We start from the raw sequence: 144,179 nt of genomic DNA, 5'->3' as shown, positions 1-144,179 counted from the left end.
TGTACAGTAAATATAAAATGCTTAAAACAATATTTAAAATAAGGATATTTTGGCAACTTGACTTGATGAATTCCTGACCATTTGCTGAAATATATCCGACTAGGAATGGAATAGCTTGGCTCAAGGACATTTTATCATGTTTTTAAACCCATCATTCTGTACGGTAGAGTATGACCGCATATCGTAGGCGAGTTAGGCACCAATAGCCTTCGAAATAGCTTTATTTCTAGTTTCATTCAGTTTTGGTCTGTTGACCATATCAGTCAGTTTTAACTGTCCCCGCGTACCTGGTTTTACTACTTTCGTAACACCCTTTCAGTTTTCATTTCAGCGGCGCTTACTTCGTTTACATCCACATTGTGTTTTCACTTGAAATGATTTGCAAGGTTTGTAGTTGACCCTCCCTTTATACTTCGACATAACATGCGTGGCACGTTGCAATGTCCTTCATGTCTTCTCAAAACACAAAATGTAGCCCAACTTTCGATTTAAGATCAGACGAAGGATCTTTAAGCTTGGCTTCCACCATTTTGGTGCCCAGCAACAGCGTTGCCATGTAAAGTGTCGACTACTCTGATTGATTGGACAAGAGCAAGGACCCAAACCAGTCAAACTGCACGTTTTATTTAGAAGCAAATCTGTGCTCTATTCCAGCTGATTGCTTTCTCTCATTGGTTTAACAATGTAAATGTAATGGTTACGCAGTAAAAGTGCATTTATAAATCAGTAAAAATTTAAATACATGGATCAATAATCGGTACGGCAGGTATGAACTCGATTTTCGGTGCACCGTGGTGAATCGTTGCAGCCCTATTGCTCAGACACACTTCTCATCTCATTATCTGTAGCCGCTTTATCCTGTTCTACAGGGTCGCAGGCAAGCTGGAGCCTATCCCAGCTGACTACGGGCGAAAAGCGGGTTACACCCTGGACAAGTCGCCAGGTCATCACAGGGCTGATACATGGATACAGACAACCATTCACACTCACATTCACACCTACGGTCAATTTAGAGTCACCAGTTAACCTAACCTGCATGTCTTTGGACTGTGGGGGGAAACTGGAGCACCCGGAGGAAACCCACGCAGACACGGGGAGAACATGCAAACTCCACACAGAAAGGCCCTCGCCGGCCACGGGGCTCGAACCCAGGACCTTCTTGCTGTGAGGCGACAGCGCTAACCACTACACCACTGTGCCGCCCCAATATATGTCATATTTAGCAAAATTACTCATGTCATTTAGAAAAAGTGCTTTTTTGACCACAGGTAGCTCCAAAAGGGATGCACTTAAATCATTCTTTATACCATAAAACAAATATTTGGTTCCATATCATTGGAAACATAGTTAAGTTTTAATGTTGAATGCCAGTAAGTTTTCAGACTATTTTGATCAAATTAGTATGTAATTGTATCAAAAAAAGTCCTCTCCGAGACAGCTAATTTTTCAATATAAAATAACATATATATCTAAAATTATTATTTTCATCCTAAAATGTGGTCAAGATATTGGAACATAAATATTAGCGGCAACTAACACAAAGCTTACAGCCTTATATTTAAAAGCACTATGGAAGTAGTGGATTCTGAATTGTCAAAAAAAACGTCCTCTCCGAGAATCACTTCATTTGTTTCTCCTATCTTATAGCAGATTACACAAAACTGCCATACACATGTCAAAAAATTACCTGAAATCTGTTCTTTAACTTGTCCTTCACTTAAAAACTGGTACAAGAACCAGTTTGAATCAATTTGAATTTTGGACCCCTGTGACACAAACTTTGTACCCTGATTGTAAAACAACCCTTAAGCCATTTTGTTATAACTTTTTGAGGTATGCTTAGGACGATGGTCTTGCTGGAAGACCCAGTTGCATCCATGTGTGGTGCCAAGATTTTTCTCTCTGCGTACAGTTGCACAGATGTTTGTGGTAGCTTCAGTTTTTTGGAAATTGCTCCTCAGGAATAACCAGACTTGCAACCCAAACCAGTCAAATGCTCTCACAGCATAATCGAGCTAGTTTTTCCTTCAGCTATTCATCTGATTGTCCACTGTATTGTATATCTTGTCTCTGTAGGAAGTTTTCTTTGGCTGGGTCAGAGCAGGAAAGACTTGTTCTGCATTTGGGACCAGGACCTGCAGATGCGTCCTCTCACCGTTCAACTGCCTGCAGATGTTGAGATTGTGCAGCTGTCAGCCTGCAGGGACGCTCTGTGGGGGCTGGACCAGCACGGCCGTGTCCACATTCGCACGCTCACAGCCAACTGCCCCACCGGCCTCCACTGGACACTTCTTGACCTCAGCCAGCTTGGTATGCGTGCACGCGCGCACACATCCGCACACACACACCCTGTAATAGAGTAGCGTCAGTGGATCACGCGGAGGACAAATTTAGACTAATGTAAGGCCAAACAACCATGTCTTTACAAAGATCATGAAGGCTTTACTGGTTTATTCAGTTTTCAGCTTGTTGTCAAGACAACAGTGGTTGGTTGTGATTGTGGCTTGGGGCGTTGTTGGGGATTAAGCATAATAGCATAACTGAATCAGTCTGGAAATAGCTGCATTGATTACATTAGAGACAGTTACTAGGGTGACTCACCAATTCAATTGTGATGTTATTGTGCATGCACCTTCACAGGGTGACATTTTGTTTTTATTAAAATTTGTTTGGAGCTTACAAGCTTTTGAAAATGTGACCAAAGAAACGTGATTTAAAACTCATTTCTTCATTTTGGTAGCTGCTTTGCTTTGCATCTCGGGCTGTCTGTATATTTTAAAGAAGCAGCACATCTGTAAACTCATCCTTCAGCTTTTGTAGTAAATGAATTGGTGCTTTAGTGTTGCTTAATAGTCTGGGAGTGGACCTTTTTAACATCCGCTCCTAGCTATCCAGCACGTTTGGGGTTGTTTGTTTGTTTGTTTGTTTGTTTGTTTGTTTGTTTGTTTGTTTTAACCACATTGTCTAGGTTGGCCCTTTTTTTGAAGCGTCCTTCAGGCTGGGTTGTTTGTGACCAACATGGAACATTCCTTTCCGTGTAGACCTTCTCCAGTTTCCATCCTGTATAAGGTTGAGTGTGGACTACAGTATACAGCTAACTTGCTTTTCTGTCATCTTTTTTAAAAAAAAAGCTGCTTCAGGATATCATATGCTATTAAAGTTTTGTTGTGAGAATTTAGTTGCAGAATAAGTACTTTTCTGATTTTCCCATTTGCACAGTGGTAGGTAGGAATCCACGTCACTAAAGTGCTCAGACAGCAAGTGCTGGTTTCGTATATCGAGAGCACCTGCTGTTGAGGAGATGTTTTTATATTTTTACATGAGCAGGTGGTTCTTGCATAACACTAATACATCCTGCAGGCAAAGTGTCAGGGTTCAAGGCCGAGAAAGCGGGAAGCAGTTCTGCTGGTGCTGAGCTTGTGAATACTGCATGCACAAAAGAACGCACCAGTGCATTTCATCAGTATGTTAAAACATTAAAAGAAACACATTCGGGCTGGGCGGCACGGTGGTGTAGTGGTTAGCACTGTCGCCTCACAGCAAGAAGGTCCGGGTTCGAGCCCCGTGGCCGGCGAGGGCCTTTCTGTGTGGAGTTTGCATGTTCTCCCCGTGTCCGCGTGGGTTTCCTCCGGGTGCTCCGGTTTCCCCCACAGTCCAAAGACATGCAGGTTAGGTTAACTGGTGACTCTAAATTGAGCGTAGGTGTGAATGTGAGTGTGAATGGTTGTCTGTGTCTGTGTGTCAGCCCTGTGATGACCTGGCGACTTGTCCAGGGCGTACCCCGCCTTTCGCCCGTAGTCAGCTGGGATAGGCTCCAGCTTGCCTGCAACCCTGTAGAACAGGATAAAGCGGCTACAGATAATGAGATGAGATGAGACATTTGGGCTGCACTAAGCCCACACTATGCTACCGAGATGACGCCTTAAAGGAACAGTCCACCGTACTTCCATAATGAAATATGCTCTTATCTGAATTGAGACGAGCTGCTCCGTACCTCTCCGAGCTTTGCGCGACCTCCCAGTCAGTCAGACGCAGTCAGACGCGCTGTCGCTCCTGTTAGCGATGTAGCTAGGCTCAGCATGGCCAATGGTATTTTTTGGGGCTGTAGTTAGATGCGACCAAACTCTTCCACGTTTTTCCTGTTTACATAGGTTTATATGACCAGTGACATGAAACAAGTTCAGTTACACAAATTGAAACGTGGCGATTTTCTATGCTATGGAAAGTCCGCACTATAATGACAGGCGTACTAACACCTTCTGCGAGCTTCGGCAGTGCATTGATATCTGAGCTCCGTGTCAATGCGCTGCCGAAGCGCGCAGAAGGTGTTAGTACGCCTGTCATTATAGTGCGGACTTTCCATAGCATAGAAAATCGCTACGTTTCAATTTGTGTAACTGAACTTGTTTCATGTCACTGGTCATATAAACCTATGTAAACAGGAAAAACGTGGAAGAGTTTGGTCGCATCTAACTACAGCCCCAAAAAATACTATTGGCCATGCTGAGCCTAGCTACATCGCTAACAGGAGCGACAGCGCGTCTGACTGCGTCTGACTGACTGGGAGGTCGCGCAAAGCTCGGAGAGGTACGGAGCAGCTCGTCTCAATTCAGATAAGAGCATATTTCATTATGGAAGTACGGTGGACTGTTCCTTTAATCCAGGAACCTTCTATCTTCTCAAAGGGCTGCACACTATATCTGAAGGTTTTGAGTGAAGCCAAATCAGAGGCACACTTGATGGTTGATTAGAGAATAAGGTGAACTGATTAAACAAGTGGAACTAGTTCTTATGGTTGGAATGAAAGCCTGCAGCCACACCAGCCCTTTGTGAATAAGATTGATGACCCATGCCTTAATCTTTTCAGATAACCTTAGTATAGTGAAAGTATTTACTGGTGATTCATCACTTGCTTTGCAACTAATCATGCATTTACAGGAATAAGGACAAGAAACTCAAGGTGTGGTCCATGTGGGGTGGGTTTTTATTTTATTTTTTTTTCCTCCCCCACCAGTGTGTTACATACAATGAATTTACCTACTCTTTGACTACTGGCTGTCTGTTTTATTCTGCTGGTATAATCAGCATTGTAAAGGAAATAACAGATTTGGTGAACCTTGCATAGACCTACACAAAATAATTGTTTGTTTGTTTTTTTGGGGGGGTTAATAATTCAATCACATGGTTTTGAATTGAACATCTTTTATATTATTCTCTTCATCGTTGCATTAGTATACTAATGCAGTGACCTTAAACCTTTAGTAGATTCACAGTGACCTTAAAGTAAGATTTTAAACCCCAGTTAACCAGGGTTAAGAGCAGCCTGCTGTATGTGTGGGGTTTGTTTACGGACTGTAAGTGTGTGTGTGTCGTGCTGTGAAAACGATGGGGTGCAAATAGACAGTCATGTGATGGAGGCAGCTGTAGCGTTACCGGTTTTGGATGTGGACGTATCAGGGTGAAAGATGAGCTTGGCACAGCTTAAGGGCACAGGCTCCGTTTTAGAATGCAGAGTGTTCTGGTACACAGTTTCCTCGAGGTTAAATGTACAATACAGTCCAAAGATCTGAGTCCACTACCAAGTGTTATTTTATTACATGAAAATCTAATGCACACTTTTTACTCTGTTATTCATGAACATGTTTATTTTTAATAATGTTGTAGTTTGATTATTCCTCATATAAAATATTTGAATAGCTTGATGAGCGGTGTATTTTGTATAACTGTAAAGCTTTATGGTTTATTATAGCTACAACTTTCAGTAAATAATCATGAACAGCTTTTGAGTAGGGTTGCAAAATTCCGGGAATTTTCAAAGTTGGAAACTTTCCATGGGTAATTAACGGGAATTTATGGGAATTAACAGGAATTATTGGGAATAAACTGGGAATTATCAAAAGTTGAAGGTTGGGAACATGAATATAGTTGGTAGAAAAAATATTGTAGCATAGTCTTGGCTAAAACTATCAGATTTGATGTGAGTACAGTTGAGTATAATTTGCTATTCCTCAATCACAGGGACATAGCACACTACTTCCTGTAGAGCTATTGAGGCCACACCCGCTACATGCATTGTGCATTCCTCCATCACATGCACAATGATTTCTAGAATTCTGAACTACTAAAGCAACTTTTTTGAGCCCACAACACAGATAAAGACTATTGAAGCATTTGAGCCAAAGGACTACATACAGTCAAGTACGTTTTGATGATGATATGAGGTAGATGATATTTGATCTACGGTGTTAGTTTAACTAGCAAAATCAAAATCTACTGCTTACTGGTAAACCAGATATGCTAAATGTAAGCTAGCTAGCACCATTTAATTAAAGAAGTTAGCTTATCATGGTGCTAGCTACCGCAAAATGTGATGCTGTTTCTTCTGCCTCCTGCTAGACGGTTTTATGTAACTACACAAGATTTCATCAATTTTAAATGTTTTGAAGACCATTCCATTAGTTCAGCTTGCTATCTACATATTTGCATTTTTTGTCATCTTATTTAACAGAAAAATGCCACATACGCCATCCAGTGTATGGAAGTAAAATTCCCAAAATTCCCTAACTAAAGTTTCCATGGAAAGTTTCTGGAAATTTACCGGAAATATACCGGAAATTTTCCACCTGTTTGCAACCCTACTTTTGAGTGAAAAAAATTTTGCAATCTTGTTTTTAAGAAACATGGTTTTTGATAGTGGATTAAATAAACGGCTTAGATTAAATGACCGAGCTACCCCTTATTAAGTACAAGGCATTGTCTGATAGTTTCTTGTTTTGACTCCCTGAGCTGTCGACATAAATACTCCTTTACTTTATATAACATTTGTATTATGAGTCACATTAATCATATGAGTTCTTTATGAAGACAAATCACTCTTGTGCTGAAATGGTGATTGAATGAATGAATGTTAACCCATTCTCTCAACAGCTAAGCAAAAAATACTTTGAAAGGTCACTATGATGACATGCTTTCTGCTTATTTGTGAGCTATTTGTTCCCAACACCAGCTGATCTGCATTACTGCTATTGATCCGGTAGATAGCATTTATGTCCAGGTTTGCTTTAAGTCTGTGTTAAACATGCTGTAGAGTCTTAAACTCCAGATTAGAACATGATGATGTAGGTTCAGGGACGTATTGCAACGTTAGCCGCTCACACTGATTGTTTTTCATCAAAACACAACTCAATAGTTCTCGCTGTATTGATTTTCCTGGTGCTAGATCTGCAAGTAAAGAATGAACAGACGAGATCCTTGATGTACTTTGGATGGACTGACAGTCCTGAAGATAATCATATCCCAATATGATGAGTCACTATATTTTACTGATTAAGACGAGATGGCCCAGTGCACTCCTTACAGTTGAGCAGTCGTATAGATGGGGCTTTTGAGATTAATCATGCATTCAGATCAGCCCGTTTTACTGCTTACATGCCTAACTTATGAGTCATCCGTTATTATGAAATGCGTTTGGATTGGACTTGTAAGCTGTTAAATGGACGCTTTAAGCGGATATCAGGTGACTGTGATGCTGCCTTTTTTTTTTTTTTGGCACCATTTATCTACACAGAGTAACCCATGATGACAAAACAGGTTCTTAATGTGGGTTCTTCTCCCCCAAACGTACGAATCAAAAATTGATTGTCTCATTTATATAAGCGTTAAATCTGTTATTCGCTACTCTGTAGAAACAACTTCGGCAGTAATTACAGCTTCTTGGGGAAGTCTTTACAGGTTTTGCACATCTGGATTTGGCTAGTTTCTCCCAATCTTCCAGGCAGATCTTCTTAAACTCCGATTGGACGAGGAGCATCTGTGAAATGCCATTTTCATGTCTCTCAATAGACGTTCTTTGGGATTGTGGGCTGTTGCTGGGCCACTCAAGGACCTTCAAAGACTTTCCCAAAGCCACTCCTGCAATGTTTTCATTCTGAAAGGTGAAAAGTTGCAGTCCCAGTCCAAGGTTGTGTACAACCTGAAGCAGGTTTTCTTTTTCTCCAAGGATCGCTCTATATTTAACTGCAAGTTGATGCACAGTACCTTGTTTTCACCAGATGACACGCTTGGAGTTTAGATCAAAGGGTTCAGTTTTGTCTAAGACCAGAGAATCTTTTCCTCATGCTCTTGGAGTCCTTACATGACTTGCTATATCCCCTGCACTCAACAGTGGCTTCATTTAGGCTACATCCACACGACAACGGCAACGAGATGTTATTTAAAAATATATCGCGTCCAAATGGGCAACGATCAGTAAAATAGGTCCATATGGCAACACAACGCTTGCTGAAAACGATGCAATACACATGCCACACCTCTAGGGGCGCTGTAAGACGGTCCCTTCGGAGACACCAGAACAATAGAAGAAGTAAGGACGCATGCGCATAAACTATTATGGGCGAGACTTCATATTAGCCACAAAGTCAGGAAAATCTGTTCGTAAAACTACATTATAATGACCAAATACAATGAAAAGTATTTTTCCAGTCTCACCTGTGAAAGGTAATCCCATGTGATCTCGTTTGGACGGCAAACCTGTTGGTACAGTTAAACGCAGCTAATCTTTATTCTCCACTTTGACCTATCCAATATGGCGGTGAGGATGACGTATGATTCTACGCGGAAGGTGGCGTCTTTAATGGTCCGGAATAAATTGAATGCTACACGTTGATGGATTAATTTGTTGTTTCTCACCTGTGAAAGGTAATCCCATGTGATCTCGTTTGGACGGTAAACCTGTTGGTACAGTTAAACGCAGCACATGAATCTTTATTCTCCGCTTTGACCTATCCAATATGGCGGCGAGGATGACGTATGATTCTACGCGGAAGGCGGCGTCTTTAATGGTCCGGAATAAATTGAATGCTACACGTTGATGGATTAATTTGCTCTTCTACGCCCTTTTTGAGGAATGTATTGTAGGACTTAAACCAACATCTGAAGAGGTGAGATCGCTCCTTTTTTTTTTCCCTATTTTTGCTGGCGGGATTGACTCTGCCCTAAGGGCAGAGTCTCTCTCTCTCTCTCTCTCTCTCTCTCTCTCTCTCACTTTGCACCATTACACAATAAATATTCACAGTGAAAATATTTTGTAAGCATGTTTCATGAACCAAGTTATAGGATTTGTTGACAACTCGCATCGAGTTCGTTACACTTCTACCCGGCGTGAAGCACTCACAGTCATGTGGTTGTGATGTCATCATAAACAGATCCGTTCTACTCATCCAGACGACTTCGCAATGGCAACATTGCCAGATCTTTCCACTCTGGAACCCGTTCTCAAAAGATTGCGTTTTGGGACACCCAAAACGCCGGTGCCGTGTGGATGCCAGGCCTAAACGATAAGCAATTGTATCGGAGTCACCTGAATCCGTTGCCGTGTGGACAGGGCCTTAGCCAAACGACCATAGCAGCCTGATTGATGGAACATTTTCTGAGATGGTTGTCCTGTCTAACAGTAAGAATGGCAATTGGGACAAGGTAACCATGGCCGTTCCAGCCCAATTTCTGCATTTTGCCTGATGCCCACTTCTACAAAGAGTCCTAGTGGTTTGAAACTTTTTTTCCCTTTTACAATGATGAAACCCACTGTGCTCTTGGAAACACTGAAACCATTAGAAATGGTATTCTACCCTCCCCTAGAGCTAGGTCACAACAAAGTTTAATCTACAGATAGTTGCTTGGACATCATGGCTTGGTTTTGGTTTGACCATCTATCCATCCATCCTCTACCGCTTATCTGGATCGCGGGGGTAGCAGCCTAAGCAGAGCAGCCCAGACTTCAGCAGCAGCCACCTCCTCCAGCTCTTCCGGGGGAATATCGAGGTGTTCCCAGGCCAGCCGAGAGATGTAATCTCTCCAGCATGTTCTGGGTCTGCCCTAGGGTCTCCTCCCAGTGGGGCATGCCCAGAAAATCTCCCTTGGGAGGCGTCCAAGGGGCATCCTAACAAGGTGCCCAAACCACCTCAACTGACTCCTTTTGATGTGGAGGAGCAGCGGTTCTACTGAGTCTCTCCTGAATTACCAAGCTTCTCACCCTGTCTCTAAGGGAAAGCCCAGCCACCCTGCAGAGAAAACTAATTTCTACCGCTTGTATCCACGATCTCATTCTTTCGGTCACTACCCATAGCTCGTGATCATAGGTGAGTGGGAAAGTACTGTAGATGGGACCAGTAAATTGAGAGCTTTGCCTTTTGGCTCAGCTCTCTCTTTACCACAACAGACCGGTTTAGCATCCGCATCACTGCTGACGCTGCCCCGATCCGTCTGTCCAACTCCCACTCCCCTTTACCCTCACTCATGAACAAAACCCGAAGATACTTGGTGCATATTCTGGACCAATTTTTTTTTTTTTAATGAAAGTATGTCCCTTTACACACTCTTCCAGAAGGGTAATTTTGCACAAGGCCATCTGTCTACAGCAGAAAAAAATAAAATAACGCGTCTGGAAAAATCCCAATGGAGTCTGGAGCCAGATTCGTGACGTTACCTGCGGAAGCGCCAGCAGGCTGCGAGAGCTTTGCACGGTTTCAGTGCACAGCCTGTGTAGATCAAGCGCTCCCATTTCTCTCTCATTGTCCGGTCTTTTGGGAAACGATGAGTACTAATCCCATCAAGATTGGTGTTGCTACACCCTCCTACGATACATCTGTTCACCATTTTAATAATTACGCGATAACGTTGAAGAAATTTGCAGAAAACCACCAGGTTTTTGTTTTCTCATAAACAAACCAGCGCTGACGTAGGATTCAGAGGGAGGCGTCCGCACGTGACATCACGAAAATCAGTGTTTCCCGGGAAATCCAAATGCCAAGTTTTTTTCAGAGGCGGACCAATTCGCCTCAAATGGCTTGATTTCAACTGAATTTTTCTGGTATTGCGTGAGGTAAAAAAAATTGCACAAAATGTGACCGACATTTGACCAAAGTTTAATATAAAATAGGAGAATTACATTGATCTTGCTCCTGAATTTACCCGTGATATGCGCTTTAAACTCCTCCACTTTAGGTAGCAACTCCCCCCTGACCCGGAGTAGGCACTCCACCCATTTCCGGCTGAGCGCCATGGCACCGGACTTGAAGGTGCTGATCCTTGGTTTGACATGCACTGTGAATTTTTAAAGGTCTTCTGCACACAGATGTTTGCATTTCTTAATCGTGTCTACTCAGTTGCGTTTGCTATAGATGGACTCCGGTCAATATATAGAGACCTCTCTAAAACGAGTTAATTAATGCAAACGGGACGCACTGAAGCACAATTTGGAGTGCCTTAGCCAATATACCTGACTACTTCAATGAATTTGCAATAATTTTTCTCCTGCAATGCAATTTGTTTTCGTCTTGTCATTATACATGGATTACTGTGTGTAGATTTAATGACAAAGTATATTTAATCAACTTTTAATTAAATCTGTAGCACAAGAAAATGTATTACTGAAGGAGAATGAACACTTTCCAAACCCACTGAAGGTAGCAACTGTAACTGTATTAATAAGCTTGAATCATAAAAAGGGCTGGCTCACCCTTCCCAGAATCCTCTGCGCCACGTAGTGAGTCACTATTTTCGACATCCTAGGCTATACAGTAGATCTTTAAACTGTAACATGAATTAGAAGATATTTTCTCAAAGGTGTGTGGTTTTTTTTTTTTGTTTTTTTTTTTTAATTCTTTTGACTGATCCATTCTGTTTTCGTATGGTTAATCCATTGTAATGGACTCAAACCAGCCTCAGCTGTCTCACATGTGGCTGCAAAAGAAAGAAAGGGGCTTCGAAGGGATCACAAACAGTGAATTTGCAGCGGTTTTGCTGTGCAGAGAGCTAGCAGGCAGTGTTCACATGCTTTCAAAGCAAAAGTAATGAATGAGATTTTAGAAAGTGTGAGCCATTATCTTTAAGACTTCTTATAGTTGTGCACAAGTCTGTTATTGTTTGTCCCCTCATTCATATTCGTCACCAGTTCACCATGCATGTTTAGGTTTTAGATAGAACTGATTTTGATGCAAGTCAGAAACTAAGGCTACATCCACACGACAACGGCAACGAGATTTTATTTAAAAAAAATATCGCGTCCACATGGGCAACGGATCAGTAAAATATCAGGTACATATGGCAACGCAACGCTCGCTGAAAACGATGCAATACACATGCTATACCTCTACGTGCGCTGTAAGACGGTCCCATCGGAGACACCAGAACAATAGAAGTAGGACGCATGCGCATAAACCCCTTCTTCTACCCGGCTGCGACTACGCGAGGAAATCGTGCCTTCTGTGTGTACAAATTTAGTTTTTAGTGTGCATAGTTTTATATAACTTAATTTTCTTATTGTGTGTGAACATTTTGAAAAGCATTTTTATGTAATTTATATAACTTTTTATATTGTGTGTGAACATTTTGAAAAGCAGTCTTATCCAATAAAAAAAAAGAAATTCAAGAAATGGTTCAGTTACTTGTTTATTTAAAAGAAAAGCTGTATACAAAAGTGAATGCAATGCAGTGGCTCATACAAAACAGCGAGAGTGCTGCTTGTTCTAGTCACGTGGTTGTGACGTCATCGTAAACGAATCCGTTCTACTCATCCAGACGACTTCGCAACGGCGCCGTTGCCAGATTTTTCCACTCTGGAACCCGTTCTCGTTTTGGGGCACCCAAAACGTCGGTGCCGTGTGGACGCCAGGCCGAAACGATAAACAATTTTATCAGATTCGCCTGAATCCGTTGCCGTGTGGACAGCCTCTAAGTTTCTGCCTCGCAGTGTGCTTTGCACAAAAATGGGTCAGTGTCCATGCCACCAATCAGGTTATAATTAGGTTATTAAAAATATGCTTTCATATTCCATATATACAGGGTGGTTAAAAAATTTGATATGTCATTTGCATCTCAAATAATATATTTTTTTAAACACCCTGTAGAATGACTTCAAGGGCTGTTGTAGTATGCAAAAAATCTTAAGTATGAGATCCTGAACAGGTTGCTCTTACTTACAGGACATGTGAGGCTTCTGAGCTTTTCCTGTGGCAGTCAGAATGTGTGGGCATGTGACGCCAGTGGCATTGTGTATTTCCGAGTGGGAACCCAGCCTCTAAACCCCAGCATGATGCTTCCAGCTTGGATCTGCATCGAGCCACCTGAGCAGGTAAACAGGCCAGTCTGACTTCCCCTGCTCAGCATAAACACCATAAACCAATGGATTCATCAAAGCCGTTTTACACTTTTGAGATTTTTTGTTTCAACATGCACAAGTGTTTATTTTATCCCAATCACTGATTAAGCTGTTGAAGTAACAATAAAAACTAAAATTACAGTGCATGCTAATGCAGTTTCTCCTGTGTCATGTTCCCTGGAGCAGCCTGTAGGTGTGCACTTGGTACGTATTCAGACCAGTCCTAACGACCGCATGCTGTGGGCTCTGGACAACCGCTGTAATGTACATGTGCGCATTGGCATTACTGAGGAGATGCCAGTGGGGACAGCCTGGGAGCACATTCCTGGTATACCTTCCTTAAACTTCTCTTATTTTGTCTCATTCGCTTTGTTTCTTTTGCCGACCCAGATGGTGACTTTTTTTTTTTTTTAATTAATGTAACTGTGCTATAACAAAGCTTCTGACTATGTTGTCTCAGCTAAGAAGCTTAGACCCTTGAACCAACATTCAGTCTGTTGTGGACAGTCAATCTAGCTCTGAAGGATTTCAGCTGAATGAAACCAAATGCAAGGAACTCAGGATTAACTTTGTAAAGAAGAAGCCTGATCTTGAGCCGATAGTAGTTAATGGTAAGTCCTTAGAGACCGTGAACAGTGTCCGTTTTAGGCCTGAACAGGAATGTACACATACAGGAGTTAGTTAAGAAGGCCTCTGTTAGACTGGATTTCTTGAGGCAACTCAAGAGATCCTCCATTGCACCAAGTGAGTTAATCCTGTTTTACATCACCTGTATACGATCGATCCTCAAATATGCCTGCCAAATTCATCACCATGCCCTACCGGAGTACCTAAGTGACGACTTAGAAAGGCTGCAGAAACAGGCTCTTAAAATCATCTACCCTGGTCTGTCTTACAGAGAAGCCCTTGGGCAGTCTGGTCTTTGCACACTTGTTGGAAGAAGAGAGGCAATGGCATCTAAATTGTTTGGCGAGATTACTTCTAACCCGCAGTATAGGCTCTACAAGCTCCTCCCTGCAAGGAACATTTGCACGTTAAGGAACTCTAGGAAGTTTGCCTGCCCCCCTTGCAAGACTGAACGTTTTAAGAATAGCTTAATAACAAGTTTTGCATTTACATCTTAATATTTCAATTCTAGTCAAATTTTAAATCAATTTTTGTATTTTTATCATTTTTTCCCCATTCTTATGTATTTGTTAACTTAAACGTAATTCAGCCAATATGGCTGCAATGTTTGTAGTAAATAAAGCATCTTTATCTATCTATGTATCTATCTATCTTGAACCAGTGTAGACAGTCAAATACCCTTTAATGCAGCTGCTTAGAAGAAAAGAGAAACCGTTCATCAGCTGACAGGGCCGAGATGCTGATAATCTTCCTAAAGAACTTCATTATGAATGAAATAAATGAAAAACCCTGCAGCAGCTCCAACAAAGAGTTTAGGACCAGCCTTCATAAGAGGGGATTGCAGTTCTGTTTGCTCTAATGTTGCTACTCTGCTGAAGGAGATTTAATTCATTTTGAATGTTCATGCTATGTTGCTGACGTTAAGTGGAATTGCAATGAGTACACAGAGTACACTAGTACTGTATTGCTTTAATGCTGCTACACTCCAACATGTTAAGAGAACTTTTAAACAGAATAGGCCATTTGCAGGAATTGGTCACGTGTCAGTTTTCCCCACAGCAACAAGCCCATGGTGGGCAAGCTAACTTGACATTCCTTGACAACCATAAGAGTTTGACTGGCGATCCGAAGCAATCCATTTCTATAATAGCTGTTTTTACCTTTTCTACTGGTGTGTGTTTTTTTTTTTTTTTTTTTTTTTTAACCCGAATTTTCGTGTGTACTTGGAAAAGGTTTGTGGTTTTAACTTCTGTCGTAAGTTAAAGCGAATCATTGGCCGTAAAAGAGAGTTTTTTGGACTAAAGTTGGTCGCTGCCGAAAGAAATTCACGTGTGAAATGGCGGATTTCTCAGGTATGTTTAACTTGCTGTATTTCTCCTTTTCTACCTTTTATCATTCGCTCGAAACCCCTTTTGCACTGTTTCTTTTGCAAACATAGCATTACTTCTTATGTATTTGAATCCGTTTCTTACCTGTCGACATGTCGTACGATTTTTCTTCTTTGCTTTACAGTACCACTCCAGTTAAAAACAAGGTACAACACCAGGTTTTACAACCCCGATTCCAAAAAAGTTGGGACAAAGTACAAATTGTAAATAAAAACGGAATGCAATGATGTGGAAGTTTCAAAATTCCATATTTTATTCAGAATAGAACATAGATGACATATATCAAATGTTTAAACTGAGAAAATGTATCATTTAAAGAGAAAAAAATTAGTTTTTTTTTTTTTTTTAATTTAATGACAACACATCTCAAAGTTGGGACAAGGCCATGTTTACCACTGTGAGACATCCCCTTTTCTCTTTACAACAGTCTGTAAACATCTGGGGACTGAGGAGACAAGTTGCTCAAGTTTAGGGATAGGAATGTTAACCCATTCTTGTCTAATGTAGGATTCTAGTCGCTCAACTGTCTTAGGTCTTTTTTGTCGTATCTTCCGTTTTATGATGCGCCAAATGTTTTCTATGGGTGAAAGATCTGGACTGCAGGCTGGCCAGTTCAGTACCCGGACCCTTCTTCTACACAGCCATGATGCTGTAATTGATGCAGTATGTGGTTTGGCATTGTCATGTTGGAAAATGCAAGGTCTTCCCTGAAAGAGACGTTGTCTGGATGGGAGCATATGTTGCTCTAGAACCTGGATATACCTTTCAGCATTGATGGTGTCTTTCCAGATGTGTAAGCTGCCCATGCCACACGCACTAATACAACCCCATCGGAGATGCAGGCTTCTGAACTGAGCGCTGATAACAACTTGGGTCGTCCTTCTCCTCTTTAGTCCAAATGACACGGCGTCCCTGATTTCCATAAAGAACTTCAAATTTTGATTTGTCTGACCACAGAACAGTTTTCCACTTTGCCACAGTCCATTTTAAATGAGCCTTGGCCCAGAGAAGACGTCTGCGCTTCTGGATCATGTTTAGATACGGCTTCTTCTTTGAACTATAGAGTTTTAGCTGGCAACGGCAGATGGCACGGTGAATTGTGTTCACAGATAATGTTCTCTGGAAATATTCCTGAGCCCATTTTGTGATTTCCAATACAGAAGCATGCCTGTATGTGATGCAGTGCCGTCTAAGGGCCCGAAGATCACGGGCACCCAGTATGGTTTTCCAGCTTTGACCCTTACGCACAGAGATTCTTCCAGATTCTCTGAATCTTTTGATGATATTATGCACTGTAGATGATGATATGTTCAAACTCTTTGCAATTTTACACTGTCGAACTCCTTTCTGATATTGCTCCACTATTTGTCGGTGCAGAATTAGGGGGATTGGTGATCCTCTTCCCATCTTTACTTCTGAGAGCCGCTGCCACTCCAAGATGCTCTTTTTATACCCAGTCATGTTAATGACCTATTGCCAGTTGACCTAATGAGTTGCAATTTGGTCCTCCAGCTGTTCCTTTTTTGTACCTTTAACTTTTCCAGCCTCTTATTGCCCCTGTCCCAACTTTTTTGAGATGTGTTGCTGTCATGAAATTTCAAAATGTCTCACTTTCGACATTTGATATGTTGTCTATGTTCTATTGTGAATACAATATCAGTTTTTGAGATTTGTAAATTATTGCATTCCGTTTTTATTTACAATTTGTACTTTGCCCCAATTTTTTTGGAATCGGGGTTGTAGATTTCCTTTTCCTTTGGTGCTTGTTGTTTGATAATTTCTTTCAGCGGCGACCAACTTGAGTCCAAAAAACTCTCTTTTACGGCCAATGATTTGCTTTAACTCACAACAGAACAGGGATGAAAGTCTTCCGGAAATGCCCGGAAATCCGGATATTTGACAAAACTCTTGAAAATCTCCGGTTTTCCGAATGGAGATTTATTTTTCGAATTTTTCGCATTCCTAGACGCGGCGTAATACTTCATTGTCCTTGCATGGGCGCAGTCCTTAAATAGCCCAAACATAGTTCAGTGATTAAAGACAGGTGTTCTTTGCTAACGGCATACGTGCTGGAGCTCGTTAGGCGCGCCTTCAGGTGCACGAGCTAAGGCTTCAGGTGTACGTGCTAAGGTGCGCAGGACTGACACCGTTCTGCGCAACACAATCGCACTAGAAAGCATGTTCGAGCTGCCAGTGTAGCTGCAGTCTTTTTAGTTGCGAATTACGAGTATTTTCTCGTGTTAATAATTCGCCATGTCAAAACAAGCAAAACTTTCCTCCTTCTTTTGACATGAAGAGGTAAGCAGTTTATTTTTTTTCCATCAAAGTTGCATTTTGTGGTTTCGAAGCTAAGTTTTAGTGCCGTTTCTAGAACACATCAAGAAAACGTGGAAGAAACAGCAATAATGGAAGAGCCGGTTTCTAAGCTGCCTAAAATTAGCAGCGGTAATTATTTTTTGTTACATAATGCACTCAGGCTGCCAGTCAGTGTGTGACACACACACACACACACACACACACACACCCTACGGCCCTGATTCAGCTCATCATCTCTAGCCGCTTTATCCTGTTCTACAGGGTCGCAGGCAAGCTGGAGCCTATCCCAGCTGACTACGGGCGAAAGGCGGGGTACACCCTGGACAAGTCGCCAGGTCATCACAGGGCTGACACATAGACACAGACAACCATTCACACTCACATTCACACCTACGGTCAATTTAGAGTCACCAGTTAACCTAACCTGCATGTCTTTGGGCTGTGGGGGAAACCGGAGCACCCGGAGGAAACCCACGCGGACACGGGGAGAACATGCAAACTCCGCACAGAAAGGCCCTCGCCGGCCACAGGGCCCGAACCCGGACCTTCTTGCTGTGAGGCGACAGCGCTAACCACTACACCACCGTGCCGCCATGCCTCTGATTTACATGAGAAATTTGGTATTCATTGGTGTGTTTAAATTTACAGACAATACGAGCTAATGTAAACAATTGGCTTCAGCTCGCATAAATATGAATTGGAAATGTTTAGTTCACTTTAGCTTATGCAAATGCACAACTCTACTAAAAGATTGATAAACGAGGCTCAATGTCCCCAACATTGAAACCTGAAACCTTTAACAGACCTTTACTTTTTAACAGTACTGTTTTGGGATTTTGCTGAGTTTACCTTCAACTGGCTTTTTTTTTTTTTTTCCAAAGTAATGAACTGTGTAGCAGGAAAATCACCGCGTTTTCTAAATGCAGTCCTAAAAATTACTCATTAACTAGGGGAATTAAATTTGATATTTTTGACATGTTAATCATTAATGTACATGAAAGAAAAAGGCTTAAAAGTTAGAACTTGTTTTAATGAAAATAAGTAGTAAAATGCACTAGAATGCAGGGTTTTGCGTGTTATGTTATTAAAATATTCCCCCCCCATCTTAGTTTGACTTTCAAAAGTTTAGGTTTTTTTTTTTTTTCTTTGCTCCACTTTCATCTCTAGACAGAAGTTAAAATCACAAACTTTTTCCAAGTACACACAAAAATTTGGGTAAAAAAGGAGGACAGTAGAAAAGGTAAAAACAGCTATTATAGAAATGGATTGCTTCGCATCGCCAGTCAAACTCTTATGGTTGTCAAGGTATGTCAAGTTAGCTTGCCCACCACTGGCTTGTTGCTGTGGGGAAAATTGACACGTGACCAATTCCTGCAAATGGCCTACTGTGCCTGAAATGGTGTTCACTTAAAGGAAAGCTGTGATGGCTGTTTTCTTAATGCAAAATTGAGCTGAAGCCTGTCTTGCCTTAATTGGACTGGTTTTACAAACTTGAATGACCTTGAAGTGTGTAAGCGTGTATGGTCTATTTAAAACAAATAAAAATACTGGATCTGACTCAGATACTTGCTATTAATCTACTCGGAGAACAAAAAAAACTGGACCAGGACATCCCTGATCATGATAAATGTGTATCGTCATACCTGTATTTGAGTCTGTAGCACTAAGTCACTACCGATTCTGCCAGGTTGTATGGCGCAGAAGTGATATTAACCACATTAAAGATGGCTGGTCCCAGTAAGTTATGAAATGTGTAACGTGGCCTCTCTGTGCTGCAGGGCTCCAGGCTAGTCAGTTAGTGCTGAGCACAAGAACTGCATGGGTGCGCTGTCCTAATGGAGAGATGGCCCGACGATACGGGATTTCAGAAAAGAACCCAGCTGGGGACTACTGGAAGAAGGTACCAGGCCTGGTCAACTGGCTGACAGGTGAGTGGTTAAAGTGTTACGCAGGTGAAAATTCTGTAAAATCTCAATAAATAATGCTAATCAGACTTCACTAGCTCCAGTAAGAATGATGAATATTTTAGCTAAAATCAAAAGTAGAATTATTGATCCTCCTGTTATAAAGCCTACTTTCCTCTTAGTGATCTTTTACACAGGTTGGACTGAGACTTTTTTTTTTTTTTAAAGCCTTCTCTACGCAAGGCTAAAACAAGTAAGAATGCTGACTCTCTGTTGCAGTGACTCCCATGGATGAGCTCTGGGCCGTTACTCCAACCGGTGCTCTGACGCAGCGCCTCACCAAGACCCTGCCACACAGCACTGGCAAAAATCAGCCCAGCACAGGCTCCCTCAGTGGGGAAGAACTCGAGGAGGAGTGGGAGGTGATTTAGCCAGCTGTGCCGTGCGTTGTAAAAACAGTTCTGTTGTTTTTGCTAGTAGCACTTATTTTTGTTCTTAACCTGTGTACAGAAGATTGTCTGTCTTTACAGAGTGTACAGAATCTTTTGATGGTTTTGAAGGGAAGTCTCAACAGAGAATATTTGTTTTAACTTATTTTAACCATACACTACTGAACTTTTTACCCAATATGTCAGGATCCATTAAACTTACGATTTTTTTTTTTTAAACATGATTAAATGGTCCAGTCACTACCGCAGTGCACATCGTGAGGCGTTTCTGTAACAAGTGTGTCAGAGTATGATTACAGACTCGAGATCTGATCCACTTGGATGTAAAGGGGAAAATGTAAATCTGCATCGTAACGCTAAACATTTGATTAAAATGGGTTCTGGTTCACGAAAGGGACCGAGACTAAAGTCTGATCTTGAAGTAAAATGAAAGATGTCCTGGGATTGACTGTAAAGAGCATTAATTGAATATTTAACATGAGTGAAATCATGCTGGTGGTCTCTTTGTGTGAGCACCAAGATAGTGATGCATGGTAGAATTTGAATGGTAATATAAAGTGTATAAGGTCTGTCTTACAAGTGCAATGTTAACTTCTAGAATGTAAAAACCATGACTTCTAACCTACATGTGTGGTGTATAAGATCTTTTAATATTAACAGTTCGCAGGTGTTTGCTTTCTGAAAGAACGCTGCTTTATACCTGAAAATGTCGTTCTGAATTTCATGAACCGATGGATGAGATTTGTGGCTGATTTAAATGAAATGGACAAAAGCCTAATCAGTTGTGCGTAAGCATATACCGGCTGTCGGAATGCTGCTGTTCCACAATCTGAACAGATTCTTTGTGTGACCTTTTTTTTTTTTTTCTTCTCCCTTTTCACATTTGGGAGCAACTAGATTTTACTTTGCAGTTAAGATCCATGCAAAAAGAGAAACGGTTCAGGAAAGTCTGTTTTCTGTACAGGATATACAGTAGCAAGTTTAAAAATGTCACCAAATGAAGGGTTTTCCCAGACCACCACACACATTGTGAAGCAACCAGAGGCATCCATGATGCTTAATGAACTGAAAGTCTAGCTAAACATGTTTACAATAACAGTATGCTGAGCTGAATACATTGCTAGACTTTACTGTAGTTGTAAAGCCGAAAACTTAATGTGGATAAACAGGAAGCGTGAAGCAGAAATCCTACTGACACAGAAGTAAAATTGCTGGGACCAAAAGTACTTGGTAGTGGATTTGGAATTACTTTCTGATGAATCGAGTGTGTAATTAATTAAAATTTCCCCATGTTTTAACAACTGCAGAATGTGAGAAGTGCAAATGACTGACAATGCACTTTAAGATCCATCACGTCATAATCGTCATAAAGTCTGTAAGGCAATGTAGAAGGAACTATTTTGCTAATACTTATCTATATCTTTGCTTTCACAGGATTTGCCTAGGAATACATGTTAAAAAAAAATCTAAATTGGTCATGGCTATTGGGAGCCGTTACCAGTGTAAATTCCATACAATAGGGCATAAGGCATGTTTAACATAGTTATTCACAAACATACCTGCTGTTTGTTGGTTCAGATCAACCATGTGCATGAAAGATCAAAATCTGGAAAAGGGGATGAAGAGGTGTTTGGTGGTTTGTTTGTTTTTTTCTTTTCTCTCCTGTCCTTCTTTTCATTGCTGTAACTTTGATCACTTGGTTGTTCGTTGCCTGATATCGTGTTATTGTGACAGTTTACAGCATTACTATAAGCCATCTCATAATCCAAACTCTTAGTCCATTCTGAGAACTGTAATGCGTTATTGCCAACTTTCATGTATCATTTAGAGAATGCACTTTATTAATGAATACATAAGTGTCATAATTTTAATGAGACATAAGTAATTGTAATTTTTTTTTTTTTACCTTGCCGTGTGACTTGTTTGCAGTTTTTTTTTTTTATTTTATTAAACTACAGACACCTCAAATATTATGCAAATGAAATGTTTCGTATATCACACATTGCATTAATAGTCAACTGTTTGTGGTTGTTTTATTATGTGACTTCTTTTTGCCTTGAATTTTGGGCCCTCTGGGACTCTCATGCCCTCTCCTCTGACCACAATGCTGTTGGTGAAAATGAAATGGGAACACTAGCACTCATTATAGAGCACTGATGTTATGCGTATGGTATATTATCATGAATTACATTTAACCATGCTTTAACCGCTGCTGTCATCACTTTATGCTGTCTGTATGAATTTCCAGAATTAAACAGAATGTTTACCAAAAATGCCCGATCGATTGATGCAGATTTAGTAGAATCTCACACTGACCTGATGTAGAAACAGGTGCTACTTTTTCCTCACTGCTTGGGTGGAGAAAAGTAAAATAAAAGGACTGGATTTAAGGGAGTTGAACAAATGGGCTAGTTTTCACAAAAAGTACACTTTAAGCAGTCACTTGGAGATACTGTTTTATAACCTACACATGTTTACAGTGCAGTAATTTAGTGTAGCAGTCCTAAGCAGCAAGAGCTTTACACATGGGATCGGGTCGATGCCCTTCAAAGTCAGGGAGGGAGGGAGACCGACCAGCGTTAAGACTGGTGTAATCTGAAATCAGGTGGTCTGAGGAAATCCGGCAGGGACTGGAGCTGTTGATCAGGAACAGATCGAGTCACTTGGCGCATGCACTGGACGAGGAGAGACGGCGGGCATTGACCAGAGAGCCACTGGAGCGCCTGCTGCCCGATGAGGCGGCTCCAGAGCGCGGGGTTCTCCTGCAACTCCGTGCGCATGCGGAAGCGTAACGCAGGCATGAACAGCACCAGGTACCCGAGGCACACGCGCTTCGAACGCATGTCCATGTCGCTCTGGTTGATCTGCTGCAGCAGGCAGTCCAGAGGCGTGTCTCCGGCCCGGTCTGTGACGTACGGGCACGCGCCGTGTCCCAGCAACAGCAGCAGGCACTCCGGGCGCGCCAGGACGCACGCCAGGTGCAGCGCCGTTTTGCCACCGTCTGCGTGCGCGCACCCGCGGTGATTCAAGAGTAGCTTTCTTTTACCGTCGTCCGCGAAATCCTTCAGGGTCTCCATCATCACTTTGAGAATGTCTGTCCGGTTGTAGCGCACGGCCACGGAGACGTGCGGCGTGGCGGAGTGCGCGCAGCACCGGAAGCTCGCGCTCGGCATGTCCAGCGCGTGCACGGAGTAGCGCTGGAGCAGGTGGCGCGCGTACTGCTGGTGGTCGTGGACGAGCGCGTAGAGCAGCGCTTCGGAGGGCGAGAAAGCGCATGCGCGACCTTCGTCTTCCCAGTGGAACGCCTCGAAAGCGCGGATGTCCTCCAGCAGCCACACCGGCAGCAAATCCCGCACAGCCTGATAGAAAGCCAGCGAGGTTCTCTGGCAGCGTTTCTCAGATTTGTAATCTGCCCGGCGCTCGTACAGTCCCAGATCCAAAGGCATTCTTACTCTGTTCTACCCCCACTTTTCCACTCTAGTGTGATTTAAAGTCGTTGTGAAGATGTTTTGGGTGTTTTGACTTTGAGGACACTGAAAGATCTGGTTTATTTTGACTCTACAGTTAGCGCGCATCAGCAGCCGAAAGGACACTTCAGTAGCCTCAATAATCCAGCTGAGTACTAACCACCAAGAGATGATGCTGACAAAGCCCGCTTTAAAACCATTCTGCTCTTTATATAGTTCAGCGCAGCGGCACGCCCCGCCCCCTGCCCCGCCCCGCCCCGCCCACTCAACACGTGTTTAGTCACGCACAAAGATAGGCATGCAGCTGTGACGTCAGAAGGTCTGACTGATATGTAACTTTCAGTACCGGGCAGAGATTTTAGGAAAACGAAACCTTCACTGCCCTGGACTCTAACGACCTAAAGAATTCACTTTTCCCCATTTGTACAACACTTTTTATTGTCATTGTAGAAGTACAAAGGCAAGGCAAGTTTATTTATATAGCACATTTCATACACAGTGGCAGTTCAATGTGCTTTACAGAGGTAACAGCAAACAATGGAAAATCTCATCTCATTATCTCTAGCCGCTTTATCCTTCTACAGGGTCGCAGGCAAGCTGGAGCCTATCCCAGCTGACTACGGGTGAAAGGCGGGGTACACCCTGGACAAGTCGCCGGGTCATCACAGGGCTGACACATAGACACAGACAACCATTCACACTCACATTCACACCTACGGTCAATTTAGAGTCACCAGTTAACCTAACCTGCATGTCTTTGGACTGTGGGGGAAACCGGAGCACCCGGAGGAAACCCACGCGGACACGGGGAGAACATGCAAACTCCGCACAGAAAGGCCCTCGCCGGCCACGGGGCTCGAACCCGGACTTTCTTGCTGTGAGGCGACAGCGCTAACCACTACACCACCGTGCCGCCCACAATGGAAAATAAAATTACATAAAATAAAGGGGGAAGAAGAGAGAAAAAAAATAAGAAGAATTAAACAATAGTAGAAATACAATAATAAAATGAAGTAAAAGTTCAGTAAAAAAAAAAACAGCAGAATAAAATAGAATAAAAGTTAAGTAAAGTTTAAAACATGTAAAGATGACGATATTTATCAGTTAGCAGAAAGCATCTGAGAACAGCTTGGTCTTTAATCTAGATTTGAAGCTGCCAAGAGCAGGAGCATTTTTAATGTCCTCTGGGAGTTGGTTCCATAGCTGTACTGCATAGTAGCTAAAAGCTGCTTCACCACACTTTGTTTTAACAACAGGTTTTACCAGTAAAAGAGATTCAGTGTACAGTTCTCCATCAAGCTCTGTTAGGAACATTTAATAATATGAAAATAATTAAGGCTACTTATACCAACCATTTCATCCATCCATTATCTCTAGCCGCTTATCCTGTCCTACAGGGTCTCACAGGCAAGCTGGAGCCTATCCCAGCTGACTATGGGTGAGAGGCGGGGTACACCCTGGACAAGTCGCCAGGTCATCACAGAAAGAAAGCACAACTTTATTCATCACACACTTGTGAAATTTCCTCTCTGCATTTAACCCATCTGAAGCAGTGAACACGCACATACCCAGAGCAGTGGGCAGCCATGCTAACAGCGCCCGGGGAGCAGTTAGGTGCCTCGCTCAAGGGCACCTCAGCCCAAGGCCATCCCATATTAACCTAACCTGCATGTCTTTGGACTGTGGGGGAAACCAGAGCACCCGGAGGAAACCCACGCAAACACGGGGAGAACATGCAAACTCCACACGGAAAGGCCCTCGCCGGCCGCTGGGTTTGAACCCAGAACCTTCTTGCTGTGAGGCGACAGAGACAAACAACCATTCACACCTACGGTCAATTTAGTCACCAGTTAGCCTAACCTGCATGTCTTTGGACTGTAGGGGAAACAGGAGCACCCGGAGGAAACCCACACAGAAGGGCCCTCGTCGGCCGCTGGGCTCAAACCCAGGACCTTCTTGCTGTGAGGTGACAGTGCTAACCACTACACCACCGTGCCACCCCAACCATTTCATGCATACATTAATTTAAAACATATACACTTTCTCAGGGCGGCACGGTGGTGTAGTGGTTAGCGCTGTCGCCTCACAGCAAGAAGGTCCTGGGTTCGAGCCCCGGGGCCGGCGAGGGCCTTTCTGTGCAGAGTTTGCATGTTCTCCCCGTGTCCGCGTGGGTTTCCTCCGGGTACTCCGGTTTCCCCCACAGTCCAAAGACATGCAGGTTAGGTTAACTGGTGACTCTAAATTGACCGTAGGTGTGAATGTGAGTGTGAATGGTTGTCTGTGTCTATGTGTCAGCCCTGTGATGACCTGGCGACTTGTCCAGGGTGTACCCCGCCTTTTGCCCGTAGTCAGCTGGGATAGGCTCCAGCTTGCCTGCGACCCTGTAGAAGGATAAAGCGGCTAGAGATAATGAGATGAGATGAGACACTTTCTCAGATGCTCCCCCCCCCACACACACACTCTCAGAAAATACATATATGTTATTTACCAGCTGGGAGGTCCGTATCGTGAAATGTCACGACTGAGGTCTTGAAAGTACTGAGCGAGGCCCTCTGGGCCGAGGTCAGTATTCAAGGCCAAGGTCACGGTATTTCACCATACAGACCGACCTTAAGCTGGTAAATAATATATTTATTTTTTTCTTTACCAAATTCTAACAGAAAACGAGAGCGCCCAAAAGGGAAAACCGAGCCGAGGCGAGCCGCACCGCCATTTTGAACCCTCATTTACGGCTGTAATGCAAATGGCTTCCTCCTCAGTATACAAGTGCACTTCCATGGCAGGAAAAAAACTACATTTTGCCGCCTATGTAGTCCCCTATTTAAACAAAATTGAGTCATTCAGATTCAGCCATGTTTTTGCTCGGCGTTAGCAACAGTTACAGGTTTTTAGCTTTCTCCTGAAATGTTTTCTTTTATTTCTTCTTCCTCAGAGTAGTAAAACTCGCTTTCGCTCTGAAGACTGTCATTATCGCTATCCATGATGTAAAATTAATGCTATTCTCCTGAGAAATGCTGGCAAAAATTTATAAGATTTTTGATAATCTTATAAATAAATCTTATAAAAAAAAGATAAATGCTGACAAAAAATGCTACTATGTTTGTGGTTGTTGTGAACGAGCGAGTCGCCAGAGGTCCATAACTGGGGTCCATATTGTAGGATATGGACCCGCTCACCAGCCAATCAGAGCGCAGGATTTGATGGAAACCGGAGCGCGAAAAAAATATATATTATTTACCAGCTTAAGGTCGGTCCATATCATGAAATACCATGACCGAGGGCTTGAAAATACTGACCGAGACCTCTGGGCCGAGGTCAGTATTCAAGGCCGAAGTCACGGTGTTTCACAATACGGACCAACCTTCAGCTGGTAAATAATTTTTTTTTTCTTTACCAAATTCTAACAGGCGGCATGGTGGTGTAGTGGTTAGTGCTGTCGCCTCACAGCAAGAAGGTCCGGGTTCGAGCCCTGTGGCCGGCGAGGGCCTTTCTGTGCGGAGTTTGCATGTTCTCCCCGTGTCCGCGTGGGTTTCCTCCGGGTGCTCCGGTTTCCCCCACAGTCCAAAGACATGCAGGTTAGGTTAACTGGTGACTCTAAATTGACCGTAGGTGTGAATGTGAGTGTGAATGGTTGTCTGTGTCTATGTGTCAGCCCTGTGATGACCTGGCGACTTGTCCAGGGTGTACCCCGCCTTTCGCCCGTAGTCAGCTGGGATAGGCTCCAGCTTGCCTGCGACCCTGTAGAAGGATAAAGCGGCTAGAGATGAGACATTCTGTTTTAGTATTACAGTTTGTCTGTGTTTAAACTACAACAATTTGTAAATTCTACAAAAAAATATGATCAATTCAACATATTCTTACTGTTAAATTAACAGTGGTATTTGGTTAGGAGTTTTACAGTATATTGATGTAAATTACACACTGCTTCATTGTTTTTGTATTTACAGTTTTTTTATGTCATGATTTTACATAAATTCACTGTTAATTCTACGGACATTTTTTACAGTGCAGGGTGTACCCCGGCGGCACGGTGGTGTAGTGGTTAGCGCTGTCGCCTCACAGCAAGAAGGTTCTGGGTTCGAGCCCCGTGGCCGGCGAGGGTCTTTCTGTGTGGAGTTTGCATGTTCTCCCCGTGTCCGCGTGGGTTTCCTCCGGGTGCTCCGGTTTCCCCCACAGTCCAAAGACATGCAGGTTAGGTTAACTGGTGACTCTAAATTGACCGTAGGTGTGAATGTGAGTGTGAATGGTTGTCTGTGTCTATGTGTCCTGTGATGACCTGGCGACTTGTCCAGGGTGTACCCCGCCTTTCACCCGTAGTCAGCTGGGATAGGCCCCAGCTTGCCTGCGACCCTGTAGAACAGGATAAAGCAGCTAGAGATAATGAGATGAGATGTGAAATTCTAACAGAAAATCAGAGTGCCCGAAAGGGAAACCATATTTAGAACAAACCTGCTACAAGCTCGTCAAAAACCTGTTTGGCAAGCTACGTCAGCTTGAAATTTTTCAAAATTAAACTTGCTTTCACTGTGAACACTGTCGTTATTGCTGTCCATGCTGTAAAATTAATGCTATTATACTGAGAAATGCGAAAATAAATGTTGACAAAAAATTGCTACCATGTTTGTTGTTGTTGTGAACGAGCGAGTAGCCAAAGGTCCGTAACCGGGGTTCGGATCATAGGATTCCGGACCGTTCGCGAGCCAATCAGAGCACGTGATTTGATGGAAACCAGACCGCGAAAAAAATAAACTACATTATTGTACCTTTTGCAGGTACAATGGCTTGTCACTGGGGCAGAACCGTCTACGGTGCTTATTTGTACCATTTATATACTGCTTGGGAACATATATGTACCTTTTTGGCCCTAAAAGGGTACACATAGTTACCTTGAGGTCCAGTATTGAGCTCTAGGGGTATATAGTGTAGACTGTACCTTGGGGGACAAAAATGGACTCCTAATGTACCCCTATTTCTGACAGTGTACTTTAAAATTGAATGTCATATGTATTTAAACTTTTTCTAAATATCACGTATTAAAAAGGAAATGTGTCCATGTATAGAATACTCTGAGTTTAGATTTAAAGAAAAAAAGACAGAAAAGAGGGGTGGGTGTGTTAAAACTATTTTTCCTGAAATTAGAAGCAAAAAAAATATTACTTGTTTTTTTGTGATTGGTAGAAGAGAGCAATTGGACTTGCTTGAAGATTCTTGAAAACGTTTCACCTCTCATCCTAAAGGCTTCCTCAGTTCTGTCTGACTAATAGGGAGTATCCAGTATTTATCCTCTCATGGATCATCATAGAATCCGAATCAGAATGCTGATGGCTGCATTGTAGGTGGCTGATAAAAGATGTCATAGACACCCACCTCTGTTCAATGATGGTCGTTTCAGGTTGACAAAAATGAACGATCCTCTCTGGCTAAGATGTCTGCCAGTTTTCTGGAAGTCCTCTCATACTCCCGCACCAGTCAAAGGGATCTCATCCCAAAGTGCGTAGAAACATATCTGTGAAGAATCTCAGTCATCCAGGTACATAGTAATCTGTGATTGGTAGAAGAGAGCAACTGGACTTGCTTGAAGATTCTTGAAAACTGTGATTCTACCAATCACAGATTACTATGTACCTGGATGACTGAGATTCTTCACAGATGTACTTGTTTTTTTGTTTTGTTTTTTAATAAAAATGTTGTTTCACAGGGCGGCATGGTGGTGTAGTGGTTAGCGCTGTCACCTCACAGCAAGAAGGTCCGGGTTCGAGCCCCGTGGCCGGCGAGGGCCTTTCTGTGCGGAGTTTGCATGTTCTCCCCGTGTCCGCGTGGGTTTCCTCCGGGTGCTCCGGTTTCCCCCACAGTCCAAAGACATGCAGGTTAGGTTAACTGGTGACTCTAAATTGACCGTAGGTGTGAATGTGAGTGTGAATGGTTGTCTGTGTCTATGTGTCCTGTGATGACCTGGCGACTTGTCCAGGGTGTACCCCGCCTTTCACCCGTAGTCAGCTGGGATAGGCCCCAGCTTGCCTGCGACCCTGTAGAACAGGATAAAGCAGCTAGAGATAATGAGATGAGATGTGAAATTCTAACAGAAAATCAGAGTGCCCGAAAGGGAAACCATATTTAGAACAAACCTGCTACAAGCTCGTCAAAAACCTGTTTGGCAAGCTACGTCAGCTTGAAATTTTTCAAAATTAAACTTGCTTTCACTGTGAACACTGTCGTTATTGCTGTCCATGCTGTAAAATTAATGCTATTATACTGAGAAATGCGAAAATAAATGTTGACAAAAAATTGCTACCATGTTTGTTGTTGTTGTGAACGAGCGAGTAGCCAAAGGTCCGTAACCGGGGTTCGGATCATAGGATTCCGGACCGTTCGCGAGCCAATCAGAGCACGTGATTTGATGGAAACCAGACCGCGAAAAAAATAAACTACATTATTGTACCTTTTGCAGGTACAATGGCTTGTCACTGGGGCAGAACCGTCTACGGTGCTTATTTGTACCATTTATATACTGCTTGGGAACATATATGTACCTTTTTGGCCCTAAAAGGGTACACATAGTTACCTTGAGGTCCAGTATTGAGCTCTAGGGGTATATAGTGTAGACTGTACCTTGGGGGACAAAAATGGACTCCTAATGTACCCCTATTTCTGACAGTGTACTTTAAAATTGAATGTCATATGTATTTAAACTTTTTCTAAATATCACGTATTAAAAAGGAAATGTGTCCATGTATAGAATACTCTGAGTTTAGATTTAAAGAAAAAAAGACAGAAAAGAGGGGTGGGTGTGTTAAAACTATTTTTCCTGAAATTAGAAGCAAAAAAAATATTACTTGTTTTTTTGTGATTGGTAGAAGAGAGCAATTGGACTTGCTTGAAGATTCTTGAAAACGTTTCACCTCTCATCCTAAAGGCTTCCTCAGTTCTGTCTGACTAATAGGGAGTATCCAGTATTTATCCTCTCATGGATCATCATAGAATCCGAATCAGAATGCTGATGGCTGCATTGTAGGTGGCTGATAAAAGATGTCATAGACACCCACCTCTGTTCAATGATGGTCGTTTCAGGTTGACAAAAATGAACGATCCTCTCTGGCTAAGATGTCTGCCAGTTTTCTGGAAGTCCTCTCATACTCCCGCACCAGTCAAAGGGATCTCATCCCAAAGTGCGTAGAAACATATCTGTGAAGAATCTCAGTCATCCAGGTACATAGTAATCTGTGATTGGTAGAAGAGAGCAACTGGACTTGCTTGAAGATTCTTGAAAACTGTGATTCTACCAATCACAGATTACTATGTACCTGGATGACTGAGATTCTTCACAGATGTACTTGTTTTTTTGTTTTGTTTTTTAATAAAAATGTTGTTTCACAGGGCGGCATGGTGGTGTAGTGGTTAGCGCTGTCACCTCACAGCAAGAAGGTCCGGGTTCGAGCCCCGTGGCCGGCGAGGGCCTTTCTGTGCGGAGTTTGCATGTTCTCCCCGTGTCCGCGTGGGTTTCCTCCGGGTGCTCCGGTTTCCCCCACAGTCCAAAGACATGCAGGTTAGGTTAACTGGTGACTCTAAATTGACCGTAGGTGTGAATGTGAGTGTGAATGGTTGTCTGTGTCTATGTGTCAACCCTGTGATGACCTGGCAACTTGTCCAGGGTGTACCCTACCTTTCGCCCGTAGTCAGCTGGGATAGACTCCAGCTTGCCTGCGACCCTGTAGAACAGGATAAAGCGGCTAGAGATAATGAGATGAGATGAGATGAGATGTTGTTTCACTATTCAGGTCTATATTTACTAATTTTTTTATTCGGTTTTATTTATATAGCACTTTTAACAATGGACGTTGTCACAAAGCAACTTTACAGATATCCAGATATAAATAAAGATTTGGACATAATGAGCAAGCCTGTGGCAATGGTGGCAAAGAAAAACTCCCTGAGATGTCAAGAAGAAGAAACCTTGAGAGGAACCTGACTCCAAAGTGAGAAAATCACTTATCTTCTATAAATCTATACTATAGAGTTGAGCAGTGCTAAGTGTGTTAGAAAGATGATCAGTATAAGTTTGATTAGTATGAGTTTTAGCTTTAAGTCTATCCAGGTGAAGTTATGCACTGTAGAATAAATTAGACTTGTGTATAGTTTTTAGCAAGTGAAATCCTTCGGCTGTCCAAGTGAGAACATCCACAATTATCTTGAAGGTGTCCAGCATTCAGGTGACCAAAACAATATACATTTTTTAAAATAAAGTCCAACAATATTCTTTTTAATGCAGCTGATTTTTGAACATTTCTACCTTTTTACTTTATTTTGTAAAGATATATCACAGTCTCAGGTGATATGGAGGTTGTTTACAGCTTGTATTTTCATATGGGTGTGATGGATGTGTCCACATACTTTTGGCCATATAGTATATCCCATTCTGCAAAATATGTACAATCCCAAATCATGAAAGTTGGGATGGTATGTTGAAATTAAAACTGAAAACAATAACTTGTAAATAATATTTGTATTGCACTCAAAACAGTACAGCAGCACATTATTGTTTGTTTGTTTTTCAAAATAAACACTTGTTTCAATTTTGATTTTGCAACATACTTCGAAAAAGTTGGGACAGTAAAGCATTTACTACTTTATGATGTTGCCATTCCTTCTCACAACACTTAAAAGATGTTTAGGGACTGAAGACACCAAGTAATGAAGCATTTCAGGTGTTATTTTGTCCCATTCTTCCTGCAAACAGGTCTTAAGGTGTGCAACAGTATGGGGTCATCGTCATATTTTTCATTTCAAAATTAGCCACACGTTCACAACTGGGGACAGAGCGGACAGGCACCCTTTTCTTTCACAGCCATGCCTTTGTAATGTGTGCAGAATGTGATTTGGCATTGTCTTGTTGAAACCTCCCTGGAAAAGATGTTGTTTCCAAAACCTCAATGTACTTTTCTGCATTAATGCTGCCATCACAGAAGTGTGTGTTACCTTTGCCAAGGGCACTGACACAACCCCATACCATGACAGACCCTGGCTTTTGGACTTGTTGCTGTTTACAGTCTGAATGATCCTTTTCGTCTTTGGTCCAGAGCACACGGTGTCCATTTCTTCCAGAAGAGACCTGGAATACTGATTCGTCTTACCGCAGTACATATTTCCACTGCGTGATGGTCCGTCCCGGATGCCTCTGAGCCCAGAGAAGTTGATGGCGCTTCCAGACACAGTTAACATAAGGCTTCCTTTTTGCACAGTAAAGTTTTAACTGGCATTTGTGGATGTAACTCCATATTGTAGTGCTTGACAAAGGTTTGCCAAAGTAATCCCAAGCCCATGTGGTTATATCAGATATAGATGAATGATGGTTCTTGATGCAGTGCTGTTTGTGGGGTTGGAGATCACAAGTGTTCAGCTTAGACTTGTGCCCTTGTCCTTTACGCACCAAAATTCCTCCAGATTCCTTGAATCGTTTAATGATATTATGCACAGTAGAGGGTGAAATATCCAAATCCCTTTGCATCTTTCCTTGAGGAACATTGTTTTTAAACATTTCAATAATTTTCTCATGTATTTGTTCACAATCTGGAGATCATCAGCCCATGTTTTCTCCTCAAAGCCTAGGCCTTTCCTGGATACTGATTTTGTACCAAATCACCCGTTTCAAATCACATCGATATTTAATAGTTTTACCTCATTCAAGTCAAAGTCCTTCCTGTGCCAGCACTTGGTAAGCCCAGGCAGTCTGCTATCCAAGTACTAACCAGGCCCTTAAAGGCACATTGGGTGGCACCGACCTCCATTTCTATAGCCCACGGCCTCTTGCTTATTACATAGCTAGGGTTACAGTGGGGGGCTAGTCCTCTGGTAACTGCGAGAATTTGATGCCCTACACATCTGTATTGCAGCGTGCCTTGCCAGATGGTAGTAGGTACCATTTTTATGATGGTCTTTGGTATGACCCGACCATGAGTAGAACTTGTGTTCTCCTGGTCGAGAGGCGGACATGCTGATAACGTTGCAGTAGTAGACAAAATAGCATAAAATACTTGCTGTTTTGCTTTACGAAAACCAATACATGCATGCTACAGTAGGACAGTTTTATGGATGTGTTATGGATCCTTTCACGTCTGGTGATTCACTTTCTCAGCGAGAATTTGATGCCCTACACATCTGTATTGCAGCGTGCCTTGCCAGATGGTAGTAGGTACCATTTTTATGATGGTCTTTGGTATGACCCGACCATGAGTAGAACTTGTGTTCTCCTGGTCGAGAGGCGGACATGCTGATAACGTTGCAGTAGTAGACAAAATAGCATAAAGTACTTGCTGTTTTGCTTTATGAAAACCAATACATGCATGCTACAGCAGGACAGTTTTATGGATGTGTTATGGATCCTTTCACGTCTGGTGATTCATTTTCGGCCATATATATATATATATATATATATATATATATATATATAACTTGTGTGGCTTGATATATCCTCTTCTGCTGCTATCCACTGTGCTGCTGCAAACAGAAAATTTCCCCATTGTGGGATAATAAAGGTCTTCTTGTCTTATCTTAGAGAAGCAGCCTTGGGCCCAAAGTGTCACTGGTTTGATTCCCGGGATCGGAAAAAAAAAATGTGAGGGAAGTTGAGTGAATGAATCATGGCTAAAGTGCCCTTGAGCAAGGCACCTAACCCCCAACTGCTCCCTGGGCGCTGTAGCATAGCTGCCCACTGCTGTGTGTGTGTGTGTCTGTCTGTCTGTCTGTCTGTCTCTGTCTGCGTGCACATTCATTGCTCACTTGTGTGTGCATGTATGTGTTCACTACTTCAGAGGAGTTAAATGCAGAGGAGAATTTCACTGTGCTTGAGTGTGCTTGAGTGTACATATGACAAATAAAGCCTTCTTCTTCTTCTTCCATTTCTTAATAATATTGTTATAATATTACTATTCATATTAGAATTCCTTTCCATATTTAGCCACTATATTTATTCGCTAGGCCAGAGGTTCTCAAACTTCTTCAGCCAAGGTACCCTTTAAATTCCCCTTTGTCCAGAGTAATTTCATGAACATAATCCAAATATTCAAATCGTAGTCTCATTTTCATTATCTCTAGCCGCTTTATCCTGTTCTACAGGGTCGCAGGCAAGCTGGAGCCTATCCCAGCTGACTACGGGCGAAAGGCGGGGTACACCCTGGACAAGTCGCCAGGTCATCACAGGGCTGACACATAGACACAGACAAACATTCACACTCACATTCACACCTACGGTCAATTTAGAGTCACCAGTTAACCTAACCTGCATGTCTTTGGACTGTGGGGGAAACCGGAGCACCCGGAGGAAACCCACGCGGACAGGGGAAGAGCATGCAAACTCCACACAGAAAGGCCCTCGCCGGCCACAGGGCTTGAACCTGGACCTTCTTGCTGTGAGGCAACAGCGCTAACCACTACACCACCGTGCCGCCTCAAATCCTAGTCATTATTTAAAAGTGTACAATAGTATTTTGACTATTTATTGGTGCTATTGAGTCTTTTTTTTTTAAACAATATCCACCAACTGAACAAGTTGAAATTATCTACTACTAACTTGTTTTTGAGTTAATCAGTTTTGGATTAAACCCATTCAATTTAAGTGCCTAGTCAAATGGGCTAATAAGTATAAGAACTCAAATATGATAATTGATTATGGTGGGTTGTGATGTCCTCCAGTGGATTCCACCTTGAGAAAGACTGCACTAGGTAAAAATCATCAACATTTCCTTGTGTTTCAGCAGCGATGTACCAATGTAACCAACCTCAACACTCCTGTCTGATGATAGGACAATAAACATGACATTCCGCAAACATACGACTGTAATTGTGGGTGAAGGAAGAGCGATTAATCGCCTAAATGTGGCCACTTTATTATTTAACCTTATAAATGGCAGGTTTGTGTTTGGTGTACACTCAATAGTTTCATAATAGTTGTACTTGTAACAACTGTTTTCATCTTCACAAATCAGGCAAATCTCGATTTATTATTAAATAATTATTTTAAATGCAACAGAGATACATGTACAAAAATAAGCCAAGTTACAAATCACAGGGAAAAAAGGAACAAAGATGATAGATATCTCATCTCATCTCATTATCTGTAGCCGCTTTATCCTGTTCTACAGGGTCGCAGGCAAGCTGGAGCCTATACATGAAATTCATCAAAGAAAAAAAACAATTGTGACATTCATAATAATGTCACAAATTTAAGCTCTCCTTCTTATTGATCAATCTAAAAGTGCTCATTAGTGAGGCAGAATCTATTAAGAAAAGATCTAGAATTTAATATTTACCAGTAATAATATTCACAATGTACTCAATATTCCATTCTTTTAATGAAAAGTATCATCACGGCGGTTAAGACTGACATCAATTCCAATCTGAGCATTTCAATATCTGCTCTTTATTACTTTCAGCTCTTCACATAATGCTGTAAAGTCTGAGGCCACAAATGATTCATGACTTTCCAGTGATATTTTTTAGACGATAGTGATACATAAGTACACACAAGATGTTTTGATGTCACATGATCCTATCCCGTTGGGCTTGTTGGGTAATATTGTGCATGTTATCACATGATCCGTGTATATAGAACTTCAGAACATTCAGAACCCGGAGTTCATCTTGCACAATATCCCTCAATGCAAACACCAGGCTTTAGCACTGGGTTCATAACAGACCAGAGTGTTTTAGGGTTTAATAGATGTATTTCAACTCTTTATGTATGGTATTTAGTAAAAAAAATTTTTTTTAAAAATTATAATTATTGATTTTTGGCCAAGTTATGACTCTTGAATGGATTATACAGTAGTATGAATGTGACTTTCTTTTTAAACCTCTCCATTAACACTGACTTATTTAACCTACACTTTTAGCCAAAGCATGCAGCTGAGCAGTTTATAGCTTTGCTCAAAGACACAACACAACTCTCTGCTCCTGGGATTTAATCTCACAACCTTCCAGACACTAGCACAGAGTCTTAAATGCTGAGCAGTCTATTTATCTAAACAACTATTCAGCAGTTGTAAAAATAATGTAATCATGTTGAATAAAATGAAACAACTGATAAATGTTTAATCTACAGCTCCTTGGGTTTTCTCGACTTACTTCACAGCTGATCAAGCTTGATAAAGCCTGATTTGATGTGAAACCTGATCAAACTTGAAAGCTGTCAATCAATTATTCTAATTGTTTGTTTATCCAGCTACCCATCAATCAGTTCTTAATGTGTGACAATTTGCCCAAACCTGAAGAGTAGCATTCCAAGCAAGACCTAAGGAAAGAAGGAGATTGCCCTTAGGAAATGCTAACCACAACAACCACACCACCTAGTGGATGAAGTTTTAATGTTAATTTCAAACAAGCTTCTTTTTATATTTGACAAGGGCCTTGTCTTGTGCAAGACATCTTTAAATCATCCATCCATCCATTATCCATAGCCGCTTATCCTGTGCAGGGTCGCGGGCAAGCTGGAGCCTATCCCAGCTGACTATGGGCGAAAGGCGGGGTACACCCTGGACAAGTCACCAGGTCATCGCAGCACTGACATATAGAGACAAACAACCATTCACACTCACATTCACACCTACGGTCAATTCAAAGCCACCAATTAGTCTAACCTGCACGTCTTTGGACTGTGAGGGAAACTGGAGCACCCAAAGGAAACCCGCGCAGACAGAACAACACACAGAAAGGCCCTCATCATCCACTGGGCTCAAACCCAGAACCTTCTTGCTGTGAGGCGACAGTGCTAACCACTACACCAATCTGTAAATCAGTGCTCTGCATTTAGTTGAAGAATGGAAGGAGGAGGGGTGACAAACCCAATAAAAGTTTAAAGAAAGCGTGATCAGTTCAGCCGTGCCTTCTCATCATCATCATCATCATCATCATCAAAACAGAGAATGACACTTACATACTGTACTCTGTGCTGAGGACAGAAATATATGAATTGCCAAAGCAAACATGGATGCATGTGAAATTTAGTCAACAAAAACAGATCTCACTAAATTAATCAGCATTTATTTCAGAATCCAGAGATCATTCGAGAGAAGAGATTACGATGAGGCTCATGTTCAAATGCTGTTCAAATGAGTTTTGCTTCAGGTGATAGGACTAGAGAGACTGGTGTGCGTACTGATCAAAGTGATTGCTTATGTCATATTGCAAACTTTTATAATTATAGTGTGTTTGCTTGTTTGTCAGTTCAGAATTATATGAGAAATCAGGTTGAGCTCATGCCAACTGAATTATGACTGAATTAAATTAAATAAATTTATAAAGTAAGTATAATGGATTATAATAACCTATCAATATTCCTTGGATGTTTTACATAAAATCAATGATATTAAACACAGAATGTCTGCTTTAGAATAGCATGTCCATCTGTAGGCTATGAATAAAGGCTATACTGTCTATATATATATTACAGCATATATATATATATATATATATATATATATATACAGGCCAGGAAAAAATTCAACTTGCGGATGGAGAGACCATAATATACTCTGGTAGAGAGGATGATATACACAGAGCAGGAGTAGGTATACTGATGTCACAGGAAGCAGCAGGGACTCTTATAGAATGGACACCAGTCAGCGAGAGGATAATTCTAGCTCGTTTTCACTCAAGGTACATCAAACTAACGGTAATACATGTTTATGCGCCAACCGAGGATGCAGATGAAGAGACCAAAGATGAGTTCTATGCAAGACTGCAAGAGGTACTAGATAAGAGAAACAAACACGATATGCTGGTTATTACTGGAGACATGAACGCAAAGGTGGGGGAGGAGAACAAGAACTACGAGCGAGTGATGGGAAAGCATGGGCTAGGAGTAAGAAATGGAAACGGCGTAAGGCTTTGCGATATGTGTGAAATGAACGAACTAGTCATAACAGGAACACTATTTCCACATAAAACTATCCACAAAGCGACATGGATTTCACCAAACGGACGGACCAGGAATCAGATCGATCATGTTTTAATCAACAAGCGGTTCAGGAATTCAGTAAAAGACACAAGGGTTTACAGGTCTGCAAATTTGGGGAGTGATCACTATCTTGTTTGTGCAGCTATCAGGCTTAAGCTTAAGAGACCTCCAAGGCAACAGAAATCAAGGAGAGTCAAATACAACATGTCAAAGTTGGGAAACAAAGATACCATGAAAAAATTCAAGGTTACCCTAAGGAATAGGTACCAGGTCCTACAGGAAAGCGACGATTTAGAAGAAGATCAACATGAAGTAGAAAAAGACTTTGAGGTCATGAGAAAAGCGTACACCGAAACAGCAGATATTATTTTAGGTAAGCCAAAGAAGAGGAAAAAACCTGGATTAGCAAAGAGTCATGGCAGCTAGTGGATCAACGGGATGCCATCAATAAGAAGATCTTAAGCACTCACTCAGAAAGATTGAAGAATCAACTAAGAGCGAAATCAAATCAAATCAAGTTTATTTGTATAGCGCTTTTAACAATAAACATGGTCGCAAAGCAGCTTTACAGAATTTGGACGACTTAAAACATGAGCTAATTTTATCCCTAATCTATCCCCAATGAGCAAGCCTGTGGCGACGGTGGCAAGGAAAAACTCCCTCAGACAACATGAGGAAGAAACCTCGAGAGGAACCAGACTCAAAAGGGAACCCATCCTCATTTGGGCAACAACAGACAGCCTGACTATAATATTAACAGTTTTAACAGGTATAACCCTCAACTGTCCTCATGGGGCCATCCTTCACAGGAGCGGTGCGATAAAACTCCGACCAGACACAGGGCACCAGGATGGATCAAGCAGGTCCGAGGGGCAGAAGAGGCCAGCATCTCAATCCCAGGATCAACATGTAACTCAGAGGGACAGATTGGGGGGAGGGGGGGGAAAATATGCTGAGAAGAATAAGGAAGTGAAAAGAAGCATCAAGTCTGATAAAAGGAAGTGGCTAAACAACATCGCTAGCCAAGCTGAAGAGGCTGCAAGAAGTCAACATATGAAAACACTGTACGAGTTAATAAAGACACTTAGTAATAGTAGTCAGAGTCATCAAAGCACTGCAGTGATGGACAAGAATGGAAACCTCCTCAGCAATAAAAAGGATATACAAGATCGATGGACGGAACACTTCAAAGAGGTCCTGAACAGAGAACCACCACAGAACCCAATTACTACCATGGATGACAAGGAAGACCTGGATTTCCAAGAAGTAACAGAAGAGATTGCAGTTATTGAGCCGACATTGAGTGAGGTGGAAGAGGCAGTTAGAAAATTGAAGAGCGGGAAAGCACCGGGCATTGATAACATCACTGCCGAGCTATTGAAGGCGGACATGGATTTCTTGATAGGAAAGATACACGAGCTATTGTCGAAGGTATGGAGGTTTGAGGTCATCCCAGAGGCCTGGAAGAAAGGACTGATAATTAAGCTACCCAAGAAGGGCAACCTAAAAGAGGTATAACGTTACTATCTATAGTTGGGAAAATTCTAGGGCGTATTGTGATCGATAGAGTGAGGAATGGAGTCGATAAAAGACTCAGAAAAGAGCAAGCTGTCTACAGGCAGGGGAGGGGAACAACAGAGCAAGTCTTCATTCTAAGAAACATCATAGAGCAGGTGAACGAGTGGCAAGCTACTATATACGTCAACTTTATAGACTTCGAAAAGGCTTTTGATTCGGTACACCGAGACAGCCTATGGATTATCATGAGGAAGTACGGTATCCCTGAGAAGATCATAAGGATAATACAGTTGTTTTATGCTGACTTCCAGTGTGCTGTAGAAGACCAAGGAGATAGGGGCGAATGGTTTGACATTAAGACCGGAGTCAAACAAGGCTGCAACATGTCTGGATTCCTCTTCTTGATAGTGATGGATTGGATTATGAGAAGGACAGTTGGCCAGGGAGAGAATGGCATAAGATGGAGACTAACGACGAAATTAGATGATCTAGATTTCGCAGATGATGTAGCATTGCTATCCTCGACAAGAAATCAAATGCAAGACAAAACCACAAGAATAGACATGGAAGCGAAAAGGGTCGGCCTTAGAATAAACCTTGACAAGACCAACGTCATATGAATCAATGCAAAGAACCAAGAACCAATCAGTATTTCGGGTAAAAACATCAAAGAAGTTGAAGAGTTTACTTATCTTGGTGCCAAAGTTAACAAGGAAGGAGGCGGGATGGAAGATCTGCAGAACAGAATTTCAAAAGCAAGAGGGACGTATGCTAGGCTAAATAAGATCTGGAACTCCAAGAATATCTCAAGAAGAACGAAGATGAGACTGTACAAGACCCTGGTCTTGCCCGTCTTGATGTATGGATGTGAGACCTGGAAAATAACTAAGAGTGACGAACACGTTCTTGATGTGTTTCAAAACAAGTGCCTCCGGAGGATTTATAGCATACGATGGCAAGATCATATCACAACCAAAGAGTTACTAACAAGGGTAGAAATGTTACCAGTGAGCCAGGAAGTAAAGAGAAGAAGATGGAAATTGATTGGTCACATCCTAAGACAGCACACAACGAGCGATGCAAGAACGGTGCTAAGTTGGAGACCAGAGGGGAAAAGGAGAAGAGGAAGACCAAAAACAATGTGGAGAAGGATGGTGGAGAAAGAGATGAAAGAAGGAGGATGGGGTTCGTGGGACGAGGTGCGATGCGTTGCGATTGACAGAGAGAGATGGAAAGCTTCAGTGGAGGCCCTATGTGCCACATGGCACATGGAGGACAGCAAAATATTCATTCATTCATTCATTCATTCATTCATTATCTCTAGCCGCTTTATCCTTCTACAGGGTCGCAGGCAAGCTGGAGCCTATCCCAGCTGACTACGGGCGAAAGGCGGGGTACACCCTGGACAAGTCGCCAGGTCATCACAGGGCTGACACATAGACACAGACAACCATTCACATTCAAGTATATATATATATATATATATATATATATATATATATATATATATATATATATACTTGAGAAATAGCAGCCACTTTTAGAGCATTGCAGTGTTCCTGTCTTTCAGTGGACCCAAACTGGAATCTTTAAATCCCATCACAACCCGTTTTTTTTTTTTTTTGAGTGGGGTGGGGGTGGGGGGTTGATTTTTTTTTTAATGCTTGAACATTACATCTGGGTGTAAGACATGCAAAGGAAAAACATATTTCAGTTCAGTAAAACATTTCGTTTTTAAAATTTCTCATAGCAGATCTTAAAATTTCACCAAGTAAAAGTTTTTTTTTCCCAGATCGCCTTATGTGTGTATCAGTTCAAACCAAGTGAAAGCATAGTACAACATTATTTCACTAATTACTGTACTAGTGCATCTCAAAAAATTAGAATACCATGAAAAAGTTCCTTTTTTTTCATAATTTAATTCAAAAAGGTAAACTTTCATATATTCTATATTCATTACATGTAAAGTGAAATATTTAAAGCTTTTTTTGGTTTAATTTTGATGATTATGGCTTATAGCTCATGAAAATCAGAAATCCAGTATCTCAAATTATTAGAATATTCCCTAAGATCAATCAAAAAAAGGATTTACAATACAGAAATGTCCAACTTCTGAAAAATATATTCATTTATACACTCAATACTTGGTTGGGGCTCCTTTACTATGAATTACTGTATCAATGCGGTGTGGCATGGAGGTGATCAGTCTGTGGCACTGCTGAGGTGTTATTGAAGCCCAGGTTGCTTTGATACTGGCCTTCAGCGTATCTGTATTTTTGGGTCGGGTGTTTCTCATCTTCCTCTTGACAATACCCCAAAGATTCTCTATGGGGTTCAGGTCAGGCAAGTTGGCTGGCCAATCAAACACAGTAATATCATGGTCAGCAAACCATTTGGTAGTAGTTTTGGCACTGTGGGTAAGTGCTAAGTCCTGCTGGAAAAGGAAATCAGCATCTCCAAAAAGCTCGTCAGCAGATGGAAGCATGAAGTGCTCTAAAATCTCCTGGTAGATGGCTGTGTTGACTTTGGACTTGATAAAATACAGTGGACCAACACCAGCAGATGACATGGCACCCCAAGTCATCACAGACTGTGGAAACGTCACACTGGGCTTCAAACACCTTGGATTCTGTGCCTCTCCACTCTTCCTCCAGACTCTAGAACCATGATTTCCAAATTAAATGCAAAATGTACTTTCATCTGAAAAGAGGACTTTGGACCACTGAGCAACAGTCCATTTCTTTCTCTCCTTAGCCCAGATAAGACACTTCTGACATTGTCTCTGGCTCAGGAGTAGCTTGATATTAGGAATGCGAAAGTTGTATCCCCTTTCTTGAAGATATCTGTTCGTGATGGGTCTTGATACACTGACACCAGCCTCAGTCCACTCCTTGTGAAGCTCTCCAAGTTCTTGAATCAACTTTTCTTGACAATCATCTCAAGACTGTGGCCATCCCTGTTGCTTGTGCACCTTTTCCAGCCACCCTTTTCAGCAATGACCTTTTGTGGCTTACCCTCCTTGTGGAGGGCATCAGTGATCATCTTCTGGACAACAGTCAAGTCAGCAGTCTTCCCCATGATTGTGGTTGTATGTACTGAACTAGACCGAGAGATGCACTGATACTGTTTTACTCAAACTCGAAATGAAATATTCTAATATTTTGAGATGGGGTTTTTTTATGTTTTTGTACTGTATGTCATACTGATTAAAATTAAAATAGAAAAATGCTTGAAACATTTTAGTTTATGTGTAATGAGTCTATAATATATAACATTTTCACTTTCTTAAATAACTGATGGAAAATATTGAACTTTTTCACAATATTCTAATTTTTTGAGATGCACTTCAGTTACAGTGTAAATACCATGTTGTAATGATTATGTATTTTACAGAAATGGAAAGTTGAATTGACCTATGTGGAAGTGTTTATGGGGAGGCACGGTGGTGCAGTGGCTGGCACTGTCACCTCACAGCAAGAAGGTTCTGGGTTTGAACATTGTGGTCGACTGGGGCCTTTCTGTGTGGAGTTTGTATGTTCTCCTCATGCCTGTGTGGGTTTCCTCCAGGTGCTCTGGTTTCTTTGCACAATCCAAAAACATGCAGATTAGGTCAACTGGCTACTCTAAATTGCCCATAGGTGTGGATGTGAATGGCTGTCTGTCTCTGTGTTAGCCCTATGATAGATTGGCCAATCGTGTCACAGCATTGCAATGCGTAATCATGTTAATATTATGCCTCTATAATACCATGAAAAAAATCAACGAAACTCAGCCAAGACCACTATGAGTCTGGTTCCACATTGGGAGCAATTTCCAAATAACTAAAGGTACCACAGGCAGCATGGTGGTGTAGTGATTAGCACTGTCGCCTCACAGCAAGAAGGTTCTGGGTTTGGCCCCAGCAGCTGATCGGGCCCTTTCTGTATGGAGTTTGCATGTTCTCCCCATGTCTGCATGGGTTTCCTCTGGGTGTTCCGGTTTCCCCCACAGTCCAAAGCCATGCAGGTTAGGCTAATTGGCAATTCAAATATTTCTGTCCTCAGCACAGAGTACAGTATGTAAGTGTTATTCTCTGTTTTGATGATGATGAGAAGGCACGGCTGAATTGATCACACTTTCTTTAAACTTTTATTGGGTTTGTCACCCCTCCTCCTTCCATTCTTCAACAAAATGCAGAACACTGATTTACAGATTAGTGTAGTGGTTAGCACTGTTGCCTCACAGCAAGAAGGTTCTGGGTTTGAGCCCAGTGGATGACGGGGGGGCTTTCTGTGTGGAGTTTGCATGTTCTCCCAGGGTTTGTATGGGTTTCCTCCGAGTGCTCCTCTGGGTGTTCCTGTCCAAAGACATGCAGGTTAGGCTAATTGGTGGCTCTAAACCAGCGTTTCTCAACCTTTTTTCAGTCATGGCACCCTTCAGAAGTATGCAAATTCTCAAGGCACCCCCATATAAAATATACGCAGTCACGCTGACCATACGCTGACCCCGGCAGTGATGTTGTGACATGGGAAAGGGGGCAGTGAGACAAATTTTGATGATGCATGAGGCGGCGATGATCTGCTTTAGTGTAACTATAATTTTTTGGAATTTTAATTCATTTTATTTATTTCAATGTTAGAATATATAATTTTTTGATGGCACCCCTAACAAAGCCAGACGGCACCCCAGGGTGCCGCGGCACCCTGGTTGAGAAAGGCTGCTCTAAACTGACCGTAGGTGTGAATGAGAGTGTGAATGGTTGTTTGTCCCTATGTGTCAGCCCTGTGATGACCTGGTGACTTGTCTAGGGTGTACCCCGCCTCTCGCCAATAGTCAGCTGGGATAGGCTCCAGCTTGCCCGTAACCCTGCACATGATAAACGGTTACAGATAATGGATGGATGGATGGATGGATGGATGGATGGATGGATGGATGGATGGATGGAAAGGTACCAGAAAAATGAATTAATGATTGGGCCCAGACAGACACTACATCATTTAACAAAGAGGCACAAATTAACTCCCAAACTTTAGTCTGAAAGGCTCCAACAAAGGAACCTTTGGAGGCATTGGGTACATTCTACATGCCAGTATCACAAAAGCCAGACTGAAGTTTGCACGTGACTGCCAGGGTTTTATCGGAGTGTTCTCTTGTCTGATGAAACAAACATCTAACTGTTTGATCATAATGATCAGCACTATGTATGGAGGAAAAAATGTGAGGCTTTTAATCTTAAGAACACCATCCCAACTGTGAAACATGGGACTGGAAGGATAATTTTTGGGGGGTGTTTTGCTGGAAAGGGACTGGTGTACTTCAGAAAATAGATGACAACATGAGGAAAGAGGATTATCTTGAAGTACAGAACCAAATCCTCAAACCTAAGCCAGAATATTAAAAATTAGGTCAAAACAGGGTCTTCCAGCAGGACAAGGATCCTAAGCATACTGCCAAAATAGTTACAAAATGGCTTAAAGACAACAAAGTGAAAATATTGGAGTGGCCATCACAAACCTGAATCTCATTTTTTAAAAATTGTGAAATGAACTGAAAACTCATATCTTAGCAAGAAGGCTCAAATCTTCACTGCGTTACACCAGTTTCTGTCAGCAGGAATGAGCAAAGAATTCCTAAATAGTATTGCAAGGCATTTGTAGAAGCCTACCCCAAGTGTTTGATCCAAGTTCAAGCAATGCCACTAAATACTAACAAATTGTATATAAACTTCTGACCAAGTGAGAATCTAATCTAGTAAATAAAAGCTGAAATCAATCTGTCTCCTAATTATTATTTTGAAATGGCCTCTTATGGAAATCAAGTACGGTAGATACCCTAACTTGCTTAACATAGGAAACGTATGGGAACATGAAATGTGTGGAGTTGTGAAAAGCTGTAAACTTTTTAACCTGGGAGTGTCGAAACATTTGGCCTAACTGTATGTCAATTAACGTTTCAGTTTTTGGAAAATACCTATTGTATAGGGAGGCATGGTGGTGTAGTGGTTAGCACTGTCGCCTCACAGCAAGAAGGTCCGGGTTCGAGCCCCGTGGCCGGCGAGGGCCTTTCTGTGCGGAGTTTGCATGTTCTCCCCGTGTCTGCGTGGGTTTTCTCCGGTTGCTCCGGTTTCCCCCACAGTCCAAAGACATGCAGGTTAGGTTAACTGGTGACTCTAAATTGACCGTAGGTGTGAATGTGAGTGTGAATGGTTGTCTGTGTCTATATGACAGCCCTGTGATGACCTGGCGACTTGTCCAGGGTGTACCCCGCCTTTCGCCCGTAGTCAGCTGGGATAGGCTCAAGCTTGCCTGCGACCCTGTAGAACAGGATAAAGCGGCTACAGATAATGAGATGAGATGAGACCTATTGTATACGTACAAGAAAGTATTTAAACTCTTACTAAAATATAATTACATGAATGAAGAAGTGTACATCTTGTCAGTGGCCACCATAATAAAAATCTTTCTGTGGTACTTTAATCTGTATCAGAATAGGCATTCCTCAGGTTAGGCTTTGTCTCTGAATTAGACTAAATATAACAGGCTACTGTCATGCTAAGATGAACATGCAACGTATGGACCACAACATTGTGGTTTTGATTAAAATTACTCTGACTCAACCGAAATATTCATTGCAGGCACATCCTGACACATGCTTTCATAATAAAGGATTGCATGACAGTTACTGTAAAATAAGATGAAATTTGATATGAAATGCTTACAGTTAATGAACCTGGACCAAGTGTAATAATTCTCAGTTATGTTGTATTACTGACCAATGTTCAAAATTATTTTTTTCTATCATTCCCATTATATTATTCTATTATTTCTGTCAACATTTATCCATTTGGCTCCTCATAGTCAGTATTAAGCATTAAAGACTGTACTCAAGGGTCTAGCAGTTGTTATCTGGCAGTTATATTTCACCTCATTTTACAGTACATTTAATGCAAAACATTTATTATGATGTTTTACCTTCAGCATAATCATATAATAATAACTACGAGGGGTATAAAGAGCACTCAATTTGGCACAGACTTGTTAAATATTAAAAATGCCCTTGTTTTATTAACCAACTATTGTCCATAATTATTTGTTTCTATTATTTTATATTTATGGATAGTCATTTGTAACTACACTTGAGATTGACAGACAACTGGGTGACATGTTGGTGTAGTGGTTAGCAAGGTCGCCTCACAGCAAGAAGATTCCGGGTTTGAACCCAGCGGCCGGCGAGGGCCTTACTGTGTGGAGTTTGCATGTTCTCCCCATGTCTGCGTGGGTTTCCTCCGGGTGCTCCGGTTTCCCCCACAATCCAAAGACATGCAGTTAGGTTGATGTGGGGCGGCCTTGGGCTGAGGTGCCCTTGAGCAAGGCACCTAACCCCTGACTGCTCCCTGGGTGCTCTAGTGTGGCTGCTCACTGCTCTGTGTGTGTGTGTGTGTTCACTGCTTCAGATGGGTTAAATGCAGAGGATGAATTTCACTGTGCTTGAAGTGTGCATGTGACAAATAAAGGTTTCTTCTTCTTCTAACTGAGAAGCATGATGGCACAGTGGATAGCACTGCCATGTTAAAACTCTGAGGTCCCAGGTTCAATCTTAAGATTTCACAGTTTCCTGTCTCAATGTGGGTTTCCTCTGGGTTCTCTGGTTTCCTCCCACCTCCCAAAAACATGCTGGGAGGTGGATCAGCTACTCTAAGTTGCCACTAAGGGTGATTGAGTGTGTGAATATGTGTATGCCTCGTGCCCTGCTCCATGTACCCAGGGTATATTCCCAGTTTGTGCCCAGTGTGTTTGCGATATGCTCCAGATCTACCATAACCCTGATTAGGATAAAAGCCTAAAGATGTATGACATGAGTTGGGGGTTGTTCAAGTGCACTGCAGTGATTCTTATGAATGTACTTTAAATCACACCCTTCAGATTATGAACTCAGAACCTTAAACTGAAACCCCAGTAGCTTGTAAATATATGAGGTATACAGTACCAGTCAAAAGTTTGGACACGCTTTCTAATTCAATGTTTTTTTTTCCTTTATTTTTATTAATGAAAATTCACTTCATGCCTTAAAGTAATGATGGATATTGTTTTTCTTTACTTAGTTGAGCGGTTCTTAGACATTATATGGATTACTACAGTTGTGAAATAGGGATATTTACTGTAGTTTTATTATTTACTATTTACTGTTTGATCTCAAACACATTTAAGAAAGCAAAAAAAATTGCAGTAATTAACTTTTGACGAGGCACGCCTGTTTAACTGAAAAGCATTCCGGATGACTACCTCATGAAGCTAGTTAAGATAATGCCAATAGTGTGCAAAGTGTCATCAAGCTAAATGGTGGCTACTTTGAAGAATCTAAAATATGAAACACTTTTTTTGTTTAGCGCATAATTACATATGCTATTTCATAGTTTTTATGTCTTCAGTATTGTTCTACAATGTAGAAGAAGAAGAAGAACAACAACAACTTTATTCATCACATGCTTGTGAAATTCCTCTCTGTATTTACGGTAACCCATTTGAAGCAGTGAATACACACATGCACACACACGTGAGCAATGAGCACACACATATATCCAGAGCAGTGGGTAGCCATGCTAACAGCGCCCGGGGAGCAGTCGGGAGTTAGGTGCCTCGCTCAAAGGCACCTCAGCCCAAGGCCATCCCATATTAACCTAACCGCATGTCTTTGGACTGTGGGGGAAACCGGAGCACCCAGAGGAAACCCATACAGACATGGGGAGAACATGCAAACACCACATAGAAAGGCCCTCGCCGGCCGCTGGGCTCGAACCCAGAACCTTCTTGCTGTGAGGCGACCGTGCTAACCACTACACCACCGTGCCGAAAATAGTCAAAATACAGAAAAACCTATGAATGAGTAGGGGTGTCCAAACTTTTGACAGGTACTGTAGGTCTCTGATATCTTATTGCATTTAATGCCCCATGACGTGGCTTGAGAGCTGTAATTTGATCCTGTATGCTGACATATTTCCCTTTGAACCAGGAAATCAGATTGATGACCTGATGAAGTGCTTGACCTATTTATACAACAAGCAATAGTGTTTGAGATGTGCCATACCCTCTGTGAATCGAAGCAAATTTGACAGTAGCTTAGCAAATTAGCTAAAGAGAATGTAACAAGTTTAATATGAACCTGCTTTCAACTGTGGAGGATTTCTGATTGCTGCATTCACCAATTCCTTTTGATTTTAACAAGAACGATATCATAGATCACGAGATCCTGTGTGTTTTTGGAGTTATGCTGTATGTTTGAGCTAAGATCAGTAGTATCAGTAGTGCCAGTGGTCACAGTAAGCTAGAGGGACGACAGTGGGAGGCATTTGACACATGGAAAAGGAAATTGCAAGGGAACCATTACTCCATTCATACTCGTACTGAAAGGCGTTTATTTACTGCTATTATGCTGTAATGGTGTCATGTAGGAGTGGGAACAAAACAGTAAAGTCGAAACATTAGTCTATCGCCTGGTGACCTAGTAACATTAATGATGATCTTTTGCCATGGATCCAGTGGGAATCAGAACCACTGGATTAATGTGTCATGACCGGTTGTAAAGTAGCTGGCAATTATGTAAATAATGATGCAGTGGTACAGTCAGGTGGGAATATGCGACACCTGTTGTTTTCCCATTACGGAAGGAAGACTGAGTGGGAATGAAAATCTGTTATTTATCCTGTGTTGTTTTTACCTGATACATTAACAGGATTTGAATATGAAAGGGGCTCATATTTGCTGCTAACAAACTGATACTGTAGAGAACGACATGCCCTTTGGGGTGGGACGTATAAGTTGTCGAGAGTATTTAATTGCAGGCTGAGTCATTCGAAAAGTATGAATTGTTTTCTGGGAAGTTACAAACTTTAAAATTGAAATGAGAATATCTCCAGAAGTATTTTTGTTTCTAACAAGGTATTTTATTGTAGTGGTGCTGATTACACTAACTAAGAAACTAAGGCTACGGTCACACTACAGCTCATCATGGGTTTGCAAATACTTGGCGATAAAAAATTGGTAACATTGACACCAATTGTGCAATGCACGGCGAATGTTCTCCGAGCTTCGCAAGTTGTTTTTGGTGTGTCTTTGCCTCATGAGTGGCCAAAAACATTGCAAAAAATTTCAATGCATGCACTGAAATTTGGTGGCGATGTTTTTGTCGGAAAATTAAATGGCGAATACTTGCAGATGGGTTTGGGAATATTTCCCGAAGCTGGAGGAACCTTCTTCGAGCCTCTTGAGATGTATTTGTTTCGAATCCCTGTCCCCGATGCTTGCAGAAGCCTCATCAACACAGCAGCTTGGCATAGCCTCACCTTCACCGAGACTTAAAAAGTGCATTGACATAAGGATCCTTCGGAGCGCGTTGTGAGCACTCTTGGGACCCAGTCGTTATGGGAAACACCTGATGCTGATTTGAGCACAGTCAGCATACACATATAAGGACACTGTTTTCACAGAGACTTTGCAAGTATTCTGTCAGGTATGCAGCGGTAGACAGATCTAAGTACAGGAAGAGTGTTTATTAGCAGGCGTGATATTTACAAAACCAAAAGTAGAGTCATAAACATGCCAAGAAACAAATGCGACAGTGATAATGATAATACTTTGAAAAGCCTCTATGTCCTTATATATGTGTGCTGATTACACTCAAATCAGCATCAGGTGTTCCACATAACAACTGGGTCCTGTGAGTGAGCGTGGCCGCTCGAGTGCGCAAAGGCTCAAGTGGCTCAAAGGCTCAAGTCACAGTCAAGTGTTCGCCTGCTGTGTAACCACATCTTTTAGCTCGCCTATACATCGCCACCAAAATGCTTCATTTTCATCGATAATGCATTGCAAAGCATCGTGAGATGTAGTGTGACCGTAGCTTTATTGATGAAAATGAGGCGTTTGATGACGATGCTTCCCCGAGGTTCGGAATGTATTCCCAAACCCATCTGCAAGTATTCGCTGCTTAGTTTGCAGATGAAAACATCTCATTATCTGTAGCCGCTTTATCCTGTTCTACAGGGTCGCAGGCAAGCTGTAGCCTATCCCAGCTGACTACGGGCAAAAGGCGGGGTACACCCTGGACAAGTCGCCAGGTCATCACAGGACACATAGACACAGACAACCATTCATACTCACATTCACACTCACGGTCAATTTAGAGTCACCAGTTAGCCTAACCTGCATGTCTTTGGACTGTGGGGGAAACCGGAGCACCTGGAGGAAACCCACGCAGACACAGAAAGGCCCTCGCCGGCCATGGGGCTCGAACCCGGACCTTCTTGCTGTGAGGTGACAGCGCTAACCACTACACCACCGTGCCGCCCATTTCAATGCATTCAATACATTAAAATTGTATGTGATGTTTTTGGCCACTCACAAGGCAGAGACACACCAAAAAACAACTCGCAAGGCTCAGAGAACATTCGCCGTGCATCCAGAGCATTTTTTAAGGATTTTTCACTAGGAGACCAACTGGTCTGGGCAATACAATCACAGGCCCCAGAGTCCATATGGCTGCACTGCTGCGGCATATTCTGTGATGCAAAATGATTCACCAATCACCATACAGACAAACACACTACAGTGACTACACAGCTATCAAGAGCAATTACCAAGCACAAATGTTACGTCAAAGACACTCAAAGTTACACAGTAATGACATCGGATTCTGACATCAGCCATCTCAGTAACCAAATTTTAGTTTTGTTTTTCTTAACCAACATGATCTTGTGTGTATATCTTATAACATAGATCTTCGTTTTCCTTGTTAAATGTATACTTACATGGTACTTGGTTAATTGCAACTGATTGAACCAAATGATAAGACATACACTACCGTTCAAAAGTTTGGGGTCACCCAGACAATTTTGTGTTTTCCATGAAAAGTCACACTTTTATTTCCCACCATAAGTTGTAAAATGAATAGAAAATATAGTCAAGACATTTTTCTGGCCATTCTGAGCATTTAATTGACCCCACAAATGTGATGCTCCAGAAACTCAATCTGCTCAAAGGAAGGTCAGTTTTATGCTTCTCTAAAGAGCTAAACTGTTTTCAGCTGTGCTAACATGATTGTACAAGGGTTTTCTAATCATCCATTAGCCTTCTGAGGCAATGAGCAAACACACTGTACCACGGGCGATTGCTCTAAGACAACGAGGGAGGCTCAGCCTCCTCTAAAAATGATGACCATCGTGTAGGATGAATTGCGCTAGGCTTATGTTATAGCCGACAGGGGCGTATCAAGCTTTCCAAAAGTGGGGGTGTTCTGGAATGGGGAAGCCATTAGAAATCGGTTTATGGCTATATACACGCCCGGCGTGTACACTGTGATGTACTGTCAATGACCGATATGGAACTTTTTCATACCCATGGTCCATGGATGCAAATGAAAGGGAGGACAGCAGAAAGCCTATAAATCCAGTTGACTCCAGCCAAGTTCTGCATTTCATGCAGAGATCTATCATGTTGGGTTTTGGTGTTGTTACTGCCAGGGCTATGTAATTATTCAGTAAGTGAAGGCAAAAAGTATTGAGTGATAATTCTAGGTAACAGGATACTGTTCTATAACAGAGATGTCAGTATTGCTGCCTACACAAAACCAAAAACTTCACATAACCCAAGAAGTCATACACAGTGTATAGATCATACACCATCATGCATAACAGTTTGGACTGGGATCGCTTTGTGTGAGCAGGAGGCATGGCTAATCAGTTCATGTTGGAGAAGCGCAGCATCCTGGAAGGACCTCTTTAGTATAACATTCAAATAAGACGGGGCAGTTCCTGCTTTTAATGTCTTTAATTAATCAAACTCGTGTACAAAACTTGTTTGCATCATGCATTACATCAGGTTTAATGCATAAAATTTGAAAATGATGCAGTAGACTACACATACAACAAACACTTAATGGCCAAATAACATTACTGTACAACAATTATTGAACATTCATTCGATTTGAAATGCCTTTAAATCTCAATTGAAAAACTCTTCTAAAAAGTGATAAGCAGTTATAATGCATGAACAGTAGGCTTGGTACAAACACACACACTCGTAATAAAAAACTTGCCTCAACTGACTTTACAACTAGTAACTACTATTAACACAATCTTTTAGGGCATGGCACCTGGGACAACTGTTTGAATGATGGCATCGCTTTGAGAAGGGTCTGTGTGCAGAGCCGCAGAGCCAGGCACAGTAAGCACCGCATGCGACGTCAAACCTGGAACGGTGAATCAGGAGCGGTAAAACTGGTGTTGGCTCTGCAGCTCTGCAGACAGATACTGTATTATTGAGCGCTTTCGGCACGCTACGCAAACTGGCTATTATATTCATGCAACTGCTGATTGGTCGGGTGAGAAAAACTGTTTTGAGGCCGTTGCGTGGCTGTTTTTTGTCTAACATTATGGCAATAGTTTACTTCCTTGTTACACATTTTATAGTAGCTGTATAATTTTCATAATGATGTCATTTTAATCTAACAAAAGTGCGGGGGATGAAATTGTGTTTCAACAAAAGTGGGGGGGATGAAACGTACACATCCCCCGCGGGTGATACGCCCCTGATAGCCGACCTTATAACATTGCTATTTCAGATCCAGAATCATAGAAATATATGTGCCCAACCCAACTACAGTGCGAAATCATTCCGTTATAACTTTCACCAGTTTGCCTAATGTGTGCGTGAGTTTTTCCCCCTCGTGACAGCGCGATGCAGCCCAGCCTCAGTGCACTTCAATGGCATTTGGGAGCTATGCACTTTCAATATCAAAATGCAAGACGATTATTGGACAAATACTGCGAAAATGCCCGCCCACGGAGTCTCACGGACTCCCAGCCTCAGTGGACTTCAATGGCATTTGGGAGCTATGCGCTTTTCAATCTCAAAATGCAAGACGGTTATTGGACAAATACTGCGAAAACGCCCGCCCACGGACTCCCAGCCTCACAGTGGGAGGGACATGGCAAAGCTTTCCGCGAGGAGAATGGTGATTGGTGAAAGCGGCCGGATATTTTCTTTGATTGACAGCTCGTTTCAACTATAGACAGGCAGCGGTGAATTTCAGTTCAGTCCCATGCGGATTCGCAAGTGCTGTGGTGTATTGTAAGAGATCAGCTTACATTTCGATTTCATTCATTACATACGGTTTCTACCAGCTTTTTTAATTTGTATATATTTTCATTGTAAATAAAGTGCAAATATAGTGTTGTCAAGTTTGCTATCTTAGTTCCAGAAATTTCATTTATTTGAGTGACTGAACTTGAACTTGAGGGGGCTAGTCAGCTAGCAAGAAAGCTGCGCATGGATGCCAAGCATTGCTGATTTAATTTTGGCGAAGCCATTTAAGCCATTTGCCAGTCTTCCTTTCGAGGAAAAAATTAAAATTAAAGAGCAGGGTAGACCAACGCCTCAAATTGATTTGGTGAAAAAGGTAGGGAATAATACTCGTTCCTTTCAGCTCTCCTGGTACGAGAAAGTGAATTGGCTAACAGCAAGTGACCCACATCAACAACAGTAAATAGGCTACTTTAGTAATATGTCATGGATGAACCAAAAATATAGAATCTATTTAAAATGTTTATACTGAGTATATTATATTGGAATATATATTTTTCTGGATATGAATTAAACACAGCTACAATTTGGAAAACATTTTTAAACAAAAACACAGCCGAGAACATTTCACACTACAGACCTGGATTAAAAGTGAAGGGTTATCAAAATTGTCAGTAAAACATTTCTCAGTCAAAATAAGTAAAATATAGGGAAAGTGTCATTGAATGAAATGTGTGGCACCCAGCTCTATGTTTGGCTCCCCAAGGTCAGTGCTTGTGCCTATTCCAGAACACTCTGCTGTTACTGCTGAGGTTCCTGACAAAGAGCTGCTTTCAATAATGATCAATTTTTAAACAACATGCCACAATTTTAAAATATAAAATGTTAAAATATACCCCCCCAACACCACCATCATGTATATTGGACAGTAGGCTAATGGGCCAAAAGAACCTGTTATTTCACAGTTTGTGACCCTGCCAACAATCAGCCAGATCAGAGGCAAGAGTATGGGCAAAATTTATGTGTTTTTTCTTTTAAAATCTGGAAATATCGTAACCGACCAGCCTCCCGTTTGAAAGACTACCAGCCGCCACTGCACTGTACCATTAGAACACTGGAAATGGGCCTCTATACACCTATGGAGATATTGCACCAAAAACCAGACATTTGCAGCTAGAATAGTCATTTACCACATTAGCAATGTATAGAGTGCATTTCTGATTAGTTTAAAGTGATCTTCATTGAAAAGAACAGTGCTTTTCTTTCAAAAATAAGGACGTTTCAAAGTGACCCCAAACTTTTGAACGGTAGTGTAACTTGGTTTAAAATTTGGTCTCCCAGTGAAGCTGGTTTGGCATTGACTAGGAGACCAAATCTGGCCACTGGGAGACCATTTGGTCTCCCAGTCACTATGCTCTGCGTGCATCGCACAACTGGTGGCGATGCTATCAATTTTTCATCGCCAAGTAGTCGCAAACTCATCGCAAGCTGTAGTGTGACCGGGGCCTTAGAATGGGGTGAAGAAAAGCTTTGAGTCACTTGTGATTTTGATTTAAGAGGCACTTTGAATGAAAATGTCTTGCTGATTATGGGTTAGTCAGAACACAGTCGTTTATTTTTGCACTTTCATGGAGCCATGTGCACAAAATGCTCTTTTGAGTCAGATTATACATTTTCATTTCTGAACTTATTGATGAATCGCAATAACTTGGCTATCTCTGTGCAGTTTTCTGACTCCCTCCCCTTCACTTTTCACTCCGTCAGCACTTTTGGCTCATTCAGAGCTCACTAGGGCTCTTTACTGTCCAAGTAGTGCAGAAGTGCACTACTGAAGTTCCCTACTCTCTCTCTCTCTCTCCGTATGAAGAGGCTCATACTTTTATTCAACACAGTTGCGTTTTATATCAAAGCGACATTTTTTCCTTAACGAGTCTCCTGAAGGGAAGTTATCTCTTATCGAAAGTGTTTTTGACATGTTTCCAAGTTCGTTTTGGGCGAAATGATGCATTAAATTAGCATTAGCCAGTGCTATCTTTGCTAGCTTGCTATCAGTGCTCTCTCATAGAGTGCTAACAGTTAGCCGGCTAGCTAATCCAATAGACTTAATATTGTTCGGAACTTAGCTGGCTTGGCATTGCTAACTTCATAGAGCTAGCTATTTATCCAGACAGGGTTACAGTTTGAAGACTTTGTGGTTGATGTTTAAATGTTTGTGCTCTTGTTTGAAAGGATTTGTGCATTTTTTAAGCTGATATTCACACTTCGTTTTTTGACAGCGAGGCCGTGAACTAGCCATCATCATCATCATCGGTCTCTACTTAGCTTAGCCTGTTAGCTAGCTAGCTAGCTAGTAGAGAGACGGACAGACAGACATAGAGACAGACGTAGCTAAAGTTCGGCGCTGTGCTTCGGGATGCCTGCGATGTTGGAAAAGGGTACGGCGGAGATTTCAGGGAAGAGGAGAGGCAGAAACTCGGTGAATAACCCGACGAAAAGTTTTACTTCGAACGGCAATAGTAACAATTCTTGGGAGGAAGGAAGTTCGCCTTCTTCTAGTGATGACGAGCACGGTAAGTCAGAGGTGGTAGCCTCGATCACTCGACACAAGTTCTGACACTTTTGCAGCCTGTTTTGAATCTGATTTTTTTGTTTGTTTTTGTGTGATAAGGTGCAGGAGGGATGCGAGTCGGCCCACAGTTTCAAGCTGTAGTTCCAGACTACGACCCCGGTAAAGTGTGTTGGAGTTTTCCGAGCTGTAGTGAGGGAGCAGGTTACAGCGCGCGGTAGCCTCGAACACAGCCCGTTGTTTTCACTAGTGTACAGTTGCATCAGATCTGCATCACACTGCACCACTTTTTGCTCTCATTGCTCACAAGTCCTTTATTTTGGCCGTCTCATTTGCTTTAAATAAGCTGCCTGTCTTTTTAGGACATTGGCATAAACAAAAGAAATTCGTTTCCTCGCAATATTGGAGTGTCTTGTTTAATCACTAAGCAAGGTCAAGTGGGCTTTTCTTGCCTTGGAACGAAATGTCATTTCATCAGGACCATGAAGAATATGGTCAGAAGTATGTGGACACCTGACCATCACACCCATGTGTTCCTTGGCAAACTGTTGCTAGGCATGTGACAAGTTATTAGATTAAGAATACACGAGAAGACCTTTAAAATGATGCATGAACCAACTATCTATGACAAATATTAAGAAAGTTGTGATTTTTTTTTTTTTTAATTTCGAAAAATCGAAGGGATTTTCAGTCCTTAATTCAGGGCTGTGAAAAATCCGTGGAATTCCGTGAATTTGGCCGCCAGAAATATCATTTTAGTAAATCACCTAATTTTGCGCCTCACAGCAAGAAGGTCCTGGGTTCGAGCCCCGGGGCCGGTGAGGGCATTTCTGTGTGGAGTTTGCATGTTCTCCCCGTGTCCGCGTGGGTTTCCTCCGGGTGCTCCGGTTTCCCCCACAGTCCAAAGACATGCAGGTTAGGTTAACTGGTGACTCTAAATTGACCGTAGGTGTGAATGTGAGTGTGAATGGTTGTCTGTGTCTATGTGTCAGCCCTGTGATGACCTGGCGACTTGTCCAGGGTGTACCCCGCCTTTCGCCCGTAGTCAGCTCGGATAGGCTCCAGCTTGCCTGCGACCCTGTAGGAGGATAAAGCGGCTAGAGATAATGAGACCTAATTTTGCAATAAAAATTGGGGGGGGGGTTCTTTTGCAACAGTGACAGACCGGTTTACAGCATTTGCGCCATGCTTACAAACCACGGCGCGAATCTTGTGCTCTTTAAACACGCTTTCGATATCAACGGTTTTGAAAAGGAGAATTTCACGGTATGTCCGTGTCACGGAGGGACATCGTTCAGAGGGAGGACGGTGAGACCGACGATGTCAAAAACATTTGCCAAGGAAAACGGCATCAAAAATCCATGGAATTGGCGATGGCTGGAGTTTAAAGTCAGTAGTGAATGAGCACATACGGAAGATAAAAGAACCAGGGAAAGCTTACGGCGTCTTGTGCCATCAGGATGTGAAGTACAGTTCTGGTGGAAGAACGCGTTTGGTTGACCATGTTAAAGGAAAAAAACATGCGGAATTGGTGAAATTGAAGCTGTTGAACTATAGATTACCAGGTAGACCATCTTGTTCACATTTATATATTCAATTTATTATAATAATAAACAGTTCAAATTAAATGGCATGGTTGAGAAAATATTTGCTTTCAGGAGATGCTTCAAATCTATCAATATACACAAAATCTGTTCAGCTTCTGGGGCCCTGCGGGCCCCTGGCTCCTGGGGGACTGCTCCCCCCAGATCCCCTGCTAAAATTGTTTCCTCGGATTTTGTCATTTCTATTTCACAGCCCTGTTAATTACACCCTAAAACAATAGAACTGTGACCGATATCAACAACTTCCACCTGTAAATGACCATAACTTGCTTAATTTTTGTCCCACTTTTTGTCCGGCAGCACTTGGGGACACAGTTTTCTAACGTTAGCAAAACCAATGTGCTAGTCTTTTAATTACGATGAAGATTAGATTAGATAGGACTTTATTGAGGCGGCACGGTGGTGTAGTGGTTAGCGCTGTCGCCTCACAGCAAGAAGGTCCGGGTTCGAGCCCCATGGCGGGTGAGGGCCTTTCTGTATGGAGTTTGCATGTTCTCCCTGTGGGTTTCCTCCGGGTGCTCCGGTTTCCCCCACAGTCCAAAGACATGCAGGTTAGGTTAACTGGTGATTCTAAGACTATGTTCAGACTGCACCCTGAAACGACCCATATCCGATTTTTTTGCCCATATGTGACCTGTATCCGATTTGTTATTGACAATCTGAACGACACACATCCGATTTTTTCGCATGCGACCCAGGCCGCTTGGATATGTGGTCCTAAATCCGATGCATATCCGATATTTTCACATGCGACTGCAGTCTGACCGGACAGGTCGCATTCATGCGACCTACACGTCATCAACAAGAGACAAACGTCACTATTCTGCGTTGGCTAATCCCGCCTCTTTGGTGGAAAACAACAACATTTGTACAGTTTTCAGAATTTAAATAGACTTTTATAGAATTGATCAAGCTAATGGTGGATTTGGTAGGGACCTGGATGTTGATCTGTTAGCCTGATTAAATAAAACAGTTTCTATAACTGATTTATAACTTAAACCATCCTGTATTACAAGATTATAAGATTGTTCTGGAAATTTCCAGTAATTTGACACCTTCGGTCTCATTAATCTGCTGCCCACATTAATCAGATTATTGTGTGAGTTCCGCCGCCGCCACAAAAACCACATCGCCAGGTCTCGCCTCATCTCCATAGCAAACTGCACTGGTGTTTCTGCACCTTGAGCCAGCGCTGAGAGAAGTTGCAGAATTCAGCTGCCTATAAACAATCTAAATAAATATTTATAAAAATGTAGAAAAAGTTTATTAATATGACGAAATAAATATGTGCAAATTATTAAGCCTGAATTAAGAGTTTGGTAATACAGCGGCCGTATCCCAAATGACTGCCTACTGAAGCTCGAGTGCACTATATAGAGTTTAAAAATCCATTACTTCCTAGTAACATGTAGTGCACTTGTATAGAAATTAGAGAGACATTTAGGAGTCAACCCTCGTTACCAGGCTACACGTTTTCATTTCAGTTCAGAAACAAAAACACACACGAGACCTCACACTTTAACACTAACCAGATAATTAAACAAACAAACAAAAAAGAAATCATTAAACTTGAAGAGTGCGCTTTTTTTTTTGTTTACGTATTACGTAGATGTGCTTATTACGTGTCAATTTGCGCATGCGAGACACTTTTGGGTCATTTTCCGTTCATATTGGAGATCGCATACAAGTCCCATATAATTGGTAATGTGAACGGCCTAACAAAAAAATCGGATTTCACAACAAATCGGATATGGGTCGTTTCAGGTTGCAGTCTGAACGTAGTGTAAATTGAGCGTAGGTGTGAATGTGAGTGTGAATGGTTGTCTGTGTTTATGTGTCAGGCCTGTGATGACCTGGCGACTTGTCCAGGGTGTACCCCGCCTTTCGCCCGTAGTCAGCTGGGATAGGCTACAGCTCGCCTGCGACCCTGTAGAACAGGATAAAGCGGCTAGAGATAATGAGAACTTTATTGATCCCTTTGGGCGGGTTCCCTCAGGGAAATTAAGATTCCAGCAGCAGCATCTCATCTCATTATCTCTAGCCGCTTTATCCTGTTCTACAGGGTCGCAGGCAAGCTGGAGCCTATCCCAGCTGACTATGGGCGAAAGGCGGGGTACACCCTGGACAAGTCACCAGGTCATCACAGGGCTGACACATAGACACAGACAACCATTCACACTCACATTCACACCTACGGTCAATTTAGAGTCACCAGTTAACCTAACCTGCATGTCTTTGGACTGTGGGGGAAACCGGAGCACCCAGAGGAAACCCACGCGGACACGGGGAGAACATGCAAACTCCACACAGAAAGGCCCTCGCTGGCCACGGGGCTCGAACCTGGACCTTCTTGCTGTGAGGCAACAGCGCTAACCACTACACCACCGTGCCACCCTCCAGCAGCATCATTACAGGATAAACAGAGAATAGAAAATAGAGAAAAAACTTCTAGATAAATTAAGTATTTACATATACAAATATAAAAAGAATAAGATATGGGGAAGAGAGGAAAGGGGGTGCAGCAGGAGAGATATTGCACTTTATATTGCACATTGTCCGGTATTGCTTATTGTCAGGCTAGGCTACTGCTCCTTCCCGTCCTCTGTCCTCCTGTTACCCCTCCTCCCCCCCAGAGAGGAGTTGTACAGTCTGATGGCATGACGGACAAAGGAGTTTTTAAGTCTGTTCGTCCTGCACTTGGGAAGGAGCATTCTGTCACTGAATAGGCTCCTCTGGTTGCTGATGACGGTGTGCAGAGGGTGACTGGCATCGTCCATGATGTTCAATAGTTTGTCCATAGTTATTACTTGGCAGTAATCAAGAAAAATACTTAAAGTGCATATTCTGGACCAATTTCGTGTTTTTTTTTTTTTTTTTTAAATATGAAAGTATGTCCCTTTACACACTCATCCAGAAGGGTAATTTTGCACAAGGCCATCTGTCTACAGCAGAAAAAAATAAAATAACAAAACACGTCTGGAAAAATCCCAATGGAGTCTGGAGCCAGATTCGTGACGTTACCTGCGGAAGTGCCAGCAGGCTGCGAGAGCTTTGCACGGTTTCAGTGCACAGCCTGTGTAGACCAAGCGCTCCCATTTCTCTCTCATTGTCTGGTCTTTTGGGAAACGATGAGTACTAATCCCATCAAGATTGGTGTTGCTACACCCTCCTCCAATACAGCTGTTAACCATTTTAATAATTACGCGATAACGTTGAAGAAATTTGCAGAAAACCACCAGGTCGTTTTCTCATAAACAAACCAGTGCTGACGTAGGATTCAGAAGGAGCCGTCCTGCAGATGACGTCACGAAAATCAATGTTTGCCGGGAAATCCAAATGCCAAGTTTTTTCAGAGGCGGACCAATTCGCCTCAAATGGCTTGATTTCAACTGAATTTTTTCTGGTATTGCGCAAGGTAAAAAAAAAAATGCAGAGAATGCAGAATGTTACAGATATTTGACCAAAATTTAATATAAAAAAGGAGAATTACATTTATCTTGCTCCTGAATTTACCCATGATATGCACTTTAAGCTATCGCTTCTGTATGTTTAGAAAATACAACCTACCCACCATTATGGTAGCAGAAGTCAGAATATGAGGGTCTACTTCATAAACAATTTTTTTCCACTTCCCGTTGTCACATCGCGAAAATTCGAGAACCACGAGGTTACTGAGAATACTGACTATGCCGTCAGTATTTGTGTACTGGGGAAATCCGCACGGGAATCAATAACGTAGAAACCAAAGACCAAAACGCGACGCATGAGTAGCCACTGCAGGCCGCTAGCGGTAGGCAGAAACGATACAAGCGCTATGCAGGTCATTGTAGCGTAACTACTGTTGCCACAAAGTTGGAGGCATACAACTGTGTAGAATGGATATATAAAAACCCAAATCTGAAAAAGTTGGGACGGTATGTTGAAATTAAAACTGAAAACAATGATTTGTAAAATTATCTTTGACCTCGGTTGCACTCAAGACGTCACATTATTTTGTTTTACCTCATGAATTGTACTCTTACTGTTTTATTCTTGCAACACACTTCAAAAAAGGCTGAGACAGTAAAGCATTTACCGCATTGTAATGTTGCCATTCCTTCTTACAACACTGTTTTGGGACTGAAGACATAGTGATGAATCGTTTCAGGTGTTATTTTGTCCCATTCTTCCTGCAAACAGGTCTTAAGGTGTGCAAGAATACATTTTTTCATTTCAAAAGTCTCCACGCATTCTCTGTTGGGGACGGAGCGGACAGGCACCCTTTTCTTCCACAGCCATGCCTTTGTAATGTGTGCAGAATGTAGTTTTGCATTGTCTTGTTGAAATCTCCCTGGAAAAGATGTTGTCTTGAAGGCAGCATATGTTGCTCCAAAGTCTCACTATACTTTTCTGCATTAATGCCGCCATCACAGACGTGCAAGTTACCGTTGCCAAGAGCACTGACACAACCCCATACCATGACAGACCCTGACTTTTGGACTTGTTGCTGTTTCCAGTCTGGATGATTCTTTTCGTCTTTGGTCCGGAGCACACGGTGTCCATTTCTTCCAGAAGAGACCTGGAATACTAATTCATCTGACCACAGTACATATTTCCACTGCGTGATGGTCCGTCCCGGATGCCTCTGAGCCCAGAGAAGTCAATGGTGCTTCTGGGCAGTTAACATAAGGCTTCCTTTTTGCAAAGTAAAGTTTTAACTGGCATTTGTGGATGTAACTCCATATTGTAGTGCTTGACAAAGGTTTGCCAAAGTAATCCCAAGCCCGTGTGGTTATATCAGCTATAGATGAGTGACAGTTCTTGATGCAGTGCCGTCTGAGGGATCGGAGATAACAGGTGTTCAGCTTAGGCTTGCGTCCTTGCCCTTTACACACCGAAATTCTTCCAGATTCCTTGAGTCATTTAATGATCTGCGCCATAGAGGGTGAAATATTCAAATCCCTTCATATCTTTGTTTGATGAACATTGTTTTTAAACATTTCAATAATTTTCTCACACATTTGTTGACACACTGGAGATCCTCAGCCGTTCTTTGCTCCTCAAATACCCCTTTTCCACCAAATCAGTTCCAGGGCTGGTTCGGGGCCGGTGCTGGTTCACAACTCGTTCAACTTGTGAGCCAGCTGAGAACCAGTTTGCTTTTCCATAGCTCGCGGTGCTAAGGGAAGCCACGTCATTATGTCGCTGTATACGTCAGTTACGTCGTTGCATACGTCAGTTACGTCGCTACGTTTGCATAAACCTTGGCGCGAATATCGAAGCAAAAACAACACGGAAGAAGAAGCAGCAGCAACAACAATAATAATGGATGACTTCGTTTGTATAGCTGATGCTTCTCGTCGCTTAAAAATGGCGATCTTTCGCGGTCTTGTTATTGTTGTTGGTCTTAACAGCTCCGCCCGCCCCCCCGCTGACGTAAGCGGTTCTTTCCTCTGGCCCAGCAGAGAGTTGGTGCTAGCCTGGAACCGTTTTTTCTGGCCCCAGAGCCAGTTCTTTGTCAGTGGAAACAGAAAACCCGGTTCCAAACTAAGCACTGGCCCCGAACCAGCCCTGGAACTGCTTTGGTGGAAAAGGGGCAAAAGACTAGGCCTTTCCTGGATACTGATTTTGTGCCAAATCATGATTACAATCATCTCTTGACATCACCTGTTACAAATCACATCATTATTTACACTACCGTTCAAAAGTTTGGGGTCACTTTGAAATGTCCTTATTTTTGAAAGACTGTTCTTTTCAATGAAGATCACTTTAAACTAATCAGAAATCCACTCTATACATTGCTAATGTGGTAAATGACTATTCTAGCTGCAAATGTGTGGTTTTTGGTGCAATATCTCCATAGGTGTATAGAGGCCCATTTCCAGCAACTCTCACTCCAGTGTTCTAATGGTACAATGTGTTTGCTCATTGCCTCAGAAGGCTAATGGATGATTAGAAAACCCTTGTACAATCATGTTAGCACAGCTGAAAACAGTTGAGCTCTTTAGAGAAGCTATAAAACTGACCTTCCTTTGAGCAGATTGACTTTCTGGAGCATCACATTTGTGGGGTCGATTAAATGCTCAAAATGGCCAGAAAAATGTCTCGACTATATTTTCTATTCATTTTACAACTTATGGTGTGAAATAAAAGTGTGACTTTTCATGGAAAAAACAAAATTGTCTGGGTGACCCCAAACTTTTGAACGGTAGTGTAATTGTTTTTACCTCATTACTATCCCTAAATTGACCCTGTCCCACCTTTTTTTGGAATGTGTTGCAGGCCTGAAATGCAGGAATGGATGTATTTTAACAAATGAAATGAAGTTGAGCAGATAAAACATGAAACATCTTGGTTTCATGCTGTCTGCAATGAAATACAAATCAGAGTAAATTTGGAAATCTCTGCTTTTTTTTTTTTTTTTTAATTTGCATTTTCCATACCATCCCAACTTTTTCCCATCCATACAATTTGTGTTTTTATTTATATATAAAAATAAATATAAAAGCAGGCAGTATGCAAGAATGATATCTATTAAATATATCTACTGTGATGACAAATTCAGTTTGGCCTGAGCAGCTGTCAAAATATGCTGAGTTGAGGTGGTCAAATTGGTTGATGGAGCCAGTTTCTAAATTCCTGCTATGAATGCAATTAGACAAGATGTTTAAAAGAAAATTTCGACGACAGCAAGGCACTTGGATCATTCAAACTAAAATCGCATTGCAACTTGTAAAGCTGGTCGACCAACTTGACTGTGATCTGGCAGCTGATAATATAGTGTTTTACATAGAAGATATTACACAGTTGCGCGAAGATATGAAGTTAATCTTTTGAGTGGTGAATGTATCCATGAGCGAGTGACACAAACAAGTGAAAATATTTTCAACATGAGAAGATAAACTTCATATATTCGCGCCACCTTGTAACCTTCTTTATGTTATATGGACACATCCGCAAAAAAAAAAACCCAGTTAATCAAAAGAATTTAAATTTTGAACCGGTTCACCATTTTGACAACGCGCGTCCAGTCAGCTGGAAAACACTGGGAGTGACGTCACTGGAGTGAAATATCAGGAAATACGTCATTCAGATCCGTGGTGTATTTCATAAGAAAAAATGTGAGTTTTTCAACATGAAAAGATAAACTTCATGTCTTCGAGCCAATGTGTGATTTCTTTTTTTATTATATAGATACATTCACAAACAAAAATTACTCAAATTTATCAAAACAATTCATTGATTTTCTCATGAGTGACATACAGAGATTTATGTCATGGTTTCGGTTCTCCATGTCCCGGGTGTAGCTCGTATGAAAAATACGAGTGGTGTATTTCCCAGTAAAACACTCGTATCCATATAATTAAATAATATTGGCTGGCTCTTTTCGTGGTATATCAAATATATTCCATTCAGCTAGCATGATATTGAACGAGTTGAAGACGAGTGCTAGCTGAATGGAATATATCTGATATACCATGAAAAGAGCCAGCTATTATTATTATTATTATTATACATGTTTAATGGAACAATTGTAGATTTTACAAGTTAAGAACGGGGGTAACTTGCCAATATTGAATGCTGATTCTGATCAAATATAATTCAGTGTTCTGTCAATCCAATGTACAAAGTCAAAGTTCTAACAATAAAAATGGTACAAGCCTGAACAACCACCCAACTTATATACAAGCTGTATACAGGTTGACGGTTCAAGTTCACAGCTATTTTTGGTCGTAGTTAATAGTTACATTGCAGTTGTTCAAAACAAAAGGGCTTTGCTGAGTGAAGTCCACGAGTGAAGTCCTCTTGTAAAAGTCTTCGTCACTTTTCCTCACCTCCAAGTATAACTTTGACAATATTTCCACTATTGCTCTCTTTTCCAGTTTTTCAGTGTATGTTGGTCTGTTTTTCTCTTGTAAATGTGCATGAAGAATATCCAGTGAAGTTTTGGTGGACTTTTGGGTGTTCAGTGCAGCTTTCTCTTTCAAAATATATCTTCTGCTTTAAATCTTCTGCTTTTAATGAAGCAAACCTCGTGGCCATGTTTGTGTACAAACTATCAGTCACTCACTAGCGCAGAAGTTTTATGTCTTTGATGTGTCTCTTTTCCAGCTTTCCATATATTTAATACGGAAGATTAACCTTCTGGGGTCTGAGGGTATTTTCTGTCACTCTGATGATTTTGGCATGCTCTGATTTTGTCAATTTCAACAAATCTAAGCAGGATTTTCAAAGTCATATGACTTTTTTTTTTTTTTTGCGTGTGTTCAGCTACAATAATATCTATGTAGTATGTATGTTATGATTGTACTTAAATAAATGAAGATGTAAAAAGCAGTTTTAGAACTCTTGGAATGTGTGAAAAAAACATGACCTTACCCATTGTGACAAATTGTTTTGGTCACTTGAGGTGATTCTGTTCAGTCTTCTGAATATATCAAGCACAAAAACTTCAGTCTGCTCCATTGATTTGTACGGAAGCCGCGAGAGGCCCTTCATATAATCTTTTTTTTTTATTCACCTTGTTATCCCGAGATAACAACATAATTAATTCAGGATCTCGAGAAAACAAAACCATTATTTCGAGATCTCGAGAAAAAACAATTATTCTGTGATCTCGAGAAAACAAAACAATTATTCCGTGATCTCGAGAAAACAGCTGAGAAATGGTTCATTCAGGCGCGCCAAGAGACTTGTGATATGCTGACTTTGGGGCTATTTCTCATTCTGTATAGACGCAACTTTGGTCATTAGAATGTCTGTCTGGATTTAATCGATCACCTAATAAGGCAATATTTTGATCAGGGGTTGACACGGAGAGATTGCATTAAGTCTTTTAATAAGAGATAATTTCAAATTTAGTCCGCAGCACCTCCGCAGAAGACTGGCCCGGCTTCGTCTCTACCGACGGAGATACAGTGATCCAGCTGAGATCATGAAATAATTGTTTTGTTTTCTCGAGATCTCGAAATAACGGTTTTGTTTTATCGAGATCTCGAATTAGTTGTGTTGTTTTCTCGAGATCCTGAATTAATTATGTCGTTATCTCGGGATAACAAGGTGAATAAAAAAAGATTATATGAAGGGCCTCTCATGGCTTCCGTAGATTTGGACAATTAACTGGATATCAAAAAAATTTGTCCTGTTGTTTTGGGATAAAGGGTTGGGCAGCAGGGGCGTAGCTAGGATTTTTCAAAGGGGGGGGTCACACACTGACTGGCAGCCTGAGTACATTATGTAACAAAAAATAATCATTGATAGTTTTAGGTAGCTTAGAAACCAGCTCTTCCATTATTGCTGTTTTCTTCCACGTTTTTGTGATGTGGTGTTCTAGAAACGGCACACTAAAACTTGGCTTTGAAGCCACAAAATGCAACTTTGATGGAGAAAAATCTCATCTCTCATCTCATTATCTCTAGCCGCTTTATCCTGTTCTACAGGGTCGCAGGCAAGCTGGAGCCTATCCCAGCTGACTACGGGCGAAAGGCGGGGTACACCCTGGACAAGTCGCCAGGTCATCACAGGGCTGACACATAGACACAGACAACCATTCACACTCACATTCACACCTACGGTCAATTTAGAGTCACCAGTTAACCTAACCTGCATGTCTTTGGACTGTGGGGGAAACCGGAGCACCCGGAGGAAACCCACGCGGACACGGGGAGAACATGCAAACTCCACACAGAAAGGCCCTCGCCGGCCCCGGGGCTCGAACCCAGGACCTTCTTGCTGTGAGGCGACAGCGCTAACCACTACACCACCGTGCCGCCCCATGGAGAAAAATATATAGTAAATTGTTTACCTCTCTTCACTTCGAAAGGAGGAGGAAAGTTTTGCTTGTTTTGACATGGCGAATTCTTAACACGAGGAAATGCTCGTAATTCGCAACTAAAAAGACTGCAGCTACACTGGCAGCTTGACCATGCTTTCTAATGCGATCATGTTGCGCTTGTGCAGGACTGTGTCAGTCCTGCGCGCCTTGCCTCGTGCACCTTAAGGCGTGCCTCGGGCTGCATGCGCCTAATGAGGTCCAGCATGCGTGCCGTTAACAAAGAACTCCTGTCTTTAATCAATGAACTATGTTTGGGTTATTTAAGGACTGCGCCCATGCAAGGATGGTGCGAAGTATTACGCTGTGTCTAGTGTGCCTTACTGAGCCTTGTTTCCTGTCCCTGTTCTTGTTGACCGCCTGGTTTTTTGACTCCTGTTTCTCGTCCCTTGATCTTGTATAGTTTTGCCTCTGATATTCTGTCCGCGCCTCGATTGACCTCCTGCCTGTTTCCTCGATTACGACTTTGCCTGCTGTTTCGGACTGTTTGCCTGTTGTGTGTGTTTCATGCACTTTAGGCCATTATTAAAAAATGTTCTGTTTCCGGTCCACTGGCCGGGTGAGTGTCGTTTGTGCAGGTGAAATTTTTTTTTTAACGCCGGTTTTTCGACATTTTTTTCGGGCTCGTAAATCTAAACTCGAACTTGACATTTACGCATTCCCAGGGCTTTCCACTAAGGCTCATACTGCCTCCACCGAGTGCGCGCGCACACTACTGCCTCCACCGAGTGCGCGCGCACAGTACTGCCTCCACCGAGTGCGCGCGCACACTACTGCCTCCACCGAGTGCGTGCGCGCACACTACTGCCTCCACCGAGTGCGTGCGCGCACACTACTGCCTCCACCGAGTGCGCGCGCACACTACTGCCTCCACCGAGTGCGTGCGCGCACACTACTGCCTCCACCGAGTGCGTGCGCGCACACTACTGCCTCCACCGAGTGCGCGCGCGCACACACCGCATGTCTGATCAACGAAGTCGGCGGGGAATTTGTGGTTATTATCGGTACAAACAGCGCGAATCACAACTTAAATGAGTGTGGTTCAGTTTGACATTATTGTCAGTCCGTTAGATAAACATTTAATTTTTATTAAAATCGAAAATTAATATTTAGAGCCTGTGGCCTACAAAAATAGTCATTAAAGTAGCCGGCTGGACTTAATTGTGTAGTCGGCTGTATGGCCGGCAGCCGGCGCTTGTGGAAAGCCCTGTCGAATCAGCTCTGCGCATGCGCCGTGCAGCACAAAAAAATGGCAGCCACCATGAAGGAAGGAGATCCGGAGCTTTCAAACATTTGCTTAAGTGTGAAATCGCAAAATGGTATTCTAGCGAACAACAAAATAGTAAAGATTCAGAAAAACAAATCATTCAGTGATCATTTTAATAGTGTAATTTCATCCGAACTAGGCCTAACGGTCGATTTAGAACTACAAAAAGTCCGTGTGTCGGACATTTTAAGTACCTTTGTAAAAGTTTTGCAAATGTTGGAGTCAGCATTTAAAATGCTAACTTCAAGTTTTTGTACAAGTTTCAGCAGGCTTTTAGGCAGGATTTTTTTTTAGGGAGTCTAACTTTTTTGCAGGTGTCACTGTATGTGGCGAGGTGTAGCGGCGCGTTGAGCGCCGCTGGCACGAGTGTTTTAGGGGGTTGAGAATTATGTAAAAATGTTAAAGAAAATGTATTCAAAATACATGTAGGTATAACAGATTGGTAATACAATATCAACTTTGGGAACACCAAAACAAAATACACTGCAAACTGCTTATATTTTTAATGAATATTATTATTAAAATGGGTATATTTCTGGGATTTTTTGAGCTGGAGTTGCATATTAAGCATGACAAATTAGCTATAAAGCTTTCTGATCGCAGAATACTACATAAATAAAGCTTGTTGTAGCTGTGTTTGTCTCAGTCAGTAGTGCACCTATTGCAATTGCATTACATGTGACAACCAACCCCGAACACAGTGTGACAACCAACCCCGGCTGACCAGTTTTGCTTTCAAAGCCGCTAGCGTCCAAAGATTTAGTATAACAAAGAAAAAAACACACAGGAAATATGGCTAAGTCTTCAAACATTATAATGGTATTCGTTTTTTCAATAGAAACCCATTAATTACAAAGCTAGAAGGTAAAAACCAAGGACGAACAGTTTCATGTTCGTCCTTTTCACGTGCGTTCTTTGGAATCCCAGCATCCTTTAGAACGTGTCGTATTTGATTATTGTTTAGCCTACTAGAAATACTACCCGCCGGCTCGACTACCACACTCTCCACTACGTAGCCTGTAATGTTGGGAAAATCTGCATGAAAATGTGTTATTTACTGTTAAAAGGATTTATTCGGGATAAATAACATGTCAGGTAAGGCCGGTTTTCTATAGACTACATTCCACATTTAGCTGCGGCAATATAGTCTACGGCTATATTGTCTGGATATTTATGCCAGTGTCTCCTAGGCATACATCTTTTCCCCCTCTGCTCTGGGAACGCATATTACAAGTGCTTTGTACACCAAATTTATTTAATAACCCATTTATTTATAACGAGGGCTCTCACAACTTTGAAATTAGTGCAGCCATAGAAACGCGTGTTTCTGTAGCTCTGCGGCGGGTGCCTATATTTTGTACTCTGGGCTCGTGCTGTTGCTATGGTAACCCTGGGCGTCTTCGGGAAAGACAGCTGTCAAAGCGAGACTTCTGAAATTTCCAAAATGGCGGTGTCAACAAAGCTTGTAGATCCTCGGAAAGCTCAGACTCGGCGATTTTTTAACATATTCAGCTAAGTTACCGGACATAACACGGGTGGAAATATTAGGGCGTCTTTAGGGCGTCGTACTAAAAAGTAGGGCGTCCAATTTCTTGTTTTTTTCAGTACAGGGCGTCGAAAAGACGCCCAGACGCCCCTCTATCTAAAAGCCTGAGTTTCAGTTGATTAAACTGTCATTTTATTAAATGTGTCTGCTTTTGTAATAAAAAAAGTACTGAAAGAAAAAGCAAACACAGCATTGCAATTTCTTATCCATCCATATATAATAAAATAAATAAAAAAATCCCTCCCTCCCGACTGAAAATTTTTTTGCTCACCCGGTGGACAGGAAACGGATTTTTTTTTAAGGATGGCCTTATGCTCATATCACACTGTGTACTATTTAATATATCTGCACTTACATCCACCTCTCCCGCACGCACTCTGACAAACTGGATTTTCGCGCCCAAACCACAGGAAGTCCATACAAGGATATAGAAACCCTAATGAGGCTGAGGTGACAATCTAGTTTAAAAAAAAAAAAAAATTAGAAAAATTACAGTGGGCACTTTTCTAATATTCTTATGCAGCTACTGAAAAATGTATGGTCTGACAAAGGGGGGGGGGGGGGGGGGGTCACAGGCACACACACACACACACCCCACCTACGCCCCTGGGCAGTGGGAGGGGTATTCAATTAGAAGGGTAAAAAAAAAAATTCCATTCCATGAGAAGAGTGAAAACCCCTCCCACTGCCATCTCTTAATCCCATCAGGTCAAGTCACAATGGATAAGGTAGTGTTTTTTCACACATTCCAACACAGTTCTAAAACTGCTTTTTACAACAGCTTCATTTATGTTATCTGACTTTATTTTGGTATTTGACTCTGTTCAGTGTGTCTTGAAATTCACTCTTGTACTATTTTACTCAGTTCAGAGCTCCAACCTGCTCTGTTACACAATTACTCTGTAATTTTGCTCCCACTCCAACTCCAAATTTTACTCTCTAAACTCAAAATAGAGCAAAACTAACTATTTTTGAGGAAAATACTTCTAACGCTGGAAAAATTGCTCAGTCGTTTTTCCTGTGTATTTATTATAGCGCACGCATATCAACCGATCTGCTCATCAGAAATAGATGAAATATTTACACTTACTTGAGTTGATCTTCGGCTGGATCGAGACAAAGTGGAAAAAAAAGCACTGCTCATCATCAGTGTCGCAGTTCTCAAGATTGAATTGATTTGCTGTCCTGAATCATCCGAATCGCATAAAATCCACGTGCCGTCTCACAACAAGTTTTACCTCCAAATAGCCTAAACTATGTCTGACAGATTTTATCCTGTTTACGGTGAGCGTTCCCACTGCAAAAGAGAAGCCAATTGAAACGGAAAGAGTGAAGGTGATTATCATGCTGTTACCCTGTGAATAGTCTTTTATGAATGTGTAAGTGGGCGCTCAGCGCTCTGACTCTGGTGTGACTGAGTAAAGTGACAAATTTTATGTTTCATCTAATTTAGTTAATTTTAAAAACTATAATATTATTTGGCAGTGGGCACATAGGAAAGTATAAAGTTTGTCAATATGTTTATCATGCTTGTATGATGATAAACTCACGAGTTTATTTATCTAAATCCATGACCTACTCATTCTAAACCTGTTGAAGCTCTCGACCCCAAAGGGTTAAATGTGTGAAGAATATCCAGTGACGTTTTGGTAGCCTTTCGGCTGTTCAGCGCGTCTTTCTCTTTCAAAATTCTGTCTCAAGCTTCCACTTTTAAAGAAGCAAACCTTGCGGCCATGTTTGTGTACAAAATGTCAGTCACTCACTAGTATGGAAGGTTTACATCTCTGACGTGTCTCTTTTCCAGTTTTTCAATGTCTATTGGTATGGGTTTTTTTTTCTCTTGTAAATATGCGTGAAGACTATATAATGAAGTTTTGGTAGCCTTTCGGGTGTTCAGCACATCTTTAGTTTCAGTTTATTTATTTAGTGCTTAAACCTAGCACTGGAACTTATCTCTTTCCCGGCCGACAAAGAAATGATTGTGCACGTGTGCAGCAGAAAAGTTTTGTTATTGGATCTTCGTATGAGCTCCGATGTGTGACGTCATGTTGTCTTGACAATGTGCAATATTATAACAATATTGCATGCTCATTCTCCATTGGGGAGAGTGGCGTAATACATGGAGGATAAACGATATGATGACAATATTGCATGCCATCAATAAACCCGCTAGAAGGGAACAGAATACGTATTTTTATTCCATGGAGAAAGTGGCCCGTATGTATAATATACAATGTTGGCTACAAAATTTTCTATTTTTTTGACTAGTAGGTTATAAGATGGACATATTAAAGTAATTATGTATATTGAAGTATCGCCTTTTCATGTCTTTTCACACCAACTGATGCAAAGTACCCACCGGACTTGACACATTAAGCCTGTATGAGTTTTCACACTTGTATTGCTGTTGCAGGCAAAAATCACACACTGTGAAAGAATTCTTTTGTCATGAGCTCAATGATCTTTAGAACATAAGACGATCACCAGCAGCTGATTTAGTGCGGTTGCAACCAAAGAAAACTGACGACAAAGCAGTGTCAGAATTTTTTCATTAAAATCTTAAACACGGGGGGGCACGGTGGCATAGTGGTTAGCGCTGTCGCCTCACAGCAAGAAGGTCCGGGTTCGAGCCCTGTGGCCGGCGAGGTCCTTTCTGTGTGGAGTTTGCATGTTCTCCCCGTGTCTGCGTGGGTTTCCTCCGGGTGCTCCGGTTTCCCCCACAGTCCAAAGACATGCAGGTTAGGTTAACTGGTGACTCTAAATTGACCGTAGGTGTGAATGTGAGTGTGAATGGTTGTCTGTGTCTATGTGTCAGCCCTGTGATGACCTGGCGACTTGTCCAGGGTGTACCCCGCCTTTCACCCGTAGTCAGCTGGGATAGGCTCCAGCTTGCCTGTGATCCTGTAGAACAGGATAAAGCGGCTAGAGACGATGAGATGAGATCTTAAACACTCGTTTAAAAGCCACCAGCAAGCCAGCACAGGAGTTACAATGGCGAAACGTAAATGAAAACACGTTAATGGTCAGAAAAATATTCTTAATATCTGCAGCTCACTTTGAAGAATGTCTGTCTCAGTTTGACAAAAGCAAATTCCTTTCACCACAAGCGGATCTTACTCGTATAAGCTGACGCAGAGGACACGTCCTCATACAGTCTGAGTTGAGTCAAGATTTTATTGGTGTAAATGCTAAAAGACTGCAGTCATCGCAGGGTAAAACAATTTCGCAAGAACAAAAGGCTATATTAAATAAAATAAAAATTTCCTTGCTTTATAATATGACATTTGTGTATTTTTGTCTTGTCAGAAGTGGCCAAGGCGAGCCAGGAGAGAGAAAATCTGGGGATGCTGGTGTGGATTCCTAACCAGACTCTGTCAGAGTCTAAATGTGAGTTATTTTGAGTGTGTTATCCATCAGCTATAATCTCAGTGTTTTGTATAAATTATACACTACAGGCCAAAGGTGTGTAAGTAACACTAACATTAAAAAAATAAGCATGACATGAGTCCCCCCCCCCCCCCCCAAAAGAGTTATTGAACAATGATGTGTGTAACATGGAAAAAGGGTTTGATTTAAATGCAGGCTTTCGTCTAAACCGGGGAACAGGGGCGCTGCGCCCTCTTACTCTCGGAGTGCACCCCCTTACCGAAATGCCGATTGAACCCCAAGTCACACTTAGGCCATGCACTTATATGCTACTGCACAACATGCAATCTTTCTCAAAACGATCTTTTCTCCGTGAAAACATCCCAGCAACACCACATGACAATGTGTCTGATCATCAAATATGTTATAATTACTCCAAAAATATTCCAATCATAATAGATACACCGTCAGACAGTCCAAAAACGGTCCGAATTGGCGTTTTCCAGACTGAAGCGCCATGTTGTTTAGTTGTTTACTTGTCATGGCTGCTCTCGCGAGATTTGACATGGGTTACATACAAGGTCAGCTGACTTGTAGAGCGAGATTTCTCGAGACTGAATGACCTTTCACCCACCGGCGCGGGAGCTTTTGACAGAAGTAGTTCGCGAGTTGTTTTTGTTGACACTTGGGCATTTAAAGATGTCATCCCGCGGCACGAAACGGAAGAAAGCCAAAGACTGTCCGGGGCAGAAGATGATTACCGTATTTTTCGGACTATAAGTCGCACTTTTTTTCATGGTTCGGCTGGCCATGCGACTTATACTCCGGTGCGACGTATATATGTTTTTTTTTTTTTTTTTCTTTTTTCACCGCGGAATAACTGGAGCTGATGCTGAGTCTGACAACAGCCACGCAGAAGAAGAGGAAACGGCGCTTCATCTGCCGCTGGAGGCAGAATTGTTCAGAAGCGACACCGAGGATGAGGAATTCAATGGATTTGCTGATTTGGAGTGAAATCATCAGCTTGATAAACTTGATTGACCTGTGTTTTATTATTAATGATAGGCCTATAGTTATTTAAATAAGTTATGTAGTGATTTTAGGCAGTGCTTAATTTGTGAAGTGGGAGGTCCTAGAACGCAGGAGGTGGGTGGGTCCGGCGACTCAAAAAAAAAAAAAAAAAGGTGGGGGATTGTTTACTATAACTTTACGCACATGCGCTTATTGTGTGTGTAAAATAATAATAATAATAATAATAATATCAGACATTATGATCTTAGAAAACGCTTTAGTGACAAACAGTTACAGACAGTAATATGTCGTGATATTATATTATAAAATATTAATTTTTATTAGTCTATATATTAAATTATATATTACATTTATCTTCTAAAATAACAGACTGTACTCATCACAACCGGTTTATTTCACCATTGGAGATCAGATCACACAAGACATGAGTTAAATGACTCATTTTAAGGATTTAAGTAGGGGATTTAAAAGCGGTTGTTGTTGTTGTTGTTTTTTTTCACTAGACGGTTGTTTTTACTACCGTACCTGTCTTTGGAGATGATACACCTATAGCCTACTTGACCTCTGATTTGATGAAATAAAATTCGACAAAAATGAAGAATGACACTCCTCGATGATGACTACAGCTTTAATAACACAGATGAAAGAGCCATGGGGCGATAATAAGCCCTACCGGTAAAAATATTCTAAAAGCAAACTGATTAATGCATCAGTAATAGGCTACTAATATTAGTTATAATAATAATATAGGCTATTAGTAATAACGATAGTGATAGTATTAAAGATAGTAGTAGATATTTAAAATAATCAGACTAGGCTACTTACAGGGCAAAGGGCGCGTTATCACTGCTCAGCTGTTCGTTTATTAAATAAACAATGCAGTCGCGCAGTAACCACGCGCCGCTTATCAGATAGAATCACAGATTCTATGGATAGAATAACCCTTCAAAAAAGTGCGACTTATAGTCCGGTGCGACGTATATATGTTTTTTTCGTCTTCATAATGCATTTTTTGGCTGATGCGACTTAAACTCCGGAGCGACGTATAGTCCGGAAAATACGGTACTTCTTTCTTTTTCAATGTTGACAGACAATTTGTTACAATTTCCCTCTCAGATAGCCTCAGAACGTCCCATTGTAGCTTCAGTTTTTCAAAGGCTTCGCACGGCAGGGGGGGACCAACCGGCACCATCCGTCGCTTCGCTCCCTCGCCATGGTGAGCGCCCTCATACTAAATTTTTCTAGAAAAAACCCTGTAAATGTCTGTAGCAGTCAGAAACTCATGATGATCTTGTTCCTGATTAATAAATCAAATCAGCAGGGCGTTTATAATGTAGTATAAACAACGTAAACATTTCCAAGACGGTTTGTAAATTTATTAAAACCAGTAAAATATCTCATTTATACAAGGTTTCAGACTGGACTATGAAACTCGCACTGGACTATGATGCATCCCCTTTCCACTGACCTTCCTAGAGATATGCTTTTGAAATATATAGCTCCATAGCTGACAGTGCGTGCTAAAGGATTTGTCCATAGATCTTTGAGACGGCATTCTTACTTGACTGTAGTAGGTCTGAATAATTGTGTGAATGGGGTATTTCTCGGTTTGTTTATTTATTATTTTCCTCCAGACCATGCAGTCATAAGAAAGTCATGCGCACGGGTGTTGTGATGCTGTCACGTCATTTTATTGCATCATTTTTGTTTTAATAGCATGGTCTGAAGTGTGTTAATTAGCTTATTCTACAGTAGCTTGGCAGTGATTTGTAATGTTTAATTTATTAGTGAACAACAGTTAGCGGTTTAGAGTTGCCTTTAATGTCGTGGAATGCTGATAAACTTTGCAAAGCACTATGACTAGGGATGGGTACCAAAACCCAGTGTTAAACAGGCCCCGGTGCTCGGTTATTAAATACAGTATTATCGATCAGCTCTGACATTATTGCTGTGTTCACACTTGTACTGGTACGATAGTGGTATAACTGTATCGATACAAAGTATACCGGTACAGTTTAGTGCATCTGTCCACACTAGCGAGAAATGTTTGTGGTTTTCTTTCATGGAAGTTGAAATGCACGTGCGCGAAATGTTTCCGTGGTTACCGAGTAACTTCCTTCCGAGAATATGGTGGATGAAACAACGTGTGTGTGCGCTTTCTGTTGTCAATGTACAGTCTGTATTTCTGGTGGTCATTTATTCAGTCGAATCGTATAAAACGCGCGAAGCAGTTGAGAAAGAAACAAAGAAAACGAATCTCCCTTTCTCCCCCCTCACTTTCTCCCTCTTCCCTTCTCTTCCCCTCCCTTTCTCCCTCTTTCCTTCTCTTCCCCTCCCTTTCTCTCCCTTTTCCCCTCTTCCTCCTTTCTTCCTCTCTCTTTCTCCCTCCCTCCCTTCGCCTCTCCCTTTCTCCCCCCTTTCTTTGCTCCATGTAGCTCCACGGTCGTTTTGAGCCATTCTGACGTTTTATTTACAGCTGGAAAGCACGTGCGTATTGTATTGTATGAATAACCTGGAAGACGTAGGAATGGTTCATTGCGCTTGCGCATTATATTTGTATCGATACAGAGCCGCTTCATCTGTCCGCACTACAGCGAAGCGCTACAGTACCGATACTGTACCGATACGAAACCCATACATTTGTGGGTTTCGTGCCGATACAGTTATACCGCTACAGTACCGGTACAGTTGCTAGTGTGGACAGGTGTTGCAGTACGAAAGTAGTTTCGTATCGGTACAAAATCCCTAGTGTGGACAGGGTATTATGATTCTGCTTTTGGTCCTGGATAAATTTCAAAAATCGATTTCCTGTTTTATTATTGCTTCTGTATATAAAAGTTATGCTGTGTTCCATTTACCTCAGAAGCCAGAGCTGGGAATTGCGTCACACCTGAGTTAACTGCGTTCCGGTATAGAAGTCGGAAAACCGATACCAGACGTTTCTAGTCAGGTTCACCTTTGTTAGCAATCCCAGTTGATGGGATTACCAGTGCATTACATGGTACTTTGTGCATGCAAACACTGTAGCAACATGTTCGCAGATAGAAGTTGGATAGTACTGTGTGTACGACTGATTTAATGAGACGCAAATAAGACATTAAGTGCCCGTAATCAGTATGTTGCTACGGCTTTCACTTTGTTGATGCGTAGAGCAGCCATCTTGGATTTTGTGGTTGGACTTTCTGATGTCGGGGGCATCCCAATTCATATTTCCGACTGGGGATTCGGAAATCCCATCCTCCCAGCATAAATGGAGCGCACTGTTATCTTGCACATTTTATCTCACCAACTTTAGTTTCTGAATAAGACATTTGTCTATGGTGGATTTTTGCTCTTCCCAATATAGAAGAGTGTGGCAGGGCATAGGGCAGCTCTCTCTCTCTCTCTTTCCTCTCACACTGCGGCGCACACACAGAGACCCTGCTCTTAGTATTGATGGCAGAGAGAACTAAACGTTCAAAGGTGTGATTACACTTTACTAGAGTCAATGCTGACAATGCTCATTGCCAGCAGTATAACGAGTCTTTTGCACGAAAGCCCGGAATCACAAGCAATCTGTTGAAACCTCTGGCGAAAGTCCACCACATATATACGCTACAAAAGTACTGATTAAGATTACTGTTAAAGTACCAGCTTGATAAGCAGTGTCAATAAGCGTAGCAGAGCAATTCCAGCGTTATGGACGTGACACTTGAACTCAAAATGGCAACAAATGACCCAGTGCATGTTTTATTGTCTCCCAGTATTTAAACAGGTGTTGCATATTTTAAAGCTGTACCATACTGGAGAAGTGATAGAACAAGAACAATTCCCATAGTACATCTAGGGCATGCCAGAAAATGCCAATAAAAGATGCGTTATGGATGTGACAGAAAAAGTATCACTTTTCTTGGGTGACTGTACATTTTTATCAAACTCTGTGAAATTGTAAACCTAATGTCGAAATGGAGATATCCATTTGATAGAGGGGTCCAAGGTGAATATTAAAAAATCTTTGTTTAAAATATTTTGTATTTCATGCAGAGTTTCGGAAGGAAAAGTCAGCGTTATGGATGTGACGAAATTCCGTTATGGATGTGACGCGTCTGAAATAGACATGGCATATGTTTAGAAAATCAGCAATTTAACCACCATAACCCTTTGAAAAACTCTCTAAATATCAGCTAAAACTATCAAAGTTCTTAAATAATATTTAGGATGGCTATTGTTTTGCTGTTTTGTGGATTTTAGCATACATTTCTGTGGCTTGTGGCAATAATATAGAATTGTACACGATCAAAGTTGATTTTAGTTTGGGTTTTACATTATAAGAAAGACAGACTGACATATTAAGGCGAAGGGAACAATTCTTGTGACAAATTGGTTCAACTTATTCACATCTGTAAAATACAGGCCTAGGTGATATCTCTGGGAGTGGTTTTGATGTATTACATGTTGCTTTATTTTTGCATGGTGAGGTTGACATTTACATGGAATTGCCCAGTAGTAATACAGTTAAAATGCTAACAATACCCCTCCCTAACCGTGACTGTTACACGGTACTTACTGAGACTGCTATCAAAGAACATCACCAAATCAGCAATTAGAATTTTTACGTTGTTAAACAACACATTTTTAAAATCCCTTTACTATTAGCATTAATTTATGTGTATAGGGACAATAACATATTAGAACAAGCACATTTAATATAAACCTGTTGTTCGTGGTACAGCCAGAGCTGCTGTTCAGAAATAATGCACATCTTCCCGCGGTTCAGATTCAAGAATTCTAATGTGCTGTCGTCTAAATTTAATTATTTTCAAAACTTTCATTATGGGATATACATTTGCAGATTTATCAGAAACAAAAGCTGACTTTGGAAAAGAATTACATGCTAAATAAATAATCTACAGCTCTGTAAATTGATGATTTTGCTCTGTCTCCCCCCCCCCCCTTTGTTTTTAAACAGTGGATGAGTATATTGCAATAGCCAAAGAGAAACATGGGTACAACATGGAGCAGGTAAAATTCCTTTTTTTTTTTTTAATTTATTTTTTAATTCTCTGTATTTCAGTGCATTTTTAAGATTTGTTATTCCATCTTATTCAGATTAATATTTCCTGTGTGCATGCTACATATCAAATACGCAAGTACAGTGCTGAGCGTAAATGAGTACACCCCCTTTGAAAAGTAACATTTTAAACAGTATCTCCATGAACACAAACAATTTCCAAAATGTTGACAAGACAAAGTTTAATATAATGTCTGTTTAACTTATAACGTGAAAGTAAGGTTCATAATATAACTTCGATTACACATTTTTCAGTTTTACTCAAATTAGGGTGGTGCAAAAATGAGTACACCCCTCAACAAAAACTACTACATCTAGTACTTTGTATGGCCTCCATGATTTTTAATGACGGCACCAAGTCTTCTAGGCATGGAATGAACAAGTTGGCGACGTTTTGCAACATCAATCTTTTTCCATTCTTCAACAATGACCTCTTTTAGTGACTGGATGCTGGATGGAGAGTGATGCTCAACTTGTCTCTTCAGAATTCCCCAAAGAAAATAATTTCTTTACACCACAAAGGTGAAGGCTACAAGAAGATCAGCAAAGCTTTACTTATCAGTCAGAATACTGTAGCAAAAGTGGTACAAAAATTTAAGAAAGATGGAACTGCAACCATCTCACAGACACGTCCAGGTCATCCATGGAAGTTAACACCTCGACAGGAGCGTCTTCTGATGAGAAAGTTTGAATAAAATCGGCATGCAAGTTCACTGCAGTTATCTAAAGAAGTAAAAAGCCAAACTGGGGTGACTATTTCCCATGGGACAATACGGCGTACACTGCAGAGGAATGGCATGCATGGATGCCGTCCACGAAAGAAGCCTCTCCTAAAGCCCAGGCACAAAAAAGCCCGCCTAGAGTTTGCCAGGGCCCATGCTGACAAAGATGAAGACTACTGGGACTCTATACTCTGGAGTGATGAGACCAAGATAAATGTTTTTGGAACTGATGGCTTCAAAACTGTATGGCGTCGCAAAGGTGAGGAATACAAAGAAAAATGCATGGTGCCTACAGTGAAGCATGGTGGTGGCAGTGTCCTTATGTGGGGCTGCATGAGTGCTGCTGGTGTCGGGGAGCTGCATTTCATTGATGGCATCATGAATTCACAGATGTATTGCTCTATACTGAAAGAGAAGATGCTACCATCACTCCGTGCCCTTGGTCGTTGTGCACTTTTCCAACATGACTAAACGCACATCTAAGGCCACTGTTGGATTTATGAAGAAGAACAGGGTGAAAGTGATTCAGTGGCCAAGTATGTCTCCTGATCTGAACCCAATCGAACACCTATGGGGAATTCTGAAGAGACAAGTTGAGCATCACTCTCCATCCAGCATCCAGTCACTAAAAGAGGTCATTGTTGAAGAATGGAAAAAGATTGATGTTGCAAAATGTCGCCAACTTGTTCGTTCCATGCCTAGAAGACTTAGTGCTGTCATTAAAAATCATGGAGGCCATACAAAGTACTAGATGTAGTAGTTTTTGTTGTGGGGTGTACTCATTTTTGCACCACCCTAATTTGAGTAAAACTGAAAAACGTGTAATCGAAGTTATATTATGAACCTTACTTTCACGTTATAAGTTAAACAGATGTTATATTAAACTTTGTCTTGTCAACATTTTGGAAATTGTTTGTGTTCATGGAGATACTGTTTAAAATGTTACTTTTCAAAGGGGGTGTACTCATTTACGCTGAGCACTGTAACTATTCACCCAATTCATGATTTTTCCAAAAATATCTTGGGGGGGGGGGGGATTAAATGAAGAGAATTTTGGTACCAAAAATGCAACATTTATTTTCCTATTCTTTTATCAACTTAAATATTCCTTTTGTTTAAAAAAACAACAACAACTTTTGTTTCATTTTTCAGCCAACAATAATTTACCCACATTTGTAAAGGTTGGAGTAAAATGTAATAACCTATTAACTAAATTATTCCTTTTATTAAAAATGAAAAAAGTAACAAATGGGCCTTTTCATCATAAATTTTTATGAACATTTACGACCTCCATTTGCTTCTCTCTTCTTTAGCTTTCAGCAGTTTCTATAAAGAGCTCTGATTTCTTGTTAAACCTATTTGTACAGTTAATTGCACACCAGCTGTTTTCCCATTTTAGATCTGTTTTTTTGTGTTTTGGGGTCGTTAGAGCTGTGTTGCTTCCGCTTTGTGTGAAGCCATGTGCCTTCATGCTATTGTACATTTACTGATATCAATTACAACAGTTACAGCTGGGAAAAACTAAGCAATTATGCAGCTTAGTGATAATCGCGATTCATTTTTGTAATTTGTCGATTTGAAACATAAATTTGTATCGAAATTTATCATCGCACGATATATCGTTACATGCCTACTATCAGTTAGTTTTTTTTTTTTTTTTCTTTTTTATCAGACATGTCTGATAAAAAAGAAAAGAAAAAAAAAAAAAAAAAAAACTAACTATATTTAATATAAGACATAATGAACGTAATCGAAAGATGCCTACTATCAAATTGTATGATTTGTTAGTTAAATAGAAAGTATTTTTACATATATATTATGATACCATTTCTTCTTACCAGGCATTGGGAATGCTTTTCTGGCACAAACACAACATAGAGAAGTCTTTAGCAGACCTGCCCAATTTCACCCCTTTCCCTGACGAATGGACAGTAGAGGACAAAGTGTTGTTTGAACAGGGTTTCAGCTTTCACGGCAAGACTTTCCACCGCATCCAACAAATGGTGAGCCACCACAAGCAATTATAACACTGCGCTTATTAGGAATAACATTAAATATATGCAAGTTGTATCTTGGGAAATGTAATTCTTAGTTAGGCCTCCATTGAAAGTCTGTAGCTGCCAAGTGTCCTGGCAATCAAGTGAAGTAATGGTGGCGAGTATATTTTTATTTGTTGCTATCCAGGTTAATGACTAACACTATGAATAATCATGGCCTGTTCAATGCTTTGATATGATCTCGATCTGTAAAAAATTTTTTTTTTCCCTTCTCCCCAGCTTCCAGACAAGTCTATTGCAAGCCTTGTTCGGTTTTATTATTCCTGGAAGAAAACGCGCAGTAAAACCAGTGTCATGGATCGGCATGCACGCAAACAGAAGCGAGATCGTGAGGAGAGGTCAGCCTTTCATATAGATAGTTGGGTACATAATATTTGGACACTGATATTATTTTAGGATAAAATAATACTACAGGATAATGTTGAAATGTAATTAAAGTATAGAATTTCTTTATTTTAAGGATATTTACATCCAAATTGAGTGAGTGATATAGGAATCACTTTTTTGTATATATATAATTTTTTTAGGAAACACTTTTTATATGTGGTGCCCCATCAACACCCCCCCCCCCCCCGGTTATTTATTTATTTATTTATTTATTTATTTTTGAATAGACATCAAGTAATTGCACAAACTAACATTTATGTAACATTAATTTTTAATACTTGGTTGCAAATCCTATGCAGTCAATAATTGGGTGAAGTCTGAAACCCATAGATATTTCCAGACACTGGGTTTCTTTCGTGGTAACGCTCTGTCAGGCTTTTACTGCAGCTGTCTTCAGTTCCTGCTTGTTCTTGGGGCGTTTTGCCTTCAGTTTCGCCTTCAGCAAGTGAATTTCATGCTCTGTCAGATTCAGGTCAGGTGATTGACTTGGCTATTGCAGAACATTCTGCTTCTTTGCCTTCTCTTCTCATCCTCCTGGTACAAGTTGATCTGTCTGTAGGACACTTACCAGATGCGCCTACCTGTTCTTGATCTGGCTAACTGTTTTGAAGCAGGTTTTCTTCATCAGGGAGAGGATTCTTCTGTCATCCATCACAGTTGTTTTCAGTGGTCTTTTAGGCCTTTTGGTGTACCAAATTTGTTCACATGGAAGATTAGGAGTGGGGGGAAAGAATATGATCTCTGTGACCGTGGCATGGTTTTTAGTGCAAGAGGGACTGTTTTGGGCAATTCAGAAATTTCATGAACAATTTCATGTCTCTTAACTCGTTCTACCGTTTGATGTGAACGTTAACTGAAGCTCTTGACCTGTATGTGAATGATTTTATGCATTGCACTGCTGCCACATGATTGACTGACTGGATAATTTCATAAATGAGAAGAGGTAGAAATGTTCCTATTAAAGTGGCTGGTCTGTGTGTAAAAATATATATATATATATATATATATATATATATATATATATATATATACACACACACTAGTGTATCTCAAAAAAATTAGAATATTGTGAAAAAGTTCAATATTTTCCATCAGTTATTTAAGAAAGTGAAAATGTTATAGACTCATTACACACAAACTAAAATGTTTCAAGCATTTTTCTATTTTAATTTTAATCAGTATGGCATACAGTACAAAAACATAAAAAAAAACCCATCTCAAAATATTAGAATATTTCATTTCGAGTTTGAGTAAAACAGTATGAACACAGTGTATCTCTCGGTCTAGTTCAGTATACACAATCATGGGGAAGACTGCTGACTTGACTGTTGTCCAGAAGATGATCACTGATGCCCTCCACAAGGAGGGTAAGCCACAAAAGGTCATTGCTGAAAAGGGTGGCTGGAAAAGGTGCACAAGCAACAGGGATGGCCGCAGTCTTGAGAGGATTGTCAAGAAAAGTTGATTCGAGAACTTGGGAGAGCTTCACAAGGAGTGGACTGAGGCTGGTGTCAGTGTATCAAGACCCATCACGAACAGACATCTTCAAGAAAGGGGATACAACTTTCGCATTCCTAATATCAAGCTACTCCTGAGCCAGAGACAATCTCAGAAGTGTCTTATCTGAGCTAAGGAGAGAAAGAAATGGACTGTTGCTCAGTGGTCCAAAGTCCTCTTTTCAGATGAAAGTACATTTTGCATTTAATTTGGAAATCATGGTTCTAGAGTCTGGAGGAAGAGTGGAGAGGCACAGAATCCAAGGTGTTTGAAGCCCAGTGTGAAGTTTCCACAGTCTGTGATGATTTGGGGTGCCATGTCATCTGCTGGTGTTGGTCCACTGTATTTTATCAAGTCCAAAGTCAACACAGCCATCTACCAGGGGATTTTACAGCACTTCATGCTTCCATCTGCTGACGAGCTTTTTGGAGATGCTGATTTCCTTTTCCAGCAGGACTTGGCACCTACCCACAGTGCCAAAACTACAACCAAATGGTTTGCTGACCATGATATTACTGTGTTTGATTGGCCAGCCAACTTGCCTGACCTGAACCCCATAGAGAATCTTTGGGGTATTGTCAAGAGGAAGATGAGAAACACCCGACCCAAAAATACAGATACGCTGAAGGCCACTATCAAAGCTACCTGGGCTTCAATAACACCTCAGCAGTGCCACAGACTGATCACCTCCATGCCACACCGCATTGATACAGTGATTCATGGTAAAGGAGCCCCAACCAAGTATTGAGTGTATAAATGAATATATTTTTCAGAAGTTGGACATTTCTGTATTGTAAATCCTTTTTTTGATTGATCTTGGGGAATATTCTAATAATTTGAGATACTGGATTTCTGATGTTCATGAGCTATAAGCCATAATCATCAAAATTAAAACAAAAAAGGCTTTAAATATTTCACTTTACATGTAATGAATATAGAATATATGAAAGTTTACCTTTTTGAATTAAATTATGAAAAAAAGGAACTTTTTCATGGTATTCTAATTTTTTTGAGATGCACTAGTATATATTTTACACACAGTGTATATATATATATAAAATATAATATGCATGCATGCTGGTGCAAGCTAACGTCTACATCAGATTCTTTCTTTCAAAATGTCCAGGGGTGGTGGGTTTGTTTGTTTGTTTGTTTGTTTGTTTGTTTGTTTGTTTTTTTTAAAACTAGCCATTGAAAATCTGGTGCACAAAGTGCCACCTTTTTCCAAATTTTTGTTTCATATTATCTTTAAAGTATGTAGGTGAGGTTCAGGACATCACTGCATCATTAAATTACACAGTCAGTTTCAGTATTCATTTTTATTAGTGTTGATCTTTCACCAGGTACATTTTGTCAACTGTAAGATCAAATTAAATTACTCTGTTTTTGTTTCTAAGTGATGACGAGGCGGATGAGACGAGCTGCATCTCTCCAGCTGACGCAGAATTGGAATCAAACAAGGAGGAAAAAAAAGAGGTGTGTGTAAAAAGTTGTCTGTATATGAAGTATAATGGACTTTTTGCCACACTTTCGTTATTTCTGGGAGTTGAACTTGCAGTCCTGCACACACTTGTCTGAGTCATTGACCTTGGATCCCTTTTGCAATTTTTTTTTTCCTTTCAAATATCATGAAGGTTTTTTTTAAACACTTGTTTTTTTCCTCCCTCCTCCCTCAGGGTGCATCTGGACTTGAAAAGCAGGATACAAAACCTGTACCTATCCAGAAGGTATCAGTACAGATTTAAATAAATCAGTGCCTTGACTGTCATGACTCTTCACTGTTCTTCACGTATATAGTCTAGCCCTTTTACTTATGCATTAGTAGCAGTTATACAGCATGCTTTTTAGCATCATGTCCATTTTTATCCAGCTGGGGAAAATTAGCAGTACATTTTTATTTGGTTTCCTGATTAAACGGAGAGAAAAATGGGCGTAAATTGCCGAATAGCAAATGTTGATATCGATGCTGCTAGTTACAAGTAGCCAATTTCCGATTTTATAGGACCTTTTTTTTTTTTTAACCTCCTTCAGTGGTTTCTTCCTTCAGTTGCAAACCATAGTCAACTAATAGGTTTTGAACCCCTTTTTAGCCAGCACCTCTCACAGACAAGCCAGCTCACATTAAAAAGGAAGCACAAGGTCCAAGGAGCCACCACCGGGCCAAGAGAAAGCCTCCCAAAGGCATGCACCTGAACCAGAGTGATGTGACTGCCATGTCAAGCAGTGGCCCAGCCGCAGCCAGCGTTCTCAGGCAGCTGGACATGGAGCTCATCGCCATTAAACGACAGGTTTGTTCTATCCAGTCTACATTCATTTAACTTTAACCTAGCATACTGAGCATATGTTCAGCATCATAGTGCGTGTTTAAATATGTGCTTATGTGAAACCTGTCTGCAGATCCAGAGCATCAAACAGAACAACAGTGCCCTAAGAGAAGCGCTCGATACAGGGGTAGAGGAGTTTCGGCCTCCTGAGGTAATGATATGCCATATGTCGAAAAGTCAGGTTTTCTTCCTGTTCTTAAGAATTTAAAAAGTGGAAGTTGAGGCACAGCTGTGGCACATAAAAGGATCCAGTGTTTATGTTGAGGCTTTTGATTTTGATGAAACTCTAAGTCTAATTTAAGCACACTGTTTTCAAAGGTGAGTCAGAAATTCAACACACGCTGGACTACAGAGGAGCAACTTCTTGCGGTACAAGGTAAATTTGCAGGGTATTTTTAACTAGTACGACTTAAAATTTAGTGTTGTGCTTTTTTTTTTAAATAAGCTGTTGCAATCCTGTGGAGGACATTAAGAACAATTTAATGGTGCTGGGTAGACATACAGCATTATATACACACACGCACGAGGGTAAGTCAAAAAGTTCTAAGACAGAAATGTTATAATTTTAAAAGGTGTGAAAGGCATCCCCCAGAATTCTACAAAGAAGGAATTCTCCGATGGAAACACGGCTTGCAGAAGTATTTAGAATTAAATGGAGGATATGTAGAGAAGTAGCTGTTATTTTCATAAATAAAGAATTTTTTCAATTTGTCTTAGAACTTTTTGACTTACCCTCGTGTGTGTGTGGTGTTATAAAATTATATATATTTTTTCTTTTAGTTAGTTAGTAAAAAAAAAATTGTTCTCTCCGATCTTTCAGCTATAAGGAAATACGGAAGGGATTTCCAGGCCATTTCCGATGTCATCGGCAACAAGTCTGTGGTTCAGGTGAAGAACTTCTTCGTAAACTACCGCCGCCGCTTCAATTTGGATGAAGTGCTGCAGGAGTGGGAGGCCGAGCACGGTGTGGAAGCCTCCAAGAGCTCGGAAGAAGAGAAAATGGAGGTGTCGTCCGAGGAAGGAACCACCACACCTGTACCACCAGAGGACCAGAAGGAGGTCTGAAGGTCTTGAATCAAGACGACACATTCCATTTTATGTCATTAAAAGTTCTTAAAAATGCTCCAAAAGTTTGCTCACACTTTTTTTAAAAAATATTTTTAAGTGACATTTTTATTAACAACCCCGATTCCAAAAAAGTTGGGACAAAGTACAAATTGTAAATAAAAACGGAATGCAATGATGTGGAAGTTTCAAAATTCCATATTTTATTCAGAATAGAACATAGATGGCATATCAAATGTTTAAACTGAGAAAATGTATCATTTAAAGAGAAAAATTAGGTGATTTTTTAAATTTCATGACAACAACACATCTCAAAAAAGTTGGGACAAGGCCATGTTTACCACTGTGAGACATCCCCTTTTCTCTTTACAACAGTCTGTAAACGTCTGGGGACTGAGGAGACAAGTTGCTCAAGTTCAGGGATAGGAATGTTAACCCATTCTTGTCTAATGTAGGATTCTAGTTGCTCAACTGTCTTAGGTCTTTTTTGTCGTATCTTCCGTTTTATGATGCGCCAAATGTTTTCTATGGGTGAAAGATCTGGACTGCAGGCTGGCCAGTTCAGTACCCGGACCCTTCTTCTACGCAGCCATGATGCTGTAATTGATGCAGTATGTGGTTTGGCATTGTCATGTTGGAAAATGCAAGGTCTTCCCTGAAAGAGACGTCGTCTGGATGGGAGCATATGTTGCTCTAGAACCTGTTTCAGCATTGATGGTGTCTTTCCAGATGTGTAAGCTGCCCATGCCACATGCACTAATGCAACCCCATACCATCAGAGATGCAGGCTTCTGAACTGAGCGCTGATAACAACTTGGGTCGTCCTTCTCCTCTTTAGTCCGAATGACACGGCGTCCCTGATTTCCATAAAGAACTTCAAATTTTGATTCGTCTGAGCACAGAACAGTTTTCCACTTTGCCACAGTCCATTTTAAATGAGCCTTGGCCCAGAGAAGACGTCTGCGCTTCTGGATCACGTTTAGATACGGCTTCTTCTTTGAACTATAGAGTTTTAGCTGGCAACGGCGGATGGCACGGTGAATTGTGTTCACAGATAATGTTCTCTGGAAATATTCCTGAGCCCATTTTGTGATTTCCAATACAGAAGCATGCCTGTATGTGATGCAGTGCCGTCTAAGGGCCCGAAGATCATGGGCACCCAGTATGGTTTTCCGGCCTTGACCCTTACGCACAGAGATCCTTCCAGATTCTCTGAATCTTTTGATGATGATATGCACTGTAGATGATGATATGTTCAAACTCTTTGCAATTTTACACTGTCGAACTCCTTTCTGATATTGCTCCACTATTTGTCGGCGCAGAATTAGGGGGATTGGTGATCCTCTTCCCATCTTTACTTCTGAGAGCCGCTGCCACTCCAAGATGCTCTTTTTATACCCAGTCATGTTAATGACCTATTGCCAATTGAACTAATGAGTTGCAATTTGGTCCTCCAGCTGTTCCTTTTTTGTACCTTTAACTTTTCCAGCCTCTTATTGCCCCTGTCCCAACTTTTTTGAGAGGTGTTGCTGTCATGAAATTTCAAATGAGCCAATATTTGGCATGAAACTTCAAAATGTCTCACTTTCGACATTTGATATGTTGTCTATGTTCTATTGTGAATACAATATCAGTTTTTGAGATTTGTAAATTATTGCATTCCGTTTTTATTTACAATTTGTACTTGGTCCCAACTTTTTTGGAATCGGGGTTGTAGTTGTGTGAGAACCATTTGGAAGGGAAGGGGGTGGTGTTGTATGTAATTTAAAAGAAAAAAAAAAAGCTAAACTAAATTGCAGACTGAAAGGAAGAGCTCGTTCATTACTTGTTTATGAAAACATTTGGAAAAGCTGGTGTCTCCAGACTTGTACAGGAGGTGCATGCGTAATACACCAAGGCCTAACTGGCTTGTGTCCTGCGCTTAAACAAGTCAGAGACTAAAGAAGGTAATCTTAGGAACACTCTTTAACACTTTTTTTTTTTTTTTTTGTCCAGGAACCTATGCCCACAGAAGCACAGACCCCCTCTGCCTCTTGAGTGCCCATATCTGAGAGATCAGATGTTTCTGATCCAAGCGCTATCTGCAGTCCAGTTGAAGGCATGCTGTGCTGAAGAGGCACCGGCTTGTACCCACCATTCCCACCGGTCTCCTTGCTGCTGCTCCTTTGACTCGGCTGAAATCTTTTGATTCTTACATGTCCTCCAAAGTCAACTGGCCTCAACTGGCCCCAACCCAGGAATAAGGATAGTCTTTACTTTTGTATTGTCACTGCCAACAGGAAGTCGTCTCTGTCAGGTCAATGTTGTGCCTGGTGCGCCAAGCGCTATATTCTCTGAACCTTCAGAAACGCAGAGGACGCCGGATGGATTTTGTGATCTCGTCAACAACAGAGGAAAGTTTGACTTTTGTCGAAGGTTCAATAAACATTGTTTTGGTCTCCTTCATAACTTGCTAGTTATTTTAGTGTCGCATCCAGCTCTTGCATAAGTTTTGTTCCTTGTCAGTTTGTACAGTGATCATATTTACTATGTTTGATTTTAGATGAGTCATCATTGCTATCATGACTTAAACTATTCGTCTATTTATTTGCTTAATAAGTTGTTTGAAAGGAATAATAGTTTTTCCAGTTATGAAAGAACGTGTATTGAGTTCTTGATGCCTGAATCTGAAAGGCATATGAAATAGTCTTGATTCTGTTAATTGGTAGAACGGCCAGCTTTGGTGCTGCAAGTAACCGAGATAATTATCTGCCTTTAAAGACATGACAGTGAAGTCATTTAGCAAAGTTAGTATTAGTATTTTTATTTATTCAGCCATGTAAAATATGTTTAACATATAATTAAGTGATTTTCTTCAAGTGAACCAAGCAAATATAGACAAGTCAGACAATTTATTGCCTCTTATCTCCCACATACTGGCTCTTCCCAGGTCCTCAGGGATGTGCTACAGAAGCCAGACATCACTGAGGAACTCATGACGACTCGGCCTTATTGCAGCTGGAATGCAAACGCAAGTTTGTGTTCGGCTTTATTTTAAATCCATTTTAAATTCTGGACAGTTGGATGGGTGAAACCTATTATTAACGAATTATGAATAAATGACAAAGCAGGTGAAGGTGTCAATCTTGAACATCCTCCTTTTAAGATATTCAAATCAATGAATTCAGAATATTTAATTTTCTTTAAATATAGTGGGTTCAGTGTATCAGGTTCTCACTTGATTAGAATTTAAGTGAATTGCTTAAGTAATGCATTAAGAAAGAAGCTTAATGGGCAGTTAATAATTGTTGGTGAGGGTTGTGTGTGAATATTGAAAAATAAAATTATCTTATGTTTTTTTTTTTATTATTTTTTTGGTATATGCTTTTGTCTTGGGTTTTTAACGAGGTGTGCTAAGGTCTGTCGTGCATGCATGGGCAATTATTTGGTAAAAGTGGTCCAAGTTTAATGGTGTATTCTCCAGTAAAATAAGAAGGGACATGTGGATGCAGGTTGTTCAGTTATTACAAGCACTACAGATGTAATAGATGCAGGCTACTGAGATTTGGACACAAATGGTCAAGTCTGTCCTGAGGTTATTTTCTTTTTCTCCATCCATATTCATTTACTGTGTCAACCACAAATAGGAAGCCTGAATGATTTAGATGATCTTTGTCCGTGTGTGTGTGCGCACGCGCGTGTGCATACATGCTTCAGTGTGTGTTTTCTGACAATACAGACTTTGCCCACATATAACCGGTTTGTCACATTAGCCACAGAATAAACCAGTGCGATTTAACCAAATAATGGAGTATGTGTGTTTTTATGATTATGATTTCATTACTGTAAAGAGTTTTGCACAATACTTGGAATTAGTGATGCAGTTATGAGACAACAAGGTTAAAAAAATTATTTTCAGGTAAGCTTGTTTATTTTGATGTCACGCAATTTGAACAATGAAAATTGTCTAGAATATCGGTAAGCTTGACCCAATCGATAACCTGTATGATACAATATCTTAAAAAAAAAAAAAAAAACTGGGGTGGGTTTCCCAAAAGTTTCTTAATGCTAAGAGCATAAACTAATGGAGAAAGTGTTCATTGTGGTGCTCGTTCTACCATATAATCATCTTTGTGCTACGATGCTTTTGGGAAACCCACCCCTGGTGGGTTAAATTCTAAGATTTTCCCTACAGGGGAGTAATTTTATGAGATAATGATGGGGTGGCACGGTGGTGTAGTGGTTAGCGCTGTCGCCTCACAGCAAGAAGGTTCTGGGTTCGAGCCCCGTGGCCGGCGAGGGCCTTTCTGTGTGGAGTTTGCATGTTCTCCCCATGTCCGCGTGGGTTTCCTCCGGGTGCTCCGGTTTCCCCCACAGTCCAAAGACATGCAGGTTAGGTTAACTGGTGACTCTAAATTGACCGTAGGTGTGAATGTGAGTGTGAATGGTTGTCTGTGTCTATGTGTCAGCCCTGTGATGACTTGGCGACTTGTCCAGGGTGTACCCCGCCTTTCACCCGTAGTCAGCTGGGATAGGCTCCAGCTTGCCTGCGACCCTGTAGAACAGGATAAAGCGGCTAGAGATAACGAGATTTACCAGAGCAAAAAATTTTTTCACATGAAATAGAAAGTGAAAGCAAATCCATTATTGTACATCTCCAGCATTGTGTAATCTTTTTGGATAATGTACCAGTACACGTACTGTAAAGTCTATTGTGTTTTTAAAATTCATTTCTAAAACTGAGAGTAACCTCGCTTGCAGTTGCATAGAAGAGAGGTCATAGAAATAATGAAGAACTCAGGCAGCTTAGCCTACTCTGTATCATCCAGTCAAGCCAAGGGACTTGGCTTTCACCATATCCAGGGTGTGTCCACTCCAGAGGTGGAGAAACTGGATTGACAGTGTAAAAGTCCTGCTTCGGTTTTCCTTCTGCCTGTGCTCTCAACACCGGTGATTTCACCAATTAGCTCATCAACCTGGCTAAGGGGATGTGGTAATTAGGATCAGCTGGTTCATTGAATTGGCTGGAGCGAAAATGTGGCAGGGTTTTTACTTTCTGCACCCGGGTTTTTCCACCTCTGGTCCACTCCCATATCTAGCTCATTGTGATGTAAATCATTATTGTAAGATTGTACGTATTTAGATGAAAATTAGGAACTGTAAAGCTACACTGGAGCTACAGTACGTACTGTGTCATTATGTGGCTATTTGTTTCACACTCAGAAATAATCACATTAATAATGCATCATGGTACTGTTAAAGTCTAGGCACCCTATTGTTTTTTTTTTAAGTACAAACTTTGTAATATATTTTTCTTTTATGACTTTTACACTAAGGCGGCACGGTGGTGTAGTGGTTAGCACTGTCGCCTCACAGCAAGAAGGTCCGGGTTCGAGCCCCGTGGCCGGCGAGGGCCTTTCTGTGCGGAGTTTGCATGTTCTCCCCGTGTCCGCGTGGGTTTCCTCCGGGTGCTCCGGTTTCCCCCACAGTCCAAAGACATGCAGGTTAGGTTAACTGGTGATTAAATTGACCGTAGGTGTGAATGTGAGTGTGAATGGTTGTCTGTGTCTATGTGTCAGCCCTGTGATGACCTGGCGACTTGTCCAGGGTGTACCCCACCTTTCGCCCGTAGTCAGCTGGGATAGGCTCCAGCTTGCCTGCGACCCTGTAGAACAGGATAAAGCGGCTAGAGATAATGAGATGAGATGAGACTTTTACACTATTGAATCAGTAAAAAAAAAGATTTCCAAACATTAGTTTTCCAGCAAGCCCTGTGATGACCTGGCGACTTGTCCAGGGTGTACCCCGCCTTTCGCCCGTAGTCAGCTGGGATAGGCTCCAGCTTGCCTGCGACCCTGTAGAAGGATAAAGCGGCTACAGATAATGAGATGAGATGAGATGAGTTTTCCAACACAAAATTAAATGTGACAGAAAAATGTTTGTATGTCAGCAAAAAAAGCAGTATATTACATATGAGACACTTTTCAAACAAAAACATAATGAAGGTTACTGGGTTTTACTGCAAAATTAAGAAACAAATGTGACAAATTCTCCAGAAGAATTGTGTCTGGTTCTGCAAGATGCTCAGTAAACTCTGTTTACTGCTCATTTTTGTTTTAGATTATAGTACTTTGTTTCTTTGCATGCGTCTAAGCCTTTATGCACACTACCGAAAATAGTTAGGCTGTGACACTCTTCAAGGGAAAAATCCACCCTGAATGATTAGCATATTAATTTTTGTAATGAACAAGTGAGCCACAGTGGCATCCAAGATTTATTTTGCAATGAAATTCTAAGTTTATTTTTAACTTCTTTCACTGACATATTGGTCTATTTTCACCTTGCTGAATGGTTTCCTGTATTACCCACAGCACACTGGATTACAACATAATCACTCCGTTTGAGGGGAAAAAGTGGAAGCAATGAGATTTGAAAAAAAAATCACATCTTATTGTAGCGGGCGGCACGGTGGTGTAGTGGTTAGCGCTGTCGCCTCACAGCAAGAAGGTTCTGGGTTCGAGCCCCGTGGCCGGCGAGGGCCTTTCTGTGTGGAGTTTGCATGTTCTCCCCGTGTCCGCGTGGGTTTCTTCTGGGTGCTCCGGTTTCCCCCACAGTCCAAAGACATGCAGGTTAGGTTAACTGGTGACTCTAAATTGACCGTAGGTGTGAATGTGAGTGTGAATGGTTGTCTGTGTCTGTGTGTCAGCCCTGTGATGACCTGGCGACTTGTCCAGGGTGTACCCCGCCTTTCGCCCGTAGTCAGCTGGGATAGGCTCCAGCTCGCCTGCGACCCTGTAGAACAGGATAAAGCGGCTACAGATGATGAGATGAGAAGTTCTAAAACACTTAGCCCCCCCCCCCCCCCCCCCCCCCCGAAAATATAATTTTAATGTGATTGCGAAGCAAGTACAATACAGTATTTTTATCTGTCATACCATTTTTTTCCCCATGCTTCCTCTCCCACAGTTTTTAAGATATTGACCCCAAACCAACTTTGACTCATGCATCCTGTACATGAATAGCATGTTTGTATACAGTTTTTGGAAAGAGACATTCATTTTCTCATTATTTTCTCTTTTTTTATTTTATTGCCCCATAGCAATACATGAAGTTCCAGAATCAAAGTCTTCTTGCTTGCTCATGCTTCATTAAAGAGCCACCAAACTTAATATAACACCTCAGGGCATCTCACCCAGCACGTACATGAAATCAGCTATGACCTTTTTTTTCTTTTTCATCCATCCTTTTTTTCTCCCATTGGCAGCAATGAATTTTTGGCCCAATAGAAATACATTGGCCATCAGAAGCCAAGTCATGATTCATCCAACAGCCATCAAACTTCATTTCACCAAGTCACACAACACACACGTCCATCCATCATGAGCTGCACTCATCATTTTTTGTATTGTGGTAGAGCACTTACACTCGATTTTCTTCAGGAAATGCATATGTCTAGTTTAATATACTAGCATTTATCACTTACAGACTTTCTTAGTTTTTCCAGCGGAGGTATTTTTTGATGTGTCCTAACAGATACAGTGTCTTGCAAAAGTATTCATCCCCCTTGGTGTTTGTCCTGTTTTGTTGCATTACGAGACGGAATTAAAATGGATTTTTGGGGCATTAGCACCATTTGATTTACACAACATGCCTACCACTTTAAAGGTGCAAATTGTTTTATTGTGACACAAACAATAAGATGAAAAAAAAAACAGAAATCTGGAGTGTGCATAGGTATTCACCCCCTTTTGTATGAAACCCCTAAATAAGAGCTGGTCCAACCAATTCACTTCATAAGTCACATAATTAGTTGATTAAGATCCACCTGTGTGCAATCAAAGTGTCACATGATCTGTCGCATGATGTCTGTATAAATCAACCTGTTCTGGAAGGACCCTGACTCTGCTACACTACTAAGCAAGCAACGTGAAAACCAAGGAGCCTCCAAACAGGTCAGAGACAAAGTTGTGGAGAAGTATAGATCAGGGTTGGGTTATAAAAAAAAATTCCATACTTTGAATATCCAGGGAGCACCATTAAATCCATTATAGCAAAATGGAAAGAATATAGCACCACTACAAACCTGACAAGAGAAGGCCCGTCCATCAAAACTCACAGACTGGGCAAGGAGTGCATTAATCAGAGATGCAACAAAGACACCAAAGATAACACTGAAGGAACTGCAGAGATCCACAGTGGATATGGGAGTATCTGTCCATAGGACCACTTTAAGCCGAACACTCCACAGAGCGGGGCTTTATGGAAGAGTGGCCAAAAAAAATTAATTGCTTAAAAAATCACGTTTGGAGTTTGCCCAACAGCACGTGGCAGACTCACCAAACACATGGAAGAAGATTCTCTGGTCAAATAAGACAAAAATTGAACTTTTTGGCCATCGTAGGAAATGCCATGTGTGGCACAAACCCAACACCCTGAGAACACCATTCCTACAGTGAAGCATGGTGGTGGCAGCATCATGCTGTGGGGATGTTTTTCATCTGCAGGGACAGGAAAGCTGGTCAGGACCGAAGGAAAGATGGATGGCACTAAATACAGGGCAATTCTGGTGGAAAACTTGTTTGAATTGGCCAGAGGTTTGAGACTGGGATGAAGGTTCATGTTCCAGCATGACAATGACCCTAAACATACTGCTAAAGTTACACTGGAGGGGTTTAAAGGGAAACATTTAAATGTCTTGGAATGGCCTAGTCAAAGCCCAGACTTCAAACCAATTGAGAATCTGTGGCATAACTTGAAGATTGCTGTACACCAACGCAACCCGTTTAACTTGAAGGAGTTGGAGCAGTTTTGCCTTGAGGAATGGGCAAAAATCCTAGATGTGCTAAGCTAAAAGAGACATACCCCAAGAGATTTGCAGCTGTAATTGCAGCAAAAGGTGGCTCTACAATGTATTGACTTTGGGGGTGAATACCTATGTACACTCCAGATTTTGTTTTGTTTTTTCACCTTAATTATTGTTTGTGTCAAAATAAAAAAATGTGCACCTTTAAAGTGGTAGGCATGTTGTGTAAATCAAATGGTGCTAACCCCCCAAAATCCATTTTAATTCCATCTTGTAATGCGACAAAACAGGACAGACACAAAGGGGGATGAATATTTTTGCAAGACACTGTAGGTGCAACATGTGGCCGCAAACCTCTGAAGGATATCAAGCTATTAATAGTGTACTTGAATGGGACAACTTTTAAGGTGTCATGAAGCATAATGGTTCAATGTAGGGTAGGTAAATTATTTTAGAAGGTCTTTTTTTATTGTTTTTCTTGAAATTCTCTTTACATCCTGTCAGCAATGAATAAATCAAATGCTCTGACAATAAAAAGAAATAAATGTCACCGGTGGCAGTTGCAGGGCTGTAAAAAGCTCGTCCAATCTTTTTATTCGGTCTGAATGAAATAATTGGATGGCCTACTTGCACGCACTCTGCCTGTGTGCTCATTGTGTGTGACCAGAGTCTTCCACAAGGTTAGGCAGACATATTGCTAAACCTATCAAGTTAGTCAACAGCTGTGAGTACTAACATTCACCATGTTCATTGTTTACATTCATCATGATAATGTCAGATGTTTCCTTACATGGGAATGAGACATGAGGTGGTTGATATGAGAATGACGCACTATGCTCCTCTTCCCAGTGCTCTCTCTCATCGACTCGTCCTCCAGCAGTAATCAGGCAGTGTGTGTTCATGTGTTTTGGAGATGTAGCTTTTTTTTTTGAGGGAGCGCTGAAGGGACAGGGTGAGATTTTTCAATTGGATGCTTTCAAAGTGTAGCTTACTCTTTCTGGTTTCTCCAAAAGTATGAGTGTACTTCAAAAAGTTTTCGGCCTTGCCCGGAAACAAAAGGCGTAACTCCCATCTTGGGGCATAACTCATCTCATCTCATCTCATTATCTCTAGCCGCTTTATCCTTCTACAGGGTCACAGGCAAGCTGGAGCCTATCCCAGCTGACTATGGGCGAAAGGCGGGGTACACCCTGGACAAGTCGCCAGGTCATCACAGGGCCGACACATAGACACAGACAACCATTCACACTCACATTCACACCTACGGTCAATTTAGAGTCACCAGTTAACCTAACCTGCATGTCTTTGGACTGTGGGGGAAACCGGAGCACCCGGAGGAAACCCACGCGGACACGGGGAGAACATGCAAACTCCGCACAGAAAGGCCCTCGCCGCCACGGGGCTCGAACCCGGACCTTGCTGTGAGGCGACAGCGCTAACCACTACACCACCGTGCCGTGGGGCATAACTGTATACTATAAAACCTTATATCACTGTCCACAAAAACTCAAATGAAAGAAGCAATCAAAGGAAAAAGGAGAGGAACACTTCGAGCTGGTGTGCTGCTGCTCCAGGACAATGCGCCCGTCCACACAGCACAGGCAACAGTGGCGGAAGCAGTCAAATGTGGCTTTGAACTGTTGCTCCAGGCACCTTACTCACCCAATCTGGCACCGTCTGACTTCTGTCTGTTTCCCAAACCGAAATCCTACTTGTGTGGTCGCCATTTTCAGAGTGATGAAGTCATTCATGTTGTTGAGGAGGATCTGGAGGCTCAAGATGTGACCTTCCGTGAAGGGATAGCAAAGCTTGGATATCGGTGGACCAAGTGCATTGAAGTTAAAGGAGACTATGTAGAAAAATAATGAAAGAACAATCTTTCTCATGTGATGTTTTCTGGGTGAGGCCAAGAATTTTTTGTAGTACCCTTACACCTACCCTGCCTTTACTAAGTCTAGCCTCTATGTTTGCTTAGAGTCTGAGTCCCATCTCTCTCTCTCTGTTTTCTGATATATGAGCTTGAGTGAGGGCGGCACGGTGGTGTAGTGGTTAGCACTGTCGCCTCACGGCAAGAAGGTCCGGGTTCAAGCCCAGCGGCCGGCGAGGGCCTTTCCGTGTGGAGTTTGCATGTTCTCCCCGTGTCTGCGTGGGTTTCCTCCGGGTGCTCCGGTTTCCCCCACAGTCCAAAGACATGCAGGTTAGGCTAATTGGTGGCTCTAAATTGACTGTAAGTGTGAATGGCTGTTTGTGTCAGCCCTGTGATGATCTGACGACTTGTCCAGGGTGTACCCCGCCTCTCGCCCATAGTCAGCTGGGATAGGCTCCAGCTTGCCCGCGACCCTGTAGAACAGGATAAGCGGCTACAGATGATGGATGTAGAAAAATAATCCAAGGACAATCTTTCTCCTGTGACGTTTTCTGGGTGAAGCCAAGAACTTTTTGAAGTACCCTTATACCTACCCTGCCTTTACTAAGTCTAGCCTCTATGTTTACTTAGAGTCTGAATCCCATCTCTCTCTCTCTGTTTTCTGATATGTGAGCTTGAGTGAGGGTGGTTTAGTGGTTAGCACTTTCGCCTCACAGCAAGAAGGTCCTGGGTTCGAGCCCCGTGGCCGGCGAGGGCCTTCCTGTATGGAGTTTGCATGTTCTCCCCGTGTCTGCGTGGGTTTCCTCTGGGTGCTCTGGTTTCCCCTACAGTCCCAAGACATGCAGGTTAGGCTAATTGGTGGCTCTAAATTGACCATAGGTGTGAATGGTTGTTCATGTCAGCCCTCCGATGACCTGGCGACTTGTCCAGGGTGTACCTGGCCTCGCCCAGAAAACGTCACAGGAGAAAGATTGTTCTTGCATTATTTTTCTACGTCCATCATCTGTGGGTGACACGGTGGTGGAAGTGGTTAGCACGGTCGCCTCACAGCAAGAAGGTTCCAGGGTTTGAACCCAGCGACTGGTGAGGGCCTTTCTGTGTGTTGTCTGCATGGGTTTCCTCCGGGTGCTCCGGTTTCCCCCACAGTCCAAAGCCATGCAGTTAGGTTAACGTGGGGCGGCCTTGGGCTGAAGTGCCCTTGAACAAGGTACTGTACCTAACCCCTGACTGCTCCCCGGGCGCTCTAGTGTGGCTGCCCACTGCTCTGGGTGTGTGCATGTGTGTTCACTGTGCTTTTTATTATTAGTCACATGCACACTTCAAGCACAGTGAAATTCATCCTCTGCATTTAACCCATCTGAAGCAGTGAACACACGCGCACACACACTCAGAGCAGTGGGCAGTCACACCAGAGCGCCTGGGGAGCAGTCAGGGTTCAGGTACCTTGCTCAAGGGCACCTCAGCCCAAGGCTGAGGCCGCCCCATGTCATCCTAACCGCATGTCTTTGGATTGTGGGGGAAACCGGAGCAAACCCATGGGGAGAACATGCAAACTCCACACAGAAAGGCCCTCACCGGCTGCTAGGTTCAAACCTGGAACCTTCTTGCTGTGAGGCGACCGTGCTAACCACTACACCACCGTGCCGCCCAAGTGAAAGAAGAAAAAGAAAGAAGCACACACTTGTGAAATTTCCTCTCTGCATTTAACCCATCTGAAGCAGTGAACACACATACGTGAGCAATGAGCAGCCATGCTAACAGCGCCCGGGGAGCAGTTGGGAGTTCGGTGCCTCGCTCAAGGGCACCTCAGCCCAAGGCCGTCCCATATTAACCTAACCGCATGTCTTTGGACTGTGGGGGAAACCCACACAGACACGGGGAGAACATGCAAACTCCGTGCAGAAAGGCCCTTGCTGGCTGCTGGGCTCGAACTCAGAACCTTCTTGCTGTGAGGCGACTGTACTAACCACTACACCACCCAAAAGTGGTGTGCATGTGACAAATAAAGGTTTCTTCTTCTTCTACCCCGCCTCTCACCCATAGTCAGCTGGGATAGGCTCCAGCTCCAGCTTGCCTGTGACCCTGTAGAACAGGATGGAGCTTGACTGAAAGATGGTATTTTTTCATACACTACCGTTCAAAAGTTTGGGGTCATTTTGAAATTTCCTTATTTTTGAAAGAAAAGCACTGTGCTTTTCAATGAAGATCACTTTAAACTAATCAGAAATACACTCCATACGTTGCTAATGTGGTAAATGACTATTCTAGCTGCAAATGTCTGGTTTTTGGTGCAGTATCTACATAGGTGGGCGGCACGGTGGTGTAGTGGTTAGCGCTGTCGCCTCACAGCAAGAAGGTCTGGGTTCGAGCCCCGTGGCCGGCGAGGGCCTTTCTGTGCGGAGTTTGCATGTTCTCCCCGTGTCCGCGTGGGTTTCCTCCAGGTGCTCCGGTTTCCCCCACAGTCCAAAGACATGCAGGTTAGGTTAACTGGCGACTCTAAATTTACCGTAGGTGTGAATGTGAGTGTGAATGGTTGTCTGTGTCTATGTGTCAGCCCTGTGATGACCTGGCGACTTGTCCAGGGTGTACCCCGCCTTTCGCCCGTAGTCAGCTGGGATAGGCTCCAGCTTGCCTGCGACCCTGTAGAAGGATAAAGCGGCTAGAGATAATGAGATGAGATGAGATCTACATAGGTGGGCGGCACGGTGGTGTAGTGGTTAGCGCTGTCGCCTCACAGCAGGAAGGTCCGGGTTCGAGCCCTGTGGCCGGCGAGGGCCTTTCTGTGCGGAGTTTGCATGTTATCCCCGTGTCCGCGTGGGTTTCCTCCAGGTGCTCCGGTTTCCCCCACAGTCCAAAGACATGCAGGTTAGGTTAACTGGCGACTCTAAATTGACCGTAGGTGTGAATGTGAGTGTGAATGGTTGTCTGTGTCTATGTGTCAGCCCTGTGATGACCTGGCGACTTGTCCAGGGTGTACCCCGCCTCTCGCCTGTAGTCAGCTGGGATAGGCTCCAGCTTGCCTGCGACCCTGTAGAACAGGATAAAGCGGCTACGGATAACGAGATGAGATGAGATGAGATCTACAGTACGTAGGTGCATAGAGGCCCATTTCCAGCAACTCTCACTCCAGTGTTCTAATGGTACAATGTGTTTGCTCATTGCCTCAGAAGGCTAATGGATGATTAGAAAACCCTTGTACAATCATGTTAGCACAGCTGAAAACAGTTGAGCTCTTTAGAGAAGCTCTGGAGCATCACATTTGTGGGGTCGATTAAATGCTCAAAATGGCCAGAAAAATGTCTCGACTATATTTTCTATTCATTTTACAACTTATGGTGGGAAATAAAAGTGTGACTTTTCATGGAAAACACAAAATTGTCTGGGTGACCCCAAACTTTTGAACGGTAGTGTAAGTGATTTGTTGTCAGTCTGTTCATCCAGCAGGCTTAATGTTACAGCCAAAATGAAGTGGAAAAAGAGGAAATTCTATATTTATTTTTATTTAAAAATAATCATCCTGTTCATTTTGCCCGACCGCGCAGACGCAGACAGGGCGCGTGAGAGACTGACGAACAGAGTGCAGCTTCGTCCAATCAGATCGCGCTCCCTCTACCGAAGTTTGCGCGTGCGCACAGCGCCCTCTCGTGCTCACTCAATGGCGTCCTTTTACTACGGGTTTTTTTTTTTTTTTGACGGGGATTTCCTGAGGAAGTCGGAGCGAGGGGGCTTTCCAGTTACTCGAATTGACATCAACAGCGCACAAGGCTTCAACGCTGGTGGATTTTTGAGCTTCTCTCCGGCCCAAATTGCGCACTTTTCTCTCTCCAGACTGGACCTCCGACCATGAGCAGGTCTGGTGTGTCGGCGGCCGCAGCCCGAGTGAGAGTCCCTGAGGGCGGCTGTGTGTGAAGCGCCGCCGTTGGAGACGTTTCTCGGTGTCTGGGAGCGTTCATGAAGCGGACTGGACAAACCGCCGAGACTCCGGCTGTGCTACGTTGTTCTGAGGAGAAAACCAGTGCTGCGGTATCGGACGACGTCCATAACTGATTCATGTAAGTGGTGTGAATGTTGGGGTTTGTGAGTCCACGTTTAGCGGTGGTGTGAGGAGCTGCTTTGAGTTAGCAACAACCTGTGTATCAAGGCAAACCCAGAGGAGCCATGGGCTCATTTAACCACAAAGCTATGTGGCTAGAACCCAAAAGTTACCTCTTTTAGGCAGGCCTGCCTCGCTGGATATCATTTCAAGAGGTTTTATTTAAAATAAAAACACCCAACCTATCATATTAATAAATAATAATCACAATTTAATGGGATAAATAAGCAACCAAACAGACCAGCTAGCCTTAAACCTCCTAAATCTGCTCAGAAGTGGTGCCTCCAGTCAGTCAGTCAGCTCTTCACCAACATCAACCCCAGACATATTTGGACTGGTTTTTTTTTTTTTCCCCCCTGGCTCATGGATGACAAGTTTCTCCCTCATTCATCGCAGACCTGAAGGTTTTCTTTTTTCTTCTCTCCAAACCCTCCTTCTCAGCAGATTCACCTTTACCAAGGATGGGTTCAGTTACATGGAAAACCTGTCTCCTCCACTATCATCATGCTGTGTTGTGTGTTTTTTTTTTTCTTTTCTTTTTGACCTAGGGAAAAAAAAAAAGTCTGGTTCAGGCCTGATGGAAAAACCGTGATGACACACTACCGAGTTTAACTCTGCTGGATTCATGATTTGTGCTGAGGCATTGTCAGGAGGAGGAGGAGGAGGAGGATGTTGGGGTTACTTTTGATCACTGGGTGCTCTTTTTCACTTCACAACCTGGCCCATTTGAATCTGACATCTGTTGAACTCTCAGAATAAACACGGTAAGGTCCCCTGACATGCTCCAGTGCGTGCGCGCACACACTCTTTCTTTTGGGACCAGCAAAGGTGCTCCGTTCTCACACACACACGTTCAGACGTATGTTTATCTTGGCATGATGTATATATTTGGAGCTCATCACTTATTTACAAATCACAATCATTTGTCAGCATTCAAATACAACCATTACTGGAAATAAATTGTGTGTCAGTACCACTTGATCTCTTCCTCTGTTGAAAGGTCAGACGAGAATAGGCTGATATTCCCCTTTAGACTTTTGTTTCATTTTTGCTATGATTTCTCTGGCAGTGCATGCATGTTCAAAGAAAACCTCCTTTACCTGGACGCCATTCAGCCCTGAACTTACACTCTTGGTGGATTGGGTTACACTCTTCCCCGCCAGCTCTTTCTGGTGTTAAATTCTGTCCAACTCGGATGTGGAGCTTTGGGTGAGACAGCACAAATGGCCTCTCTGCATCAGAATTGTTGCTTTTTATCTTTTTGAGGCAAGTTAGATACTTTGTGTGTTCAGCCACGTACAGGTCCATTCAGAGGGTTTGTATTGCAGTTATAGGAATAGATTTGGTCAATGATAAGGATTAAGAACAGAAATTTAAATATAGGCCGCTGAAGTATCGGAACGTTAATCTCTGTTGATCTGTGGAATTTCCTGATTTAAAAAAATGAGAAATGGGGTTTATAAGCACTTTGTTCAGTCAGATATATCCTCTGACAATTCTTTGAGTGAGAGTAATTAGCGTGGCATTTCTTTTAGAGTACTAGAATAGTAAAGTAGTATCTATCTATCTATCTATCTATCTATCTATCTATCTATCTATCTATCTATCTATCTATCTATCTATCTATGCATGCATGCATGATGGGCTATGAGATTTGCCTGTCTCTAACATGAATTGCTTATGTACTGTGTGTGTGTGTGTGTGTGTGTGTGTGTGTGCGCGTGTTGTCAGCAATGATTGCAAGTAATGAGACAGCAAAGTGAAAAGCCCCTGAAATGTTCCTGTAAGCTCCTAGAGAACTACACATATTGGTCAACCAGTAATACATTTGCCTTCCCCAGGATGGTTTTGACTGTTATTTCATTTCTGTCTCATGCGATGATGCAGAATATTCGATACCCCAGTTTTGATTTAAAGAAAAAAAAAAAAGCCCAGGATGATTGAAATAGAGATGCAAATACGTCAAAAAAAAAAAAAGCACAATCAAAATGGAGTTTCTCAGTAACTTGGACACTGGAATATATGATGTATTTGTGTGTGTGTCATATATGATATGAGCGATTCCATTAGATGGATAACTTTTTATTTAGCTCATGTTTCTCTGTTAGCACCTCAGTTCCTACGTGCTCTCAACAGATGATTAAGCATCTTCTTATGACGCAGCAGACAGTCTTGTACACTTGGGTCACACCGCAGCTGTGCGCTTGTGTTTGGGAGGTGTTACATGCACCATACTTGCATCACAATTCCTTTGTTCATCCACATGTAATTTTTATTTATATTTTTATACATATATTTGTGTGTATATATAATTTCCACTGCCGTTATTTAATTTATTTATAAATAGGATCAGCTATCTTTTTTTTTTAAATATATAATTGCAGTGTAATGGAAATTCTGTACAACACTTTCAGATGTAAAGATTCTCTTTGTCATACTTCCACACTGATGGCGTGATGACCTCTTGTCTAGTTTTAAAATGACAGTCTTTAGTACTCATTAGGAAGTCATGCAAAGTGATTTGTGCAAGTCACACTGGCTTTTGAAGCTCCCTGATAATAAACGGCTTATTACAGCTTGGCAAGGGGCTGCCAAGACCCTTGACACACACACGTATATAAAATGTGAGTGTATCACAAAGAGTCATAAAAAAAAAACCCTACCCTAATAATACCCTATTCATGGCCACCATGAAGCCGATTCAGATTTCCAAGCCTGTAATATAATTTTCTCTTTTGTATATATGTGAATATGTTAGAACAGTATCTATGAACACAGGGCAGTACGGTGTTGTCACACAACTCCGCAGTTCAATGCTGAGTTCGGGTTACTGCGTGCGGAGTTTTGCATGTGCTCCCAGTGTCTGCGTGGGTTTCCTCTGGGTTCTCAGGTTTCCTCTGCTCTCCTAAGAAACATGCCAGTGTGCAGATCGGCTGTGCACGGTGCTCTGTGATGAAGTGGCATATCCCTGACTTGTGTCTGGTGTTCTGGATCCGTCACAACTCTGACCAGGTTAAAGTGCCTCCTGAAGATGAATGACCACTTTCTCACGTAATACCATAATGTGATCAAACACGTTCAGGGTTTTTGTTTTTGTTTTTTTCTCTTGCAAAAAGCTAATTTTGTATTATTCACATTTCTTAGAAAACTCTTAGTCCAAGACTTATTTTTTTTTTAAGTATGTCCTCAGTTTGCATGCGACTAAAATACAAGCTTCCTAGTGCTTGATCTGCATGGTCTGTTTTTTCTTTCTCCTCCGACCCTTTTTTTTTTTTTTAATTCCCCCCCCCCCCCCCCCCCCCCCCCATAATTGTGCTCTTATATGTTCGCCTGACTTGTGGTAAGCTTGAATTGAAAAAGCACTGCAGTGTAACTCCAACAGCATAACTGTGGCAGTGTCTGTCAAAGGCATTTCATGTTGGGCTGTGTGGCATTGCTGGGACCTTCCTCTGCGCGTGGTTTAGTGAGGTACTTGGCTCCAATGAGATATTATTAGTGCTAAAGAGTTATGCCTGTTATGAAGGGGTTTCCCAGGCTGTGAGCTGCTGGTCAGGAACTCTTGATGTGGCAATGCAAGGCTGGAGTTTAAGCTTTTGAAAATGGAGCAGGAGATGACGGGAACTTCTCTGTCTGCTGATCTATAAACAGTGTTGGAGTAGATTCTTTGTGTGCGTGTGTAAGACAGAAACACTGATGCCTTACAGAGCTCAGTATGGTCTAAAATCACAAGCCATTTCTGTTTGTGTCCCACTGCTTCAGTGATGGCCACGTTACAGGCCAGGCTTACAGGACAGTGGCGTTCAGCACTTTTGAGTATGGGCTTTTTGTGTTTTGACATCTGACTCATCAGCTCAATATCATGCCCTACCTGCATTGGATCTACAGAGACAAAAAGGGATTGGTGAGACTGAGAGAGGCCTGGGGCAGTTTTTGTAAACTTGGTTATCATTTCTCTTCAAACATAACTAGAGCTATGTACTTGCAGACTCTGAACTTAAGGAAGTTATCAAATTCAAAGGTAGGAATCCACTCTTCTGCAAATTCGGTTCATGTTTGTGATCCTGACAACTGACCCCATATGTTTTTAAAAAGTAGAGAGAGGGAAAGAAAAGGGCAATGATCCAGATTCTCATTTTCCTAAAAATGCTTGAATATTATGAAGGTGATGTCAAAGTCCTTCCCACGCCTTACAGTACCTGGTATTCCTAGGCAGTCTCCCACTCAAGTACTAACCAGGCCCAACCTGTATGTGGCGCATCGGGCGGCGCCGATCTCCGTTTCCATAGCCCTCGGCCTCTCGCCTATTACATAGCTAGGGTTACAGTGGGGGGCTAGTCCTCTGGTAACCACGAGAGTTTAACTCCCCATGCACATCTGAAGGTGATGGGTGAATGCTTAAAGCTGCTGATTGGGCTACTGATCAGAAGGTTGTGAGATCAAATCTCAGAAAGTCCCTTAACCTCAACTGCTCAGTTGAATCCTGTAGCCATGTTGGATAAAAATGTCAGCCAAAATGAGTTAAATGTTAAAAACAAACATATATACACACATGAGTGATTGCTAGCCAACTTGTAATTGTAAAGAAATTGACTCAGGTCAGGTCACGTAAATTCCCGGTACATGTAGCTGTCAGTGAAGAACTTCTCTTCAAATGAACTGACGCGTAAAACAAATGAGTTGCTGATTATTTTTCCTCACTAGTTCACTTTTTTTTTTTATATCAAGCACATAACACATCCTGCTCCTGGAATAATCCACTACTTGTCTGGCAGTGCATTTACAAGCGGCAGAATACGGCTCCCTTCTTCATCCCCGTCGGGCATAATGTGTACAATTGTACACATGAAATTCCATAGCGTTTTTCCTTGTGTCCAAAGGGGTTATAAGAGCTGATAAGAAAATGGCAGACATATTAAGCTTCTGGATGTATTACATATTAAGCTTTTACTCTTGGGTGAGCTGATTTCTTGATTCCATAACATTTTTTTTTTTTTTACCTTGATTTTAGCAACATTGGGAAGCTTGTATGACTTTGTTTTTCATCGACGCAGGAAATGCAGCTCTGTTTTGGTGGTTAGTGGGCTAAATTAAAATTGATACCAAAGTGAATTCTTCAAAAACAACCTAAATAAATGTCTTGATAAAGAAGTAAACGTACAAATAATGACTCCAATATGAATTTTACGTTGCGTTACATTTGCATACAACAATGCAAATTAAAGGAAATAATCTTTACATAAATAAAACCATTGCAACCGCTTATCCTATGCAGGGTTGCAGGCAAATTGGAGCCTATCCCAGCTGACTATAGGCAAGAGACGGGGTACACCCTGGACAAGTCGCCAGGTCATCGCAGGGCTGACACATAGAGATGAACAACCATTCACACTCACGGTTACACCTACGGTCAATTTAGAGTCACCAGTTAGCCTAACCTGCTTGTCTTTGGACTGTGGGGGAAACCGGAGCACCCAGAGGAAACCCACACGGACACGGGGAGAACATGCAAACTCCGCACAGAAAGGCCCTCGTCGGCCGCTGGGCTCAAACTCAGGACCTTCTTGCTGTGAGGTGACAGCGCTAACCACTACACCACCGTGCCGCCCGTAAATAAAACATTTTTGCATAAATAAAAGTCCAGGTGACGGGTCTAAAACTATAAAAGCAATGAAAACAAGCTGCAGAAACGGCAACATTTAAAATAAAACTTAAATTAAAGTTTAAAAAGCTTACTATTATATGCACCACACACATGGCCCAATTTACAGAAAATGTAGACTGGGTTTAGGGATGCATGACCTGTTGAGAGCTGATGGGTTTCACTCTAACTTCGCTGATACTGGTGCTTGCTTCAGGTTTGGTTTTGGCTGGAGATGATAGAAAAGAGTGCTTCCCCGAGTGTCTCCATCTCATCTCATCTCATTATCTCTAGCCGCTTTACCCTGTCCTACAGGGTCGCAGGCAAGCTGGAGCCTATCCCAGCTGACTACGGGCGAAAGGCGGGGTACACCCTGGACAAGTCACCAGGTCATCACAGGGCTGACACACAGACACAGACAACCATTCACACTCACATTCACACCTACGGTCAATTTAGAGTCACCAGTTAACCTAACCTGCATGTCTTTGGACTGTGGGGGAAACCGGAGCACCCGGAGGAAACCCACGCGGACACGGGGAGAACATGCAAACTCCACACAGAAAGGCCCTCGCCGGCCACAGGGCTCGAACCTGGACCTTCTTGCTGTGAGGCGACAGCGCTAACCACTACACCACCGTGCCGCCCCCGAGTGTCTCCATGTTGAAGAAAAAGCACTACTGCCACAGCATGAGACAGGATTACTACCAATTTGGGTAGAATATATACAGTATGTTCCCTGAGGTTATTTCTACAGGTCCTTAATAATACATAAAAAAATGGAGTTTTTTCACATGCGGGATCATTCAGGGGAAAATTACTGACTTAACACATTCGGCGAGGACTAAAACCCTGAAATGTATGACCCTGCTACTTTACAAATGCATTACATTAGTCTTTGTAGTGACACTTTGCCCTTATGTGAAGGCAGCTGACTCTGTTGGTTGTCTGTATTCAGGCACTTTATTCTGTAAACACCTTTTTCTCTCTGGGATTTTTTTTTCTCCCTATTTGAATATCTTGTAATACGTCTCAAAAGCTTTACTGAAGAGACAACCCTCAGCTTTTAGTTACTGCTCTCCTAAGAACAGACAATCTGGGAGGCACTGGCACAGAAAAAAGGCAAATTGCAGTTCACTTGCTTTTAGCTGTTTCATTTTTCTTTTCATATTGCTTTTTTTTTTTAAATTTCTGCACAATTTTTGTTCAGCTTATTTTTTAAATGTTCCCTTTGCTCTGCAAATTAAAATAAAATTCTCATGGCACGTTTAATAATGGACGTCGTCACAAAGCAACTTTTACAGAAAGTCAGATGTAGATCCTTAATGAGCAAGACGGTGACAAGGAAAAGCTCTCTGATATGAGACGAAGAAGAAACCCATCATCTTCTGGGTGACACTGGGTAGAGGGATTGTAATAATTTCCATTACTTTATACTTTGGATGTTGTGTATTCATATTATTACGGTATTAGATATAAAATTAGGCTGTGGATTGACTAAAAGCGTGAAGCAATGATGGGCTGCCAAAATGAGCCGCGAGGTGCAAACTGAGCCAAAGGACACAAGTAAATCAGTCCTCAGCCAATGTTTTTTGTTTTGTTTAATTATGTGTCGTGAGAAAACAACCCAAACCAAATAGAAAACGAACTAAAAATATCAATTTTGCTCTGATTCGGACTCGGCAGCTACTGTTTGGACTTCTAGGTGTGAAGCCACCTTTAGACAAATGCAGCACGTGCCTGAATACAACAATGTAGTCAAGAAAATTCTTGATAATGTTTGTAGCCTTTAAATAGGATTCTGTAGTTTGCAGGACGCTGCATTTTCACACCTGGCTTTTGAGACATTTGTTTCCATTTGGATTTGGTTTTGTTGTGGTTCAGAAATAGTTTTTCCTTTCTTATTCCTTTTCGTATGCCTTCAGGGTGCAGTATAGTGGAATATCATGCCTGAGTGATCTCGAACATGTAAGTCTGGTGGTTTTCCAGCAGTCCAAAATAATTGTTGATCAGTAGGTGGCTTTTTAAACTTTCCAGTTAGCAGCCAAAACATGACTGCTTTGATGGCGTTAAAGCATGACATTTTTGGAAATTTCCCCAACTTCAAGGGGTGAGCTCATCATCCCTAGGGCTTGGTGACCGCATCCAAAAATGGCCTCCCGTTGAAAATGATGTAAAATACATACAATATGGCAACTCCTTATTAGGTTGCAAAGATGATTATTTAATACCTGGTGGTTTCCATGTATATCAGGACTGTAATTGGTATTCAGCTACACAAGAACCGTAGCACGTTTGGGAAGGTAACTTGTCCGTTTGTGTTTGTCCTCTGTTGCAGGTCATGTCCTTGCCGCGCCGTGTGGACGGGCGGGAGCAGCAGATTGCTCTGCAGCAGCAGCCCTTCCTCCCGCTGCTTGGTGGTTTTCAGGACCACTTCGTCATGCCTCCCGAGCCCAAGTACTGCTGCGAGTACTGCCGCATGGTGCTGTGTAATCCTCGGCAGACTGAGTGTGGACACCGCTTCTGCGAGAGCTGCATTAACCAGCTGCTTAGGTTGGGCCACTTCTAACTTTCAGTCATTACTCCATGTACTATCACGATATCATGTGGTTATTATCATGAAGAAAATATTTTCTGAGTTGATGACTTACTGCATTTTGTGATCAATTTAAAAGACTTATGAGAGAAATGCTTGAGTGTGTCAGGGGGATTAAGGATGAATTTATTAAACAAGAATAAATTCAGCCTGAAGCTTACATATGAGTGATTCCACACTTATGGGTACTGAAATGGGGACATGAACTTATTCACCTAAAACCATTTCTTTTTTTACCATCAGCTCACAAAACATGTAATCTTTAATGAATATGTTAAAAGATAACTTTAATTTTCTGAGATGTAATAAAAACATATTTATATGCCAAAGTCAAGCCTATGAGTTCCAAAATGATGTCTGTTACATTACTTCTGTTACGATTGTCCATCTCGCGTCTGTTACAAATTAATTACAATCTAGCTATATACCATGTTAATCTTATTGAAAGAATGTGTATGTTTATTCTACTACACATGTTTATTAATTATATTTGCTAAAACATCACCTTCCTATGTTTCAAAAAGTAATTCTACATTGTTAAAATTGAGAATATATAAGTCCACAACACTTCTGTTACGTTCTGACTTTGGCATATAAATATGTTTTTATTACATCTCAGAAAATTAAAGTTATCTTTTAACATATCATTCATTAAAGATTACATGTTTTGTGACCTGATGGTAAAAAAAAGAAATGGTTTTAGGTGAATTTTTAAAAATAAGTTAATGTCCCCATTTCAGTACCCATAAGCGTGGAATCACTCATGTAAAGAAACGTCAAAACATTATTTTCAAAACACTGATGGCAATTATAAGTTTGATATTTTGAAACCATTTAAGCCAGGGGTGGGCAATTATTTTTTCCATGGGGCCACATGAGAAACAGAAAATTTTGTGGAGGGCCGGACCAAAAGGCTGAACTAAATTCTGCATAATATTAATTATATTTCTTTATATAAAGCAGTAAATAACATTGTTTTTACAAGTTGCTAAGACTGGTAAGAGTCTGGAAAAAACGAGGTTGCCTTACAAAAAATGTCATTTATTCAATCAAATTTCCCAAAACAATGGTTAACAAAATGTGAACGTTTGTACCTTTTTTTTTTTTCCAGTCACATTCACCCCAAAACACAATAAAGACATCACAATATTGTCTTTCTACTCCAAATATCAAGCAAGATACATCATATTATAATAATGATGATACCGTGTCGATTCGGTGTAGGTATCAGATCGGCTCGGGCTCCGGCGCCTGCTGGTGACGTCACACTATGTGATTGGCTGGACCGTTTGAAGGATGAAGTACAAGTTTGTGGTTGGTCTGGACAAATTACGGAAGTAGTTATCGTGGGATTAGGTTTCGTGGGATTTCATGTCATGTTCATGTCGCGCGCATTGCGTTTTTGTTGAACACAACTTCAAAATAAAAGCAATGCACATTCAGTCCATGCATGAGGTAAAATTAGAAAATACGTTTATTTTGTAATTTCTAATTAACCTTACGCGGGCCGGTCAGAATGAACCAAAGGGCCGGATGCGGCCCGCGGGCCGTAAAATGCCCAGGTCTGATTTAAGCTATAAAGAAAGTAAAATGATGTCTTAATAATTTTGTTTTCATAATTACCCCTGGCCAGTGTAGAGCATTTATCTGTTCATGTAAACACAAAAGAGTAATTAATTCTCTCCCCCAAGCACATTTAGCTGCTCTGTGGCTATGTCCAAATAATAAATTTTGTAATTTATACATTTTTTATTTTGTAATAAATAAATTTTAAATAAATTTAGTTTTAAAATGTATCACTTTTGCTATGTTTATGCCTGGCATCCACACTACTGTGGAGTTTTCAAGCCCCAAAAACAGAGACTTTTGGAAAGACCTGTTTTAGTTTGAAAACTCCAGGGTTGTATTTTAGTCTCGACAAACAAAAGCAGAGACTTTTTGAAACAATGACTCAGACACCCTTGTTGACCTCACATTAAACTTGGAGGACCAGTTAGTGAAATATTTACAAAAGCAGGCTACTTGCAGGCAGTGGGAATCCCGAAACCAGAGAGACTGGAGAGTGCGCCAGCACCTGATCCGAGACGATTTTCCCCATGCGTACCTACCGTTTAAAATAAATAAATAAAAAACCCTCAAGAAAAAGCCCATCATGTGAAATGAACTAACTAAAAACTGTCACCACGTTTTTATTTCCAGAATCATTAAAATATTTATTTAGTGTTCACTTGACCACTGATGGAGTCTTAGACTTGAAACGTTTTAACAGATGAAAGTATAACAGAATGTTGTTGAACACTCACTTTGTATAAGAGCATGCGCTACAGGATAGTGGTTACTGCATATGATATTAAAGGCCTTTTTTTTTAAATTAATTTTATTTATTTTAATTAATTCCTTCAGTAAACCGAATCCAGTGTGTCCAGCTGATATGGAGCCATTATCTCAAGATAAAGTAAGCCCCTCCCCATTATATAGCTGTTACCAAACTTGTAACTGAAAGCAGAAAGGCTGAGAGTGGGTGAGCGTAATGCAACTTTTTGTTTCTTTGTGGTCAGATATTTCGTGATGTTTGCTGCCATAGAGAGATTATGACCTTGAAAGTCTACTGCCGCAGTGCGAAAAACGGATGTAAAGAACAAATGAGTTTACAGCAGGTTACGGTAAGTTTCTTTTCAGTACGCTCTTTTTAGTTGCATGATATTGGATGTTTATTATATAAATATAAATATTTTAATGTATAATAATAAAGACTGATTTTAATCTTTCTATAATTAAAAAAAAAAACAGCTGCCGTTCACATAAAATTGTACATACAGGTTAATGGCTGTATTGAAAATCCTGCCTATTACACTATAATACATTTTCTGTACATTGTTGGTCTCAGGAAGGGGGGAATAATGATTTTCTGATGATCCTTACTCAAATTAATCTGTCTTCTCCTTTATTCCCTTCTACATCCCTGTCCCCATCTCCCTCTGTGTCTCCCTCTTTGGACCATCAGGACCATTTGAACATGTGTGAGTACTTTGAGGTGCCCTGTCCGTTGTGTAAAGAGAAGATTATGAGGAAGGACATGCCTGAACACTTGAGCCGCAAATGCAAATACCGTGAGACCACCTGTGAATTCTGCAAACACAAAATGGCCTTAACAGAGCTACAGGTACTTTTAAAAAAAAAAAAAAAAAAGCTGCTTAACCCAGTCAGTGCTCTTTTATCTAACAATGATGTGGATTCTTGATGTGTGTTTTTTTTTTTTTTTGGTAAATTAATTCTAAAGTGTAGTTCATTGTTTTATTAGTAGTTCCTCTGTGTTGAATATCTCCCTTCTTTCGTGCCAAAAATGTCCCGTGACGTTTTGGTTTCACATTCGTCCTGGGAACTTTAGGGGAATCTCCTGTAAGACATTTTGAGAATACTGGTCCTCGTGCTTCATCAAAAATTGTGGAAGTAGTTACCGTACTTAATTGAGCTGTGGGAAGTCCTAGGAAGTCTAGGTGAAGCGTTTTTGGTCTTATCTTGTGATTAGAATGATTACTTACACTGCGGTTCGGTCTCTCTCTCTCTCTCTCTCTCTCTCTCTCGTATCTAGAAACACAAAGAAACAGTTTGTCCTGCATTTCCAGTAGCATGCCCTAATCACTGTTCATATTCGTCCATTTTAAGAAGCGAGGTAAGAATGAAGTTGGTCAGTTTGATTTATGTGCTTAAACTGTTTTAATATCTAGTGATATTTTTATTTAATGTCTCGTTATGTACTTTTGTCGACAGTTGTCTTCAATTTTCATTCTTCATTTTCCTCTTGTAGCTGTCCATTCACCAGCAAGACTGTCCAAAGGCCCAAGTCACATGCTCGTTCTTTCGTTTTGGCTGCACCTACAAGGTGGTTACTTGTTGCTGATCTGAGACACCTAAAAGCAGTTTTAGTCGATTTAAAACTCATGGTTATCTTAACTAACTTTTTTTCTTATTATATAATTACTAGCTTAGCTATGCTGCTAATATCCTTGTTAATATTGATAGGTCTTTAGGTCTGAATGAGTGATTATGGCTTTAAGGTATAAGAACACAATCAAAAAGACTGTGTGTGTATCTATATATTAACATATTGTAAATTCCAGGGTCTGAACCAGGAAATGAGGGAGCACGAGTCAAGCTTTGCCTCAGAACACTTGCGACTGATGGTAGCCAGAAGCAACATGCTTGAGGCCAAGGTAGGGAAGCTTTACTATTTATGTTGAATTTTATAGCGATATTAAAGTTGCAAGGGGCTGGATTTATGTGCAATAACAGCAGGAGTATAATAAATATTATAATAATTTAGTAAGACTTGCGTATGAGCACTGATCTCTGGTCCAAAATTACAGTGGCTCGGGTATATCAAGACTTGTAGATGTCAGAGTTTCAGTTTATCTCGTTCATCTGGAATCTTTTTCGCAAATACTTGTTTGTGTAGGTGGAGGATGTGAAGAACGAACTATTGGAACGCTACAAGGTTCTCCCGAGTCTGAGCAGTCGTCTTACGGAAGTGGAGGAGCAGTATAAAGATATGAGGGAGAAATACAGGCAGATGGAGCAGAAACTCTCCAGCATGCAGGTGAGAATGGACAAGAATGTTTCGCTTGCTCCGAACCGGTCACCTGATCTGCATTTGCATATCACACCTTGAGTGGGCCTTCCCCTCATACAGCTATGAACCCAGAGGGCACTTACTACTTTGCCAAAATAAATGACTGTTACGAGTTTGATGTTGGCAGTCCTTGCACAAAAGCCCAAATTAGTTGTTAATAAACAGTGATTAGGAATATTTCTTAACGCCTGATGAATTAGTGCAAATATATAATTTGTTGCATATGATCTAATGCCATTGTATGTTTGTTTGCTGACCAAATAAGTCCAGTTTTCAGTAGTAGGTAGTATTTGTGTTCTCAGCGTAACAAAAATTGTGATGTGCATGCAGAAGCTAATGAGCGCACACTCGGAGAAGCTGCTGGAGATAGAGCTGAGGGAACTGCAGCCATTGAGGCTCATGCGTGAGGAAGTGGAAGCTCTGAGGGGTGCCGTGGAGAACATGCGCTCCGTTGTAGCATCACTCGACTCTGTCCGCACTGGTCCTGGTACCCACACGCTGAGTGAGTGTCACCTCTGCATGTCTGATGTATATAGAGCTACTAAATTACCTAATGATCCAACCACAAACTAGTGCATTTTGGTGAATAAGTCCATATCATGGATAGATGCCCCACACTTGCATTCCTTATTCAGGAAAAGTTTCATACTGCAAAATTTACTTATACTCTTGATCCTCAGGAATGCCCAAATATGAATGTATAGTGTGTGAAATTAAGTTTCTAAATTACATTACGTTAATGGCATTTAGCAGATGCTCTTATCCAAAGTGACATACCCAGAGCAGCCTGGGGTTAGGTACCTTGCTCAAGGGCACATCAGCCATTCCTGTTGGTCCAGGGAATCGAACTAGTGACCTTTTGGTCCCAGAACTGCTCCTCTAACCATTCGGCCATGACTTCCCGAATAAGCAGTACACGTATAAATACAAGCTTAACAGTACAGTACTAAATAAAATGGCTCTCCAGAAATGTTATTAGCACTGCCTACACTGTGGAAAAACTTCATAAAAATGTCATTTGTATTTAATTGAAGTGATTTTGATGCATGCTTTACGTTGTTCTGTACCAATTCCAGCCTCGTTAGAGACACAGCTGTCACGGCATGATGAGCTGCTCAGTGTGCATGATATCCGTTTGGCCGACATGGACCTTAAGCTGCAGGTGCTGGAGACGGCCAGCTTTAACGGAACTCTTATCTGGAAGATTCGTGACTACAAACGGCGCAAACAAGAGGCGGTGGCTTCTAAAACATTGTCGCTTTACAGCCAGCCCTTCTACACGGGCTATTTTGGCTACAAGATGTGCGCACGTGTTTACCTGAACGGTGATGGCATGGGAAAGGGCACACACCTGTCACTCTTCTTCGTGGTTATGCGTGGTGAGTATGACGCGCTGCTGCCATGGCCTTTCCGCCAAAAGGTGACGCTCATGTTGATGGACCAGGGTCCTGCACGCAAGCACCTGGGTGATGCCTTTAAGCCTGATCCAAACAGCAGCAGCTTCCGGCGGCCCACAGGGGAGATGAACATTGCCTCGGGCTGTCCACTCTTTGTCGCTCAGACTGTGCTGGAGAACGGCACCTACATCAAAGATGACACCATCTTCATCAAAGTCACAGTGGACACTTCAGACCTGCCTGACCCATGACACCTGGGCAGTTATCCCATTGGTCAGTACCACTGTCATTTTTTCATGTCACTGAAACAAAAGTGCTAAATATTTGAAATAAATATTTCATTGGTCTGTACCACACCCCTTTAAACTGTCACTTTAGGTCTAATGTTAGGTTTGAACACTCCTGAAGGTCTATCACTAATTAACAGTTATCCGCTAAAGGTGAAGTGAATATCAGTGAACAGCAAGTCGAGGCCGAGGTTATTATTCACTGAGCCTGAGGTGTATAAATACACAGGTGATTATTTCAGTAAAAGAGAAATTGTATGAAAACCCTCATTTCAAACTTCAAAACTGGCATGCAAATGTAATACGTGCAGACTTGTTACTCATCTACGCCGAGTCACATAAAATACTTTGTTTTGAAATCGATAAAATAAATCACGATTCCACCTTCCCTGTGAATAGTTTTAGACCAAACTTCCTAGCATCTTTAGTGCTTTTAGGAACAGCATTTTCTTTCGTAATTTGTAATTCTTCCTCACTTACCGTGACAAAGTGATTGAGCAACTTGGCAAAACGGCCGCCTAAGTGATCATCAAGAAACAGTCCGAATCTCTCGACCAATCGGCGCGCGCGATTTTTCTATAATCACCTGCGTATTTATACTAACCAGAAATATAACTGCAACTGTAGCACAAATGCAGGGTGATTCAGAAACGTGTTAACACCTATATGACACTACAGCATTGTAACACTGTTACACAGGAGGTTAGGTTACTAATTATGGGCTTTAAAATTTAACTTCATTGCGCTGTCTCCATTGTGCACCACATAAAACGGTGCTCTCGAGCAAAGACGAGAAAACTAAAGAACAATGTTGCCAGTAAGTGCTAACACACTTTTTTTTGAATCACACTGCATCATTTTAAATGACAGCATAAGGGCTGGGTAATATCCGATATCATATCGCTATCATCATGATATTATAATGTCATGACACACTTTTCTAAGTATTGGCATTATTGTCAGGAGTCAGTGCCTTATTTTTTCTTTTAAATCTCTTTTTCTAAAGCCCCACTGGGATCTGACAATTCTGCAAATATAACCTTTGGTCTTTGAAAGAAACTTTCCTTCTTAAATAAGTGCTTTATAAAAGACCAGTGCATTTGAAGTGAAGTTTAAGCCCATAGTTCTGACGTAAGGTAGTGTTAGCATACAGTTAATCACAAATGTGTTGTGTGCTACAACATGCTAAGTTATCAACATTTAAACCTTTTCAAATTAGATCTAGTTTGCTCCCAGTAAAATCAAGAATCCAAGAAAACGTTATACGTTTATCAGTTAAAAGTGAAACTCTTCTCATTTCAGTTACACATATTAATTTCTTGGATTTATTTTCCAGCTCACTCCCTGATAATTAACCCAAAATGGTATTTAAAAGCATTTGAATAGCAGTGTACACTTGGCTGTTAATGACCTGTAAAAATTCAGTTATTCATTTGGAAGGCTTTTATTCAGTCTAGTTTTTACTGAATGTGACTCCACCCACCTCCGCCACTGTAGAGTCCATTTTTATAACAGATTTTTCTGTCATGCCAGAGGGCCCGGTGCTCATCATGGATGTTACGAGGTCACAGGATTGGGGGAAAAACAAAGCAGGAACTGATAAGAAGAATCAACCAAACACACAACCGTGTGCCGAGAGTCTCGGGGTGATGCTCTTGAGACGGTGTAGACGCAGGTTTTTGAGGGACAGTTTGCGCTCTCCTTTGGATCATGACCAGGGTAGGGGAAGTCTCAGATAGCCACAGTATTCATGATGGAATAGAAAAAGCAACGTTTTCACCTCTAAGAAAACAAAAGTATGTCACTGTCCGTGCTGGTAAAGACTGAAAGAAAGAAAATGTTAAATAATGACGCCAACATGAAGAGCTGCCTTTCAGCCAGGAAAAACAAATGAGGAATCCGTTTGTTCTCTGTAACTGACATTATACTTTTTTTTTTTTTTTTTTTTTAAGGATAACAGAGAAAAAAAATGGAGAGGAATATTTCTATTGGAGAAAATTAATGAGTGGGCCTCATTTATCAATCTTTGTGTGTAAATGTTTTCATTAGCTAAAATGATTGAGTATGGTAAATGATTTTCTTCCTACTGCAGTGCACATGTTGATAAATATCAGTCTGCTGTTTTGCATTTAGTGATGCCCACAACACTCCATAAAAGGCAAAGCTCCTAGAGCTGAAAATAAAACGATGACTGAAAAAGAGTGAAAGAATGCCTCCTAAGCATGAAGTGTTTTAAAACTTCCAGTAATGCAGCTCTGCCATTGCGACACTTTGGCTACCATAGACACGCACTAACTCTTCCTCCTTCGAGAGGGTGCTATTTCTTTTCTCCTAATTGAATGGTTAGTGTTATTTGTCACTTAACTTTATGGATTTGCTTTGGATTGACTTCATTCAATTTTGTGTGTAATGGAAGTAAATGATCAATTTAAACTTGACGTATAATTGGAGAAGTTCACATTAGTGAGTCCTTACATGGAAATTCAGACAACCTCGAGCTTCATGAATACCGCATTTATTATGTAAAAGCTCCTCAGAACGATTTATGATTACATGTGTTCGTATCCAGATTGATAAATGAGGCCCAATGTCTGTATTGTAGGCAGTTGATCTGGCAGATAAGCTTTTATATTCAGTGAAAGAGATGCTGTGTATTCCACTGTATCCAGTGATGTTTGGTGGTTTCATAAAAAACAGCTTTCATTTTTGCGTGCCGACGCATTCATAATGAGAACAACAATGTGTATAGAATGTGTTGTGTACGCACGGTGGTAGAACTTTATTTTTTGGTGTACTGGTAATGGACCTGTGCTGTAAAGCATGAAGATGAAAGGAAATCCATGAAACACATTGGGGCAAAAAAAAAAAAAAAGGATTCATGTGAAACCAACGAAACTTTTAAATGAGTTTAATTTCCCAAATGTGTTTACTATTCTGACACATTATTTGTAATGTTAAATATTGATGGATGCTGTGCATCAGAATATATTGTTCTTTTTTAACACCGTTTGTAATACTAGCCTTTAAGTCTACAGCTATGCTGACAAACATTTACAATTAACCAGATCATTTTTCACAAAGGATATTTGCACAAGTATGTTGTTTTTTTGTATGTGTAATGCAAATGTATATGAATATATATAAAAAAAAAAAACCCAAACATTTTACCATATTTCTTTGTTGTCATTTGTGAATTAACGTTATGTTAACTTGCCTCACAGTAATCCACAGTTTAGGGATAATGTTTGCGTCTCTCTTTCTTGTGTGAAATAAATATTAACCCCCTTTTTTTTTTTTTTTCAGATAAAACCCTGAAATTTCATGTTCGTAATGTTTTCACGTTGAAATCCGTAACATGGTCGACAAGTCAGCATTTATCATTAATACTAACGTATGCCTGTTGTACTAGTAAACATATCTGAATGCGCCTTATTAACCCTTTCATTCATAAAGTAATTGAAATTGTATAAATAATAATAAGTTACATTTATATAGCGCCTTTCTCAAACTCAAGGTCGCTTTACATACAGTAGGTATACAGAACATAAAATATTTTATTACTCAGTTCTGCATAAAATCATTTCATATCTTCATTTTCACCTAAAATCAGTTTTATTAAAAAGGTTATTCAGCTAAAACCAAGTTGAGCAAAGGTAGAACACGGATATTACAAAGTACACGTGTAAGCATGTTTACGATTAGATACTTTTACATGCAATATATTACATAAATATTTTAATGCAAAGAATTATCAACTCCTAAAATTATTTTTTTCTTCTTAAATTTCAGTTACATTGCAAAACTTATTTTCAAAATTGTCAGGCTTTTATCCTCTTTCTATTAAAACGTTTTGTTTTATTAAAAGAACCCTGAAAGCAACAACACTCAAGGATGGAACAGTTAACAATAAGAAAAATAAATAAAGCTGTTGAGGCTAAGCTGGAACTTTAAGTCCTGCAACAGAGATGGATATTAGCACGAAGATGTGGGTGGTGGTTGTTCTTTTCCCCCTGTGAAATCACTCAAAACAGCCTTGGCAGGGGCAACTTGACACTGGAGACACATTTATCTTGTTTTCCTTGTGCACACTTCATAACCGCATCTTGTGACGTTCTTGGTGATGGCACTCCTAAACCAGCCTTTTCCAAAATGTCATGGGGTGTTGATCCTGGTTCCTTCTCAAGGGCACAGGAGTGTGACTTGGCCACCCATGAGAGCTCTCTTGTTTGGACCCAGTGTTGATCAATGCTTGAGCAGTCGTTACTTTAAAATTCTGGTCACAAGCATGTGTTTTCTTTGTCTCGTGAAGCTGCCATGCATTCACACATTCATCCAGGCAGTGGTGGCGAATTCAAATATTACTTTTGTTCTTCCTTCTCTGTGGATCCACACTGATCAGCAGTACATTCATCCCGCAGATCCACTCCGCCGTGTCATTATTGTAAAAGCTAACTGCAAATGAACAAAATAGTTTTTGGATCACAACACCCCCCCCCCCTTCCCCCCCCCCCCCAATTCCACCTTTCTGCAACATCCTGAGGATATCCTCTAGCACTGGCTGATGTCATGAGAGTGACTGTCCTAATCAAACCAAAAATGTCTAGCTCTTTAGGCAAAAAAGTTAATTTTTTGTTTGTTTTTCTCATAAATTTGCTATGTTGTACAAATTTAGAGCCATTTATTCAGTGAAAATTGGTTTACATCAGAACTGGACCATGTAGCAATGGAAGAAGATGGCCTGGTCTGATGAATCATGTTTTATTTTGCATCACATGGACGGTCATGTACATCACTTACCAGGGGAAGAAATGGCACCAGGATGAACTATGGGAAGAAGGCAAGCCAGCAGAGGCAGTGTGATGCGCTGGGCAATGTTTTACTGGGAAACCTTGGGTTTTGACAGTCATGTGGATGTTACTTTGACAAGTACCACCTGCCTAAACGTTGTGCAGACTAAATGGACCCCTTCATGGCAACGGTATTCCCGAATGGCAGTGGCTTCTTTCAGTAGGATAATGCACCCTGGTGCACTGCAAAAATTGTTCAGGAATGGTTTGAGGAATATGAGAGTTCAGGGTGTTGACTTGGCCTTCAAATTCCCCAGATCTCAATCCAACTGAGAATCTGTGGGATGTGCTGTATAAACAAGTCTGATCCAGGGAGGCCCCAACTCTAACTTTCAGGACCTACTGCTATCATCTTGGTGCCAGATACCACAGCACACCTACAGAGGTCTTGTGGAGTCCATGCCTTGATGGCTCAGAGCTGTTTTGGTGGCACAAATGGGACCTACACAATATTAGGCAGGCGCTTTTATTGTCCTGGCTGATTTGGTGTATATTGGAGGCATTTCCTGCATTTTTGGTAGTTGGCTAATATTGCATTTGATCAAAGGGTCTTGTGATTCTGCTATCTGTTGGTTTGGAGGCTACAACAAATCTAATTTGCCTTAAAATGGACTAATATGATCTGTCCACAAGCATGTACACCATGCATGAAAAGATGTGTGCTGACAGAACAGTCAACAGTTTTGCTTTAAGTCTTATTTAAAGCATATACGCAGAACCATGGCCTCACTTTTTATTTATAAACGCCTGAAACCTCAAGAATGGCATAGGAATAGCTTTAAGCATTAACAATAAACCTAATAGAGTAATTTTTACAATTAAAATGATCCATATAGGTAGTGATCTGAGTGAACGACCTTGACATCTGTGATGTCACAGCAGGAAGTCTGTCGGTCTCATCGCCATTTCCGCTATACTAAAACGCAGAGCTGACTGCAACTCCGATCCTCCATTTTGAGCTAATTTATCGCCATGCCACGTAGATGTGTTGCTGGCGGGTGCAGCAACACGACAGAAGGTGGATTTATGTTGCATTCATGGCCTAAGAACGTTCAAACTGTAAAGATTTGGACACGTTTTGCGAGAAGTTCACGGGCATGTTGGGCACCTACGAAGTGGTCTCTTTGTACTGAAGACTCATACGAAACCTCTGATCTGTTGAGGAGCGTTGGCTATAGATAGTTTTCACATGACGTCACAGAGTCGGGGATTCCCTAGTGGCGGCCATCTTGCGGGTCAAGCTTACCGTACGGGTCACTGAGCACACATTGTAACGCACAAGTACAAAGTCTTCAAAAGAACCCAAGCAGGATAGGATAGGATATTTATTTGTCCTTTCAGAAAATTGTTCTGTGCCGTTTACAGTACGTCTGATACAAACTATTACGAAAACACAAACACAATATACAAACACCCCCCCCCAAAACAAGATACAAGACAACATAGGACAAAACCCCCTCATGTCTTGCATGCAATATAATAGTAAAGTGCAATTACTCAGAGACCAAGTGCAATGGGTTATTCTGATACAATCTTACAGTTGGGTCCTTATTTAACAGGGCTGTACTAGTGTGTATAAATGATCTGCGAGCTCTATTTGTCTGGAATGAAGGCAGCCTGAACCTCCTGCCTGAAGGCAACAACTCATATGCCCGATGTAAGGGATGTGACACATCATCACAAATAATATGTGCCTTTTTTGCCACCCTTGTTTCTACAGTCATGGCCATACTACTTAATGGCTGGCAAGCAATCTTGCTGGCCATGTTGATTATCCTGTGCAGCTTATTTTTATTTGCTACAGATAGGGAAGAATACCAGGCCACAGAACAGAAACATAAAATGCTCTCAACAAAAGAATGATAAGAGCCGCATCATATCCCCATCAACTCTAAATTGCCTTAGCTTTCGCATAAAGTACAGCCTCTGCATCCCCTTCTTGTAGATGGCATCAGTGTTACATGTCCATGTTAATTTATCATCTATTATTGTTCCCAAGTATTTATAGTTCATCACAACCTCAATACCTTCCCCGTTTATTACCATATTCTGGTGAGTATAATTCCCCGTTCTAAAATCAATAATCAGTTCCTTTGTTTTTTTCTGTGTTAAGAAGAAGACAGCTGGACTTACACCAGTCTACAAACTGGTCCACCCAGTCCCTATATTGGGTCTCATTGTTGTTCTGTATTAACCCCACTATAGCTGTATCATCTGCAAACTTAATTGTGACATGATCGGCTGTATTACTTTGGCACTCATTTGTGTACAGCGTAAACAATACAGGGGAAATTACGCTCCCTTGTGGAGCCCCAGTGTTTGTTAAAATTGGGGGCGACACCGCCTTGTTTACCCTAACACACTGTATCCTCTCAGTAAGAAAGGACTCAACCCATCTTATGATGTTCGCATTTACACCCAAGTGCAACAGCCTCTCCATCATAAGGTGGGGCCTGATCGTGTTGAATGCAGATGAAAAATCTATAAAGAGAACCCGAGCATATCGTTTGGGCCTGTCTAAATGGCAATAGAGGTTATGGAGTATGTACAATAGAGCATCATCTGTGCTCCTCATACCCCTGTAAGCAAACTGTAATGGATCAATATCAATAGCAAGCAGGCTATTTAAAGCTAGCAATGGTGCACACCTGTTGTATTCACGGCTGTCATAATAGGTCAGATGATGACGTCAAGCGGAGCTTTTATGGAATTCCCACTGTACAGGAGCACGAAGGCGAGCAAACAAAAACTCAGCATACAAAGGAGAAATCTATGGCTTGCAAGAATCAACCGCAAGGATTATCAGCCTTCCAAACACAGCAAAGTCTGCTCCGATCATTTTATAAGTGGTAAGTTGTTTAAATAAACAATCAATTGTGTTTAAGTTTGTTTTTGGAAACCAAAACATCGTGTAAACAATCTCTGGAGAATGCCTAACTGGAGCCGCTGAGTGTACGTTTACATTGTAATGTACACTTAATATCGCTCGTTTGTCACGTTTCTATTTGACACTTGTCACTTCACTCACGCAAGGGTCATTTTTGAAAAACATTTTAGGTCTATTCTGTATGCAGGGATGCAAACAGCGCGCCTTTTGGCGGATGCCGCCTTTTTCACGGCTGAATCGTGCAGATCCGATTTTTTTTTTTTTTTTAGGGGGGGCGTTGGAGTGTCTGATTATAATTTCAAAGTAAATTCTGTATTAAAATTACTAAATAAGCAAATCCGTTACAGTCCATGAAACAGGAAGTATAAGGATGAGAAAAAAAACAGTGATTCGGAAAGCTGCGCACATTTGCGCAGCTTCGCGCAAATGTGCGCAGCTTTCCGATGCAAAGTAATATTGCACAGTATTCATAAGAGTCTTAAATCAACTCGATATTATACACACAGGGCGGCACGGTGGTGTAGTGGTTAGCGCTGTCGCCTCACAGCAAGAAGGTCCGGGTTCGAGCCCCGTGGCCGGCGAGGGCCTTTCTGTGTGGAGTTTGCATGTTCTCCCCGTGTCCGCGTGGGTTTCCTCCGGGTGCTCCAGTTTCCCCCACAGTCCAAAGACATGCAGGTTAGGTTAACTGGTGACTCTAAATTGACCGTAGGTGTGAATGTGAGTGTGAATGGTTGTCTGTGTCTATGTGTCAGTCCTGTGATGACCTGGCGACTTGTCCAGGGTGTACCCTGCCTTTCACCCGTAGTCAGCTGGGATAGGCTCCAGCTTGCCTGCAACCCTGTAGAACAGGATAAAGCGGCTACAGATAATGAGATGAGATTATACACACACACATTTATATGCAGTGTTGAGAGCTCTAAAATTCCAGTGTTTACATACCTTGGCTGTAATTAGGACACGACTGTCACTTGTTTTTATATGGTGGACTTCACGGACTGAGCCACAGACAAAATAATTGTATGACTCCAGCGACTTGTATGCTTTGAGGTCGTCAAGTGTGTAGGTACTTTTACTATTCACGAAATAGTTCACAATATCAGGGTACGATATGGATGGCAGCCCTGCATAGTCACTTGAAAATGCATCTTTGTCCACTTCGTAGGGGTCAATTCCCCCAATCAAGGCCAGTTTGGCTGCATACCGTTGTCGTGAGATGTCGTCCATTGTATCCATATACTTCCGTTTGCTTGATTTTGCCGACATTGATCTTTATTTTAGAAAACTGACTATATAACTTTATAAATTTGTCCGAGATAACGTAGCCGGTAATGGCGATGGTCCTTTGTTTGCCCCACTGTTGGGGTTCAACCCCAGTCAGAGACCCCGATTCCTTCGTGGGCCCCCCTCGGATCCGAGGACGAATGAACAGGACGATAGAAACAGACGGGAACACCAGAGAGTTCACATGCCAGTTTATTCGCACAGTCACTTCGTCGAAATGAAAACATTCTTGGAAACATCTTATAGTATCTCTATGTTTTTATATTTTGTCTTCGTGTGTGTGTGTGTGTGTGTGTGTGTGTGTGATGGGTGTGCGTCTATGTAGAAGTGGGTAATGATCTTGAATCAATCATAATATAAAAACATATTTCTGATGACAGTAAGGTACAGATAGATATCAGAGTCTCGGCTTATGGTCAATATTATGGTTAGAGCATGGAATGTCTAAACACAATGTCTAGTCTACGGAGTCTGTTCAGAGAAGGTCAAAGACACTAGTTTGCACAGAAAGGATCTAATAATTTAACATAATTTCTTAACACATGAATATGTGTTAAGTCAGTAAATTACATCTTGATTTCATCAACATAAGTAAAATAACAATACGTCTTTAATAATGCTAAAACAAAGAATGTTATAAGAAAATAAACATAAAAAATAAGAACAACTTAAACATAAGAACAATGAGAATATGTCTGAAAGAGAGAGAACAATTAAACAACTAACAGGATTAAACTCATAACTAAATTAGGTTAATGCTTTTAAACTAAAAACCCTTAGAATCATAAGATCTTAACTATAATTAAAATGTCATTATGAAACTAATCTAAAACTATAAAACTAACATTAATCACGGAATGCATTCATTAATTACGGGATCCAAATCACTACCATAGTATATTTCAAGCTTTTAAGAAGCTATAAACCTAAGTTTCAACTAAACATGAATTAACATAAACATGAACCTTAATTCTACCATTTCAGAATGTGTGTGGGTCGATCTGACACCAAAACAGACCTTGGCGTCGTTCAGACACATCTCTGATCAAAAATACACATTTCATAAACAAAATGTTCCCAAACAATGTCCAGCCGAGACAGAAGGTCATTTTTAACTGAACCTTAAGTTAATCCTTAATTTTGTCACCATTTTAATAAATTACTGCCTTCTTGGTCAAGAATAATACTTATATAAACCTAACACCCACAATATGGCAGCTGGAGGGCGTTCTCCGGAATGCCGTGACGTCAGTGAAAACTATCTATAAGCCTGTATTGAAAGACGGTGCAGTATCAACAGTTAAAGGAAAATAAAACTGTTAGATTAGATAAAACTTTATTGATTCCTTTGGGAGGGTTCCCTCAGGGAAATTAAGACTCCAGCAGCATCATTACAGATAAACAGAGAAAAGAAATAGAGAGAACTTCTAGATAAATTGAAATAAATTATTTACATATACAAATATAAAAAGAATAAGATATGGGGAAGAGAGGAGGGGGGGAGGAGGAAAAAAAAAAAGGGGGGGCGGCAGGAGAGAGATTGCATTTTATATTGCACATTTGCACCAGTTCTCCCGGAGTGTGAGCCGAGGGTTGTTGCTAAAACCCAGGACAGAACAGGCCATTATCGCTCAGGCAGTGACCTCCCCATAGTTGTTGCTAAAACCGGTGACGTCCCGTCCCGAGTTTTAGTAATTGCCTGAGCCGAGCAGTAATGGTGGAGTACTCGGTATGGAGAAAACGGAGAATGAGTGGACCAGCCGTCTGATTTCTCCGCTGGATATGCTCGCCTCAGCAGCAATATCTCGCCCTTACGTGGAAGAAGTGAATGAACGGAGAACTGAACGAACAACTGAAAATCAGATTGTTTCGAAACAATCGGCCACAAGATCGGCCTTCAAGAAGCGAGAACACAGACGGGTAAGACGCAACTCTCATTTGGATTAAAAAAAAAAAACACCAACACTTGTTTACCTGCATTTAGATTAATACATGTAACTTGTATTGTGTGTTTAAGTTGCCGGTATAAGATCATTTAATTTGCTTCAGAATGTGATTGTCTCAGTTCATCTGATTATTTAATTTGCCTTTTACGTTTTATCAGTGAAAATGCATGCATGTACATGTACGCTGCATAAGTTATAACACCTATCCTGTTTTAATGAGAGTCAACCCACAATCAATGAAGTCAAATCAGTCTTAGTTGAACAAGTCGGTAACGGTATTTCTTACTTTGACCATAAATTTTTATTTATATGACTTTGGTCTAGGCGGCACGGTGGTGTAGTGGTTAGCGCTGTCGCCTCACAGCAAGAAGGTCTGGGTTCGAGCCCCGTGGCCGGCGAGGGCCTTTCTGTGCGGAGTTTGCATGTTCTCCCCGTGTCCGCGTGGGTTTCCTCCGGGTGCTCCGGTTTCCCCCACAGTCCAAAGACATGCAGGTTAGGTTAACTGGTGACTCTAAATTGACCGTAGGTGTGAATGTGAGTGTGAATGGTTGTCTGTGTCTCTGTGTCAGCCCTGTGATGACCTGGCGACTTGTCCAGGGTGTACCCTGCCTTTCGCCCGTAGTCAGCTGGGATAGGCTCCAGCTTGCCTGCGACCCTGTAGAACAGGATAAAGCGGCTACAGATAACGAGATTTACCAGAGCAAAAATTAGAGATAATGAGATGAGATTTTCTTGTCATCTAGCTAGTGTTGGGTGAGCTACTTGGAACAAGTAGTGATCTAAGCTACCAGTTACTCTATCGCAAGGCCTAAAATGGAAATATTGACCATTCAGAGAACTGTGAAAGAGAACCAGAGGATGAATAAATGGGTCTTGCTTATTTTCCAGCTTTTCTTTTTCTGACCACATGGTGGCAGTGGCCCACAACCTGCTTTTACAGCGAAGATGACCTATAACCCAAACCCAAAATCTTCACCTTCCTATGTAGCCTAATGGCTTTTATATCCTATTTGTAGTGCACTAGCCGTATGTCCAACAGAACGCCGTCCGAGATTCGGTCATTGTATAACAGAAATATTACAAAAGTATTAAACAGGGATATACAAAATAAGTAAACCTAAGAAACCTTAAAACTTAAGACCTAACTTCTCCCTGACTGATCAGGCTCGAGTTTCCCAAAAGCATTACACCACAAAGATCATTGTTAAATGGTAGAGCGAGCAGCACAATGAACACACTCCGAGTTAAGATGCCCTTAGCGTTAAGAAGCTTTTGAGAAACCCACTCCTGATCTTTTTTTGGTTTACTTGTAGATTTCTGCATGAAATACAGGACGTTAATAGTGATGTCTTAATCTTGACAACTTGTATCTATTAGAAGATATGGACAAGTACCAAAAGTCAATCAAGACGTTTTATCAAATTTGTTTTTGAGAGCATTAAAAGAGGTTAAAGTACAAACCAGCATATCAGCTGTGGTAAAGAATGTCAAACGGTCACGTCAACAAGGGAAACAGAGTCTCAAACAGTCTACCATAAATTTCACAAGCACAGAAATATAAAGCAACGTTACATGTAAAACATGCCCACCACTGATAGATTTATATTTGAATAGGGGTGAATATGACCATTCTGGGGGAGCGCAAATCCACAACTAAAGCAAATCAGTGATGAGACATGACCTAGTCTGTCACATTTTTCCAATTCCTTCTCACCTCAGCCAAGGTAAGACGCTTCTGACGTTGTCTCTGGTTCAGGAGTGGCTTGTTATTAGGAATGTGACACTTGTAGCCCCTTTCCTGAAAACATCTGTGTGTGGTGGCTCTTGATGCACTGACGCCAGCCTCAGTCCACTCCTTGTGAAGCTCTTCCAAGTTCTTGAATCCACTTTTCTTGACAATCCACTCAAGACTGCAGTCATCCCTGTTGCTTGTGCACCTTTTCCAGCCAGCCTTTTCAGCAATGACCTTTTGTGGCTTACCCTCCTTGTGGACGGTGTTGCTGATCATCATCTGGACAACTGTCAAGTCAGCAGTCTTCCTCATGATTGTGGTTGTGTGTACTGAACTAGACTGAGAGATAATTGTATTTATACCTTTTTACTCAAAATGAAATATTCTATATAATATTTTGAGATCCTGGATTTCTGGTTTTCATGAGCTATAAGCCATAATCATCAAAATTTAAAACAAACAAAGCCTTGAAATGTTTGTGTAATGAATACAGAATATATGAAAATGTAACTTTTTGAATTAAGAAAAAAAAAAACCATGATATTCCAATATTTTAAGATGCACTTGTATTGACAAACTAATTCTGGATTGCTGAGAATGAAAGTGAAGCTTAAAATTGGTCATTGGCTCTAGTTTTCAAGATATTCTCCTGGGTCAGTATGTACAAACCTTGATATGGGAGTGGTAGAGGTTATGCAAGTTATAAAGGGAAGGGTTCTCAATTTATAACTTGCTTAGTCCGAGCGCGCTCAGACACCACAAACTAGTTTCCCCCATTCTTTACGGTCATCCATGATGGTTTTCAATTCCTCAGTGGACACTATGGACTGTCCACTGGACAGTCCAGAGTCTTTCCATAGCTGGTCCACATATGTAAGTGCTGGTCTTCCCCTCTTTCTTGCTCCTTGCTTTGGCTCCCAAAGAAGCACTTGACTTACTATTTCCTCATCCATTTTATAGCAGAAATGACTAAAAATGCATATTTTAATAATTTCATAAATACATGTACAAATATCTTTGAATAAGATGTATCTATATATGTATACATAATTGTTTTTGCCATTTGGTTCATAATACATTTTATTTATATAACCTTTTTGCTGATTTTCTAAAGTGTTGCATAAAAAGAACAGGTGAAATATCTACACTACTAAAGGCAGGCTGGCTGTTTGTTTGTCTGTCTGTCTGTTCACCTATACAAATCGACACGGCTGGACGCACGTACTCCATACTTTGCACATGGATTGGTGACACCCCAGAGGGGCCCAGGACAACATTTTCGATTTTCCAAAACATGGGATTAGTGCTAATCCAACACCTTATTTATTTCCCATAGGCTACATGCTTGTGCTAACACACTGCGCGCAGCCTCGGCAGGGAATCCCCTCCCCCACTCGCCTAGGAGTTTCGATTGTATGGGACCTCGCAATCAGCGCTCCTCACCAGAGACATCCGCGAAGGCAGAGTCTACGTCTCCTCAGTCAGGGGCAATAACTACTATGTCTCCTCTCTCCCACAGGCAATAACTGTTAGTTATCATGTAAAGCAGCTCTAAACACATAACGAGACCTAGGTTTACAATTTATAATTAAGACCCCGTCCACACGTAGCCGGGTATCTGCTAAATCGAAGATATTTTTCTACGTTTTGGCCTGTCATCCACATGAAAACACATCAAAAACGAATATTTAAAAAAACTCCGGGCAAAGTGAAGATTTTTGAAAACTCCGTGTATGCCTTTTCGTGTAGACAGAGATAACCGGAGTTTTGCGTTTTAGAACGTGACAATCTGCGCCAAAAAAATTACAACAAATCTGCCCTGACGTCAAACGTGCGACCTTTGTTTACTGCAGAAGCCAGATTAAGCATGGACTTAAGCTAGCCGCACACCACGGCGATCCACGCGGTACCGAACCGACCCATTTCAGAGCCGACTCCCGACAGGGCACGCACATATCCCCCGACTGTTGACGAGTGCAGTCGCGATTGAAGCGACACGTGACAACTTAATAGCTTTGTGATTGGCTATTGGATATAGTTACTGTTAAATCCAACACTTGAAGATGCTACAGGCTGAATTACAAATGACACAACATGGAATATGTAGCGCACTATCTAGGCTGCATGAGCTATTATTCCCAACCTTAAATAGTGCACTTATATAGGGGAGTTAAAGCGATTTGGAATTCAGCCACACAACTTGAGCAGAGTGGCTTTCCAGCCCACTGTGTCTATGGATAAAGCTTCAGTCTATGGAATTACAGTATATACCTGCATTAGGTGCTACCAACACGTAGTTCTCGTGCTAGAAATTGTGTTTAATGATGTCACGTGTTATATGCGAAAGATATGATTGGCTATTGCTAGCGACTCTCGCCGATCAGTCTGGCTCCCGATTAGTTTTTCGAATCGGCTGTGAGATGAGTCGGTACCATCGAAAACTAGTCTTTACGCCTGACTCGCGACTTCAGTTGGCTCGGTACGCTGAAAATCGGCGTAGTGTGCGGCTAGCTAAAGAGTAATGGATCGGAGTAGTGCCTTGAAAGCGTTAATTATTGTGCAGGTGCTATTTACATGTTTAATTTTAGAAGCCCAACTACTGCTCCAAGAGCACAGGCGATGTGATTAGGGGGGAGGATTTGGGGAAATAGCCATCTACAGGTTTGGAATGCTTATGAATGTGATTGAAAACGCAGATGTTCGGTTATGTGTGGAAGGGATTTTTTTCGAAGACGAGGTGGTGTGGATAAAACATTTTTATAAACGGGGGGGGGGGGGGGGGGGGGGGAAATGTTCGGTTTTAAAAATACCCGGCTACGTGTGTACATGGCATAAAGCACTACGATCTGCACAATGTACTGTACATGGATATAAAATGTAAAATTTTAAATATCTTGGAAACCGTAGCCCGTTTCAGTTGTCCTATTTGAATTCAGCACACCAAATTCTATAATAAATAGCAGATTTAATTTCTAAAGCGGACAACTTCTGAAAAATTGTACACCAGTGTAATACTCCAGCTAATACCACCACTACAACTACTGCTAATACTAATAGCATTATTATTGAGTAATAATAGTATTCTGCATAGCATTTGAATACTAAAAAGATATTGAAAGTGATTTTAGGTTATGTATTAAGATAACGGTGAAATAATCAAAATAATTCTTCTGAATGTAATATAAACATGTACGTTTATTCCATGTGCCTCTAAGGACTTTTCCCACATCTCCTGTTGCTTCTGGGAATCTTTTTTTTTCCCCCCACCAGTTATTCTACTCCTTTTGATGTATTTATAATGCATCTGTGAATTGGTTTTCAGTTCTATATTTTATATACCCCCCCTTTTTTTTTTGCTTTAGGTAGTGTGATGGATGTCTTCCGTGATCCTGTTTAAAATTTTTATGCCTTAAATAAGCATGCTAATCATTTTAGTGTAACAGCAGCTAAGTAATGTCACCATCTAATTAAAATTGGAAAAGGTTGCATTTGTAAAATATCTGATTCGTTTCCTGTTGCAAAATTAATGCCCATGAAATTGGAGACCAAGACTTATTCAAGGTGTGGCAGTTTCCACCATGTGCCAGCCGTCTAACCCTCCATGTGCTGCCAAGGCTGTGTAAGTGATATCTTAAAAGAAAAAGAAGAAATACCTTATGGTATTTGTCCATTAAACTGAATCCTGTATGTGTCACGTGTATGCTGATGTACTATTTTCAACTGAGGGCAAAAGTTTATGGACACCTTTTTCCACAGCTCCACACGTTTCTTTCGGCAGGCCAATTAGGGTATCTACAGTGGTGTTTGAAAGTTTGTGAACCCTTTAGAATTTTCTATATTTCTGCATAAATATGACCTAAAACATCATCAGATTTTCACACAAGTCCTAAAAGTAGATAAAGAGAACCCAGTTAAACAAATGAGACAAAAATATTACACTTGGTCATTTATTTATTGAGGAAAATTATCCAATATTACATATCTGTGAGTGGCAAAAGTATGTGAACCTTTGCTTTCAGTATCTGGTGTGACCCCCTTGTGCAGCAATAACTGCAACTAAATGTTTCCGGTAACTGTTGATCAGTCCTGTACACCGGCTTGGAGGAATTTTAGCCCGTTCCTCCGTACAGAACAGCTTCAACTCTGGGATGTTGGTGGGTTTCCTCACATGAACTGCTCGCTTCAGGTCCTTCCACAACGTTTCGATTGGATTAAGGTCAGGACTTTGACTTGGCCATTCCAAAACATGAACTTTTATTCTTCTTTAGCCATTCTTTGGTAGAATGACTTGTGTACTTAGGGTTGTTGTCTTGCTGTATGAACCACCTTCTCTTGAGATTCAGTTCATGGACAGATGTCCTGACATTTTCCTTTAGAATTCACTGGTATAATTCAAAATTCATTGTTCCATCAATGATGGCAAGCTGTCCTGGCCCAGATGCAGCAAAACAGGCCTAAACCATGATACTACCACCACCATGTTTCACAGATGGGATAAGGTTCTTATGCTGGAATGCAGTGTTTTCCTTTCTCCAAACATAATGCTTCTCATTTAAACTAAAAAGTTCTATTTTGGTCTCATCCGTCCACAAAACATTTTTCCAATAGCCTTCTGGCTTGTCCACATGATCTTTAGCAAACTGCAGACGAGCAGCAATGCTCTTTTTGGAGAGCAGTGGCTTTCTCCTTGCAACCCTGCCATGCACACCATTGTTGTTCAGCGTTCTCCTGATGGTGGACTCATTAACATTAGCCAATGTGAGAGAGGCCTTCAGTTGCTTAGAAGTTACCCTGGGGTCCTTTGTGACCTTGCCGAGTATTACACGCCTTGCTCTTGGAGTGATCTTTGTTGGTCGACCACTCCTGGGGAGGGTAACAATGGTCTTGAATTTCCTCCATTTGTAAACAATCTGTCTGACTGTGGATTGGTGGAGTCCAAACTCTTTAGAGATGGTTTTGTAACCTTTTCCAGCCTGATGAGCATCAACAACGCTTTTTCTGAGGTTCTCAGAAATCTTCTTTGTTCGTGCCATGATACATTTCCACAAACATGTGTTGTGAAGATCAGACTTTGATAGATCCCTGTTCTTTAAATAAAACAGGGTGCCCACTCTCACCTGATTGTCATCCCATTGATTGAAAACACCTGACTCTAATTTCCCCTTCAAATTAACTGCTAATCCTAGAGGTTCACATACTTTTGCCACTCACAGATATGTAACATTGGATCATTTTCCTCAATAAATGAATGACTAAGTATAATATTTTTGTCTCATTTGTTTAACTGGGTTCTCTTTATCTACTTTTAGGACTTGTGTGAAAATCTGCTGATGTTTTAGGTCATATTTATGCAGAAATATAGAAAATTCTAAAGGGTTCACAAACTTTCAAGCACCACTGTACTTTGTTCACATCAGGAGTCATTTTAAAGCAATCATTTAGTGACCAGATTTATTTCAGCTTATTTCACTAAGACCTCAGGAAAAAAGTGTGGATCTCTACAGGTCCGGTTCCTCCTTAATAACAATTTCCAAACAACTGAAGGTGCAACAAGAATCTGTATAAACAATATCCAAATATAAAAAATCTTTGGACCACACAGACACTGTGTCATTCAGGAAAGTGTCACAAACTAACTCCCAGGAATTAATGAATTTTGGTCTGAAAGGTTTAACTGAACCCCAAGACAATAACAAAGGACCTGATGTTGGAGGTCTCCGATACCGCAGTATGTAAATCCACCATAAATAGAGTCCTGCATTCCCATGGCCTGACACACAACAAAGAAAACCTTACTAAGGCTGGCACAAAAAAGCCAGGCTGAAGTTTGCAGGTGATCACCAAGTGTGCAGAGGAATGTCCTCTGGTCTGCTGTAACAAAATTGAACTGTTTGGCTATAATGATCAACACTATGTATGAAGGAAAATGAGTAAGGCTTTTAATCTGAAGAACACCATCTCATCTGTAAAACATCATGCTGTGGTGGTGTTTTCCTGAAAAGGGACTGGTATACTTCAGAAAATAAATGACATCATGAAGAAGAAGGATGTGGCAGCAGGGGTATGTTTGAAATGTCAACTGTGGATGGAGAGGAGGTGGGTTGAACCAGCAGATACCAGAGAGCTGAGCAGCACGGAGCCGTGTGTGTGTGTTTGCATGCTGCGTGCAGTAAAACCCCTGAAAGGTGAAATTGGGCAGAAATAAAGCACACCCTTTGAGTTGTCCTAACTCTGCCTCCCGTTTCCTCATGCCCCATTACATAGGATTGTTTCAAACGATTATGTAGAGCAGAGGTGGATGGTAACGAAGTACATTTACTTGAGTGCTGTACTTAAGTGCACTTTTTGAGTGTCTGTACTTTACTTGAGTATTTTTTTTTTTTTGGAAACTTATGACTTTAACTTCACTACATCTGAAAGACAAATATCGTACTTTTCACTCCAATACATTTCTATCAAGGTCCTCGTTACTCGTTACTATGAAGCAGCTTTGAAAGTGGATGTTTTTCTTTTCTTTTCTAAAACGTGGTTGTTTCTTTCGCAGGGGACACTGAGAGCCGATCAGTAATCACTAGGGTCACGTCACATCCATAGACTGTATAAAATCTAGTTCAGTGATTTCTCAACAGTGTTATTTGAACACGATCAGTTGATGGCAGAATGGAAGGAGGCAGTTGTTCTGGAGAATGCCCGCACCCATGGCTATAGCTAGAACCCATGTTTCAGTTTTCTGAAAGGAATAAAGATTCATTTAGTTTTAAATGTTTGCTTTGTTTGCCAAAAATGAACCACATCACGGCGTTCAAAAACCTGCCGTCCAACCTGCGGAAGCATATTGAGGTATATAAATGTTTTATTCCAAGAGAAAGCTTGTAATTAAGTTGTCTGTGCTTTTAGAGCTAGCTATCGCTGGTTAGTCAAAGGACTTTCTATGGATTTGCCCACCAAGTTGCCATCGCCTTGTCCACGGCTAACGTTAACACATAGCTAGTTAACTTGGATGCTGTTAGTTAGCATGTAAAAACGGAGTTAAGCTGGCATGAATAATGTTAACTTATCTGAAGTCCTTTCAGAAATATGTTTTAGCATAATCTTGCCAAATAAACAGAATGTAGAAATATTTCTTTTCTAGTAGTGTTAGCTACCCAATATGATTTTGAGTTTGAAAAGAGTTTGCTAGCATGTCAGGTGGGGTTTCACTGACTAGCTGGCTTAAAGTTAAACCACCATGATGGCACAGCATGCGTTCATTTTGTGAATTCACATTTCTGTCTTTGGTAACGGCATTAGGTTTTGTAAGCATTGTGGCAATAATACAACAGTGCGTTGACAATGTACTTTTAATACTTAAGTATTTTTAAAAGCAAGTACATCAATACTTTAACTTAAGTAAAAATTTGACTGGACAACTTTCACTTGTATCGGAGTAACATTTAAACAGTGGGATCTGTACTTTGACTGAAGTAATGAGGTTGGGTACTTTGTCCACCTCTAATGTAGAGATATTAAACAAAACCTAAAGTTAACAGCCAGGGTGGCATGGTTGTGTAGTGGTTAGCACTGTCACCTCACAGCAAGAAGGTTCCGGGTTTGAACCCCATGGCCAGTGGTGGCCTTTCTGTCCAAGGTTCAAAGACATGTAGATTAAGGGTGCGTCGTGGCTCAGGTGGATAAGATACCATAAATCCAGGGACCCGGGTTCAATTCCGACCCGAGGTCATTTCCCGATCCCTCCCCATCTCTCTCTCCCGCTCATTTCCTGTCTCTACACTGTCCTATACAATAAATTAGGTACATTTCCAGACAAAATGAAAATTGCAAAAGTGATACCATTGTTTAAAACTGGAGATAGACACCATTTCACAAACTACAGGCCTGTTTCTTTACTCCTCCAATTCTCCAAAATACTTGAAAAACTTTTTTCAGATAGACTGGACAAATTCATTGAAAAACACAACATCCTTACAGACAATCAATATGGATTCAGAACGGACAGATCAACATCGATGGCACTAATGGAACTAATAGAGGAAATCACAAAATGTATAGACAATTAAAAAATAGCAATTGGAGTATTTGTGGACCTAAAAAAAGCATTCGATACCATTGATCATAGTATATTATTAAGTAAACTAGAAAAGTGTGGTGTTAGGGGAGTTGGGTGGAGCTGGCTGTCGAGCTATCTAAGAAACAGGCAACAGTTTGTGCAGATAGGTGACCATAAATCTGATTTCATGAGCATTACATACGGGGTACCACAGGGGTCAATATTAGGTCTGAAATTATTCATATTATATATCAATGACATATGTAGAATTTCGCAAGTACTGAAATTTGTTTTGTTTGCAGATGACACTAATATTTTTTGTTCCGGTGAGAATTTGCAGCAGACTTTAGAGACAATCACAACTGAAATAAATAACTAAAACTATGGTTTGACAAAAATAAATTATCATTAAATATAAGCAAAACAAAGATCATGTTGTTTGGGAGACACAAAATAGATTGTAATGTAGAATTGATAATAGACAATACTAAGATAGAAATGGTACAGGAAATTAAATTTCTTGGTGTGATTTTGGATCATAAAGTCTGCTGGAAACCTCATGCAGGATACATAAGAGCAAAACTGGCAAAGTGCTCGGCAATTCTGTGGAAAACAAAACATATTCTTGATTGTAAATCTTTGCATACTCTATATTACTCATTATTTTTGCCATATCTGACTTACTGTGTCGAAGTCTGGGGAAACACCTACAAAACCACTCTGCAGCTGATATGTACAATACAGAAAAGAGCAATAAGGACAATAAATAAAACAGGATACAGAGATCACACAAACCCACTATTCATAAAATCACACATGTTGAAATTTATGGATCTGGTCAAATTCAGAACAGCACAAATAATGTACAAAGCAAGAAATAATCTATTGCCAAAAAATATACAAGGAATGTTTAGTGAGAGAGAGGGGGGATATAATCTAAGGGGAGACCTAAATTTTAAAAAACCAAAGGTTCGAACAAATATGAAAAGCATGTGCGTATCGAGCTGTGGGGTGACTTTATGGAACAGACTGGAGACAGAAATAAAACAAAGTGCAAATATAAATCTGTTTAAAAAAAGGTACAAAAAATATTTTTAAACAAGTATATAGAAGAGGAAGTATGTCAATGGAGAATGATGAGGGATAAATAGAATAGGGTTCATTGTTATATTAGAACTAACTTAGTATATGGTATATGTTTATTTATGGGGAAGTTTATATCTTCATATTTACAGGGATAGGTATGTAGTAGATATTTATTTTTGTAATTATATGTTTATATAGATATTTATGAAGTGTATATATGGTATATAGTATATAATATATACTATATACCTATATACCATATATACACTTCATAAATATATAATTACTATATACACACCACATACACTTCATAAATATCTATATAAATATGTAATTACAAAAAATATATATATATATATATATATATATACACTATATGTATTTTTTGTAATTACATATTTATATAGATATTTATGAAGTGTATATGTGGTGTATATATAGTGTGTGTGTATATATATATATATATATATATATATATATAGTAATTATATATTTATATAGATATTTATGAAGTGTGTGTGTGTGTGTGTGTTATTTATATATATATATATATATAAATTTTGTAATTATATATTTATATAGATATTTATGTAGTGTGTATATATGGTATGTAGTATATATTTATTTTGTCATTAAATATTAATATAGGTATTTATGAAGTGTATATATATATGGTATGTAGTATATATTTTTGTAATTATAGATTTATATAGATATTCATGAAGTGTATATATGGTATATATTTTTATAGGTGTATTAATGTAGTTTGGATTTTGGGGTAGTTAAAAAGGGGTGGGAAATTTAAAAAAGTATTGTACTTCTTCCCACTCCTTTTTCGAACAATGTACGGTGTATTGTAATGTCTTAGCTCTTTATGTTATTTTATTTAGTTATTTTTTGTCACTTTCTCGTTGTCTTTCTTTTGTATGTACAAATAGTTACATTTTTTTATACATGTTCGAAATAAAAATAAATTCAATTCATAAAGGTGTAAAAGCCCAAAAAAAATCTTTAAAAAAAAAAAAAAAGACATGTAGATTAGGTAAAATACCCAGCCACTGGGGTTGTACAAGATAGTGCATACTTAATGCCAGTCCCAAGCCTGGATAGATTGGGGAGGGTCAGGAAGGGCATCTGGTAGAAAGCCTATGCCAAATCAAATATAGACAGATCCGCTGTGGTGACTCCTAATAGGAGCAGCTGGAAGAAGAAGAAGTAGAAGACCTCAAGCTAACAGTCAGAAAGTTAAAACTTGGACTCAACTGGGTCTCCCTAGCAGGACAGTGATCCTAAGCATATCTCAAAAGTTAACAAAGTAGCTTCAATCTAACAAAGTGAAGGTATTGGAGTGGCCATTACAAATACTGGACCTGAATCCTATAGAGAAAAAAAAAAGCACATGTTTCCTCTGAGCAAAGGAAACCTGACTGAGTTACACCAGTTCTGTCAGAAGGACTGCTTATGGAAGGCTACACCAAGTGTTTAATTCAACTTCAAGCAATTAAAAGGCAATGCCACCAAATACTAAGTGTGGCTTATGTAAACTTTTTTTCCCCATCCATTGAAAAGCTAATATAGTCAATAAAGACTGAAATAAAGCTCGGAGTTATTATTTTGAAATGACCTTTTATGGAAATAAAAGACCCTAACTGAACTCACACAGAAAACGTAGCCTGTGTGAAGTTGTGAAAAACTGAGTTTAAATGTCTTTAACCTAGGTGTATGTCATAGGTGGACAAAGTACCCAACTTCATTACTCCAGTCAAAGTACAGATCCCACTGGTCAAATGTTACTCTGATACAAGTGAAAGTTGTCCAGTCAAATTTTTACTCAAGTCAAAGTACTGAAGTACTTACTTTTAAAAATACTTAAGTATTAAAAGTACATTTTCTGTCAATGCATCGTTGTATTATTGCCACAACGCTTACAAACCGAATGCTTCTGAAGCAACCGACTGGATTATTTTGTGAATTCACAAAATGAACACATGCTATGCATCATGGTGGTTTAATGTTAAGCTAGCTAGTCAGTGAAGCTCCACCTGACATGCTAGCAAATGCTTTTCAAACTCGAATTCATATTGGGTTGCTCACGTCATTAAAGAAAGATTTCTACATTCTGTTTATTTGCCAAGATTATGCTAAAACATTTCTGAAAGAACTTCAGATAAATTAACGTTATTCATGTTAGCGTAACTCCATTTTTACATGCTAACTAACAATGTCCAAGTTAACTAGCTATATGTAAACGTTAGCCGTGGACAAGGCTAAGGCAACTTGGCGGGCAAATCCATAGAAAGTCATGTGACAAACCAGACTGCATAGCTATTGCAACGTTATCGCTAGCTCTAAAAGCACGGACAACTTCATTGCAAGCTTTCTCTTGAAATAAAACATTTACAGACTTCAATATGCTTCCGCAGTTAACGTTATTCATGTTAGTGTAACTCCGCTAACATGAATAACAAATCACCTCATCCTTACTAACCTTGGTTAGTAAGGATGAGGTGAGGGCAGCCATGAAAAGAATGAAGACTGGGAAAGCAGTCGGACCAGATGGTATCCTGATTGAGGCTTGGAGATGTTTGGGTGAGATGGCTGTGGAGTTCCTAACGAGATTGTTTAATAAGATCCTAGAGAATGGGAGAATGCCAAATGAATGGAGAGTGTGCTAGTCCTAATATACAAGAATAAGGGAGATGTACAGAGCTGCATTAATTACAGAGGGATAAAACTGATGAGCCACACCATGAAGGTATGGGAAAGGGTATTGGAGGCGAGATTGAGAAGAGAGGTAGCAATCTATGAACAGCAGTACGGGTTTATGCCAAGGAAGAGCACGTCAGATGCAATTTTTGTTTTAAGAATGTTAATGGAGAATTACAGGGAAGGCCAGAGAAAGCTGCATTGTGTGTTTGTAGACCTGGAGAAGGCATACGATAGAGTGCCGAGAGATGAGTTATGGTATTGTATGAGAAAGCGTGGAGTGAATAAGAAATATATCAGAGTGGTACAAGACATGTATGAGAACAGTGAAACAGCAGTGAGGTGTGCAGTTGGAACAATTGAATGGTTCAAGGTGAAGGTGGGACTTCATCAAGAATCTGCTTTGAGTCCTTTCTTGTTTGCCATAGTGATGGATAGCTTGACGGACGAAGTGAGGCAAGAGTCACCATGGAACATGATGTTTGCGGATGATATTGTGATATGTGGTGAAAGTAGAAAGGCAGTTGAGTTGGGTTTGGAGAGATGGAGGTATGCATTGGAACGAAGAGGAATGAAGGTGAGCAGTAGCAAAACAGAATACATGTGCATCGATGAGAATGGGGATGAGAGTGTAGTTAAGATGCAAGGAATAGACGTAAAGAAAGTTGGTGAATTCAAGTACCTGGGGTCAACTGTGCAGGAAAATGGGGGCTGCAATAGTGAGGTGAGAAAGAGAGTGCAGGCAGGGTGGAGCAGTTGGCAAAGGATTTCGGGAGTCATTTGTGATAGGAAAGTCCCAGCAAAAGTGAAAGGTAAGATGTATAAGACAGTAGTGAGACCAGCTGTGATGTATGGATTGGAGACCGTACCCTTAACGAAAAGACAGGAGGCAGATTTGGAGGTGGAGGAGTTGAGGATGTTAAGGTTTGCGATGGGAGTGACAAGGTTGGACAGGATAAGGAACAAGCACATCAGATGGACAGCACATGTGGAGAGCTTGGGAATTTAGCTAAGAGAGAGGAGACTGAGATGGTATGGGCACTTCCTGAGAAGAGATGCAGAGCATGCTGGAAGGAGAATGTTGAGGATGGAGCTGCCAAGCCCACGAAAATGAGGAAGGCCAAAGAGGAGATACATGGATGTGTTGAGAGAGGACATGAAAGTGGCAGGTGTGGTAGAGAAGGATGTGGAAGACGGAGCAATGGAGACGAAAGATCCGCTGTGGCGACCCCTAATTGGGAGCAGCCAAAAGAAGAAGAAGAAGAATATGCTTCCGCAGGTTGGACTTCGAGTTTTTATAGGCCGTGGTGTGGTTTGTTTTCGGCAAACAAAGCAAACATCTCATCTCATCTCATTATCTGTAGCTGCTTTATCCTTCTACAGGGTCGCAGGCAAGCTGGAGCCTATCCCAGCTGACTACGGGCGAAAGGCGGGGTACACCCTGGACAAGTCACCAGGTCATCACAGGGCTGACACATAGACACAGGCAACCATTCACACCTACAGTCAATTTAGAGTCACCAGTTAACCTAACCTGCATGTCTTTGGACTGTGGGGGAAACCGGAGCACCCGGAGGAAACCCACACGGACATGGGGAGAACATGCAAACTCCACACAGAAAGGCCCTCGTTGGCCACGGGGCTCGAACCTGGACCTTCTTGCTGTGAGGCGACAGCGCTAACCACTACACCACCGTGCCGCCCAAAGCAAACATTTAAAACGAAATTAATCTTTAATCCTTCCAGAAAACCGAAACATGGGTTCATGCGCCATGGGTGTGCTCATTCTCCAGAAGAACCGCCTCCTTCTATTCCGCCATCAACTGATCGTGTTCAAATAACCCTGCTGAGAAATCACTGAACAGTCTGTGGACGTCACGTGACCCTAGTGATTACTGATAGACTGTCTCAGTGTCACTTGGGGGAAAACAACAACAACAACCACGTTTTAGAAAAGAACAGAACAAACATCCACTTTCAAAGCTGTAACGAGGACCTTGAGAGCATAGACGTTGCCAGACCCATTTTAGGGTAGCTCCAGCCACCCTATCTTATGGCAAAGCCACCCTATATTTTTTGCCCTTTTTTAAATTATTTATATTTTTATTTTTTTTCCCAAAAAAAACAAAGGCAGTAAAGCACTGAACATGAGCCATCAAGAACGCAAGTTAATCCGAACAACAGTTTCTGCTTGCTTATTTATTGTTTAATGCAGTATTATTAATATCGTTATGATTCCT

General features: G+C 41.2%; 4 protein-coding genes across 8 annotated transcripts in view; 3 read left to right on the top strand and 1 right to left on the bottom strand.

The window, feature by feature from the left end:
- The window catches only part of tecpr2 (tectonin beta-propeller repeat containing 2), an 86,657-nt gene extending 64,542 nt beyond the window's left edge, over nt 1-22,115 (top strand). For both annotated transcript variants that reach the window (XM_060933934.1, XM_060933935.1), the window contains exons 16-20: nt 2,077-2,310; nt 12,981-13,129; nt 13,343-13,484; nt 19,266-19,415; nt 19,671-22,115. In XM_060933934.1, coding sequence (XP_060789917.1) covers nt 2,077-2,310; nt 12,981-13,129; nt 13,343-13,484; nt 19,266-19,415; nt 19,671-19,822 — 827 coding nt within the window. In that variant the 3' untranslated portion in view covers nt 19,823-22,115. The remainder of the gene's footprint in view (nt 1-2,076; nt 2,311-12,980; nt 13,130-13,342; nt 13,485-19,265; nt 19,416-19,670) is intronic.
- A 164-nt stretch (nt 22,116-22,279) lies between these two features.
- Nucleotides 22,280-23,481, bottom strand: ankrd9 (ankyrin repeat domain 9). The gene has a single exon (XM_060933936.1). The coding sequence runs from the start codon at nt 23,284-23,286 to the stop codon at nt 22,420-22,422; it is 867 nt and encodes a 288-aa protein (XP_060789919.1). The 5' UTR covers nt 23,287-23,481; the 3' UTR covers nt 22,280-22,419.
- A 32,150-nt stretch (nt 23,482-55,631) lies between these two features.
- Nucleotides 55,632-91,903, top strand: rcor1 (REST corepressor 1). Of its 2 annotated transcripts, none has more exons than XM_060933932.1 (13): nt 55,632-56,393; nt 56,492-56,551; nt 73,924-74,004; nt 79,964-80,016; nt 82,629-82,790; nt 83,064-83,182; nt 86,126-86,204; nt 86,405-86,455; nt 86,819-87,016; nt 87,126-87,203; nt 87,371-87,428; nt 87,873-88,111; nt 90,113-91,903. In XM_060933932.1, exons 1-13 carry the CDS (start codon nt 56,237-56,239, stop codon nt 90,152-90,154), a joined length of 1,377 nt encoding a protein of 458 aa, XP_060789915.1. In that variant the 5' UTR covers nt 55,632-56,236; the 3' UTR covers nt 90,155-91,903. The 2 variants fall into 2 exon arrangements, with proteins under 2 accessions (XP_060789915.1, XP_060789916.1); XM_060933933.1 differs by having other exon boundaries at nt 87,873-88,119.
- Nucleotides 91,904-102,468: 10,565 nt separating this feature from the next.
- On the top strand, nt 102,469-120,493 carry traf3 (TNF receptor-associated factor 3). 3 transcript variants are annotated; one of them, XM_060933931.1, is made up of 12 exons: nt 102,469-102,818; nt 110,836-111,050; nt 113,497-113,548; nt 113,652-113,756; nt 114,098-114,256; nt 114,686-114,766; nt 114,902-114,976; nt 115,215-115,307; nt 115,550-115,690; nt 116,054-116,225; nt 116,800-117,393; nt 118,941-120,493. In XM_060933931.1, exons 2-11 carry the CDS (start codon nt 110,839-110,841, stop codon nt 117,369-117,371), a joined length of 1,662 nt encoding a protein of 553 aa, XP_060789914.1. In that variant the 5' UTR covers nt 102,469-102,818; nt 110,836-110,838; the 3' UTR covers nt 117,372-117,393; nt 118,941-120,493. The 3 variants fall into 3 exon arrangements, with proteins under 3 accessions (XP_060789914.1, XP_060789913.1, XP_060789912.1); XM_060933930.1 differs by lacking the exon at nt 118,941-120,493 and adding an exon at nt 103,408-103,623 and having other exon boundaries at nt 116,800-117,476; XM_060933929.1 differs by lacking the exon at nt 118,941-120,493 and having other exon boundaries at nt 116,800-117,476.
- Nucleotides 120,494-144,179: the final 23,686 nt, after the last annotated feature.

Source organism: Neoarius graeffei, chromosome 11 (genome assembly GCF_027579695.1).
Source record: "Neoarius graeffei isolate fNeoGra1 chromosome 11, fNeoGra1.pri, whole genome shotgun sequence".
Classification (NCBI taxonomy): Eukaryota; Metazoa; Chordata; class Actinopteri; order Siluriformes; family Ariidae; genus Neoarius; species Neoarius graeffei.
Note: the sequence above shows the minus strand (reverse complement) of the source record. Positions and strands in the feature narration are given on the sequence as shown.

Bases quoted from the DNA above. Each gene is read 5' to 3' on its own strand.
- ankrd9 (XM_060933936.1), bottom strand. From the start codon at position 23,286: ATGCCTTTGGATCTGGGACTGTACGAGCGCCGGGCAGATTACAAATCT.
- traf3 (XM_060933931.1), top strand. From the start codon at position 110,839: ATGTCCTTGCCGCGCCGTGTGGACGGGCGGGAGCAGCAGATTGCTCTG. The intron at 111,051-113,496 runs GTTGGGCCACTT...TAATTCCTTCAG, and splicing joins TGCATTAACCAGCTGCTTAG to TAAACCGAATCCAGTGTGTC. The intron at 113,549-113,651 runs GTAAGCCCCTCC...CTTTGTGGTCAG, and splicing joins AGCCATTATCTCAAGATAAA to ATATTTCGTGATGTTTGCTG.
- rcor1 (XM_060933932.1), top strand. From the start codon at position 56,237: ATGCCTGCGATGTTGGAAAAGGGTACGGCGGAGATTTCAGGGAAGAGG. The intron at 83,183-86,125 runs GTCAGCCTTTCA...TTTGTTTCTAAG, and splicing joins AAGCGAGATCGTGAGGAGAG to TGATGACGAGGCGGATGAGA. The intron at 86,456-86,818 runs GTATCAGTACAG...ACCCCTTTTTAG, and splicing joins AACCTGTACCTATCCAGAAG to CCAGCACCTCTCACAGACAA.